The 104,223-nt window shown below is 37.8% G+C and overlaps 1 protein-coding gene across 2 annotated transcripts; it reads left to right on the top strand.

The window, feature by feature from the left end:
* The first annotated feature begins 34,051 nt into the window (after positions 1–34,051).
* On the top strand, positions 34,052–103,876 carry LOC131592025 (tyrosine-protein phosphatase non-receptor type 12-like). Of its 2 annotated transcripts, XM_058863262.1 has the most exons (18): positions 34,052–34,389; positions 66,098–66,206; positions 69,276–69,352; positions 70,446–70,541; positions 71,551–71,589; positions 72,309–72,380; positions 73,841–73,900; positions 76,377–76,519; positions 77,910–77,976; positions 78,555–78,632; positions 78,723–78,821; positions 87,973–88,058; positions 94,994–95,958; positions 98,910–98,987; positions 100,324–100,412; positions 101,359–101,389; positions 101,890–102,006; positions 102,570–103,876. In XM_058863262.1, exons 1-18 carry the CDS (start codon positions 34,291–34,293, stop codon positions 102,629–102,631), a joined length of 2,367 nt encoding a protein of 788 aa, XP_058719245.1. In that variant the 5' UTR covers positions 34,052–34,290; the 3' UTR covers positions 102,632–103,876. The 2 variants fall into 2 exon arrangements, with proteins under 2 accessions (XP_058719245.1, XP_058719246.1); XM_058863263.1 differs by lacking the exon at positions 98,910–98,987.
* Positions 103,877–104,223: the final 347 nt, after the last annotated feature.

Below are 104,223 nucleotides of genomic sequence, written 5' to 3'. Positions count from 1 at the left end.
GCCTGTTCGTGCTTTTCATCTGCAAAGGAGGTAAAAAGGAGGTAAAACTTAATGTAATTTTAGCAGGGGGGGAGTGGGGGGGAAGTTGTGGTTTGTTTGCTTGGGGTTATTTTAGCTGTTGGAAATATTTGTAACACTGATAAGGTGCTACTCTATGGCTATCTATAGCCTGCCTAATTGCCATTTCCCTTCTGAAATGTGCTGGCTGATATCAGCCAGCTAAAGGTGGCATAAAAGTGGATAGAGGTTATGAGAGCGCACACCAAGCTTGACATAACCAAATACAAAACAGCTTGAGCCGGTTCTAAGAGCTAATCCCTGTACCAAGTTTTTCCCCATCACTGCTAAGATCTGGAGCTATAAAAAGGCCACATCAAAATCAGTATGTCTGCAAAGTGTGGATGAAAGGCAGGTTGATAATTGAAATGCAAAGCAAACATGCTCTTCTTCTCAATCTCCATATTGCAAACTTTTACAATTTAACCACAAGTTTTGTATTCAGCATTTTTCTTAAAGCTCCTTAGTTCAAGTGGCTGTACAAGAATTTCAGCTTATATTTTCACTGTTGTGAAATAAAGCTTGAAAATGTGACTGGAGTATTTATTTCAGACACAGAAGTGAAAAACAGATAAGAGGTCCCCAAATGGATGCACTTTTTGAGAGAAAAGATGGGGATAGTTCCTGACACAACTGTAAATTACACAACTGGAGAGGCAAGCAAAGGAGGAAAACAAAGACAATTAAATGACTGATTCTTTTAAGTATGTGCAAAAGGGGAGATTTTCACATGGAGAAAGTCTCCTGTACCCAGATCTAGAGTTCATGCTTATTATTTAAAATCCCGTATTCCTTGAGCCATCAGTCTGGCTATGCACGTCAAAGGCCATATCTTACAGGCCCAGAGCGCCAGGTTGAATTCCTAGAATCATAACACATTCCTCAGAAACCGCAAAGCTGACTCAGAGTTTTTCAGGTAATAACTCAGTACCAGAGTATCAGGCCACCTTAGACTTGATACATAAAATTAAACAGTTGATGCAAAAGCCATAAGGATCTAAAAAAAACTCTTCAGCAGTCTTTGAATTAAGATGGAGCCTGATATATTTTTGATAACATCTCCCAAGTTTGCTAGATGGACAGAGAAGCTCTTTGTTTAAAGAAACAACCCAATTTCTTATTTCTGTCAGGTGATATAAATCTTATAACCCATTTGTCACTTTTGTGTGCATCATGAAACCAAGTGGTGAATTTTGCTCTCCATTTATATTCATATATTTCCTTTTCTGATTATCTGACTCACTTAATTTTGGTTTTTAGTTCCAATCTGAAGCTGTGTAGGCACCGGAGTTGATCCCAAAGGAGCAACTTCCAGGAGAGGGATGTGAAGCTAAAGCTCCCATAAAAAAAAAAAAAAGACAAGTTAAATTTCTCTACTTTCTTTTTAATCAGAAATCTGTTCCTGCCTTAGTAACAAGAGGATCTCCCTTGAATTTTTATCTGGATTGAATCTTGACCACAGGGAAATCATTAGAGAGCAGTAATGGCCCTACTGAGTGCCTTGTAACCATCATTAGCATTATTTTACTGCAAATAACAATTTTTGTGCTAATTCCTGTGTGCCTTTATTCCATTTTCACACCGTTCATATTGCAAGAATTACAAAATTATACCATGACACAAGTGTGGGTCTGGTGAAACATTGCCCCCGGTACGGCAGTGATGGATGTAAGGCACCTTTCAACTCTCAACAGAACAAAGCTTTGTTTGTGGACAAAAACATACAGATCTAAGATCCATAAACCACTGATGTGTTCCACATTGGGAAATCATACATAAGACTTCTTATAAAGAATGAATATCTGAAATAATTATTTAATCACATGACAGCCTGGCAAACAGTTCATGACTTTTTTGGGAAGTACTGCTTACTGAGGGCAACCTCTTTTCCCGCCGTTCCAGTAATAGAGGGTTTATTGTCATCATGTCTAGACAGTTGTTTCCTTGAATGTTTTCATCCAGTCAAACTCAAAAAATATACAAAAATTTTCTTTCTGGAGTTGGTGCTTAATATCTTTACTAAACCCTCTTGGCCACACAAAAAAGATGCAATTTGAAATCAATATTTCAGTAGTAAAGCATGTGATTCAGAGGTAGTAGAATGAAATACCTTTATTTCAGTGTGTGAGATTACCTTTTTTTTAGTCTCTTTAATCACCGAATATCAACATAGATCAGAGTTACTTCACTGAAATCAGTCAGCATCTGTTATGGAAACAGATTCATGGAGGTGCTTTTGTATGCTTTGTTTAATAATTCATCATAGGAAATAGTCTTTCAACTACTAATGAAAAAAAAATCATCTTGCTATTCATGTTCATGTTGAATAGCACCTTCTTTTTAATGGCTTCATTGAAGTCAGTAACACTCAAGCCAGTAACATGAGTGAAAGAGGCTCCTGAAACAGTTAAGGTATTCCTCCAAGTGAGGGAGGGGAAGAGAATGGGACTTAGGGAAGTATCTGACTGTCATCCAAGTGGCCTTTTTGTTTCCGCTGCTTCTCCCTCCATGGCCCAGGCTCTGAGGCTCCTTTGTTCTTTCCAGAGACTAATAACCCCTGCTAGTGCTGATGAAAGCCCTGTGAGCACACACTGTCTCAACAGCTGTTGGAGGAGCTCTTGGCTCTATGTTTATTCTTCCAGCTCCAGCCTGATTTGGATTCATCAGTAGGGTTTAGAAACTTGGTCTTTTATCCTTTATGTTCTTTCAGTATTGACTTCGTTTTGAATTGCAAGAGGACAGTGTCAATAATTTGCAACAGTTACAATTCTCTTGGAAACTGGTATAATAATGCATATATCAGCAGAGCGGTTCCAATTGCTTTCACTTTTTACATGTATTTCCATTATCAATTTTATCCTAAAATGAAAGAATTATTTAGCACAAATGCATTCCTTCAAAATGTAAGGTTGCAGCACTGTAGAATGGAGACTGTAGACAGGGACAGCACATCAGTCTGTCTTTTGTCTCACTGAGCTTCAGGCACTTTGCAAATAGGGTTTTAGTATGAGGTTTTTGTCTAGGCTCCTTCTAGTTAATGAGGAAGTATAAGAACTCCAGAGAGTGACTGATACCACCTGGTTTTAGCAGTTTATTTTTAATTTAATTTAAGGTATTTTTTACCTGAGTGTGGATGCTGGTTCTCCTGTCCCCTCACTTCTGCTCTCATGCCTATTGGAAATGTGCATCTGCAGGCCTGGAGGAAAGTGGCACTGCTCCTTCCCATGTCTGTCTCCAATTAGATCATATCAGATGTAATATGGAAGGGGGCCCTGAGGGTGCAGTTTGATGAGCAGCTGATCTAACAGCTCACGACTGTTGAAAGGATGGACCCAGACTTCTTTCCCTTCTTATTTTCTTCTTCCTTCCTCATCCCCAGATCACTCAGCCTCTGTCTTCATCTGCCTGTATAACACCTCTGTGACCCAGCTGTACTGGGTAACACACTAAAATCTATTTACTTTTTTTTTAATGGTTTAATTTTCTACCAGCTTATGAAGGTGCCTCCAGTCACAGAAGGCTTTTATGAGTCCATAGCCATTGCAAAGGGAAGCAGTAGTTGTGTGGCCCTGGGAGCAGGGAGAACAGAATAGATCTCCCTGTACTGGTGGCAGTGAAGTGTTAGACCCACATGGCTCATTAGACACTTTACAAAATGCCTTTCTCTGACATTCAAGTTGAAAGAAGCAGTCATTTTTGCCCAGAATTGCTCTGACCCATTGCCCAGCTGCTGCTGGCATAGTTTCCAGACCAGACAACTGATCCAATTGAAAAGTAACCATGAGGAGAAAAGGAAGGAGGTGGAAGAGGATGGTTTCAGTATGTTAGCTGTCTATCAAGGTTGCTGAACTCTAATGTCAACAAAGTTACTCTACAGAACTGGGAGTAAACCACTCATTCTGGGCAAAAGATCTTGGGGAAACTGCTTTTCCCAATGTTGGTGCTCACTTGGGTCAGTATAAGTTTCTGCCAAACTACAGCCTTAGGATGTGGTAAATGGTATTAGAGGCACCTGCTTCCCTTGACTTAGAGTAAAAGTAGTCCAGCTATGAGCTTTTAGCTAATTGAAGTCAGGTGAGTAAAACCTACTTTTAGCCTCCTTGGCCTGCTTTTCTGTTTCCATGAGGATCAATAGAAACCACTGGTTTTAAATTCCTTATTTGTGTACTCTAACAACCATTTCTTTGATACTGTGCAACACTTTTAATATACTCAAATTATTCTCTGAAAATCTGAATACATTTCCCTGGCACATCCTAAAAATATCTTTTATTTATTATATGTTGGTTCCAAACAAATGTCACATTAATAAGCAGAGAGGCTTGGGTTGGTGTACGTCATCAATCACGCAGTGATTTCTTCTTCCAAAATACTTCCAGAATTAGGTCTGACCTCGTTTAACAATGAGCTATTTATAGGATTCATAAGGGCCTTATCCTCCAACCCTGACTCAGCCAAAACTCACCACTGACCTTGACCTCCTGTAGTCTATTCTTGTAGCCTTACTCATGTGAGGAGCTTTTATTCACTGACCTGGCTTGGGGAGCATATTCTCATGAGTGCAGGCTTGGTTCCCAGCTCAGTGGACCATGGTAAAATGTCACAGAATCAATTCCTGAGATGCATGTGTTATTTTCACTTTGTTATATGTACAAAAGTAAGGGGGAAATATGCAGCTAAGTTCTTCATTCAGTACTACAACAATAAACTGAGTGTTATTACATTAGGTGTACAGCTACAAATGAAAGCATTCAATTCTTTGGAATTAAATTTTGGAAGACACTACATTTTTAAAAGAAAGTAGTCACTAGATTTTTCAGTCATAAGAAATATTACTAAAAGTAATTGATTTTTTTCTCAGGAAGGTATGACTGTTTTTAAGTAGAATATTATTGCAGTGTTAGGTGATTACACTAGCATAGCATAACAATGGCAATCCTTTTTCTGTATTTTTTGTGTCTTTTTCTAAAAACTCTTCTAACTAGTGGTGATTTTCCTAATAGTTTCCTGTTTTTCATTATGATGCAGGATGATACATTTTAGAAGCTAATATATTGTCCTTAGTGGGTCTGGGTAACAAGATGTATTGTCTATATTAAAAAAAAAAATTACTCTCAGCAGTCTGTTTCCCTTTGTTTAGAATCCCAGAATCATAGAATCATTAAGGTTGAAAAAGACGTCTAAAATCATTGAGTCCAATAAATCCAGCACCACTGTGTTCACTACTAAACCATATCTTTAAGTTCCACATCCACACAATTTTTTTGACACTTCCAGGGGTGGTGATTTCACCCTTTTCCTGGACAGCTTGTTCCAATGCCACCCTTTTAGAGAAGAAATTTTTCTTAATATCAGATTTAACCGACTTTTCCTTAATATCCAATCTAATGATTCTTCCAATTATAAAGATTGTAGTTATGTATATTTGTTGTGTCTTCTTTGCAACACATATGTTACACATCTCTTTCTTTTTACTTTTTTGCATCTTCTCACTTTACAGTGGAAGAGTCAAAATTTTGAGATGCTTTTATAAGTCTCCAGTGGTTTTTTCATTCACATTTGAATCACTTATTTTTATTTTCCTGTGTTTTGTTGTGCATGGTGGGACACTATTTATTAAAGAGTGAATCATCAGTATATTATATGGTGGTCTTCTGTAGGTCCTATATTTTGTTAATTCATTTGAATACAAGTAGGCAATGAACAGGTATCTCTGGTCAGCTGTTACCTATGATGCCTAGGCCTTTTTCTTGAATGGCTCCAGTTAAGATGGTATCTATTGTCCTTATGAGTATTTGAAGGAATTCCTTCCAATCAGCACTGTTGCACATTTATCAGCATTTGACTTTATCTGTTTGTATTGCCAGTTAACCTCATTCTACAAGCCCAGTCCTGGAGACATGTACATCTTTCCATGCTTCTGAAGAACCACAAACAGCAGGGATGCAGGCAGAAAGGAACTGTCCTTTCCCAACCATGTTGGAAGCTGAGACTCAGCTTTTATTCTTTCCCAAGATCAGGCCAAGACATGGTGGAAAGCAGATCATGTCTGCCTTGATTATTCCATTACATTGACTTCTCCACAAGGAGACAGTTCTGCTACTGGACCCCAAGACATTTCTTATGGCCTTGATCTGTACTTTTAAACACTATCTAAAAGGGGATTTACTTGTTTATCATTTGTATGAAGGCTCCATGTGGATAAACACTACTTTTAGACATGTGTGCAGCACTTTTATCCATTACAGCTTCTTCCTGTAGCTCTCATGTTTAATGCCCATTGACCCTAATGTCCTACAAGTACCAGTCTTCCTGCTTAGTCATTTCTTTTTTCCTGAGGTCTCCAACCTCCCTCCATTCCCTACATGACAGGCTGCCATAGAGATCTGTGCCAAATTCCCCACGAGCATGTACTGGCCAGCCTCCTTTTTCATATTTTCCCCTGCACGCTCCTCTCTTTTAACCCTAGCCAGCAAACACAAGCATTGCAATCATCATATCTGACTTGTTTACAGCCCAGACTGCCCTGGGCTCTAACCAAAAAGCACCTTTTACTTTCCTCTTCCTCTTTCTCCGATTTTGGGCCACTGACTCCTCATTCCACTACAAATGACATCAGTCCAAAACTGAGGAACGCTGCAATTGGGCTTGATTTTACATCTTCCCACAGCACTATTAATTGTCACAGCAGGAGTACAGAAACTAAAAATATGCTTAAAATTGCATATGGATGCATTGTTGTACCTTCAGAAATGGTGAGTTCCAAATGCTTCTAAGATAGGTGCCAGTAGCCCTGTGGTTGTCAAATAATGATACTCTGCACCTGTCTTGGATGTTAGGTTTCATTCTGATCTCTGATAGTCAGAGACTCATTTGTCCTCAAATTGTAACATTTAATATTCCAGGGTAATCAGATTAATTAGAACTATACTTATTCTCAAAATCCACAAAAAATGTTTAATTCCTTTTTAAGTTTTGGGTTCGATGACCTTTTTTATCCACAGTCTAATTACAGGGTATATGAGAAGTAAGAGAGAAGTAAGAGAATTATTTAAGAAACTGCCGTCATTTAATTGCTTTGAATTTATTTCAAACTCCTGCTCCATCTTTCCTGTGGCACTTTTTAGTCTTCTGTGCTCTTTCCTAAGTCGGTCACAATTAATCTTTTAAATTTTTCTTTGGAGAAGCTGCTTTCCATGCTATGGATCATTCTTATAGATTTTTCTGAACATCTTCTGAGGAGAGCCTTTGAAAAACGTTCTTTAACACCCAGAAGTAATGTATGTATGTATGTATATGCACTTGTTTTTCCATTTTGTCGGGACACTCTGGAGTGTGGTTTTCCTTTGTACGGGCAGAGGTGTTTGGCCTGTCATGATCATGGTTAGGCCTTTTGTAAGTCTGTCATTAGAGACTGTCAACCACTTGACCTAGTGGAAAAGATTCTTATAATTCCTAGAAATCTGTTTTAGCCACATTTTTGTGGATATATACTTACGTTTCTGACCTAAAATACTAGTAGATAGTTAGATGACTTAAATGAGAAGGTTTGTATGTTCGCCCATGAACTTTCTCATTCTCACAGTGTTGGATGTATCCTGCCTGTGGGGTTTTTTTTTAATTTATCAGTTTATAACATCTATGTTATTTCCTTTGTAATCCTTCTGCTGTTTTTGTATTTTTATTACAAGAAAAATATTATTGTAATCAATGTTCTCTGCTGGGAAAAAAACAAAAGCTAAACAGGGATGATTATTTGTTTTGCATAAAACTTTGGAGTAACTAAGCCAGTCGGATCAAAAGTCCATCTAAACAACATCTTGCCACTGACAGTAGCTAGTAATAGATGCTAAGAGAAAGCATATATAAAAACATAAAAGTTTTTTTTCCTTCTCTTGCAACTCTTTCAGATTATAAAATTAAGGAATCAAGACAATCTGGAATATACTAATTTATTTTTTTGGCATCCAAAAAATCCTATGATAATTAGTTTAATGATTTAATAAATGGGAAAAAGTACACCTGTCTATTTAATTCTCCTGCCTGATAATTTTGTGTGGTGTCCTGTAGTTTTTAAGTTAAGAAAAATAGTGCATAATCATTCTTCACTCAGTATTTTATATGCACTTACCACATTTTCCTTATTCCAAGGTTAGATTTTCATGTAAAATCTATTCCCTACTTCTTATCATCCGTATTAAACTTTTGTGTTTTTCTGACACTCATGTTTGAAAAGGCATACAGAGGCTTTATTCTTTGTAATTGTTTTTTCTTATTTTCTTGGGAGTGCCATTGATCTGTAATTTGCATCTTTAATATTGTAATAAAGTTCCCTTTAATTTTTCTTACACCAGTGACTATTTGCTTGTCAAATTCTCACCTAGGCCTTTCTAATTTACATTTTATACTTTATTTTCCCTAAGTTTCTTTCTGAAGGCATGTAAATGAGTGGTTTGCTTTTCACAGGCACAAAAGCTATCTAATGTTAATTATCAGTTGTAGTCACACTTTGCTTTTAGCTTTGGCCCTAGGGCAGGAAGCAGCTGTCCAGGACAGCAGACTGGTGGGGACAGTTAAATTGCTGTAGAAACAGTCTGTACTTGGCAACGTGCTTCAGAAGACTTCAGGAGGTCAAGATGAACCCATGAGGTTCAACAAGGCCAAGAGCAAGTTCCTCCACCTGGACTGGGACAATCCCCAGTATGAGTACAGGCTGGTGGATGAAGGGATTGGGAGCAGACCCAATGGGAAGGACTTGGGGATGCTGGTAGAAGAGATCTGGACATGACCTGGCAACGTGCACTCTGTCCCCAGAAAGCCAGTTGTGTCCTGAGCTGCATCCAAAGCAGTGTGGGCAGGAGGGAGAGGATTCTGCCCCTCTTACTTGTTCTCATGAGACCCCACCTGGAGTTCTGCAGGTCTGGCTTCCTCTGCACAGGAAAGAAGCAGACCTGTTGGAGCGATGTCAGAAGAGGGTCACAAAAATGATCTGAGGGCTGGAGCACCTTTCTTATGAGGACAGGCTGAGAGAGTTGGAGTTGCCCAGCCTGGAGAAGGGAGGACTCCAGGAAGACTTTATTGTGGCCTTGCTTTACTTAAAGGTGGCTTATATGAAATATGGACAATGACTTTTTACTGAGGCCTGTGGTGATAGGAGAAAGGCCAATGGTTTAAAACCGTAAGGGAGTAGATTAGATTGCTTATAAGGAAGAAATGTTTTATGAGGGGCGGGTGGGACACAGGAGCAGGTTTCCCACTGGGGATACCCCATCCCTGGATGGGACTTTGCGCAACCTCCCTGCCCATGGCATGAGAAGATGTTCCTGAGCATGGCAGAGGGTTGGACTAGATTGTCGCCCTGAAAATTCAGTTTTTCGATCTTGTTGACATAGTTTCTAAGAACTTTCCCAGGACTGTGACTGTAAACATAGATATGTATACATTCTTTCTGATACATGTCTTTTGATGGACGTCTCGCATGACCAGTGTGATTGGAAAGGCGGTAACCTAACTATCCAATCGCTGGTCATTGGCAAGAATCTATAAATTTGTAGAAGTAAAATTGTAAATTTGTAAGACTAAAACCAGTTTTTTCCCTGTTACACGGGAGCCATGTCTGTGAGAGTCATTGTGTGTCCTACAGCAACACTAGATGATCTTTAAGGTCCCTTTTGATGCTAGGATTGATTCTGTGTTCACTACTTGCCAAATCCATTTTCTCACCTGTTCCTTGCCCAGTAGGAAGAGAATGGCCATGGAAAACAGCAGCACCTTGCAGTTGCAGTGGGTTTTACATGTTCACACATTCCTAGTGGGGACTGTGGGTAGGGAAATGTGCAGGGTGGTGCTGGGCATGCAAACAGTGGGGCTGTGGCTCTTGGTTGGGAACAAGAAGCTTGCTTAGTTTTCATGCTCTAAATTGCTTAAGGACCTCAAATTAGATACTCTATATTGCTTTGTGGACTTAGAGCCTAATGAGGTTAGCTAATGAGTTGTATGTCCCATATTGTGCAGAGTGAATGTTTCTACACAATTTTGTTTTAAGAACTCGATGAATAATAGCCTTGAGAGGTATTCTCAGGCTGGGAGAAAAATTACATAAAAATGTAAATACATCTTTAAAAAACAGTTTTAAATACTTAAAAGCTAAATGCACTGCATACCTTAATTCTAATAGTCTGACTGTTGTGTGACTTCTCTCTGAAGTGAGGTTACAGTTGTTTAGGTACTTTAAGGACACTTTGATATTTTACTGTAAAAACACTCACTTTTTTTTTTTAATTACCACAATCTTATTTTTTATTCTACATTTTAATTACTGGTACATAACCTGTATCAATATTAGTCTCTTTTTCTCAAAATCCTGAAATAATATTTTTGGTTCTGACTGTAAAGATCAACTTCATAGCTGATCTTCACTGATTCGTTCACTTTAAATATCAGGACAACTCAGATTGCCTGAACTAAAGGCAGTGAAGTCAGTTGAAAATAATACAGGCTGCTGCTGCTCTGCTTTTTGTCATTTCTGGAAAGGTTTGAAGTTGGTGAATGTATGGAAAATTAGAAAAATAGATAACTTGCTTAAAATCTAGGTGGAGGTAAAAAATTTGCTCTATAAAACAACCTAATGAAGTAATCATCAGAGTCACTGAGGAGATCAGTCAGCATCCTGCAGAGCTGCATTTCCAGCTTGGTGATCAGGCTCTGTTCCTTCCACTGAGAAACTCACTGAGGACACAGGATGAATGTACAGCATGCAAATCTAAACAGTTGTAGGTACTTTCTGTAGTTCTCCCATGACTAAGAAGCTAATGATCATGAGTAATATATTTCAGCCTTTTATCCTATGTATTTTTATCTAAAGATGGCATCCCCAAGATGTCGCCTCCCCTAAACTGTGGGAAGCACAGAGCAGTAATTTGTAACCTCCTCTCAGTGCTTCATTTTCAGCCATGCCAGTCTGTAAAGCCACCACTTCTCCAGCACATCTGATGGGCTCACTTAGTGTACACAGTACCATTTTCACTTTCAAATGGCCAGTGCAAGTACATTTGTTTCAGGGGACTGCAAATACTCTAAGACCAGCTTTCAATTTTCCCAGGCCTGCAATCCTACTGTAATGACTGCCCTCTCACCATCCTTTTTGTAGGACCTGTCACTACCACAAGAAGCTGAGTGTTTTGAAACATGCTGTTGTTTCTGGAAGACCAGTTTGATCAGAGCAGACAGGTCCTTTCAGGTGAAATGCCATGAATTCACTTAGGAGTACTGGATACTCAAAATTTTAAGAAACAGTGTGACTCCTTCAAACAGTGAAATAATGACTGAAGAGGATGAGTGTGAGGTGGAAGGCTTGGTCTTCTCCAGTGGAGGATACAGATGTTCAAAACAAGACTAATGAAAACAACCTTTTTTTTAGTCTTTTAGAGAGTTACCTAAGAACCCAAACTGTGTGACTATTTAATGAGTGGAGGATGATGGGCAAGAGTGGTCTGTCTGCCCCCCACCCCCCCACCCCAAGGTGCTTTGTAACTACAAATACAAAGTAGTGCAGAGCAAGAAATGTATAAAAATAATGAGCTCAAAGACCAAAATGATTACAGCCATGATCTGGGCCTGCTGGTGAATTAGATCAGGCTTAATAGTCTGCGAGGGTGAATTGTGTTCATAAAGTGAGGAAACCTGTGGTTTTTCCCTACAGATTTCTTGGGATTGGCCTACATGGATGTATAAAGGTTGCAGAAGCAGGAAAACACAGGAATTACTGCTGGATCTGAAAGTTAAAGCTGCAGATTTTAGGACAACCGTGTTCATATAAAGCATGTATAATTTTTGTTTAAAATGGGCTATCTTTGAACAGTTAGAAGTACATATGTTAGGGTTTGTGAGGACAACAGTAAGTTTTGGTTGGTTGGTTGGTTTTATCTGTATTTTTTTTAAAACAGAAAAGAGAATCTTGTTGTAAATTTACTGGCTTATTGGTGTCAGACTGTCCCAGATGCTAGGTTCATATATCAGCTGCTGTTAGCCCATGAAGATATAGTTGATGCTACTAAGAATTACATTTTATAGCATACTTTCTGAACACTGTAATCCAGCCTTTCCCACCTAGACTACACCTCTCACAACCCATCTAGAATACAAAATAAATGAAAAAACAATTAGAGGCAGATTCTAAAATCTTGGAAATGTAACTAATAAATATGAAAGCTGGGAAAAATTCTGTGCAGCAAAACCAAATTATCATAAGTAGTATAGCATCTTTAAACTTTCTTTTTTTTAGTCGAAACAATTCCAGAATTAAAGTCACTTAAGGCTTGTCTTTAGGCCAGACTGACTGGAAAATGTTTCAATTTCAATGAACCACTGTTTGGTTTAGTCTGAAACTGGTAAGACCTGAAAAGCTTCCACAAAAATCTCATTTAAATATAGTAATGCCCAATTTTGGTAATGTAACATGTACAAACAAGATGTCCATTAGTTTAGTTGGCAATTTTGAAAGATTTCCACTAAATACTCAGCAATCTTCTGAAGCATTTGGGAACCACAAATACTATGGACTTTTTTCCCAGCTGTTTAGAGAATGAATGTAGCTTACTTTCTACTGGTTTTTTTATGCTAGTATTTTTTATTCCTGCTTCATTGTGGTTGATACAGTAAAGCTTTTTCTCTGTGCTCAGCTTTTATTCTGCTGGGTGCTAGTTGTGCCTTTTGACCTGTGCTGGGGATTTACTGGCACAAAATTGGAACATAATTTGGTTTTGGTTTGGACCAGAATTTGATATAATGTTTTTAACATTTGTATTCCACATGCATCTTTACAGATTATACTTATGGGCAAAGTATTGGTGAACATTTGAAAATTAGCTTTCTAGACACTAGCTAGACTTACTAGCTAGTAATCTTACTGTGGGAATAAAACTGGGATTTAAGAAAAAAATTAGCCAATTCTATCTCGTTATTTTTTGTGTTTGTTTCCTCTAAGAGGAATTAGAATGACCACATATTTTTGAATGTCATTTCAGCTTTCAGTTTCTAATTTTACAGTATTAGGTGACCAAGACTGCATTCAGATCAGGGTTTGTATTTTTACAGACAAATGAAATTTCTACCATAAAAAAAAATACATGTGAAAACTCCAGATGCAATTTGCAAAAACTAAAGAAGGCAAAAGTCAGGTTTACACAGATCAAAGGAGTTACAGCAGTGAAGAGCTTGGTTCTAAGGCAAATATCTTGCCACTCAAAATGGTTTGCCCTGTCTAATGGGTGATGCAGACACCATGACTGCAATAGGGCATCAGTTTACAGTTTGGTTCATTTCAACTCCTTCTTTACCAGAAGTGCAGGCAGTCAGCCATAAAAGTGGCCAAACCAGGAATGTATTGTTCTAATTCTTATGAAGTCAAAAAAACCCAAGCAGAAACCCTTCAGCCATTCTATCCCACTTTGTCAACTCTTCTAAAGTTTTGCAAAAACAGGATGATATGGAATATGTTTTATTTACAATAAAACATTGCCAGAGAATATTCTGAGGGCATAAGCCACATTTCTGGAAATTGCAATGACTCAAGTGACCTCTTGTTCTGACAACTACAATTTTAAGCCTGGACTACTCTGATCTGTAATCAAGATAGGGGAAAAAAGCAGTGATGTGGGCAAAACAGACAGGACTGGATTGCATTAGAATATGGTGTTTGTTTTCTTGTCTGACCCAATATAATACATAACTTTGAGATAAAAGGTAGTAAGAAAATTGCGCAGACATTTCCTTTCTCTTTAATTTACTCAGTTGCAGAATTATTTCAGGTTGGTCATTTGCTTTCGGGATTGTTTGTATTGTACCAATCTAAGGGCAGCTGTACCCCTATGAAATCATGGTACTGAGAAGCTATATGGGAATTCAGGAGATTGGTAGTCCATTCCCTATACTGAGATGATCAGCTGTATCCTCAACCACCCTCAATGCAAGTATGCTTAAGTGCTCTTAAAACTTCCCATTTCCTAAAGCCTTTCTAGTCTATCGCCTTCCAAGTTAACCTATTTTGATGTTTAACAATCCTTTAGGTTAGAAAGCATATTCCTAATGTCTATGTTTAGTCTTCCAAGCTATAAAATAACCTAGTTGTTTCTTGGTTTTCCTCTTGTGGCCATGAATGCTCTTCATGTCTGGATTTAATTTAAGGAGAGACTGTTCCAGTTTTTTTAACCTACAGTTATTTAAATATATATCCAATATGATAAAGTGCAGTAATCTTGGAAGAGTGAGGATTTGCTGTATTGGACCCAGTTAGTGGTGTGTGCTCACTGTCCTTTCTGTGTGCCAGCCTACTACTGTTCCTTAGCAGTAAGAGAAACCCTCCCTTTGGCCTGTATTTGCACCAGTTGAGCCAGGTGGAGATTCAGTAACATCTTGCCCTGCTGTGAATTTTTGCACTTGTAGTGCAGATGTGGCAAGGGCCTGTGGTGTTGGCAAAAGCCTGTGTTCAGTGAATTCATCTCAGGCATAAATTTTACCTACCCCTTACACAAGCTTAACCTCAAAATGAGCAGATCCTGCCATTGCCTAAAACTGTGGAATCCTGTAGACCACAGCAATAGCTTTGCAGATCAGGACAACATTTCATTCAATGTTTAAACCTCTTTAAAATATTTGTAATTACTAAAAGCCAAATTATATTAGCATGTAATGCTGAAGAAGCTGAATTCTGCTGAGTTAATCCTGAATCCTGCTGCCCATAAAAGCAAGTTTGACCTCAATGTGTATGACAGACAGGATTAATCAATTTAAAATATTTTCAGTATTTCAGAAACATGGAATGCTGTAGAAATATTAGTTTCCCTAGTTGAAAATGAAAAAAAGCATTTACCCCAGTAACCAACATTTGATCTCAGTTTAAGTTATTGACTGTAATTCTACCAAGTGGCTGTGCTCATCTTGCTCTTACTCATTGCTATGTAGAGGAATCTTAGTGCAAATATGGTAAATGGGGGTAGTAAAAAGTCTGGGATAGTAAAAGGTCAAGAGCAACTCAGAAAAACAAAATTCACTCCAAGAAGTAGCAAGTACATTTCTGCAGGACCCTTTTCTTCTGTCCCCCCTCATGCTTTGAAACAGGATTATCACATAAACAGATGTACAGTGGATCTATGACATTTAAAGAAGCATTTAGTGGCCCTACCAACAAATTCAGAATTTGGGTTACCAACTGTCCAAAACTCTAGGAATCATTAACAAAAAGGAATATTTTTTTTTTTAGCTCATGGTTACAGAAAATTTCCAATGTGGCATCTGGGCTGCAGAACTGATGCTGCACTATCTTATCTAAATTGCAGAGATACCAGAGAATGCTAAAGTGTAAATATTTTTTCTTTTCTTTAGGTCATTTTTAGATGACAATGACACCTTTATAATACTTCCTTCTCTTCCAGTTAGTTGATGCTGTCCAGATTTTACTCTTGATCATTCTACAAATCATCCTCTGGTATTAAATGAGGAGTGACTGGGCCAGTGTGAAGTACAGGATTGGAAATTCTGCATTCCCTTAGGCTTTCTGTAACTCCAAACATCCCTGGTGAGGTCCAGTACCATATTCCTGAGTGTGAACTGATGATTCCTTCCCCAAAGGCATGCAGCCAACACAATCTTATTTATTGGTTTCACACAACCACTCTGTCTTCAGCTGAAATTAAGTCAGATTTTTAGAGAAAATTCAAAGTAAATGGATATTTCTGTGTGGATTAGAAGAATAGAAGCCACACAAAAATGGAAGCAACTCTACATCTTGCACTCAGTACTCTAATGGAAAATCCAAGCACTCAGTTTCCCAGTAAACCTTCTCAGAGGTAATTTTAATGTAAACAAACTACTGCTTAGAGTGCTAATGTATTTTTTGCTGTGACTTGTAAGACATGTTTCACAGTTTTATTATATTCTTTTGTAGGTGCAATAGCAATCTATTGCCTACATAAGATTATATTTTCAAAATGCAGTATTTTTTTAATGTATGTGCCATTGTTCTGGAAATTTGAATTGCATATTAAATTTAACATGAAATTTTGCATTGTAAATTGGCTTTTAATGTGCAAATTATGGTACATGCACAAAAGTTTTGCATCAAAACATTGGGAAAATAGATATAAAGTGCATTTTTTCAAAAAATGAGCTGATAAGGAGTTATTTGAAAAATGTAAAATATGTAAGAAAAAGAGGAAGGGTAGATAAAATGTCAGTACTGACATTTTTGTCACTACTTATTTACATATTTTACACAGGAAAAAAGTCCAACAAAATTCCATACCAGCCTTTTTCTTTCTTTACCTTGATGCAGCATTTTTAATAATTAGACGTTTACTATCTACTGCAGAATTGCTTTAAGCTGTTATTTCACATGAAAGTTTTCCAGAGGAAGGACTTTGAGATTTGGTTCTCCCAAAACATGGCATAGGATTCGTCTTCACAAAGGATTCCTTCAACTTGAAATGGGCTTTGCTTCCCAAAGCAGCAGTGGGATGGTGTAGCTTTATTCTGTGCTTGCTGAAGTTAGTAGGAAGTCTTGGAAGTCTACAGAACAGGATCAGCCTCATGGGGAACTTTATAACCAGTCAGAAGCCTTTTCTGCCGCAGAGCCTCGGCTGCAAATTTTTCTTTGCTTCAAACACACAGTGACCAAATCATCTAAAGGCATTGGAAATCTTTGGAGCTGCAAAAAGACTCAGTGGGCTTTGAATTACTTTCAAAAGGCCTTCAAGCCTCTCTGCAGTTAAACTTGCCCTTGAAGCTCTGAAAATGTGTTCTATTAATTTTTTATTAAAGTTCCTTTGGCTTGTTTTGCATAGAGTACAAAAAATGACAAGATGTTTTCCTTACAGATGTCGTTCTAGATGAGAAAAGGCATATGAGAAAAAAGTACATATGAATATATTGGTGGAAACTATACAAAAGAATACAAAAAAGTAAACACTACATTCAGATTGGTATGCTGAAGAAAAATCAGCAAAACCTCTATACCTGATGTGGTGTTTCACAAAGTTACTGGAGATGCTGGAGGTCAATGGGCAAGGGTCATACAGTGTTTATAGTAGGTATACTGGTGTTTTCAGATTTTTAAAGCTTAAGTCCCTCACCAATTTGAGAGAAATTGAAGTATCATATAATGAAAGAAAAAGTTATCTTCAGAATTCTTGTCTTCACAATGAAAGATATTATAATGAGTCTCTGAAAGTATCTCTACTGGGATGGACACTACTCAGTTACTGCCCATGAACAATCTTGGATATGTAGAGATTAGTTTGGGAATGGTAATGAATTATTCAGGATAGTCTAGTTCAAAGATGACAGCTGAAAATTTCAAACACTGAGCAGATGTAATAGCTTCTGTAAGAAGAAACTCAAAATAGTTTTGAACTGACTTGCAGAAGAAAATGTAAGGAGGAATTTGAGAGAGAACTCTAAACTTGTGAATACAATGGGTGTTAGGCATAATTTTCTGGTGATACAAGGATTTAGGAGGAATCAAGTGAAATCCTGTTGGGCAACAGATTTAAAATGAACAAAAGGATGTACTTTTCCAGGTAACATATAATTATGCTGCAGAACTAGATACCATAGAATGTTTTGGACTGGAAATGTATCATGTCAAGGAGGTGCAACACTCTCAGATACTATTTGGTAACTAGCAAAGGATGTCAATGTATAAACTCCAGTTAAGGGTGTCCTCAGCTGCACAGTGCCAGTGCCTGTGGATGACCTGGCTGTGGGTCTGTCTCATCTCTTGCATTCATTCCCTTAACATCCACTACTGGCCACTTAGGGACAGATTAAAGGGAGGCATGGAGCCAGCTGGACTGTGACCTGACCTGCCCTGATCAAAAAATGTTGTAATATTTTTTCACTGAAATTTTGGACAGAAACAGAAAAAGTTCATTGAAATTCAGTCTTTGATGTCTGTGAACACAACTTACCAACACCAAAAACAAAGTGTAAAAACAGTCAAATTTTTAATGTTAAGCCTTCTAGTGACTGAGTAATCTTTAACGTACTATTTTGGTGAGAGGCTATTACCTATAAACTGCCCATGTTGCATTTGAAGGGAAAAGGAAATGGGGAAGGGTTTTAATGTATGTTGCTAGTAGTTGGATGCACATTAATATCTCAGGTTCATTCATCAGATCTATACTTTTTACACTCAATTTCTAACCCTTGTGATTTTATCCTATTTCAACTGGTATTGTGTGGAAAAATTCCAGTTTTGTTGAACTCTTTGTCCTGATAGAAAAATTAACTTTAAAATGTTCTCTCCATCTGTCTAATAAATGGTTGTGTTAAAATTAAGAAACATTTTTTAAAACATCTGGCTTTTAAGGCTTCAGTCATTAAACATTTTTTATTCCATTTTAGTGGAAATTAAAGTCTTAGTGAGTAGAAATCTACATTTAGTAATCACCAATCATAACCTGTTACCGCTGAGGATGAATAGATCACATGGACACAGGTTGAGGTGTGGTGAAAAGAAGAGAAAGTTTATTTTTCCTTCCAGGATTTATAGGCTTCTGACCATGGCCAGGGATTGGGTGGTCAGGATAACACTTTCTCACTGCACTGGCCATGAGAGATGTCCATCACAAGACGTGTAACAGAAAGAATGTACACATATCTATGTTTACAGTTACTGTCCTGGGAAAGTCCTTAGGAAACCATGTCAGCAAGCTCAGAAGCTGAGTTTTCAGGGCGACAATAACCCATTGTGAATGATGCAATCAAAAGGTGGCAACAAAATAATAGTTGAAAATATTTTGTCATAAACATTGCTGAAAGGTAGATTCTTCTGAGAAAAGTAGCTGAGATCACTGTTAGGTCAAAAGGAAGAAGTTTGCATTAGAGAAGTGTTTGATAAGCAACGTGCAGAAAAATGTCAACAGAAGGAGTGAGAAGATCAAGTATTTGATGTTCATAGGCCATAATCTGTATTTTACTAAATTATGTAAAAAAATTACCTGACCTCCAGAAAACTATTTTAAAAAACTTTTTTTTTTTCTTGAGAAAAATGCTTCACAGTTTTTCATGTAGGAGCTGGAATTATTTTAAAATGTTAATGCCTCTGTGTGCATTTTCTGCCAAGATGGATTATGTTATTTATGAGATTGATTTTGTTCCTGCCTTTGCAAATTATTGGTAATGACAGAATAAAAGTGCATATCAGAATATCCTAATATTAATGTTCTTAAACTTAAGTCCTAAGCCTACACTTCTTGTGGCTGTGCCACAAAGAGGAGATTCTGAATTCAGCAGCTCTCAATATACTCTAAATAAACAACACCCAAAGCAAGGGCCAGCTACACTCCAGCAGGCCTATCAGCAATTCCCTGTAGCCCTTTTCCGGTGGTGGATCCAAATGAGTGTTCATGCTGGCTACCCCCATTCCTCCTCACAGAGCTGGTGAGACAAGGGCTGATCTCCTGTGGCAGAAACCCAATACAGGACACAAAGCCACAAACATCTGCTCTCACGCTGTCCCCTGTCCTGGTGCTAGCTGCAGAAGAATCTCCCACAGAAGCTGGATTGCAGCTGCTACTGGGGGTGTCTGCAGTCAACACGTGTTTTCATTCAGGCTATTTTTCAGCTTAAAATTTGACTGTAAAGTATAAAGGAGGATGTTCATTACTGATTAATTGCTTAAGCTTTTAGGAGATAAAGTGAGAGGAATCGATAATAAATATCTACATCCATATATATTTCCCTTTAGAAAAGCCCAGCAGTTGAAATAAATGAAGGCTCCAGGTTTTTGGTGATTGACTGCTTCTGCTGAGCTGGCTACTGAAAGCAGAGTGTGAGCTGGAAAGTCTGATAATTCATTAACATGTGTCAAACAGGTTTTTAAGCTTCTTCACCAGCAGCCCTTGGAGCAGCCTTGTGGCAGGAATGGAGCAAAAGGAGAACACTCAACTGTGGGAGCAAACTTACACTCAAGCAGAGAAGGAATTATTTCACTTTGTTATTAGATGTCAGAAAGTTTATCTGTGTTCTTTTAGAAACAGCCCAAAGCATCAGCCCCCCACCCCCCAGGTGAAAGTCACATTAGTAACAGTGAGAAAACTTTCCATATTTATTTGAGACATGTGAAAATCTCTACAAGAGCTTTGAAGTGAGACACGATAGGACAGCAAGGAAAACCATCTGGACAAGCTCTGGTGAGGTAAATTGTATAAACAATTCCTAGAAAATATTCTTAAGCAAGGTTTGGTATCCCTGCTATCAGCTTTTCTGTGAGAAAACCTTTCTCTATGAGAAAAAAAGATTGGAAAATATAGCTTGCAATTGAATGTAAAACTGGAGGCTTACATTACTTTTTGTCAAACAGGTCTCACAGTCTGTTTCAGAGAATAAAATGTAGGATCAAGGCACAGCACAATACACTTAGCATAATCTAAAAACAATCCCTCAGATACAGGGGGAAGTTTTATTCATGAAATTCGGCTAAATAATTCTTTAGTCAGCAAGGCAATTAATAACAACAGCATAGCATTAAACATTATTTATGATAAAGTTCTTTCATATAACACATTAAATATCCCAGGAATTTCAGATATTTAAAAGGTATGGAGGGCTCATAAATGCACTTGCAGCCTTTATTATTTGGAGGTCAACAGACTGGGAAAACTGTGTCGAAACAGCAAAGCAAACACTAAGGCAAATGAACATGATTAAGGCCCTATCTTGGTTTACTTCACTACAAAACCACACCTGTGCACTCAAGAGCCTCAGTCACGTGTGCAGTATGGACCAGGAAGATCATTTTGGCAAAAAGAAATTTGAGGGTGTTCGTATGAACTCAACCACCTCTTATTATAGGACTGTGAATTGTGACAACAAAAATGGTGAAGGTAAAGAAATGTAACTGTCTAGCAAACCTTTAGGTCCCACCACCAAACAGAGACAAAGAGGCCACTCATTCGCAGACAATGAAAACAGGAACCACCAAATGATATAAAAACTGTGGTTCAAGTCAGAGAAGCCACATTCACTCCAGATAAAATAAAATATTCCAAGTAGGATTACCATCCTTCTATTTTCTCATGAGCATAAATTATTTCTCATTTATAAATTGTCTGGCACAATAGAAAGAAACTGTGTATTTATCTAAGATTTAGAGGTATGCAGCAACAAGTTTCCTGAGAAATCTAACAATTGTGCAATGACAGTGAGTGTGCGCAGTTGTGAGGAGAGGCTTGATATATGTTAGAAACCCTTTCATAACACATTGGAGATTGTGGCTCCATGTGTAGAGCAGGCTTGATGTTTCTCCAAGAAGTGCAGAATGTATGTGCACAGTTTGATGGCACAGCCCTGGAATTCCAGTTTTATTCTGTGGGTGAAGCACAGATTACTTGTGTGCACAGTGACTCAAAACTAACAGTGCATAACTCCTATTCTAATTTTAATAATTGCATATGGGTAAGAGCAGTTTCATCTAGCTCTGCACCTTGTTTCCAATTGTGACTACCAAGTAAGTTTCCTGAGAAGGTTATAAGGGCCCTCTAGAAGCCCTTTCCAAAATATGTTTTGAGTGTCTTCTGATCAGTAATTCTGTGACTTCCTAAACTATTTGATGTGGATTTGTAATGAATAGTCCTAGGTGTCCTTCCATGAATTTATCAAAATCTTATTTAGAATTCAGCTTCATATGATATCTTCAGATTTTGGGCTGAAAGAAGCAGTTATTTCCTACTCACCTTATTAAACCAGGCCACTCCTGGTTTTACTGTTCTCTAGTATATGTTTTCTTTTTTCAAAAAAAAACCCTTTATCTATTTTATTGTTCTTCATCCTGTAATCACTCCATGTCTTTAATCCTACTTGTTGCATTTATCTTTATCTTTTACAGGACTTCTGTATCTGTCTTCAAATGGACACATAACTATAAACACTGCTGAAGATGTGGATATGTCATGTATTTATACAACAGAAAAAGAGTATTTTATACTCTTGATTCCTTTTGTAGTGATTTCTAGCAATGTTTGTCCTCATTTTACATTCCTTTACAGTGAATTTTTGTTGCCTAGTCATTACATGGTAAGAAGTCCTTACGTGAGTCTGCTATCAGTCATAGTCTGTATCACTGACTAATTCAGCACCATCAGCAAATATTTTCATCCCTTCTTGACACTGTTTTCTGATCCCTTGTGATCTGTGTTGGGCAGTGTGGACTTCATGTAGGACTTCATTTACACATGTAGGACTGCATGTGTGATCCCTTTCTACTGCAAGAAGCAACTACATACTTTACCTCATTTCTTCCCATCTTCTGAGCATTTCTTCATGTCTGATTAGCTTCCTCAAGAGCCTCAAGAGAGGCAAGTTTTTAAGTGCCTTCTGGAAATCCAGACAGATGGTATCAAAGAGATCTGTGCTGCCAATGTTTTATTGACATGTCAGAGAACTTTGGTAGATAAGTGAAGCACAACTTCTCTTTACAAAAGCCATGCTGACTCTTCCTCATTTTACCACATTTATCTTCGTGTCTACAAATTCTCCTGCTTATTGTTGTTTCTTCTGTTTGAATCAGTATAGGGTATTAGTTCAGAGTATTGAAGGTCTGCATGGCAATCCTGCTTAAAAACTAGTATCAGGACAGTGAGCAGTAAGTTTAGCAATGGTTTCTCTGGGCTGTCTCTAAGGGAGATTAATTAAATGGATACACAATTAGGCAGCTGGATCCCTGCCTTTGAAGTACATGCAGGAGACAACCCCAAGTTGCTGTGCCCGTGCTCTGGCATGGGCTGAGCAGTGCTGCTGAGATCACTGCATTTGAGAAACCTCTTAATAGAAATCCTGCTGAGTGTTTGTTCTCCTGAGGCTCTCCATTTTTGTGAGCAGTATAGAAGACAACTATTCATGTTTCATTTAGAATGAAACAAAGCAAAACCAAAAAACAGCTCAAGCAATATGTAGATTTGCATTTAACCAGAGATCAGGCTTTTCAGGAATGGTGAATTTTGCTGAGCATATTTAAAAGCTGTTTATTTGGTTATACCAGTTTTATAGAATGTGACTGTTGACTTGACTGGATTTGTATAATGCAAGTAAAGGCTAAGATTAAAAGCAGATTTAAACCATGAGTACAGATTACTTTTTGCGCATTCTACTTTAGTAGTTGTGTGTAGACCTGAGAATATTTTGGCTTTATCTATTTTTGTATTTAGTATTCAAAGCATTCAGACATGCTATTACCTACTCATTGACTGCCAGATAGATTATGGAAAAAATGGTAAGTGCTTTATGTTAAAGGCTTCTTGGTTCCTGGTTGTTTGGGAGAAAAATAATATAATCGAAAGAGTTGCTAATGGATTTTGCTGGTATTTCTAATAAGACAGCCTGTATGTATATATAGCAGATTTGATCTATTAAATGTTTGTCAGTTCTGTATCTTGTTCTGGGAGACTTCCTGGCTGCTTAGCAGATATATCTTTCCAACACACTGACACCATACCAATTTGTAAAAAATTCTAACAGTCTGGGCAGTGCATCTATCACAGGGCTGTAACTTCAAAAAACATTAGTGGAAGAAATTTGCCTCTTATTTGTTTTGTACATTGGCTGTGATTATTGCTATTGTAAATTAGAAATACTCAAGTGTGTTCTCCATCATGCATACTTTCGATCTGGTTGATGCTCTCTGTAGTGAAAGGCACAACTTTTATCTTTGTTGTATAATAATTTACATCCTGTTAAATTCTTTGACACAAATGCTTTGAAAATGCTTAGTATATGCTATAATACCTCATGCTGATTTTTATCTTGTGGATTTTGTTTCTGAAGTTACATCAGTAAAGGAGGGAAAGCCATTCTTCATTTATAAACACAAAGTCTCTGGACAGTACTGTTCGGGGACTTTGTGTTTACAGCCATCCAGATGGCAGTGAATGTGAATTTTGCATTTTGATTGAGATGGTTAATATTGATGTGAAAAGAACAACCCCCTCCATGTTTGAAGAAGATTGCCTACTGATTGTAGAAAATGTACATCTGGAAATGTAGCAGGTATATAATTTATTCCATGTACAGAGAACATGTTGCACTTAGAAAATATAACCAAATAGAATGGTTTCTGACTCTAATCAAATAAAGTTTCTTCTGTGATGAGTAGAAATTGATGTTTGCCAGAAGTATAAATTGGTAGAACAACCAGGAACAATAAAGCAGTGAGCAGTTTCAAAGTTAAATAATTAACTAGCAAACATACATACAATCAATACTGCAAGCAAGTTATGTTAATGCTGAGGTCTTAGCACTTTCAAGAGTGCATGCTTGAAAATTATAGTTAAATACATGTGCAAAATAGTATTATGACTCATTTATTCAAGCAATTAATGAAAAAATTACTGAATTTTTGTACATAAGAGCTATATAAAAGGAGGAAAAAGGATAATTTTAAAAGAGCTTGATATTAATTTTCTTCAATAAGTGATGCTGAAGTGTAACAGCTGCATTGTATTTTACTCTCATTCTTCGTGCAGATTTCCTTTTATCACAACTGTATCACCCTGAATCATTCTTGTCTTCCTCTTTCTATTTTAGTTCATATTTACAGATTTTATCATCCACTTTAGTTTGCTATGAAGCTAAGGAGCCTGAAGTCCATACTATGAAAATGGAACAGTTTTAACTACTGTAAGTCTCATGCTAGTATTTTTGGTTTTCTGGATTTGTTTGTTTTGCAAGTGGATTTTCTCAGAATTCAGTCATGAGCACAGGTTCATTCAATGATACTACTAATCACCTTCATTAATGATCAAAATAAGAATATGCTAATGAACTTTTTGGTGGCAGAAGGCTAAAGAAGGAAGAAGGCAGTCCTTGGGGACCTGGGACTATGAAGAGGGTGGAAGTTCAAATAAAATTCATTGCACTGGAGGGCAGTTCCACTGAAGGCCTTGTCACAGAGTTTGCATTTACACCTTCTCATCAGCTTCTAGATGGTGTAAAAATCCTTTCCCCTCAGAGCCTGCATATGAATGAGAGCATGCAGCACCTCTACTATATGTGATTCCTCTTTCTAATGGCAGTCACTTAAAATCTACCTCCACCATCCAGGATATCCTTTGTGTGTCTCCAGGTCAGAACTGTGACTCCTGAATCAAGATGCTTGGCTCATGGCCAAGTCTGTCAGGGCTTTTCTCCTTCCACAGCCTCCAAGTTTCTAAGGAAGTTCTAAATTCAGGGGGAGAAAAAACTGGGCACCTTATTTATTTACTAATGCAACATTTCCAGTGGGCCTGAGGTGACAAGATTGGATCATATGGACTGTTTTCTCATGAAAGAGCCCTCCTTGAAGGCTAGGTCAGTTGGCTTATTTGCTTTCTGGGTCCTATTCCAATGTCACATAGTCTGTGGCAATGCCAAAGCCTTGATTAGCTGTTAACGGAATGTGCTATGAATGGTTTGGGTTGGAAGGGAACTTAAAGATCATCCTGTTGCAACATGGACATGGACACTTTTCAGTAGACCAGGTCGTTCAGAGCTCCGTTCATCTTGGCCTGCCCCAGGGATGGGGCATCCACAACTTTGAGCAACCTCGTCCAGTGTCTCACCGTCCTCATTGCAAAGAACTTCCTTCTAATATCTAATCTAAACATACTGCCTTTCAGTTTGAATCCATTCCCCCATATCCCATCACTACCTGGACTTGTAAGAAGTCTTTCTCTATCTTTCTTGTAGGCTCCCTTCAGGTACTGAAAGACCACAATTAGATCACATCACGCCTTCTCTCCTCCATCTTGAGTAATCCCAATTCTCTCAACTTTATCTTGTACGAGAGGTCCTGCATTCCTCTAACCATCTTGGTGGCCCTGTTCTGGACTCACTCCTGCAGGTCTATGTCCTTCTTGTGCTGAGGACCTCAGAGCCAGATGCAGTACTTCAGGTGGGAATAATGACAGCCACCCATTAGAGAACCTTTGGCCATTCCTTGCTGCTGCTCTCAGGCAGCAAGCATAGCTCTGGGAAGTGACATACTGCTCTTGATGAGCAGCAGTGAAACTCTAACCAAAAAGTTTCCTCCTTTGTTTCCTTATTTTCCTTCAGAATTACTATCACTAATCACTAGACACTCATTGTATCTTTTAGCCTTCATCCTCAGCAAGCAGATGCAGAGGTTAGGGAAGTTTTTCAATAATCTGGAACTTGGCACATAACTAATCTTCCCTGTCCGAGAAAGACTGATTCATCTTAAAGAATTAATTTGACTCTCCAGCTATGAAGAAGACCCTGCTAGAAATGATGAGCAGTTTAGGCATAAGAATAGAGCAAAAGCGTAACTTTTCTAATAGAGTAAAACAAAGATGATTGTGATGAAGAGGTATTTTGTGCTGGACAGAATTCCCTTGAAAAACTGAGGTTGAAAATAAGAAAAACCTCCCAGAGTGATAACACTGATGTTTTGGAACAGTCTTCTTGTGTGGCCAGTGGAGGCAAATAATGTGATTTATTTGGAGATGAAGCTTGACAGTGTTATTAATTAGATTATATTCAGGTTTACATGTGATGGCATGTGATTTACCTAGTGACTTTTGCTGTTCTTTTCCAGTTCTTACCCTATATTCACCTATTCCTAAAGTTGGAGAGCAGTTTGGCCTAATTTCAACAGTCAGAGAATTCATAAGGAACTTGAGACTGCAGAGGAACTCCTAGGTGAACTCCACACAGTCTTGAAGGCAACAATAGCATTAGATAATACTCTTACAAACAAACCTCCAGCTCCTCCTCCTCACTCTGTGTGCTGATTGAGAACCCCTTATTCTTCTCAGTGAGATGGCCCAGCAGTTCTAGATTTCATGGTCTGTATTTATTTATTCTTATGGTTACATTGTCTTTTAGCTTAAGTAGAACTTCTTTCTTCTTGATTTTTGTAATCTGTTGATACAGATCAGTTGTATCTCTTTTCAGTCTTCATCTCTAAGTCCTTATTATTCTCTGGAAAGAGACTTTCCATTGTCCTTTTCACTCTAATAGGCCCTCTGGAAGTTACTGCAATCTCTTTAGAGACATATTGATAGAGCAACATTAACACTCATTTTATTTGAAATTTTCTATCAGGTCTTGAAAAATTCAAGCTGAAAAATTAGTTTACAGAGAGAATTGGCTTTCCTACCTCTATTCAAACTGTTTATTTTTAGCTAAATATTACTGAATATGGAAGCAGTCCAGTTTACATCCTGGTTTGATTTCCTGTTTACATGAGCCAGTCTGGTGTCACCATCGTATTTCTGGACCACTCTGGAAGCTTGTGTGCAGCCTTCCTTCCACCTCCAAGGAGAGCTGCCCTACACAATGGAACTATTGTTGTGCTCTCTGATAATGAAATATGAATATTGTTGGACACAGTATATGCTGGGCTTATGTCACTTTGCTATAATGCACAGATATAACAGCAAACCTTTCACTGAAGTGCTGGGAGAAAACTCATGTTAGATAATAAAGTCAGAACTGTACCCATATTTGTTTGACGTTAATATATAAACAGAACTGGTCATATATAGGGTGGTTCCCTATAGTATAATTTCTGTGGACTTGAGGGGGAGTGGTATCTTTAGGTTTTGGGTTTTTTTTCCCCTTCCCATCTGGTATTGTTTTCCAAACTTACTATTTCCCTGAAGAGACTATTAAAAATATAATTTTTTTTTAAATCTACAAAATAGTTGAGAATCTGAACTGGCCATTATGACTACCAGTGGTCATAACAGCAGGCATTTCACAGGAGGAACTCTTAGGGAGCTCAGTTTCACCAGCCCATCTAATGCATTATCAGTCTCTGTCCTTGTTATTATTTTAATAGGTTTTTCAGAATAAAATAGAATAGTATGTGCATCCAGAGAATACTCATGCCAGGTAAAAAAGCAGCATTTAATAATTTTGGCTCAGATTCTGTCTGGCACGTTTTTTGTTTTATTTTCAGTAAAGATTCATTTTAGCGAAGTGGGAATCCTTTAATGTGTACTGATAAATGTAAAACTGTAGACAAACAAGTCTAAGGTTTATTTAAGGATGATACAAATATTGCTATGCTAGTAGATATGAACCCTGAAATAGAACTGGTTAATTCTTTGTTCTCGAGGGTGTTTCATAATAACTGAACAAGATAAATGAAGCAAAGCTCATTCAGTTTTTAGCAACCTTTTGGATTCATCAATGCAAAATTTCAGACTAAGATTTTTATTTTTTTTTCCAAGGTATACTGCAAACTTCATTTTTATTCAATTACCCATTTCAAAATCACATTCAGATTCTTCCCTGGTGTCTTTTAAACACACCAGTTTTTTAAACTATGCTCTTTCCGATACTCGCAGGCAAAGGTTTGAGAGCACAAATACCTAGCATGGCCTGCACACAGGCTTACCTTCTGCTGCCGCTATTTCCATTTCAGATGTGCTGCGGCTGTGCCCGGGGAATACCCTCGAGGAAAGCTTTGTCACAAGGAGGCAAATGAGGAGCAGCCCACCGCAGTGCTGCAGCTGGCCCGCAGCAACCCACGCCCCGTCACCCTGGCTCAGAGGCACAGCCGCGGCACAAGACAGACTTCAGAAATTCTATGTCCAGTTTTAATAAGGTCAAAAGATACAGATAGAAAATGGCTCCTGCTTTTCCTGATCCAATAACACAAAGCAGGTCTCCTACTGCATTAATAGTGACGTGTATAAGTAACAGTCATCGGGCCTCTCAGGGATGGCTTTACAGTGAGGCTGTTGAACAGCAGCTATCAAAAGGGGACACGGCAATTAATTTGAAACCCATACCCTATTTATTTTAATATTGTTAAAAACTTGCAGAAAATCTTGATTGTATTCTGAAACTTTTTTTTTTTCCACTCACAAAAATCAAAGAAGTACCTCGGTAAACAATCTTTAATTAAATGAAATTTAGAAAAAAGAAAAAAAGCAACATTTTAAGTCTGGACAGTGTTTCATAGCTGTTTGCCTTTTAAAACTGGTCATGGTAGAAGATTATGCTTATGATCATAATGCACACTCTTATTTTTGTTTCAGTTGCATGCTAGCAATACCTAAAAACCGCTTTAAACCTCAATGGTGCTTCAGAAAGTGCTGCAGCAAGAACAAAGTTTCTTCTATGTACTGAAACTGTGTTCGTATTGGGTGTGGGGTTGTATGTTACACTTCGACAGGATTCCAAAATATGCACTGATCATGAAACTCAGTATTTCTGGTCTAAAATATTTGCTACCTGCCTAAGAAATATTACATTTGAAGGGTTTTAGCAATATCACACAATGAATCCCAGATGATGGTAAATAAATAGTAAAAACTAACCAAGCCAGGTAAAATTAAATTGTAGTAGGAGTATTTTCAGTGGTATTTAGAGGGGTCTGTCATTGCTGAACTGAGAGTAATAGAGGCAAATGTCAAGAAATCCAGCAGTCACATGGCACTTAATGAATATGAATGGAACATATTATACAGACACTGATCAGGTCTTTATGACTCATTTAAAATGAGATTAGTTTCAGGTTTAAATCAGAAAATAAATTTATTTGTAGTATACCAAAGATACTACGTATTTTACACAGATCTATTGTCCACAATGCCTTTTGTTTTCAAAATTAGCATTTTGAGACTTCATGGGGGGTTGCTGTCTTTTAGTTTGTTGCTAATCCTCTAAGTGGCTAAATTGTAGCCAGAAAACTTGATACATTATTTTTATTCACTTTGGAAACAAAAGTGACTAGATACTGAAATGTTTTGAGGATAAGAGTATACAAAAAGTATGTGATCCTGATATTCCTTAATGTTTCATTTAACTATTTTCAAGCAGCATGAAACATTTTGACATTTGTGGAAAGACACATTGCATTTCAGTTTGTCAGATCAAAGACAAATGTTTCGCTTGGACTTAGTTTTTATGTGTACCCTTGAGCTGTTCAACGGCTTCCTGGCATTTATACTCCGTGCTCCAGTTCTTTCATGTGCTAAGTCCCTAACCCAAGTTGTGCTGACTTCAATGGTAAAGACATTTCTGCATCTGTAAGTTTAACAGTGCATTGTTTTTGTCAGAAAGCAGAAAAACATTGGCAAAATTGTTTCCTGTGGAAAATGTAACTTTTACAGAAACAGCATTTTCCATTGAAACACCACATTTTTAGAAAACTTCCAACTAACTGCACTTAAAGTATATTTCAGGAGCATTATTATGAAATCTACAAATGCTAGCATCTATTTTTTATCCTAAATAATTTTGATTACAAAATTTTTTCAGACACCCAATACAGATAAAATTAATTATGCTTTCATGTATAGGATATATTGATCATAATTAAATTACAATTTCAGTATTACATTATTAATTATACAACATCATAAAGTGTAATGGTACATTATGGTTCTTTTGCATTACTCCAAATAGTGAAAGTCTATGAATCTGCAGAGAATTGCAAAGAAACCAGTGGCAAAGTGAGCAATCATTGTAATGTAGTCACATGAAACTACAAGGAATACACAAGGTCTTATTTTGATGGACAAAGGAGGAATTAAAACTGTAGGAGGTGATGCCCTTACTCAGAGCTGTAGGGTTCTTTCACCCTTCCCTCCCACCACAGTTCTTTGATTTCTTTCTGAAATGCACTTTTGGGTAGATATGTGTGCTGAGTTTGAACACAGCTCCAAGCCACAGAGGCATTGAAGCCAAACAGCTTTGACATGAGCCTGTGCTCCATCTCACCTTGAGGGGAACCTCCGAAGATTGGTAAACTGGGATGTGCAGCACCATGGTATGCAGGCCAGGAAGCACATTTACCAATTTACACCATGCTTACCTTGTGGGAACATGAGAAGTCACCTTGGAATAGAAAAAACTGTCTGTCTTCCTTCCCTACAGGAGCTGGAGTAGTGCACGGCAAGGCAAAATGAGATTATAGCAGAGAAGCTGTAGGCAATCTACTTGCTTTTCTTCAAGGACTGTACTTGTATGGATTGTTAAGACAAAACTAGAATTTTCTTCTACAGATTTGGGTTGAAACTTCCTGTTCTATCTATAGGGTGAGTAATTCACACTGTGTATCTGTTTTTCCACCCCTCTCCTACAGCTACGCAAATATGCACTCATGCACACATGCTGCAGTGGTCAGATGTCTGGGGTTAACCCAGATAGTATGAGCCTCAGATCAAAAGTCTGAGTTAAAGTGCTATTTTTGCTGCTGAGGCTTTAGGTGTCTGTTCATAGCACAGACATGAGACAACCTCATGCAGCATTTGCAGGGCTGTGGGAAATAAAACTGGTGCTATTTGGTTTGCAGCTCTCACGGGTACAGGTACACGTGTACAGGCAGACAGTGCCAGGCACAGTTCTGCACGCTATTCCTAATTTCTTTGTTTCATATATACCTTTATTTTGGCTAGTGACACATGCCAATTTTTTTGTGACACATTCAACATTTTTTGTATTCTGAGACCGTATAACCTTATCAGTTAAACCGAATGAAAGGTCACGGTTACACTCACTGGTTTACAACAGTTTATTACAGTTCTGTTGCGGATTGTGAATGAAGCCAGACTGACAACTTGGTCCTTTCTGTGTCAGGCAATAATGATATCAGATTCATCATGATCTTTCTTTTCCTCCTCTATAAATCAGTTGTGTGAATAAATGAAGAAAACCATATAACATTCAAGACTTCATTAATTGGTTGTGTACTCGCAAGTATCACTTTTCTGAAGTTACCTGCCATCTGGCACTGGGAGCAGGTTTGCCAGGAGAACTGCTGAGCAAACAGCAACCTTCCTAAGCAGGTGGAAATCCATCAAGGTGACATGGAAAAACGATCTGGTGATCCAAGTCCCAGCTATCCTGGTCTCTGGTCTCTCTAATTTCTGTCTTTCCCTTTAAAGCTGCATTTGGTATTGTAGAAAATGATGTTTGGAGAAGGAAAAGAAGGAAGAGAGGAATTAAAACAAGAAAAGCAGGTACCCTTGTGGCTCTCCAGGCCCAACTGATTAGCTTTTTATGGAAGCTGGTGCAAAGGATATGGAGAGGAGACTGAGCTTTGACAGCTAATGTGTTTTTGTGGAGTGCTCAGGCTTCACTAAACCTCAGCACAGAACTGATGCCCTTTCCCAGCTCCTTCATGTGTCCTTATGTCTCCTATATATTAGCTGAACATCAACAGCTAAAAAACCCAACCCCTTAATAAGATGCTGAAGTCTGCAGCAAGTCATGAGAAGATGCTAAGCCTCTCAATTTTCCAGCCTACCCCTCTGCCAGAGATGGCTGCATCTGTAGCAGATGCAGGAGAAGGAAATTGTCCATGCAGCAGCAGCTGCAGCTCAGGCTCCTATGCCATGTCTCAAAACTTGCCTCCCCTAGGAAGATGGTGAGTTGGTGGGCACTGAATTGGGCTGAGGGTGGTAATGTGCCATTGTACTAATTCTGGTGGGAAGGTGGTATGATTTGGCAGCCTTCTAAAACAATATCTTACAGCAACACAGGAAGACCAAGCTTTTTGTAGGTTTCTTCACAGGTAGCAAAGCCAGATTAATGGAATGATCAGAGAAGAAAACACACCGATTTTCTATGGGCTTATATTGCAGCTGACTGAGTTCCCTGAGCCGGTTCGATGTCCTGTCTGATAGGGGTTGTTGGTGTGACTGCAAGCGCCACACACTCCCAGGACAGGGAATGAGGAGTAAAGAACTGGCGATTGGGAAGGAGTGACTTAGCCAGGTTTTGCTTCTCAGCTTGGATCGTTATTATCTGCCTGTGTGACAAAGTTTTACTGGATCAACAGCATCACTCAAGGCCGTGTAGATCTTCACCAATAAAACTACATTTTAAAGGACTCCACTTGAGATCTTTATTAAGCTATATGAAGCTATGCATACTCACACCTCTACAATTGTTTTACTTAAGCAGAAGATATAAATGTCATCAGGACACCAAACATGAAGCAGTTTAACTTTTCCATATAGCATATAAGAATGAAATAGCGCATTGCCAAATCCTCCAACACTACGTAGGGAAGAGATTTTAGGCTATGTTTAAAATAGGAAGGCGCGGAGTGTCTGAGCTCTCGCTGCGGTGCCGAGGCGTGCGGGACCCTCCCCGCCTGGCACCGGCCCTGAGCCCGCGGACACCTGCGGGCGGCACTTCCAGGATTCAGCTTCACCTGCGGACATCCTTATTAAGTAGATCTATCTATCTATCTATCTATCTACACATACAAATATATACACGCATATACACAATTCATAAAGAATATACACTTGAATATATATATATAATTAATATACAAACACACACATATATATATATGTAATATACATACATACAAATACCCGGGAAGCGATCCCCGGCCAGGTGTCCGCGCCCGTACCCGTCCCCTGCCCTGTCCCGTCCCGCCCCGCCATCTTCCCGCTCGCTGCCCGGCGTCCAGCGCCGCCGCGCCTCAGCACCGCCGCCGCAGGGGTCCCCCGGCACTTCCCAGGGCTGCGGGCTACCCAGTCGGGGCGGGACCGTTCTGATCCGGGCGTTTCACAGGGATGCTGCGTGAGCCCCCAGCCCCGGGATGCGGCGCAGTCTCGACTACAAGTCCCGACATGCCGCTGCCTCCCGGCGCGGCGCCGCGGGCACCCACCGCCGCCCATTGTGCTCCAGCCAGGGGAAACGGCGCTCAGCTTCCCCCCCGCGCGCCAAGTGGTCCCTTCCAGCGCTCCATGAGGCGCCCTTCGGGCGGTCCCATCCACGGGAAACGGGGGGAGGGGGGGGGGACGGCGGAGCGGGGCGAGGCGAGGAGCCCAGCGAACGCTCTCTCGAAGCCCGGCGAGCCGTTGATTGGCGTGCGCGGCCGCCAATAGGGCGAGGCGGCGGTCGGGGGAGCCAATGGGCTCAGAGCGCTGCCGGGGCGGGGCACAGGGGAGGGGGCGGGGCGGGGCGGGCACCGCGCGTGCGCTGGGGTGGAGGAGGAGGGGCCGTGTCGTGTCCGTGTCGGCTCCAGGGAGGGTCGGGCGGAGGGAGGGGAGGATGGAGCGGGCGGCCGGGCGGCCGTGAGCGGGGCGGGAGCGGAGCCAGAGCGGAGCCAGCAGGCCGCGGGCAGGCCCGGGCGGGGGAGAGGCGAGGCAGGGAAGGGAAGGAAGGCAGGCAGCCGGGTGACGGGTCGTGCGGCGGAGAGGGCTCCGGACGGAGAGCGGGCGGGCGGCCGGGGCTCCCGCTCCGCAGTGCGGCCGGCGGGGCAGGATGAGCCAGGAGGAGATCCTGAGGAAATTCATTAAGCGAGTCCAGGCCATGAAGGACACGGACCACAATGGGGAGGACAACTTCGCCAGCGACTTCATGGTGAGGGGCGGTGGCGCGGGCGGGGCGGGCGGGGCTCCTGCCTCCCCCCGGGCTGGGGGGGTGACCCGCAGCCCCTTCCCCATCCCCCCGCCAGCGAGGGGGTGTCGGGCCGGGCGGGCGTCGCATCCCTGGGGGTGACTTGTTATTGTGTGCCCCGGGGCTCGGCCGGCTCCCCGTGCTCACCAGCACTTCGGAGCTCGGCGGGGGAGGGAGAGTGTCCGCCTGGATTCAGTCTCCTTCCTGCCCCCCAGCCCCAGGAGGTTTGTCACCGCGGTCCCGGCCCTTCCCCGCTCCTGGCGAGGTGCTGGTCATCGGTTCTTGCAAAATTAACCGGGAGGCTCCTCGTCCGCCCGCCCCGCTGCTTCCCTGAGCACATAAAGAGGACAGGCGGGGTGGGGGGGCTGCGAGCGCTTCCTCGCCCTTGCAGCCCCTTTTCTGCAGGGGTGCCGTCTACGATGTCAACTGGGGATAATCGGGCACTCCTTCCCTCCTTCTCCTTTTATCTGCCCCTGTAGGTGCCTGCTTGAGCTTTCTTTCCGAGGAGATGTGTTAAATGTATTGATAGTCCTTGGAGGAATATTCATCTTCCCTTCGCTAACATCTCCCATCCCCCATCACAGCCCTGCCTGTATCCCTCGTCCTTTCTTCCTTCCAGATCAGTTCACCGTCAGCCTTTGGTTAACGTGTGCGCTCGGGGAAGAATTCTGTTGGAGAATTAGTGATTTTCCTGGTTTATTTTAGCTGCTTAATTAGGCTGTTAAAATATCTCGGGAGTTTTATCTTTTGAACTGCTCGTCTGAGATGTGAACAATAATTTTGATTGGGCAGATGTTGCTGGCACTTTTCAATATCATTTAAATACTTACTATCAAAAGGCAGTTTGACCCACGGAAGAGCTGAAGGAGAGCGGGTTAGTGCCCTCCGTATCTGCCTTTGTAGCTCGTTTCATTATGCTCTTTGGGATTAGAATCACATCGTTAGCCCTTTAAGCTGTCAGTCTGTGCTAGTGGTCTGGGAACAAAAAAAATAAATAAATCTCAATGTAAGTGTCGCATCGGAGATTGTCCGAAATGTGGGGAGGAGGCCGCGGATGTTGCGCAAGGCGGAGAGGGGCGTTGGGAGCGCTGGCAGGTCCAGGGGTGGAAGAGGAAGTGGACTTTGGGAAGTAACGAGTTCATCCAGGGTGGGGAGGGAGCCCGTGGGAAATCGGCCACGCTCTTTGGGCAGGATTTTGCAAATACTAAAACTATGCTGCTGAAACATCTGAGCGTGTGGGAAAGGAAGAGAGAAACGTGTGAAATGAAGAACGGCATTGGAGCGATAGGACCTTTCTAAAATCTTCATATGAGAGCTTAGAGGTTACAGAATTTGACAGACGCTTTTCATGAAGTTATAGTTTTAATAATATAATTGCTATTTAACCCGAATTTATATCTTGTCTTGTACTGATGAGTCCATCTTGTTCATGTAAATTATATATACCTTACAGAACGGCTGGCCTAGACTAGTGCAAAATGCGGGACATTTTTAATAATCTCTATGTTAAGTACTTTGTTCTAGATCTCCTAATCCACCTCTACCATTTCATATCTGATAATTATCCTGATATTTTAGCTTTGTTGTAGTCAAATGATATACAATACATATTTTTATCATCTGTTCTTTGAAGCAGTGGCACCTCTGTGTGGAAAAATAGCTTTTGTTTCAATTTCTCTATTTGACAGCATGTTTCTGTAGCTTTCAGTGGTATAGACAGTGAGTTTTCCCATTGCTTTCCTGCAGCAGTAAGACAAGAGAATATGGGTAAAAATGGGAAAATACGATTATAGGAACTAATGGGCAAGACATTTCAGGAGAAAGATGTATTACCTGAAAGAGTGTTAAATGTTTCAGGGAGAATTGTGTTGAAAATTTCTTTTGTCCTCTTAACACTTTGTATTTCAAACTTTCATATTTGATTTTTGTATCAGAAATTAAAGGAAAACCAGGATCATAAAAATTAGGATCTTCAGTTCTAATATTCACCTTTATTTAGTAAAGCAGACATAGATTAGTGTGATGACAAGAATCATAATTGCCGATTTTCAAATTTTTTTTCACTATGAATGTATTGAGGTATTTTGGGATTTTTGGGGTATGTGTTTTAGGGTGTATTTGGCTGTCTTAACAGAGCCATAGTTGTTCTTTGAAATGATTGAAAAGGAAGAAGGAAAGAGAGGTAAAGGGGATATAAGTTACAGTATTCTGTTCAGTTAAAGAATTAGTAGCTACTTTTTGAGGAGTGAGAAGGGAGGAAGTTGTGTTTTCTCATTTAAGTGCAGGATGTGCACTGTGGCTGTTAAATAGCGGCAAATTTGTGGAATAGGAATTGCTGTTACTCATTGCTTCATTTCCAAGTCAAAATGGAATCCAAAATATGAATGGCATAGTGGGTGACTGCAAATGAAAACAATTCTTTACCTTTAGGTCTTTATTGCCTTTGAATGTGTTGAGTAATAGGCTTAAAGAGTTGTATATAGGTCTGAGTGAATCAACTAAAAGTACGTGCTGGGTGCCAAGGAGTGCTGGAGGAGAGGGTAGAGAAGCTAGAGGTGTGCACATAGGTAGGATGATAAGCGTGGCTGATTGCTATTGAAAGTCCAGAGAGTAGATGACTAAGACTGCAATTTAATAATGCCATTGACATACCTGGAAACAACTTCCTCTTGGAAGGTGGAAAGTTGATTATTACCCACTCCACCACTGCCTCCCTACCTCCCCCCGAAAACAAGATAAATTCTAAATCTGGGCACCAGTAGCAAGTTTGTTACTGGAAATCAAATGTATTAAATTAATTTGCACTAGGAAGTAAGCAGGATTTATTAGTAGATCACTTCAGTGCTCTGGGTGTGCACGGGTAGGATTAAATTAAGTGGATAGTTTGAAAACTGGACAGACATGTCTGTGAGCCTTGCCAGTAATCATGTATGTGTGAATATGGGGCAAGTGGGCTTTTTCCTAAAATAATATAGGTTAGGATTTTGCTACTATGGTTGCAGTACATCCAGGAGTATACTTTTTCCTGGGCTTTTGCTGATATTGCTATTTGGGTAGAAGGAAATAAGTATAGATTGCTTCCTCTTGGTGTTTCATGCTGTATGAATACAACCAGCATGGTCTAGGTTCTCATCTTTTTGTAACAAACATGTGTCTTACTTACATCATGTGTCTTCTAACAAGGGTGAGAAGTCAAAGTTCCATATGGAGGAAAACAACTATTCTAGAATTTAGAAAGACCTTGGTAAATATTATTTGCTGATTTTTTTTTTAAAAAATTAATTTACCACAATTAACACATTTTTGTTTTCTTACGTTATAGTCATGACTGCATTCTGACCTTCTCATTTCCCTTGTTTGATATGGGTTGCTATTGTTATAGGAGAACTGAAATATGATTAGTGTGAAGCTTTACCATCAAAAATCAGATTTTTCAGTTGTTTTCTGATATATGACTGTCTTGCTTCATTTTTGAGTTACACATTTGGCTAATCTAATGTCGTAGAACACAGTATGTGGCTGAGAATTTTTTTTTTCTGGTGATGGATACTGTGTAGAGGACCCTCAGTTGCTGTTTGGAGGTAGTGGTGTTAAAATGATCTTGTCTTAAATCATCAGTCTAAATAATAATAATTTTTTTTTAAACAACTATGTTACACCTACTCGCAGATCTCTTTATACCTTTCATTCGAGGGGGCACAGATAATTAACCCAACTGAATATTGTGTGTTTGTATTCTGTTCAATCTGTCTAAGCTGAAACATTTAGGTTTGGAAACAGTAAAGTACTCAAGGTGCTGTTTTCTGAACTACGAAAGGGAATTTGAATGGTTTGGAACAGGTGAAGAACTAGTTTCTATGCTTTTTACCTCTAATTGGTTTTGGCCTTGACATTTTCATATTTAAGCGCTTTGAACTGATTGTTTTGTGAAAATGCTGTTTAAAAAAATGGGAGATGAATGTGTTTGACTCGTAAGGATAAAATGTAGCTGATCATAGGAAGTGCTACACCAGATGTTAGATAACTTGCTTTGTGTGTTTTTGGAGGTTTTTGTCTTTGTACTGTTTGTTGGTGGGTTTTTTTCCGGAAAAGGCACAATTTCTAAAGTGCTTAAAGGTTGCTTAAAATGAATGAAATCTACACTATACTAAATCACTGATTAAAATTACTAAGATACATAGTGAAAGTCCACATACAGATGCCAGTCATGACATAGCTTTTGTTCTGGTTCTGGAACAGCATTAGGGATACCGGAAATACCTATTCAACTGTAGCACTTCAGAAATGCCCCTCTTAAGAGCTTGTCTGTGTATTAATGTGCATTTGCATAAGCCTTTCTGATTCAAATACTATTAGTGCCCCTCTTGAGCGTCTGTGAAGATATCTTTCAAATTTATAAGGCAGGCATATAATCTGGAAACTTATAAAACATTTATCTTTTTTTACTGTCTCTGCTTTTTTTTTTTAGGTCCCACTGAATAGACATTTTTGGAAGCAATGTTTTCTAGTATCTATTTAATGAGTTTCATGCTTGTAATAGATGGTTAGAAACACTAATGCTTTGTCATGTGTTATAAAATGCATGCTTTTCAAGAGATACTATTTGTATCTGCAAAGGTTAAACTGGAAAAAAGGCTTTGGTAGAATCAATTAGATGGTCAACTGTTTCTTGAAACTTCAAATCCAAGATTTAATTTGTGTTAACAGAGGTTTGCATGGAATTCTTGTAAATTGGGTTCTTTTGAAAAAACCTCAACTGTTTGGAGCACTTATTTTCCCTAAAGTGTGACAGAAGGAGTAATTGCCTTGGAGAAAATGACCCGTAAGTGCGTTGTACAGCTGATCAGTTATAAGAAACTCTGCTCATAGCAATGAGTTAATAGGTCATAGGCAGCTGTCACTTTAGATATGCCTTGTGCATTTTTATCATTTCAGGGTTAAGTATTGGATCTGTTAGTAGTCACCTTTCATGTTATGCTTAAATTTGCATGCAAATGTATTTTTAAAGTTTTGTTTCCATTAATTGTATTTCAGCTAGATGCTGTTAATTTCTATGTGGGGGGCACACCCCAGCACATTAGTTCATTGTGTAGGTTATAGTCATCTAGGCCATTCATAAAGCTTCTTTTACATGGACCAGATCTGGTTGGAGCAATGTGACTGAATAGTCATTTCAGTAAACCCAAATTTTAGAGGCTTCTGAAATTTTGTGAAATACTGTTTATTCAGTGTTATATGAAAATACAATTTTACATGAACAATCATTCAGTTTAAATATTCAGCTTCTTTGTCCCCTTCTAAGGAAATGGGTGCTGTTTCTGTTGCTTCAAAGATGCCATTCTGAATTTTCATAGAGGCAGTTGAATACAACCACAAAGCTGCTGTAGTGACCCTGGGGTATAAGAACTTGCAGGCTCTGCCTAAAATTGCTGTTCTTTCAGCACACGAAACTAAACCAAATCAGTTAGGCAATGCTCTGGGTTGTGTCAAATATCTTGTGTGGTAATAAGTTCTGTTTGCTCATTTTCCAAAGACAGCAGTGTGTAAGTCTACTGTTCTCATGGAATAAAGGGTTGTGTATGGATTTTGCAGATTAAAGAATTTTTCAGGAGGAACAAATGGTAATGTTGGCCTTGCACCTCATGGCATACCACATACACTCCAAATAATTTAAATAGTATGTCAAATACATCCTTTGTTTTTATTCTTACCTCAATTCTACAGCAACTTTTGCTGTATTTAGTTATATGTGTATATAGATAGATACATATCATTAGATACCTATATATGGATGTGTCTCATGTTACCATAATTCATCAACCTTATACTCTAATCTACAGTTCTGTAGCTCCATGTAGAGGCTTATGTATTTGTGTATAGTTCTATGTCTGTGTCTTACTCTGCATATATGTCACTGATCTATAGTATGAATTTTTTGATTTGGATTGCATGTAATTTACTTTAAAATTGCAGTAGGTTCAGACTGTTTTTCCTTGATGCTTTTATAGCTAAATATAAGTTATCAGCTCTGCAAGCAGGGGAAGGTTGAGCAGATATTCAGATCATGAGTGCAACAAAAGTCTGAGGCTTCTATATTCATCTCTTAAAGGCATTGGTTTGTAATAAACAGAAATTATGTTTTATCTTCTTCATTGTTACTATTTAAGATTTGTGGGTTTTCCATTGTGCACAGCTACAGTTTGACTATAGTATACTTAGTACAAAGGACTTTTTGACATAGGGAACATAGTAATGCAAAATAGTAATGCTGGGAAAACGTGAAACTAGGAATACCTTGGGTATGCATTTCTAGAAGTGAAATCAGATGGTAGATGATGTTTATTTTTTCTTGGCCTTATAAAACAGCCTTCAGTTAGGGAGAGGCATCAGTGTTAAAGGTCAGATAAGGAACTGAGTAAAGCACAAGTGAATTAGGTAGAGCAGGAGCTCTTTGTGCCATTAGGAAGTGAAGTGTTTGCATCCTGGTGTTTTCCTCAAGCTCTTTTACTCCACAATTGCTGTGGCCAGCACAGGCTTGGATAACTCAGCTGTGTGTGTTTGCCATAAATGAACCAAGGATATGCATTTCTATTTCTTTTAACTAGCATATGAATGTTGCAGAGAGATTAAGCTCTTTGTTTTCCTGCTTCATCTGGCAAAATAACTTGCTAATATAAACCCGTGAATTGCTTGTTCAAATTTGAGCAATCAGAATGTGTTTATGAAAGGAGAGCACTCTGGTATGGCTGTGGAGTTTTGGATCTGGAACCTGGAGCCCCAGAGAGCGGCTGTATTGTTGGAGCTGTGTCTGGAGTCCCTCTGTGTCTTCAAGAAAGCAGACTGTGTTCAGACCCAGTATTGGTGAGACAATATGAGTGCAAAGCCAGTAGCTTTACTAGGGAGGCTGAGAGTGCAGCAAGGTAAGGAAAGAGTTGTAAGAGCAGAAGAGCACAGTCAGGTCTGTCAGGCTTTAGGGCTGCCATTCTGGGTTGGAAACTGTTGTTTTAAAGTGTCTCTGAATACTTGTGTCAGGATGTTTCAGTCACTGAGGTTTGCATAGGAAAGTTACTGCTGGTGTCCCTGAGGGCCTTGTTCTAGCTACTCTTTTGTCATCAGCTTTAGAATGAAAAAATTCTTACACAGCTAAAAAGATCAAGTAGAGAAGAATGTTTCCCAAAAAGTACCAGATAAATAGAGGTATAAATGGATGACCTAGTTCAGGTGACCTGATTTTTGCTCCTGTCCTCCTACAAGCCAATACTTTTAATTTCTTTAAAAGGCAATTTTATTGGTGTTAATTTATGGGAAGAGTTAAAGGCAATATTGTCCTAATGGAAGTGTCTTGTGAAAGAAAAACCTTGAAGAATTGAATTATCAGCTCTAAAAAGTAGCAAGGCAGTTACTTCAATGGGGGAAAATATTACTAGACCACTGAAGCTATGAATGATGTTGCTTCACGGGATACACATGTCACTAGGAACAAAAGCAAATAAAGAAACATGTTTCATTCAGTCATTCAGATTCCTGGAAGGAAGCATCATTAGTTTTGATGGAAATCCCACCGTAATGCTTCTGACATTTAATTTTCTATATTCATTTTACTTCTGAGCTCCCTTAGTTCTGCAGAAAGAATTGAATTGCCTAGTGTTAGGAATGTGCCAAGGGCAACTACATGAGTAGACTGAAAATTTTATGTGCTGTATGGATTGGTTGGATTGTTCTATTTTTAATTTTTAAATTGCTCATTTTCCAAAGACAGCAGTGTGTAAGTCTACTGTTCTCATGGAATAAAGGGTTGTGTATGGATTTTGCAGATTAAAGAATTTTTCAGGAGGAACAAATGGTAATGTTGGCCTTGCACCTCATGGCATACCTCATGATTTGGAGAAATCTTAACACTGTTGTTAAGGGTATCCATATAACTTCCTTCCTTTTTGGCAGAAGGGCTATATGCTTCATGTTTTACATGTTGGAGACCAGACCTTGATTCCTAAACATTTTTGAAATTTCTTAGTTTTAATTGCCTGTTCTTTACTATAATTCTTGGTGTCTAAAGTCATGGGTTGGAAAGCATCAGTTTCTACGGGGAAGTTAGCTTTGTTAAAACCATATTGCTTTAAAGAAACTATGTACTACTTTAATTTCTTTCATTTGTGATGACACTGAACTTGTCATTTTTAAACAAACTTTTTTACATTAACTTCCTTTTTATGCAGTCTTGTAAGGTGTAGCTGGGTTTGTTTTTCGAAGGTGAGAGTACAGTGGTGGCCTCTTGAACAATTTTACAGCTTGCTGCATTTGTCCTGCTGTCTTGTCACTCTTGCTGCCTCGTGTGGATGACATCTGCTTTTTGTTTTTCTTCTGAAAACATAGATGTTTTGTACTCTTTGTGATCACAGGAAGAACAGCTTCTATGTGGATTAGTGGGAGAGTGGGGTTTTTGGGCAAATGGAGAGGCAAATGACCATCTTCTATCTGTGCAGCTGGGCTGCAGTGGAAACAAGGGGCCAAAGCTTGTTCCTTTGGGCAGCTAATGCAATCAAAGAGAGTCTGAAAGGAATGTGGTACATGAATGATGTCTTATGTTTCTGCTTTTATTAAGGTTGGGCAGTCAGCACCTCTGCTGTCCTCGCTATCTCTCTTATTGGCTTTAAGGTCAATTTCATGGATGAGGTATTGGTTTCTTGTGCTGAGCTAGACTAGTTCTAGGTTCTGGTTCATGCACATTTTTCCTGTACTTACTAGCATGATTTCCAGCTACGTGTCACAATTGAGAGTCTCAGGGGTCTGTTTCAGAATTTTTGTGTTTTCCATTGCTGATTACATTTTTAAAAAAATTTTGTCTTCCATTTTGATAGTATGGCATTATTTTTATTCTCCTGGTAGTTCTTGGAGGACACAGCTGTCTTTGAACAACTCGTTTCTAAACTGAAAGGATGTTTCATGGGTTTCCTGTCCAAGTGTTCAGAGGACTTGTCAGTGTAGATTATGCATCCTGTTTAAATGACTGATTGCTGTGGGAACTGCACTGCTCTTGAGAAGCCTGAATAGTGTTCTACTCTGTCCTAAATGTTTCACTTCTTATTTGACTGTATTTGACTCTGTAATGCATAACCCTGTGATGGAACAGTGTCATTTTTTCCTCAAGTGTGTGGGTAGCACATGTGGTACTTGGGTATAGCTTCCTACTTAGACAAATGTTCTTGTTGGATATGTTTATCCAGTTGTTTCACTGCATAAAACTGAGAGATCAATTAATATGAAAAGCAGAACAGACAGAGAAGAAGGAGTGATAGGATTAGTGCACTGCTCTTAGACTGTGGATAGGCTGGGTTGGAAGTTAATGACTGGCTGCTTTGTGAGTGAGTAAAATTAATCATGGAGATGTCTCAGTGGTAAATGTATTGTGTCCGGCATATTTGCAGTGCACAGCTCTTTTTTTACTGTCTTTACACATGTAGAAAATAAGTCTTAATTCTTCCTTTATTTTCTACTTGAATCTTTACCTTCATGCATGGGAAGCAGGATTACAACTGTAATGCTTTTGTTATTACTTACTCCCTCATGTATATTCTGATAATTTTAGCAAATAGGTAATAGTTAATTGAAATGAATACAGTTGTCCAGTAGGAATACTCAGAGGAAACATTTAGCTCAAAATAACACTGGAAAATGAAACACTGTTCTGGAGGGAAGGGCATATGTAGGTTAGTTGAACTGCTTCAAGAAACTGAGAATTCCTGCAAAGTTGAATTAATTATGAATTGCCTATAGGCCAGCACCCCTTTGCACAAACTGCTAAAGGAAGGACATAATCTCTTGGATACTGTGAATGTCCCCAGTTAGCTCTAAGTATTCAACAGTTACTTCTAAGATTTCAATTTAGTAGTTTAGTAGTTTAAGTGGTTACAAAACTGTGGATTTTTATTATGACCAAATCAGACTGTAAAATTAATTTTAACTCATTTTCTTTGGGGTGCATAAACAGAACTGTGATGTTAATGTACATATAGGGAACTATATGTAAATGTTAATGGAGAAAAATTATTTTAAGCAGGTAGAAAGGACTTGGAAGGTACTACAGGCACACACTCAAGGAATTTACTTGAGTAAAGAAATAGGATATTTTATAGATGCTTTATTTTTCTGTTATTTCTACTTCATGAAGACTAGGCCCAAAAAGGAGAAATATATTATTTCCTTTAATAGCTATTTGCTACAGAAGTGCATTAAGCACTACACAGGCACTTAAATATGAGTCTGCTTTTCAAAGTGAATGCTCTGAAATAAGTTGTTATTAAGCTGCAGGTTAAGCCTATCACAACCTTTTATATTTTCCTTATAAACAGAGAAACTTTTCCAGAAGCTATTCCACAGAACTGCTGGGGAAATTGCCCTGACATTCTGTAGTAACATTACTACAGTCACTTCTTTAGCTGGTGCAATCTATTTTCTTAATATTTTGACTAAGCTGATGAAATACCAGCTCTCATTTCTTTTCACTTTTGTGGTGAAAATGCAACCTCCAAATTGTCTGAGATGTCAACTTCCTATTTTTGTTGTTCTGAAAAGAGTGGGTGAAATGGTGGCAGAGAAGCCTAGATGTATTCTTTATAAATTACAGAAGTCTATAGTCTGTTGATAAATTATTTAAAGTGTGAGATCAGTAACACTGAAAAAAATGCGTGTATCCCAAAGTCAGCAAGCTGTTGCCATAAATTTCCTAAGGGGAAGAATATTTCTTTCTAAAATGCTAGCTAATTCCATAACTAATTTTAATATGGGATAGCCTGAATGTGAGCTTTTATTTGGTACCTCACACATGATTAAACACTGTAGTACTTTTGGTGCAAAGCTATGGCAACATGTCTTTCTGGCATGGCAGTTTAAATGCATTAGCACTGTTTAAGTTGGTGATTGTGTGAAAATGAAGCCAGCATCCTGTTTCTCCAGCCTTACAGCATACATAATGGGCTTCCCTTCCTGTATTCACAGAAAAAATATTCCCTGTCTGGTACAGTGAGATGATATGATCATCCATGAAAGTATGTGGATATAAAAAATCTCAATGATGATGTCTTTAGCTCTTATGGGGAAACGTAGCTTCCAGATATATTAAATGTATATGAGTATATGTTGTATGTGTATTTATATGTTTAGAAGTGAGAAAAGCAGCAATGAAATAACAAGGGAATTCAGTGAAGGGATATAAGTAGGTTAAGAACTTATTTATTTCTAGAGACAGTACCTTTCGAACTAAAAATCACCATGATTTTTCACTAAGTAGAGGATCTTGATGTCAGGGAGGCACTGGAATTGACTTTTGTAAATAAATGCAAAAGTTAGTTTCTTCTATTCTGTGAGTGCCATGTGGTTTATTTTCTATTGAGCTGTTGTATTACTTACCACTTTAACACCCCCCAGAACTTGATGCTGAAGTCAGGAGTTTCCCAAATTGCATACTGATAGCACAAATGAAAGAGTTTGCATGGAACACCTGAATAAGATAAATGATAACAAAGCAGACAATATTTACTTATTATCTTGGGTTTTTTTTCCCCTCCTTCCCCTGCTAACAGATTATTTTTAGTGTGGTACTGGAATCTGGTGTTTATTGGTGACAACTGAGAGGGTGGAATGTTGTTCTTATGGGAATGTGGCTCTATTAGTTTTGCATGGCCTGATTTTGGTAGCGGGTGGGGGCTACAGGAGTGGCTTCTTTGAGAAGCCACCAGAGGCTTTCCCCACATCCAACAGAGCCAATGCCAGTGGCTCCAAGAGGGACCCATTGCTGGCCAAGGTTGTACCCATCCGTGATGGTGGTAGTGCCTCTGGGATAACATATTTAAGATGAAAACCCAAAAAAATTATTGCGCAGAAGTAATTGCAGCCAAAGAAGAGCAGAGTGAGAATATCTGAGAGAAACAGCCCTGCAGGCACCCAGGTCAGTGCAGAAGGATGGGCAGGAGGTGCTCCAGGTGCCAGAGCAGATTCCCCTGCAGCCCCTGGAGAGGCAGCTGTGCCTCTGCAGCCCAGGGAGGTCCATGGGGGAACAGAGATCCACCTGCAACCCCTGGAGGACTCCACCCTGGAGCAGGTGGATGCATGAAAGAGGGCTTGTGACCCTGTGGGAAGCCCACCCTGGAACAGACTCCTGACAGGGAGAGGCCTATGCTGGACCAGGTTTCCTAGTAATACTTGTGACCCTGTGGGAGTCACATTGGAGCACTCTGTTCCTGAAGGGCTGCACCACATGGAAATGTGACCCACATTGGAACAGCTCATGAACTGTAGCCTGTGGGAAGGGCTCACAGTGGAGAAGTTTCTGGAGAACTGTCTCCTGTGGTAGGGACCACATGCTGGAGCTGGGGAACGTCTCTCCCTGAGCAGTGGCAGAAGAAAAGCGTGTGATGAACTGACTGTCACTCCCATTGCCCATCTCCCTGCTCTGCTTGCGAGGAGGATGTAGAGCCTGGGAAAGACGGAGGGGTGGAGGAAGAGTGTTTTGGTTTGTTTTGTTTGTATGGGGAAGGATTTTTGTGGAAGAAAAGACAGAAATGCTTGCTCATGTCAGCTTCCTCTTGTATTCATACTCTTGTCTTTGACTTGTCTTTAGCTTATTGGATCTAGCTTCTGGACATTATATAAACAAGATATCCTTCAGGAGTTCTGTATTTATGTCAGCTGGTTGTTGAATCATCCTATGAAGTGTGTAGTTTTCCACTGGGCATAGTACTTCTGTCAGATCTTATGCAAATTGCAACATGTGTTTTTGACCCTTATCAACTCTGATCTGTCTTGAATGTTTCAATTCTGCTCCTCTCTTTATGTTGTGATTGGATTTTACTATTTTTTTTAAATTTCTGTTTGTGCTGCCTTATCCCTGAGCTGCTGAAATTATTTCTTTCTTTTTTAAAAACCTTTAATTTTCACTGGTTTTGGATGACAGAAGCTGTTGCATGATGAGTGGAAAACCATGTGAATAAGTTTCATATGCTTCTTCAACTTTGCCTCACTTCTAGACTAGAAGCAATTCAGAACAAGCATTAGCTTTTTTACAGTTGTCATGGATTTGATGAACTGAAGGTAAATTATTATCTATAGTTTGGTACCCTTTAAAGCTGTCTGAGTATTGCATGATCAGTTGTTGGATTGTAAGAAAGTATATGTGTGGGGGTTTTGGCTTTTTTTCTTAATTTAATGGTCAAAGTAGAACTGGCTGGTCTATTTGGGTCTTGGTTTTAAATTCAGAACAGAGTGCTTAGCTGCACATTGTATTGACCTTGTTATCCTCATAAAGAGAAAGTTACATTTATAAATGTTACCTGGCTCTGATAGTCACTGGGTTTTTAATTACTATGGACAATGAGATTTAACCAGACTGGTTTAAATGGTCTTTGTAAGAATCTTTATGAATTTTCTTTATGAATTTTTATGGATATCTTTATGGATTTTACTTCTGTGGTTTGTTCATTTCACCAGGAATAATATTTCAGGGTTTGTATTGGATCAGGTAATATTTCTTATAGATCCCTTTCCTCAGAAGAGCCACTGTAGTGTTGAGCTGTTTTCTAAGCTTGGTTATTACAGACATTCATGGAGTCCAAAGCCTAATTTGAATATTCAGAAATAAATATTGAGTCCTGACAGCTACAAGGGATGCAGTCAGTTTTCAGAGGGAATAGCAGTGAGGCTTGCACTGGGGCCGGGATGCAATCTTCTAGTAAGTGATGTACTTGAGTGTTCTCACATCCTGTACTGTTCACCATAATGCATCTATAAGAAGCACTTGCATCCTGATAAGACTTTGTGATACTTCACTGCGCCTGTGAATTAATTTGCTTTGGCTGTAGAGTATGTGTTTCTGTATTTTGCATTTTAAAGCCAGGACTTAGCAATCCTGTATGTCTCATCCTATTACTTGTCATGCAGTTACTGTCTCTTTAGAACAAACGTTTATTCCTGTCTAGGCTTATTAGCATTAATAGCTGCTCTGGTTGCCCAGTGGAATACTGATGCACAATGCTAGAAACTGGGAAGGAGGAGAAGGTAGCCTTTAAGGGAAGTCATAATAGAAGGATTAAAGAGGGCATTGCTTTGGAAAAATGCTACTGTTCTTTAAAGTCAAACTGCAGCGGCAGATACAGAGGTTGAGATTGAATTTAACTGAAGTGTTGAAAATTAACTGAGGTCTTTTAAAGGTATGGATTTGGTTTGGGATGCTGCCACTTCCATTAAGGGAAAATAAGATTGAAAAACTTTGTGTCCTATTTAATTGTGCTTAAATAATTCTCCTAGCAGTGTTGGGAGTTCTGTTATTTGGAAAGGGTTATTGTTTCTCCCCAGTCCAAATTTCATGCAATATCTATAGCCTATTTTCTAGCTAGAAACACTGCAATAGGCACTCCTCAACATCTGTAGGAATTTAGAAGTTTGGTGGGTTTTTTTCTGACTAAAGGTACATCTGTTTCAACACAGAAGAGTAAGTCACATAGTTTTAATTGCTGTAAGCAGCAGTGCTACTTGTTCCTTTTAAGCTGTTTAGTGCTATGTAGCCTCATTTTTCCCAGTTGCTCATTTTGTGGAGTTTTTTTGCTTGTGTTTTTGGGTTTTTTGGGGGGTTGGATGGAGGGTGTTTTTGTATTAAAAAGAAACTCCTGCTTTGGTTTAGTATTTGCTATATTTCTGAAATTTTAAATTCCATTCTTCCTTATCTTACTTGTCCCAAGAGTGGCTTTGATAGATTGGAGGAAATAACTTTGGTAATGCAACTTTCCTCATTTCCTGTATTTTATCTACTTTGTCATTCTGAAGAGCTGTCACTAGCAGTTTCACAAATTTGGAGATTTAAAATTGGAGAAATGACACCTAATTACGCTTTTAAATAATGGAAATGTAAGTTCAATGCTCAGTAAAATGCTATGATGTGTATGTTTCTTGAGGGAGGTAAAGCAACATTTTGATGGAGAAGACAGCAGAGAAGAGTAAAGATTAGGAGGAAGCTGTTCAAAATGAGGAGTTTGTGGAGATGACATTGCATTTTAGTATGAACACCTAAAGCAGGAAAGGTGTTCATGGCTTATTTATGTGCAGGTTGGCAGCCTGCTGCTCTCTCCATGAGTAATGTATGTTTAGCAATGTACTGAGTTGAAAGAGCCAGTAAAAATGTGGAAGAAGTTCTGCTTGTGCCAGGAGCTGTCACCAATATTTTACATTCAAACAAGGCCTGACTCTAGTCTCTTCAGGCAGTGGGGCTTTGTGATGCCAATCCGGTGACTGCCACTCTTCCAGAGCGTCCACTGACAGTGTCTCACCAAGTCATGTTAATTCTGTGGGTTTGCTGAAATAGGTTCTTGTTTTTCAGAATTAGAAGGTGAATTTGACCACAGCTCAGAATTATTTTAAAACGCAGGTGTAAGCAGAGAAAAGAGGAGGACACTTGACTGAGTGCTGAACAGCTTTGCTGTCCCTAGATGGGCAAGTGTGGGCTGCAGTCAGTGTCCCTAGCAAGTTCCTGTACAGGCAGCGTTTGCTCTAAGGTGAGGCAGGAATGACAATAAAAGAGATGAGTGGTTTAGGAAATAAGATTAAAGCTATAGAATTGGAGTAAAAAGCTAAGAGGTGAAATATTGTTAAAACTTTAGTTTAGGAACAGTTAGAGAAAATCTCAATATATAATAAGGTGTTGTCATTGATGATAACTATTGCCTATACAGGAAAAACAAAGCAGCTGACCCTTGTCTGTAGGGTGGGAATGAAACTGTCCTTCTGTTAGTTCATTGTACCAGAAGCTGAGCAGACTTGCATTAATGAAGCATGGCTCATACCAAACTTAAAGAATCACAAAGTATAAACAAAGAAGCCCCTCTGTCTTGATCTTATAGTCATGTAGATCAAAACCTGTCTTTCCTGTATTCCATTTGTTAGCTTCTGCAATATATGATGGAAAGAAGCAGATAAATAGTGATTTATACATTCATGGTTTCAGCTAGAGGGAATCTTCTTTAAAATCTGAAGTATGCTTTAGAATTGTATCCAAGGTGGTAGCTTGCCATTTTCTACAAGGTAGAAAAGCCCAGAATCTACTGCAGCTCCTTTTTCCTTTTTTTGAGGATTTCTTAAAATGAGAAACCTGTGATTTCCATTCAGTCTTACTAACCCTTCAGCATTTGTAGTTTACTGGCTTTGGGTGGTATCTAAACATTTGGGTACATAATTAATAATAATGAAGTCAGAATCAATAAGCCATGAAAGAAGTATTGCTTTGTAAAGTTTAATTGGGTGCTGAGGTGAAAGGTTTGCTACTTGAACATGGTAAATTAGTTGCGTATTAATAGTTGTGGTAGTTGGTACAATAGAATAATATGAATGTGATTTTCTTATGCTGCCTGGAAAGAGTCTCAAAATGCTATAAACATTTTCAGAGGTTTTTGAGGGGAGGTGTGTGGGTTTTTTTAGTGCTGTTAATCTGCTACACATGGTACAATAGGTATATTCATAATTGGGAAGAAGATGAGTAGGTGAATCTACAGATCACTGGATGTGACCAACCAATAGTGTTAGCAAGGTGGATGAAGAGATGATCTAAATAATGCTTACAGGAAATGCTGAAGAGTTGGAATTTGGCCAGGATGTTCCCCTTGTTGCCTTTTTTGCTGTTCTCAAGAACTACTTGTTCATTAAAATTATCAAAACAATCATCTTGGAAAGAGATGGACCAGCAAGTACAGTGTTATTGTAGGGCATATATGCACATGGGAAATAAAACCTGGAGTTATTTCTGTATTGAGGGCAATTTTCTTGAGATTTCTCTGAATTTCAGCATAAGAGCAAAAGGGTAAAACTGTCTTAGACTTGCATGGGTAAATGGGATCTGAGTATAAGATAGACAGTCCCTTAAAAATAACTTGGTTATAAAAAAAAATCACTAGTTCAAGTGATCATAACTGCAGTTGTGGTTGGAAGAAAATAATAATGTGAATAAGATTTTTTTTTTTTTTTAATCCTTTCCAGGCAGTGCAATGCAGTCTGGTGTAAATAGTTCAATAGATATATTAGTAATGCAGGAGGAAGATAAGGAGATAAATTTTAGGATCATATGATACTTTTCAGGTTCTTCAGAGTATTATAACAGTGTAATGTGTCAAATTAAATGTGTAACTAGTCTAATACTTTATTGTGACTGTAGGATACTGTGAGAATGTCAGGAATGAAATGGAGCCATCCTCCCAGTCTTTTTCAATGGCAGATTCTGAGTAGAAGCTCAGGCTGTGTGTAGCAGCAGGGTGATGAGCACAGGACACCAGAACCCATCCCTGGTCAGGACATTGGCAGGCACTGCTACCTGGCATATTTCAACAGGCCCTGGACTGATTGCAAGTGTTTTACTTTTTTAGTTCTGTATAATTTCCCCCAATTTTTTTTTTTTTTAATTTTTTTTAAGTGCCTATTTCTAAGAGAAAGAGTTGTGGTGAAATTTATTTTTTTTTTTTTAGCCTTTTCCTGTCTGACAAGAATAGCAGATGTAAGTATGCAGTAACTATAAGTGGTGCTTGAGGATGTGTCTTTAGCCAGGTCCTGTGCTTGTTCAAATTGGCTTCAAGGTGTTTTTCTTGCTGGGGGATTAAAAGATTCTCTGGCAGACTGATCCAATATCTTCAAAAAGAAAGAAGTCTGTACTTCATAACCCTCTGAATTATTGAATAATTTTTTTTTCAACTTCATAGCCTTCCCAATCTTGACAAGAATCAAAAGGTTTCTTGTGTGTGCTACCAATACAGTGATCATTTCCTTGATTGTATAGGTTTCTTACAATCCTGTGTGCATTAAAATGTGACATAAAAACTTGGCTTGCTTTTTCACACCTTCCTTGTTTGTCTATTTTCTTGTCTAATTCATGATGCTGCTTCCCCTCTGGCATGCCCTTGCCCATCAGCTCAACATAATTTGTAGAGTTGCCATTAGTTTGCAAGTGTGGTCTTGTAGTTAAGTTTAAGATTCCTTTTATATCAGTATTCTCCTTTTATACTTAAATTTAGATTTTATCCTTGAAGAGGTCAGGAAGCTGGACTAGGTGTTAATTTTAGGTCTCTTGCAACTGAAATATTCCATTCAAAACTTTGTTTGCCTTAATATTCTAAATGTAATGCAGGTGAGTAGAAAGATCTGGCTCTTTTTTCTGACAGCAGCCACTTAATGTGCCTGAACTTTGACTTTGGCTCTGCCCTTTATTTAGGGTGTGGTGTTTCATGCCTATCACAGCGGATTTCACACTGTGCTGTAATAATTTACATTATTGCTTCTAAGTCTCTTTAAGCCTGACTTATATTTTAGTAGAGGTAGAACCCATTCTCGTGGTTTGGTTGTTGGTGGGGTTTTTTTTGTCCAAAAACATTGCTTGGTGTTTTGGGGTATTTCAGGAAGAGGGAAACAGAAATACCTTTATCTTTCAGGTTTTTTTAATACTTGTGTTCAGCATCCTGAAAAATATCAGTCATGTTTCACGAAAGAATTCTTAGTCATGAGGTTCTCACCTCTATTGGCTGAGCTTTGTGTCTAGGGCTATATTTGTTCTGTGTCTTTTAGGCACACTTGTTTCATTTGTGGCCCAGAGATGCTTTATAAGAATTTCCTTCTGTACGGTTGGCCTGAGAACCAAGGACTGCCAGCTGCCCTATTTCCATTAGAATCCACTGCCCAAGAAGACACTGACACCTAGTGGATGGGTTCCACTGACACAGGGCAAGAGACCTGCTGCTTAGTGGCCATCTTTCTTCTAAACTTTTACCTAATTTTTCTATCTCTTAGATCCTTGGGGTTGTTAGGAAAAAAGAAAAAAAGAAAAATCCCAGTCAATTTTTATGTATCTTCTGGAGTTTGAGGGAAGTCTGTGCAGTCAAAGTAGCTATGTTTTGTTGTTGTGTTTTAAGGTTTTTTTTTTGTTCCTTCAAGTCACTCGCATATGAGTCTCGATTGTTTGTAATAAAATTATTCAAGTTAGGGCATTGGCAGTTGTCCTCCCAGCCTGTGAGGAACGTGAGTTACCTGTGGAGCACAGGAAGAAGCAGATCATAAAATCGAGTGATCTGGATTGGAAAAGACCTTAAAGATCATCTAATTCCAATGGCTCTGCTCTGGGAAGGGACATCTTGCTCAAAATCCCACACAGCCTGACCCTGAATACTTCCAAGAATGAGGCACCCACAGCTTTTATGAGCAACCTGTTGCGGTGTCTCACCACCCTCATAGTGAAGCGTTTCTTCCTAATATCTTAGCTAAACCTGCCTCTTTCGTTGCCTGTGTCCTCTGGCTACATGCCCTTGGAAAAAGTCTCTCTCCATCTCTATTGGCTGCTCTAAGGTCTCCTTGGAGCCTTGTCCAGGATGAACAACCTCAATTCTCAGCAGGTGTTCCAGCTTCTCACCTCCAAGACAGACAGTGCCTCGAAGTTGCCTTCAGATCTGTGCCTGTTCTTTCTATGAAAATTGAAGCCTAATAATTGCCTAATTGCTGCCTTGCAGCTTGTCCTGGGCATGTTTAACTGGGAACCAAGTAGCAGGAGAAGCTCTAACAAAAGCATGGATTTTCCAGGAATGTTCCTAAGCAGAGAACAGTGCTTAGAAATCAAACTTTCTGAAAACATTCATCAAAATGTTCATATTTCTTTAAAGACAAAAATAGACACTTTGTTTCTGAAATAATAAAATCCTCATTTCTTTATCAGAGACAATAAACACTGCCTAAAACTTGACAGCAGGAGATGCCATGCTTAAGTATTGCTGCAGATTACTGTTTGATCTCTCAAGTGTTTAAACTATTCTGCTGTAATACTCATTAAACAATAATGTTCTGGGTGGGTTTGGATTTGTTGACCATCTGATAACTTTGTAAATGTTGAGACAATTTCAAGGAACTTAAATTAGGACTTAAAATCAAAGAATAGCCTTTCAGGCCCCTTTAATGGTACAAGAGTCATAGAAAGTATAGACTGACATTGCTTAGGATGAGGGTGTTAGGCTTAAATGTTCAGGGACTGTTTTTAAAAGGAAAATATTGCTTCCTTGTCCAGAGTAAACATTGGCTTTTTTTTTTTTTTATTTTCCTGAAAGATGCTAATATTTGCTAGCATTCTTTGGTTACTGAGAAAGTATCCCCAAATAAAACCAGACTATTACAGCCAAAACCATTGCCATAAAAAAGAATTCATGTTTTATATGAAATACCAGGAAGCAAATGTAAAAGCTGTCAACACTTTTTGTGTGCATTTAGGCAATGCAAGCAATAGTAGAATTTGAATGCTTCTGTTCTAAGGGAAAAATTTCATTAATTTCAAGTTGAATTAGTTTCACTAATTTCAGACCAGAAAGAAAATTAAAAACATAGTCCATCAAACCAGAAAAATCACAGCTTTAACTAACCTGTTATGTTAATCAAGCAGGAAAACTATTTTTTTTCTGTGTCCTGTTGTCTGTTGAGAATTTACATTGTTTCATCTGTAGATTACCAGCAGGCTGGACTAACTACTGAATACAGAGTATCAGTAATTATTTTGTGTCTTTTTTCCCGTGGTCACTTCTGTAACTCCTGTGTTGCCATGTAGTTATTTGTGACATACATTTATTTGTGTTTCCTTCATTATAACTTCTAGCCTACCACTTTATTTAGCATTTTTGATGTTTATTCTTTTTTCTTATATCTTGAAAGTTGGTTCTCTTCATTACTGTTGTATACCCATCTTCATCTCTTACTGTCTTCAGGTTTGTGGTCAAATGTTTTAGTGTGCACTGCTTTGCTGGAAAGGTCATGAAGGAAAATGCCTGCTTGGTCTGGGAAGTTTTTTTGAGAAATTCTGCTTGTGAAATCCTTTCAGTCAGATGATTTTTTTTTTTTTTAATTTTTCCTTTTAAAAACAAAGAGACTAGTCTCGACTGAATTCCTGTAGAAATTCACATACTCTTCTTTTGAATTGGCACTCTATCAAATACTTATTTGAAGCTTAGATTGGAACAGTTTCCTTTTCCAAGAAAGGAAGTGGAGTCACATATTCCACATAGATGAGAAATATAGATAAAGATCTTGAGGTGGGATCTGAAGGTGTTCCCGTGCGTTTCTGAAATACCTGGAAGTAAATCTGTCATCCAGAAGCCGGAGGTGTTGAATGAAGTTGTTTGTGTATCAGATAAAAACCCTGTGCTATTGTTTACCAAACAAACTATCAACTTGTACATTCTGGATTGTAAATATTAATCTTTTTAAAGCAGTGGCAGCTGAGGTTTGTTTTAAATTTATCAGCAGCTTGATTGACAAGGCCCTTTTATGAACCAGATTCATTCTACCAATTGACTTGAGGACCTTTCTGTTTGTTGAAATTTGTCACTGTAGAAGGACTGTATTTTGCAGATTAGTTGTGTAGCAGATTGAAGTTGTGGAGTACTTGAAAACCTTTAGATGATTGAGCATATACTTCATATGAGGTAATTTTTTCTTTGCTCTTCAAAATACAAAAATTACAGAAATGATTGCATTATAAATGTAAAAAAGGCATCCTACAACTATTTGGAAAATAATTTAAAATTTTAACAGTGGTTTTGAGGTACAGAATAAAGTTTATGTAACAGCTTTATTGTAGCGGCATGAGGAGTGTAGTGTTAGAGTTTTTCAACACTGGTTTTAAGAGGATGTACAATGAGCATCTTTAACTTGACACTTTAGGTACAAGCTTTTGTGAGTCTTCAGAATTAAAAGTTTCCTCCAAAATGTTCCTGATTTTAAAAAGTTAAACCTCAAACTGTTTAAAACAGTATTTTCATTTACTTTCTAGTAACGTCACTGTAGTATTCTTGTCTTTGTATCTTGTCAAGATACAGGCTTGCCAAAGAGACAACTGTTTCCTTTGTAGCAACTTTTGGATTGGCATGGCCTTGAGAGTACCTGGGATTTGTGTTACTGTGGAATTCAAATTGATAATGGTATGTCAAACAATAAATAGTTATGGTGGAGAAGCACCACAGCCTTTTCCTTTTCTTGAAATGCTTATTGAACAAAGTATGAGGCAAGTAAGAAACATTCTGCTTGAGTGGTATCACTACATTAATACTATGATATGTACTCTTAATGGTAATACTATGTAGATGCCTGTGTTCCTTTTCTAGGAGACAATTGCATACAATATAGCATGAATGGAGAAGATTTAAGGACCTTTTCTTGAATTCAGGAGAAACTAATTAATTGGCAAAGTTCATATTGTTCAAGCATTTGAACATTTAGCAGTTCTACTTGAATGTTCAGCCATTAAAGCAAGAAATTTAATGGAGAGAAATAATGTGAAGTAATTAATAGAAATAACTAGTTGTCTGAGTTTATTGTTTTTGTACAAGCCATTACTGCTTTGGTTTAATTTCAATAATTGCTTTATAGGTTTCTGCTATATATTCTTTCTGCCAGAATCATGAGAATTTTGTTGGTCATTGGGTAACCTGTCCTGTCTCTTTCTGAAACCTGAATTATGCTTGGAAGGTGTGTGATTCTGAATTGTTTGGGACAAATTTGTTCAGCAAAAATTGACAGATACTGCAAATATAAGTGATTACAACACAGAATTCTTTTGTCTCTCTGTAAATATTGTGCTGGTTATTAGCTAGGGTTATTACAGTTGAAATCTTAGTACAAGTTTGTGACTTCTTTCTAGCTCTTAAAATGCTATTGAACTCTATCATAAATGGCCTCTTTATAACTAGCACATTCCTTGGCTTCCAAACACAGCCTCAAAGAAAGGGTGAAAATAGTTGTAAGCGTGTTTTCTCCAGATAGTAGAAATGTATTTTCTATTTTCTATCTTATTTTTATTTTTTACAATCCCTTATATATTCCCTGTGTATGCGTTGCTGCATGGAAGTACTGATTCAGTCTTTGTCAAAAGTTTTCTTATTTTTATTTACTAAATAGTGGGGGTTTTACTTGCCAGTCATAAGCTGGCATAACTATATTATCAGTATCATAGTTTTACCTGCTGAATTGTGGGGGATCTAAACTGCTGAAAGTCTCTAAAGATACTGTGTTTCTATACAATGTTCAAGCTTGCATAAAAAAAAAAAAGACTTCTAGTGAAAGATAAAATTGGCATTTTTTTTATTGGAATTGTATATTAAGCACTAAATATGTGTTATTGAATAGCAATTCAACTAATTGCCGAAGGATGTCACTGAAAGGAACAGCAGCTCTGAGCTCTAAAGATGTTTCAGTAAGGTAATTCGGGCTCAAAACTAGATGGCAATTACAGTGTTTCTTGACTGCACAAACAGCTCTGCTTTTTGCCCAGAGCAGTTGTTAGGCTCCAGCTTTTCAGCTTGAAGTCATTCTCAGTGAAGGTCTTGCAGGACAGGATCTGTGTTGCAGATGAATCGGCAAGACATGGCTGTTGAAACCCTTTTGGGAGGGCAGGACATAACAGCTATGACAGACCATTGTTCAGGGAGTGTGAGAGTGTGTGCAGATTTTTGAAAAGGCTAAAATAAAGTTTTAATAAGGCTCTAAGACTATTCTCCTGTGCCTCTATTTATGGCAGCTTTGGTTGCAGGAGACTAGCAGGTAGGAAATTCTAGTTTACTTCTATTGGAGTGAAAGCTCAGTTTTTCCTGTTTCAGTCATGGTGCTTTTTTTTTTTTTTTTTCCACCTTGTATGAATTGCTTGGAAAACAAACACTGACCTCAAGGAAATGTGTTCCAAGGCGTGGGAAAAGAGGAAGGGTTTTGCATCTTGTGAAGGAAGAGGGAGGAGAATTTGGGTTGGTTCCCCCCCCTTTTCTTTCATGCTGAGCAGAAACAAAACCAAGATACATTCTCCATGGATCTTAATGCTTCATGCCACATACTATGAAGTCGCAGGCAAGGGAATGGTAAAGACTGAGGAGTAATAAGTGGTGATAGATGATGAAATATTTCAATGAGAGTTGATATGGTTAAAAAACCTCAATATTCTTCAAGGGTAGAGGCTAGTACTTATTTAGATCCTCTTGCTGTTTGTTGGTATGAATTGTACCTCGTGTATTTGCTATGCAGGTTTTCCTGTGAATGCTTATCACAGGGTGCTTTTGAGTGTTTCAGGATGTTATGTTGGTTGAGACACAAGCACTGAAGCTGAAGAGCCACAAAGCTGTCACAAGTAGTGACTGGTTCAGCCCCTCCTGTGGCCATGAAAAAATATCACTTGTGTTCCGGTTAGCTGCCTGGTTGACCTGGGATAAAACTCTTGCCTTCGGGGTGTTTTTTTGTGGAAAAGGTCTAAACTCACCTTGAGATACTTTCTTCTTGTTTCCAAGGTCCTGGGACATCGTTGCTTTGGTATCTGTTCGTGTTACATCAGAGGTGCTGTGTTTTGAAGTAAATCTGGTGTGTGTAATGGACATGGGGACAAGTATCTACTTCATCTCTATTTTGGGTGAAGAACATGGTCTGTAGAAGTTTTCACTCAAATGTTGCATTGATAGTGTTACATCCAGGATGCCAAAATTTGATTTACTTCAGAGGCAGAGTCTGGGATAGACTGTCAAGATAGTGGACTGTAGTGTGGTCACCTCTTCTGGATAACTCAGAGTGGCTCTTGAAAAGAGGTTTAGCTAGACCTATAACCATTTTGTGTTTTAAATAAAGATTAAATGTGATGCTTTTAATATACCTGTGCTTTATGCTATGCATAAAGCCTAATACTGAAGGAATAAGAGAAAAGTTATGAATCCAGTAACTTGGAAATCATTATTTTAAACAAGGGGGTTCCCTGGTTTGAGTTTTATTTCTTTGTTACTCTAACTGCTTTGCTTCCATATGCTGTTTGGGTTTATATTGTGAAGACAGAAAGTCATCTTGTTGAAAAGATTTCGAGGCTTATTTCTGTTTTGAATTATCAACAATTGTTCTGTAATTGCTCTAACTCTCTTAAGAAGCCTGCTATTTGTAGTGTGCTAATGTTAACCTTTTCTAACCTTTCCAAGGTGCTTCCTAGACTTGAGTCCGAAGCAGTCAACTTTCTAATTGAGTACTTTTGTACTAATAGAAATTTTCTTGTTCTTCACTCATAGTCTGTAAAGACTGTTACTGTTTCATTGTCCAGCATGTTTTCACATCTCCTAATGTTCTCACAGTAGTCACTGCAATAACTGACCAGGAAACAGTTTCAGAGATGGGAAGTTATAATCCCAATTCTTAATGAGTGTGTGTCCTGGGGTGACTTTACGATACTGGTATCCCCAATTGCCTGGTTTATGCTACATATTAACTAAATATATTATATATTAATATATATATATATATATATTTATATATTAATAAATATATTTAGTTAATAATGCATATTAACTAAACTAGGACAGTGTGCTGCAGGAGTTTCTAAACTATCTCAGAACATACATTAGTAACCTACTAGCTAAAACCAAATTATGCTTTAATAATTTAATGTTCTGCTTTGCTTGATGATTTCCTTGCTTGTTGCCAAACTGCAGATCTGCTTAGTCTTCTCCAGCCTCGTAAAACTGGCAGTAGGCTTAACTATAATGCTGAACATAAATTACCTGTAATTGATAGTACTGCTAGTTTAGACTATGATTAACATGCAGATAGTATAAAAATAGTTTTAGGAATGAGGGAAAGGAAAGGAGACTTTTGAGGCAGTCAGGCCACATTTTGATAGTGTCTGCATAAAGGTATCTTTAGTTATTAGCAGTGTGGGAGATGTGCCTGATTCTAATGCTTTTCTTAGGGAAATTATAGGTTTGGAAAGATTGGAAATGTTGATCTTACTCTGACAGTACATAATTTTGGAGAGTAAGTTGCTGGTTTGAGTTTTTCACCTGATTCTGATTTTAATGCAATACTGAAGAAAGTAGGATGTACCCCTAACAGGCTGTTTGCAGTATTATCATTTTGCCTTCTCTACATGAGGATACACCAGCGTTGTCTTCATTGGCTGATACGTCTCTATGGGATAGAAATCTCCAGTTAGTGCAGTAACATGAATTCACCACTTTCCTGAGAAAATATCAGGGAGTAAAGGTGATGTGAAATCATAAAATGACCCACAAAGATGATTGAAGTCCAACTCCTGAACAGAACACACCATACAATCTAATACTGAACTAATGCTGTTTTCAGTTGTCTGGGTCATTTTGGAGGGATTTTTCTTCTGTGTGGTTTCCACAAGCCTCCTGGAACGCAGTGTTTGTTGGACTCATCATTGTCCTGCTATGAAATGCTGAAGACAGAGCTCCCAAGGGAGTGTAGTTACACTTGTAACTTATCTATTAATCACTTCAGCAGAGATTTGCTTGGAGCACCTAGAGCTCCAGGGTTAGTAGGTGTTGCCAGAAGAGAGTGCCAAGGCAATGAAAACTCTTCCTTCTATCAGTTCAGCCTGCAGTCTCCTTTCAGGGCTTTGTTTCAGAGAGATACAGGTCCAGTGCAGACTGCTAGCCTCTGTTATTGCAGCCAAAGCCATCTGTGAATGTTGAGATACAGTGAAGTTTTACAAAGCTCATTGTTTATGTTTGACTAGTATTTGGGAAGGCTTTTTCCCTCCTTCGTGAGGGCTAGGAATTCTTGTAAACAACTGGTGTTTGAAAGCTGACAGGAATCAAGGGGGAAATATTGTCATGAGTCACAAGTGTATGCTATTTTACAAATACTTCCAAGACAAAGTGTTGTTCACTGTGTTCATTTATTCCTTGCTATTGCGACCTGGAGTTGCACGTGCACTCCTAAATAGTCCATTCTCCACCTGAGTTTACTACCACTACTAGTTGTGGTGTTTCCCATAGACTTCACTGATAAGAAAGTGGTATAGGAAAACTCCAGTTGGATTTGCAAGGCCTTGAAATTGAAATACTTCTGGAATCAAAGCAGTTTTAGGATGTCAGAGCCCCATTTGAGCACTGGTACCAAAGTCTGCACTGCACTGTCTGTTGCCAAAAGCATCTCTGGAATTTCGTCGTTCATAGGCACAGAACCTGAAACCTGTGTTATCTGACCACAGACAACCATAAGATAGTAATTTTGAAATTTTTTTTTGGTAATTTACTTCACATTGCTCCATACAGGTACATTTTTCTCACTGTATGAGTACTAGTGAATGTATTCTGCCCTAGTAAGCTGTATCTAAATTATTTGAATGAGACCAGAGTTGCACATAATATTTGTTTTTTTCTTTCCTTCCTGTTAGTAAGAAAAATGCAATGTCCACCTTTTGATAGAAATAGCTAATTTTATGAAATGAGTGCATTAATACATTTTGTCTTCTAGCATCTTTTATGCTCTAATTTTTAAGGTAACTTCTATTGAAGATTTTCTTTAATTGCTTGTTTGTTTGAGTATTTCTTAATGCACTATGGCAAATTTTGCAGAACAAAATATGTTCCTCTGTAATTGGCACAATGTCAGGAGACCACTGCCAGAGCTGTGTAGAGTTTCCTGAGCCTGGTTCTATGGCCTGGTGTCACATGGCAAGAGGGTGCTGTGGAATACTGTAGAAGCTGGCATCTGACACTCTGGTATGTCTTGCTCCTCAGGAATGCTCAGAAAGGAGAGTCAAGAGAACATCTCTGTTGTATTATCTCATTTGGACAATTAGAAATGTCAGACAAGGCTGGTGAAATATTTGTATTGTTCTCCTTCAAAAGTAGCCTGGAAAGGAGTCAGAGGAACTTCTGTATCTTAAGTAAAGTTTATGCTTTTGAAGTGAGATCTTTAAATTTCAGTAGGCTATATAAATGCTTTCTTTAATCCACAAACAGCACTTCTATGATATTAGTCTTTGTGTCTTTAAAGGCTTTCTAAAGTTTTAAACAAACTGACAATGAAATTCAAAAATCTGTATTTCCTGAACTAATTGGACAAAGTTCTTCTTGATATGGTAGGGTTCTACAAGTAGGGTTTAAAAAGCTGGTTTGTCTTTTTGTAAAAACTCTGAAGTAGATTTGTAGTACAGATTGTAAAACCACTGTGGAAGTTGGAAGTATGTTTCTGAAACTTAAATTGCTTCAAAGACTCATCTCCCCATTGTCACATGTGGTGTTTGTTACCACCCCACAAACCACTTCTGTCACATAATGAATAAGCAGAATTAAAATTGAGCTTTTCTAATGACTGGAACTAAAGGCCTTGTGAATGTAATTCTTAAAGTGTGTATTTATGGCTCACCATGCTTACTCTTTGACCATTTTGTTTGTTCTTAAAAGAACATACCAGTGAAGACTTCCATGGTACCAGAATAGCAGTCGCACTGAACAGACGAGTATCACCCAGCGTTATCTGCAGAGGCACCAGGCTGAACCTCCCGTGTCCCTGCTGTTGGTGCCCGAGTATCTTCAGGAAGCATTTTGGCAGTTGACTGACTTAACCCAAATGAGTGCTGCTTTGTACTCTAGACAGTTGTTTATGAAGAATTAGCTTGAAACTGGGCTGAGACGGATCTTACTGGCTGTCTTGTCAGCTTAGTCTTAGTCTGAACAGAATTCTTTTCTCTTCTGCCCTGTCATTACCCCTGTTCTGCTATTGAGTACATTCTCCTCCTCCTGGTCACTCTGGGCTGTAACCTAGGAAGCACTGGAAGCCTTGCATCCCACAGCAGGATGTGAGCACACACTGCAATAGCCTTCTGCAGGAATTTTCTGTTGTGTGTAGGGTGGAATCCTCTGCTGAATCTGGCACTTTTCCATTCCTGTGGTATTTTGTTCAAAGCTCAGTTTTAAAAATTCTTTCCTTACTCTTCACCTCTTCTAAAGCATGAAACAGATATTATTCTATATAGCAGATACTATTATAGATTGTAAAGAATGCTCCTTACTAATTTTGATTGCTCACAGGACTGTACTTAGCTATCTTCTATTACTCATGTCACAGAGCAGCTGGCTAACATGCATGAAAAGCATGAATCCTGAAGTATTTTAGGAACAGATGTGTGCTAGAAACAACCTGTGTTTCATTTCCAGGCTTTGCCTTTGGAGCTGGGTTAAGCTAATCCTACCTTTTTGTCTGTTTAGCAGACTGCAGAACAGGGGAGATTGAATCATGTAGGGAAGAAGGCTGTGCTGGATTCTCATAGCATTGTTTTCTAGAGAATGAAAGTTGGTACTAGTCACTTGAGCCTCTTTGGCTTAAAATTCATCCAGATTGTATTGGTGCAAGTTTTTTCTTGCATGCCTTTAAAATGGGCTTATACAAAAAAGGATCATCTTCCTACTTTTTGATACCTTACCTGACTTCCTTGAGTGTGTTCTTTCTCATGTAAAAGAACTTTGCTTCTAGTCATGGTTTGTAGAAGTTGTTTTTCTCTAAACTTCTTTTAAGCAGAGTGTCCTGGGGTGACATTTTCCCTATAGAAATCAGTACGATGGAGGGAAAAACCCTCTAAGACTCACAACCATGTAGGAACAATACACAAAATCATATTAATGACCGTGCTTGGAAAGTGTCATTGTTGGTCTTTGTTTTTTTTTTTTAAACCCCTCTTAATTGGAGGTTTATAGCCTATTTCAAAGTATTTCTCAGCCTTGCAGTTCATAGCTCATTTAGCCAAATTATGTGCATTCATTTGGCCTTTTCTAGAATCCTGGATATGTTCAGTCTTAGCACAAGTGATATTTTTGGACTTAGGAAAGGTTGATGTTACGTAGGACAGTGTCTCCTATGTGCAGTGGTATTCTTTGTCTGCGTGGTGTCACAAACCAAGTTTCTTTGCCTGTGTGTTCTGGTTACGCTGTGAATTTGTTTTTAGTGTTGCAAAGGTGAGTGCAGTCTACATGGGAACTTCCAGGAACTGTTTGTGTATTTTTAAGAATCTTCCTGTTGCTCACTCTCTCAATGCTGTCAGGTTAAATATTTAGCAGCTTGATCACTGGTCAGACGCTTACTACCACACCTCCAGATATTTACTGGTTTTCTTTGTTGGTTAATATTGCAGATTACTCAAGAAAAATCATTTTAAGAAAAAAAATGGTTGCAGGCTAGTTCGATTGCTCTTTTTATTCTGTAGTGATTGAATCTGTGATGAAGTCCTTGCAGAAGAGAAAAACATTGAAAACTGGTGCTTCTTGATTTGTTTGTTGGTTTTTTTTTTTTACCTTGCCATTTGCTCTTGCTCTGCAAATGTCACTTTTCTGGTTTATTGCATGTGTATTATTCAATTAAATTAATGACAGGTTTTACCCACATTTGCACAGGTAAATTTATTTTTTTTTTGCTATATCCATATAAATTTCATGAAAATGTTTTTCTCTATGTAAGAGAGATGCTAAGTTTTATGTGATTTTATTCTTAAGGTTGAGGCTGGGGCTAGGACAATTTTGGACCTAATATGCATAATTAGTCACCTCAATTGCATAATAAATTAGGAGGAATTATTGGAGGTCTTGAGTTGACAAACATTTTTTAATTAAAGTGTGCGATGAATGTCCTGTGTTTTCTTCTTGAATTGTTCTAAAGCTACTAAAACTGGCTTTCCAAACAGATCTTCCTTATGGTCTCTTTCTGCCAGTATGTTGTTGCATAGTCAGTGACAAACAAGATTTATGTTTTTAACTGGCAAAAAGCTTCTCCCATTGTCCCCCTTCCCCAGAAGAACATAAGTCATGAATGTTTTGAGTCTTCAGGTGTACAATGATGAATTGAATATGGAGGGAGGGAAACATGAAGAATGTCTGTCCTTCTTCCATTTTAGAACACCCCTCCACTGGAGATGCTAGGCTTGTTTGAAGCTTCTTTCAGTCTTCCTCTTGATAGTCTTATGCACCAGCACCATGTCAGTGTTGATAGAATGACTGGGTTTGCAACCACCAGAGTTAAATTTCTTAGTTCTTTGGTGTTCCTTTTTAAATCTGGATGTCTACACAGTTTAAAATAATAAGCACTGCTGGCTCCTCTTGTATTTATTTTCTTTTTTTAATGGGAACTTTTACTCTTCTGCTTTAAGGTTGCAAAAAGCCTAATTTGTTTGGAATGATAAAAGCTGTATTGCTCCTTTTATTTCCTAGGCTATGGAAGGCAGGGACTGTTTTTTGTTATTAAAGGTTTTGACTCACATTTCTAGGATTTGAAATAGATGCAGGGGGGAAAATGGCATATTGTTATGAATACAGCAGACCTCCTGTCACTCATCTTAATTGTGAATAGCTTGTGCCTGAGAGACAGGGACCTTCTTTCTTTGAGCTTGAAACTCAGCAGGAGTTGGGTGTTAGGAGTTGGCACCAGTTAAATGTAAGAGTTTGGTTTCTGTTCAGTTGTCCTGTGCCTCAGAACCAAGTACCAGCTGTTCCTGAGCCAGTCCATGCTGTGCTTTTCCCCAGGTGCCCTGAGATGATATTTCTGTTTCTCACAGGTATTCTTTATGCAGTTGTTACTCCACAACAGGGCAATGTATTGTCCAAGTAAAATATGGCCATAGTTCATGCTGGTGCTGTACTGGCTTTTCCAAAATTCTGTGTCTCATGATGCATAGAGCTAGCATCAACTTGAGCATAACCTGTTGATGTGCTAAAAGTACTGGATGACTAGGTGTTTAAACTTCCTTGTAGTTAATATCATAAAACGAGAGAAGAATTTTTTTTTCCCCGAGTGATCATCATGAATGAAACTAATACCTTGTGATGTTTATCTTGAGGCTTGAAAATATAACAAAAATCTTTTTTTCCAGAGGTTAAGAAGATTATCAACAAAATACAGAACAGAGAAGATATACCCAACAGCCACTGGAGAAAAAGAAGAAAATGTTAAAAAGAATAGATACAAGGATATATTGCCATGTAAGTCTGATTTACATGTTAATAGAAGATGAAGGAAGGATACATTCTCCATGTATTTTGAATTTTACTTTTTAGTTATTATTGAAATGCAAAATTGGAGCTAATTTGCTGAAAGATGACCTTCTTAAAATTTTTGTTTTTTACTTAAAAGGCAAAGTGACTGAATTCTTATATTTTATCAGAAGTATCACCCAAAAATAAATGTGTTCTGGTTCTGAAGCTGTATCAAGCCAACACTTTTATTTTAGCTCAGAACAGTTGAGAAGTTTATTAGATGCTTGAATGTATGTTTTCCTTAGGAGCATGTTATTAATGGTAGAAAACAAACAAATGTCAGTATATTCTCTAGGTGAAATTCTAAGGAGGCTTAAGGAGCCAGTTTTGATGTAAAATAGATCTTTTTTGCCTGTCTGTATCCTACAAATTGTGTTGAAAAGCTTCCAGTGCTAGATTAGCTTTGGTTTCTATTTTGCTAGAGTCCAAATGGAATTCTTTTTAATGTGTGGACACAGAAAGCAAGAGAGCACAATTTTAATTTTAAACCCACCAACATGTGGATATTACAGATCAGTGATCTGAAATTACAAGACTTACATGCTCACTTTGTGTAGCTCCTGAGGCCACGTATTTCAGAAGCTCTCACTGTTCTTCTTGATCTGAACAGCTGACAATGAGATTAAAGGGTAGTCTTCTGACAAATGTCACTTCTCTTGTCCCAGAAGGTCAGCAACAAGTACATTTTACTCTGCTTATTAGTTGGGAGGAAATGTTTAATAGGTAGAGTGAAAAAGAGAGAGGAAGTCATTATGGTCATCTTATTATCACTGTCCTGGCATTTTGGCAGATCATAAACGATATAGTGAAATCTTGGTAGCAGCAGGCTGAGCTGGTGAGACAGCAGCACTGTAGGAATGCATGGCTGGAACTACAGCAGTAGAGGAGCACATCTGTCATCTGCATGGAAATAAAACCTGAGTCACCGGGATCTGGAAGGGAATGAAGCTCGCAATGGGGAAATGAGATGACATTTAGGAAAATTGAAGGTGTATTTTCAGTTTGTAAGTGAATGTCTCAAACATCCAAAGTCTCCAGCAATGAAGTGATGGGAGTACCAGCTTGAAATGAGAAGTAGGAGAAAGACAAAGTATCCTTGTCTCTCTCTTGTAAGTCCAGGAAATAATGTACATTTGTAACTTAATCAGAGATTAGTGCCGTATTTATCAGAGATTGTTACTGCTACCAGAGAGATCAGTACCTCAGCACTAACTCAGCACTGGCTTCAGAGTAAAAGATGCATTACAGTTTACTAAGCCATGCTAAATGGTTGTTAAATGCAACATAGTGTTCACTGGTCACCTGAAGAACCAATTAGTTATTGTGAACTGAGCCTTTAAGTTATATAACAATATACAAGCACTTAATCTTCAGAAGCTGAGAACTGCAGTGGATTTTTTGGGGAAAATTCTATTCCAGACCATAAACTCTGAAACAGATGAGCTGTGGCACACAGACAGGATGGTGATGTTGGCATTTGGAAACTGCTCTAGAGTTTTGGATCTGTGCTGGGAAGATAGGATCCCTCATTAGCCCGCTACTTTATTTAGTCTGTTCTGCCACTTAAAAGCAGATTTTAGTACAAAGTCCATGACACTTTTTCACACTTAGAGAATGTTCTTGCTTTTATAATCTATGTATCAGTGTGTAACACAGAGCAATTTGTTTCAAGGGTTTTCTAGGCCTTTATATGAACGTGTTTTCTCTAGATTTGTGATCTAAAAATCTTGTAATTTACACTTGTGCTTTTTTAAGAAGTATTACATGGTAACACAAAGTTTTTTGCATATTATGAGGACTCCGGCAGAAAAAATTCACCATTTCGCAAGGTTTTTTGGGAGAGCTTTCCATATAGAAATAACTCTTAGCATTTACTTCTTCTGGGCATGGTTCCCTGTTTTATTATTGGTGATGTTTTGATGAAACAAAAACCCAACTAACCATATTTTCTCTTTAAAATATATTTGTTCTTTGTTTTTTTCTTGAATTTAGGTCTAATCAAAGGTTTCGCAACTGTTCTGTGGTTGCGGAATTGACCCTGGGTGCAGAAAGTAACAAATTGCTTGAGCACCTGCTGTTTCTACAGATACTTCTGTTACCCCATTTAAAGATAATTTCTTTTTTGATGTGGATTTCCAACTAAAATCTATTGTAGAGATAGTTCGAACAATTTTTATATGATAGCTAATAAGTGTTATCAGCAAGAGCTGGAAGGACTGGCAAACCTGCCAACCGCCTGCACCATTTTAGTAACAATCAAGTTGTTGCGTTAAAGGTGCAATTTTTTTTTAAGGCTAAAAAGAGTAACAAAATGTTTAGTTTATTCCATCAACAAATAATAAGGCTATTTTCATATTGCTGAGGATTTTGGTCTCCAAAGATCTGTTGGTATTATCAGAAGCTTTATCTGAGACAGTCAGTAATGTTTGAGGCAGAAACTTGACATTCCCAAAACCCCCTAAATGAAGGAATCTGCTGCTTTCTAGTTCAGAAGTGCTCCAGCAAAGAGCCTAGCCCAGTATTTGGGGGATAGGGGTCAGTCTGTGCCTGAGCAGTAAACCCTAATGCCTGTTTACTGTTGTCATACCTGATGGAGTCCTTGGCAGAGAGTTTTTGAGAGCTGCCAGCTGCTTTACTGTACGCTGGTGTTTTGTGCTTTCTGGTTTCCTTAAGTGTATCTTAATTCTGACCACCATGATCTGTGTTAATGTTGTGTAACTGCAGTTTTGATGGCTTCTGATTAATTGTATTTTGCCTCTTTTTAATGAATTGCTCTTGGAATTCTAGGAGGTGGTATCCTGTGAACTTCAGAAGCACATAGCAGTATGAGCTACTCTGCTTATCTACTCACTACCTGAGTTGGTTTACCCATAAATCAAATGTATTGACTTGCTTCTGCGACTTACCTTTGGAAAATGTTCTTTAATGTACTATATATATTATATTTCCTGCTCTATTTTGATTTACATGTGTTGTAATCCTTATTCAAAAAAATATTTTGGTCTATTTTTATAGTTGATCACAGCCGAGTTAAATTGACCTTAAAAACTCCTCCACAAGATTCAGACTACATCAATGCAAACTTTATTAAGGTATGTGGTACTAGTTTAACAGTTCTTCTATTCTTTTTAAGCTTTTTTTTTTTTTGTCAGTGAAGTTTTAATATTATAGTCTAACATAAAACTTTAAAGCTGTGAGGGAAGATATTCTTATGACTTGAATAAATTTGAAAACATGATGCCATTTATAACAGAATCTTTAAAGCCTAGATTTTACTCCTAGGTGGAAATGTAATGTAAAATACTTCATTTTAAAGTGTCAGGCAAATGAATTGGAGATTTATACCACAGGAAAATTCAGATGCAGTTGTTTTAACAGGTGACATTTTTAGGGACCATAAATGAAGTGTTTGACAAATTGTGTATGTTAATGTACATTTTGCTCTGTTCATGTGTGGCAGTGGAATTAACATTCTTAATCTAACATTATAACATTCTTAATCTAACAATGGTAATGGAATTAATCTAACATTCTGAAAGAGAAAAAGAATTTGACTAAAAGCCTGTTAAAGTTTTGTTTCAAAGTATTAATATCTTGAGCTGTCTTTTCAGCTTTATTCTGATGCTGCTTCTACACAGTATTTATTTTTCAGAAACAGGTGTTGCTCTAAATCTTACTGCATGAATGTTTAACTTGAAAAGCTGAACATTAATGTACTGAAAATTTATATTAAAAAAATCCTAAAATTTTATGCGTAATATATATTATATGCATATAATACATTGAAATGTATTGCAGGGAGGGAGGAACTTTAATTTGTTAAAGAGAATGCGTTTTTGCAGAACAGTTTTCAATTTTTCATCACTGAATGTTTGAATAACAAAGAAAATGCAGACTTAAAGGGAATCTTCAGAACCTAAACAACTTATTTCCTGTGACAGTCTCTGGCAGTGCTGTAGCTGTTGTGATCCTGGGCTCCCTTGAGATTACCAGCAAAATTCCCACTAACGTAATTAGGAGTCATGTTTCATATTTACCCTTCCTGTTATATCTATCTATCTAGATATCCGTCTAGCTAGCCATCTAGATATTCTAATTTTACACTGTTTTAACCCATAACCTTTTTTAATTCAGTGCAGTTAAATGTTCTTTATAAACATTAATGGTTCTTTTCTGCAATCCTAGGGAGTGCATGGGCCAAAAGCATATGTTGCTACCCAGGGACCCTTAGCCAATACAGTCATAGACTTCTGGAGGATGATATGGGAATACAACGTTGCTGTAAGTAGCTATAGAAAAATTCAGTGTTACCTTATATCATGGCACTGTGATTGTGTATTTTTTGCCTGAGCTGGCTATTATTATCAAAATATTGACAGTGATTTAGAGTATTTACTTCCCAAATCTTGATTTTTGTAGTTAAATAGAATTACTATTATTTATTCAGTTTAATAATGCAAAATCAAAGTAATAATTTTGTTGAATGGATTTTAAGTCCTTCATATTTATGAATAGGTTCTTGTTGGGTTACATCTGTAAGGTAGGAGATAATTCTGACTTAATGTTGACTGACAAAATCAAATATAGAACCAGCAAGTGAAACAAAAAAACCCCAAACCACTTACCTTTCTTTTAATGCTAATTTTGGATTAGTTATTGCTTTGTGTATTCTACATGTTTGAACAGCTTTTGTCTGGAATTAACTTTTAAATATTTGGGGAAATTGGATAGGTTTGACAAATTATTTGTGAAATTTTTTGGAGAGGGGGAGTTGTTTACTATATGGTTATTTACTATAACTAATAGCTTACCTGTTGGTGCATTTTTATTGTGCTACTCATGCTTTCTGAAATAGTTTCACCTACGAAATTTGATTGATGATCAGGGTCTTTTTTCTGGGGAGGGTTTGTTCATATTCTATGCATTATGTCACTTTGAGCAAATATAGCTGTGTTTCTTCCAGCTGGCAAATGGTTCTGTATTTTTATAAGTTTAGACTTTACTGTCAGACTGAAAAAATAAAGTATTTATACAGGATTACAGTGAATTTGAATTAAATAGCCTTGAAGTAGTGTATTAGTGATAGATTTTGTGAAGGGTGAGACTTGGTTACTGTTTTAGAATTAGAAGAGCATTTGTATGCAGGAAAGAAAATATTAATAATAGTCTCTTCTGCAGTAACCATTTAAAATATCAGTATCTGCCTGACAGAAGTCAGTGGTGAAGTGTAGGTTTAAGTTATGTGATCCAAAACCATCTAACTTGGACCATCTCTTTTTTTTCTTTTCAGATCATTGTAATGGCCTGTCGAGAATTTGAAATGGGAAGGGTATGTGTCCTAAATACAAAAATAAATGAACTTTGCCCATATAGGCAATAGCTTTGAAGCTTCATATGCCAAATCCTTAACTGTGATAATAATATGCCAGATGAAGTGAGAATGCTAATCCTTACTTTTCTATACATAAGGAATAGTTCATGAGACTGCATTTCTTTGCCCCGTTTGTAGGATTACATGGTTATTTAGGTGTTAGCTCAGTGGAATATGTGTTTGTGTACAGAACTGCACCAAGGGTTTGTTTCGGGCCATGTCATTGTGGAAAAAGTGTCTTGCTCTTTGTGGGATGTAGGCCAACTATGAAAATCCTGAGTCCTTCAGAATTTCCTGTCAATTGATACAGCTGCAAAAACAATTTTTTTTTTAAGTCTCTCTTCTTTATTCTTATGACCTTAGAAGGAAATCCAGAATTGTGAATTCCCAACTTTCACAAAAACTAAGCTTTCATTGCTCTCCTCTGTATGATGCTTATGCATATGGTACAGGCAGACAGGAAATCCTAATTTGCAAAGTGTCTTTTGCCTGTATTTATGTTGGTTGTTTGAGGTCTTGGTTTTGTTTTTCTCTTGTAATCCAAAAGGAAAGTTGTTTTACTACCTTAAAAGAAGTCCAGAATAAGGCATTTGGGGTTGTGATTTTGTCTGCTCTGCTTCTGGTAATCATCTTTCAGTACCATGCATGAATTAAATTAGGATTCTTTACTTTAACAGAAAAAATGTGAGCGTTACTGGCCTCTGTATGGAGAAGCAGCTGTAACTTTTGGACCATTTCGTGTTTCTTGTGTAAGTATAAACCTTTATAAATTAATTTTCAAGTATTTAATGAGTTTGTAACTTAAATGTTCAATGAACTGTTTGTAGTGGGCTTTTTAGTTGTTCAGTACTAAATTTTGCACAAGGACTCTCAAAGGAATGTGTACATCTAATCTGTGTGGTATTTTTAATTCTCCAGAATTGTTTTATTTTTTTTAAAGAGGGGAACCTGTGTCCCTTGGTCCTGTATCTTTTATGTATTATTTCTTGAGCTTTGTATGCTGCTTGAATGTCTGTACCATCCTCACAAAATCAAAATCTTGTGCAGTTTTGTCTGTTCTGACTTGTGCGTTCTGAGTGAACTGGAAGTAACACTAGCATAGGATATTTTTATTAGGTTAATAAGCATGAAGTGTTTTAAGGTGTTCAGAAAGAGTTTACGTGCCTGTTTATTCAGCTATTAATACTACTTTGAAATAGTCTAAAAAGAATTAAGTACACTTCAGTTCATCTTGTCAGGAAAATATATACTTGCAAATTTTACTCTATAGAGATTCTGAGTAACCTTTTCCACATTAAGTTGATTCAAATTTGCCTGCTTTTTGCCCTGGTCCTTGTGATACTGGTGAAAGGGATTTGTGTGTGCTTGTTGTAATTGACTTCTTAGCTACAGATGAGAATCTATTACCTTTACATACTCTGGTGTGTGTGAGCTGCATTGCTTTAAAACCTGCAAAGTGTTGCAGTTGTCGATGGGAAATAGTAAATTCCCATCGAATTTACTATAGGATAGTAAATAGGAGGAGACAGAAATGCATTAAAGCGTATAAGCAGTCTCCTAAATTCTCTGTGGGAAGCTGTAATGGCAAGTTTTTAAAGGCATCTTCAAATTATGATGTTACTGATATTTAAAGTACAATAATATTGTTTGATCTCTGTATAAACTTTCCTTGATATTCCAAAGGAAGATTGGAAAACTCTGTGAGCTAGAAGCTAGTTTTTTTGGCCACAACCAAAATAATTAGTGATTCTTTTAGATGCACCCTTAACTGAAAACAATGGAAAAGATAAAAATAAAAGGAGACATCGCACAATAGAGCCTCAGTAAGAGGCTGAAGTCTACACAGCAAAAGTGTTATAGAGGGATGGCTGTGAAAGGCAATCTGTAAGTTAAAAGTATGGAGAAAGAAAGCAAAAGAGGTACTTAGAAATATTCTTATGTGATTTATTGATGACTTTGGAGCAGATAAGACTTTAATTTCAAAATATACACGTTTAAGTAAAAGTAATGCATTTTGCACACCTTGTGCAGCCAGCTAACTTGCTGGTGTGCTAATCAGTGTTTTGATTGCCCCTCTCTTGAGGAAATCGTAAATACAAAACCAATAAATTTAAAAAGAACCCTGAGTTTAAAGTTTGAGATTTTAGTTATGTTGCATATTGATTTTTAATATTTTTTTTCCAATGCATTATTGTTTTCTCATGTTTAGGAAGCTGAGCAAGCAAGAACAGATTACTTCATTAGAACATTATTACTTGAATTTCAAAATGTAAGTACAAAGTTGCTTCTGGTCTCACTTCAATAGTTGCTCAAAAGTCACCAAAATGATACAATGTCAGAAACTCATGAAAATATCCTTGCTTTTTTTGGTGGTGATTATGTATGTAAATAAAGTTTGGAAGTGATGTTAAAACCTTAGTATATAAAGGAGGAATAGTGAAACTCTTTGCCTTTTATCTATGTTCCTGTTTACCCAAATGGTTTAAGCTTTTCTTAATAACTTACATGAAATGTCAGATGTCAAATGTCAGACTTCATTTGACTGAAAAGCAGCTACCAGTAAATAAAAACTGTGGAACCATCCTGTAAAAACACAAGGCATGATAGTCTGTTTTACAGAATACCTGCCATTTTATTTGTCAATTTGCATTAATAAATGATTTATTGCAGGTTAGTATCATTTATAGTTTTTCACAATGTTCCAATTCAACAATGGATGTCAAGCAATTATGAAAACTGCTTAATCATGAGGGGAGTAATTTTGTGGAATAATTTTTGTCTGCAGTATTTGCTAGGAATGCATGAACTTAATAATTTTGTTTCTGTTAGTGCTCATAACTGCCTGGGCTGTGAGACAGTTTAGATAAGAGAAATTCCGTGTAGTAATCGGGGTTTGTGACATTTTTTGAAACGGTACACTTCAAAACAGAACTGGACACCAAAAACCCCAAAGCAGAGCCTGCTTCCCTTTTAATAGTGAAATATTGTACAAACTAGATACACCAGAAACTGTGGCTGATGTATCTTTTGCTTACCTATACTGTACTTGCCAATGGTGTTTGGCTATTGATGTGGGGAGTTCTGTCCCAACTAGAAGCCTGTGTGCTGCTTAAAAACTGAGCAGCAACCAAAAGCTACTGTTTGTGCTGAGCTTTTGATCCTAGCAAGGAAACAGAAGTTTGCTCCTATGAGGAGCAATTTAACTGAAAGGGTTAACAAGATGTGTTGATATTTGATATGTGTATCTGATAAAGTGTTTTTTCTTCAGATTTATGTAGCAGATTTGCTTGAGGATTCCTGTTAAATTAACTACAGACTTTTCATCTTTCTTTGAAGAATTCTAAGCATAGCCTTGCACTGGGGAGGAAAGGTGTATTTGTGGTATAAAGTAATAGCCTTTTAAGTTTGCTTTCAGATTTTCCAGAATAATTATAAGTTTTATCACTTCTGTAGCATTTGCAATGGATTATTATACAAAAAAAAAACCAAAAAAACCCTATGCAAAAGGATTTAAAATTTCCATAAATCTACAATGTTATTTTAGTTTCTAGAAGGAAAACCAGTTTGACTGAAACTTGCTTGTTTTCAAGAAAAACTTGGGTTGTTTAGTTTATAAGTGGCAATAGAAAAAAAGAACTATAAAGGTTCTTTTAAAATTTTGATTTTCATATAAAAAGCAATTTTTTTTTTGTGGCTATTCTGCTAATGTGAAAAATCACAGGTCTTTTTAAATGTAATTAAATGAAGTTTCTTAGTGGAGCGTAATAGGTAGCTTTAACTCTTCCTTTTCACTGATCACTTTGGTTTTACATAAGCACCTTAAATTTGTGCTTTCTTAGGCTGTGTTTTCTCTTGTTTTAACTAGCTATGGTGTTTCCATAGAGCTGGGAAGAGTCAAGCATCAAAAATAGATAAATTTCCATGCCAAAGAGGCCTGCTATGTTGCTTCTCACATAGCTGAACTGAAGGTAGTGTAGGTCTTGAAACCTGTAGACTGTAATGTGGCTCAAAACCTTCATGCTCTCCAGTACATTACTTTGAGGGGTGTACTGGAACCCAGAGGTGTGGCACCAGCATGGAAAGGTGCAGTAGAACTAGCTGCTGGTAGCTGCAGATGCTTTGGATAGTGATGAAAGAGGATTTTCAGGCATTCAGGTAGCTGAGTAACTAAGCTGTTCTAAAGCCTGCTTCTTACCTTGTCTTTGGTACTATTGCAGCTACTGTTACTAGAATAAAAGTGTACCTATTGTTGCTGCAAGTGTGATTCATATTTAGGTACAGTTTTTATTATTTCTCTCATTTTCTTAATTTCCCTCTGGAGCCTGTGCACATACTTTATTTTGTAATCTGACAAAACAACCCCTTTGCCCCCTTTTTTTTTTTCAATGTAAGTTACTGAGGTACAAATAGAAAAAGAAAGACCACATGGAATATTCTTTCTCCATTTCCAAGTTATAGCTGTAAGGACATAGAACCTTTTCATATGGTGCAGTGTTGTTGGTCCTTTACCCATATAATAGAGAGGGGCTTCTGAACTGTCCCATAGGGCATCTTCCTATGCATTAGCAGCACTTGAAATGCGACTTCAGAATTTCTCTTCTATTTTTTGATCTGTTATAAGCTGTAAGGTTTTTTAATCCAGTAAATGACTTTGCTTGTCAAAGAAAAGTTTCCTAGAACTACTTCTTTGGTACAAACTCAAATATGTGTTATCATTAACACCTTTCTCCCTGCCTCTCCCTTAGGAGACTCGTAGTGTCTATCAATTTCATTATGTTAACTGGCCTGACCATGATGTCCCTTCATCTTTTGATTCTATTCTCGACATGATCAGCTTGATGAGAGAATATCAGGAACATGAAGATGTTCCTATTTGCATACACTGCAGGTATTAAACGTATTTATCTTTCAATTTTTTAAACATTTTCATTTTTTGAAATCTAGACTTCTGATATGGGATGCACTAGTTTTAGTTTTAAGTCAGAATTAATTTATTTATTTTAGTTGAAAAAAACTTCTTTTGTCAAAATTTAATTGAAAATCACACAGACTTCATTTTCTTAAAACTGATGCCACAGTGAATTTTTTTTTTTCTTCAGTTTAAGACAGAATATCAATCAGAAAAGAATGAGCCTTTGAGAGGGGACCTGTTTTGAGGTTCTTAAGACATAAATCTTTGTGAGGACAAAACAGACTTTGAAGACTGCAAATCAGCTTGGGAGTAAAGCTCCGTTCTCAGTGGGAGAGATTGTGTAGCACATGCATCACTAAGAACTCTGTGCTCTGATATGACAAAAAAGATCTTTAATTAGCAGGATGTAGTTTCCAGTTGGGAAGTCTTATGAAGATCAGTTTCATCCTTCACCTAAAATTTGGCTAGCAGAAGAAGTGTTGAGACTGAACTGCAATGGAAAATTTTGCTGAATTGACACTTTCTGACAATTTGTCTGGAAATCTTGCCTATTGTTTTTAATGTTTTTTAAAGCAACAACAGTTCATGTGTTATGTCAGGAAACATTTATTTATAAACTGGGACATACTAAATTCATGGGATTTACTAACTCTTTGGAGCTTAGTTATTCTCTTCATGGGCTGCATTCTTTTTTTGAGTTGTCAGTCTTAAATGAAGTCTAAAACCATAAACTGACTTAGCACTGAAATCTATTCATTTTGTCCTGTTCTTTTTGACTGTCAGTATAATTCTGAATGTTGATTCTTTACAACAGTGTAATTATAATGTAATAAATATGCATGAATTATAACTCTGCATGTGTAAAACAGAGGAATTCAGACAATTAGGAAAAATAAGATAGTTTGCTGTCATTCTTAAACTTTCAGATTTACGTTTTTAGCTAAAAAGGAGAAAATACAGATGTGATACTAAATCAGAAAAATGTGGCAAGTCTTTAAATGTAGTCTGTTCTGCTATTTTATATCATTTATCATTAAACTTGGAGAAGACCACACCTGATGAAGCAGTAGTAGCTGGGAATAATGTGATAAAAGAAAGAGGCAATAAAATTGTCAGCACTGAATCATCTTTCATGACTGCAGTTCCAAATGGCTATGAAAACTTGCATTAAAAGACTCAAAGCTGCATTTTGCACTTCTGATTTTATTTTAAAGACACTGTAGTGTCAGGCTGAGTGAAATTAAAATGATAGTTGAGGGATTTGGAATTAATTTTTTTTTTAACGTGGACTTTTGAAATACAAGGCTTATAGTGTTTTTTTATCAAATTTAAATAGTATCTAACACCTATCTGTTTATGTTCATAGTGCAGGGTGTGGAAGAACAGGAGCCATCTGTGCCATAGATTATACATGGAATTTACTTAAAGCTGGGGTAAGGAATCCTAAAAGAAGTTTTATGACATTCTGTAATTTCTTAACAGTGATTGATTAAGCTTCTAAGTGTTCAAAAATAGTGAAATGTTAAGACATTCTGGAACTCTCTTGGCATGTTGGATGTTTAGTTTCATTGTATTCATGCTTTAGTATGCATTTACTTTGACAGCAAGTTTTTATCTAAAAAGGTCACTATAAAATTCTAATTTTTCAAAAATAAGTTTCAATATAAATTGATTTTGAATTAAACTTTCTCAGTCTTTCTGATTTATCATCCAGCTCAAATATAAAGGCATAACTTCATTCTGGGATTTTTAGATCATGAAGCATTGTTAACATTGCCATGTCATATTAATGACATTAGATATCTCATTTCAAAAATGCTTGAAATAGTCTCACCTGGTCTAAATCAAATGTCAGTTTGGAGTTCCTGTGGAAAAGAAATTAAATATTTGCAGTGTGGAGAGAACAGATTAGCTTCACCTATAAAAGTTACACTTTTTTTAATGTTTAACAGCTTTTGTATTGTTGTTCTGACAGTTATGTCATTGTAATTGACTTTCTTCTATATTTCAGAAAATACCTGAAGAATTTAATGTATTTAATTTAATACAGGAAATGAGGACGCAGAGGCATTCTGCAGTGCAAACAAAGGTATAGTTTGTTTTGAAATGAATGTGAAAATACATCACTATTCTTTGAAAAGATCTTGTGCATTAATTTTTATCTGGCACCTTATTATAGGAGCAGTATGAACTTGTCCATCGAGCCATAGCACAACTGTTTGAAAAGCAACTGCAAAAATATGAAAGTTGTGCAGACTGGAAGATTGCAGATGGAGTGGTAGGTGTCTTTCCCATATGTAGCTGTTAGCTTCTGATGAAAATTCTCCTGTGAAGCTGTTTTTCAAATGTTCAATGATGTGATCTTATTAAGTTCTCATGTTTTGTAAACTACTGCTTGCATTGTAATAGATTAGGGGAGAGAAAAATAAATTAAAATGCTTTTGTCAGGGAGCTTCATGCTCTACCCTTTTAACAAAGGAGGAGGAAGTGGAAAAAATATTCTTCCTTGGTATTCACAGTATCTGAGGATTTTTCTGTCTTTCTATCCTTCCCCTTTAAATTTCATGTCCCCTATAGGTTTAGTCTCTTATGTTCAGATATGTTTTCATGGCTGTTGCTGGGCACTAGGCTTTAGGATTTTTGGATGAATATATTCTTTCTCTCCCACAGTCCAGAACTCTGTACCACCCTTTGTCCCTGGATTGTGTTTTGTTTATTCAGTGATTTTCTGTCCCTAATTGGTGTAGATTCCATAGGTCTCTAGAGGGAGTATGAGTGGTATCTCCAGGACTCTGAAATATCTGGAAGCAATTTTAAATGTGCTTGTATTAATAAGCATCCCATTTTAGGGATTTAGCTCTCCTCTACTTTCTAGGAAGTCTAGAATGTTTTCAATTCTTGGATTAAAGGCATCCACCCTTATGCTAACTCCTAAGAATTTATATCAGTTCATGAAGTACTTAGGAGTCTTTAGTCATGACAAGAAGCCTGTTGACTAAATGCAATATGGATAGGGCTAGCCGCTTTGATTTGTTACAGGTTTGATTAAATTGATGTGTGATTTATTTTTTTTTTCCCCTGAGAAATGGGCATGGCAGGGTTTGGAACATGCAGATTGATTAGCTTTGTACAGAGGTGATTTCTGAAAGTACTTGAGTTTTGATCATAAAATAATAGGTAGATCAGTCTGCTGTATCTTCTGGTTATTTGACTTAAATCTGACTTATGTCTGTGGCCTTATATAGAATCAAAAATGTCTCTTACTTACTTTTTCCTACTGCTATATATACTAAATGACTTACATATTTCTGAACATGAGTGAAGCTGTGGCAAAATATGGTGATACTCTGTAACAAAGGCAAATGCTGTCTTTAGCACAGCTTGAGAGATTTGCTGACTAATAAAACAAGACCAAATAGAAAATGGATAGGTAATGTACATGGGGGGTGAGGGGGATAAATCCCAGCTCTGAAAAGGCAGTGATGTAGTGTGAGTTTTGAGTTTTACTTGGATATGATGTTGGTTTATGATCAACAAACTGTAAAGGAAGTTGAATTTTAGTATCTACTTGGGAACAGGTAAGAGCATAGAATGTAATGTCCTTGTGTGGGTATCTTGCAGTTTGACTACTGACTGCATGTCAAGTCTGCTTACCTCAAAAACATGTTACAGAATTTGAACATTAAACAACTGGACAAGGATCAAAGGAGTTGGAAGGCTCCATCTAAAGAACAGGCAGACTGAGGTGGAGAAAAAATGGCTAAGGTTAGATACAACAGAGGCTGAGTAACAACAGAAAGCTGATTTCTGTTAGCTTTTTCTAAGGGTTACCAGTAAGACCTGAAAGACTTAATAAAAAAATGACATTTGTACAGAAAATGCAACGTGAAACTGCAGAGCTCTTTGGAGCTGAAAGCCTGTGTCTTTGGGGTGAATATCTCACCATCTTGGAATCCTCCATGAGTTTCGCTAACCTCTGACCTATGAAATCCCAGAGTTGCAATGTGTTGGAAAACATTCTAGGGAAGGATCCCCTTATGCCTGCTCTGATCTTATTCTTCTTTGGAAGTTCCCTTTTGTTGGAAGCAGGGCAAAATAAATCTTGGTGTGAGTAGGCATAGCCTTTTTTGTGCTGGGAAATGATGCTTCTTCCTACTGTTACTTGAATAATTCTGCAGAAAGGTTGAGGGGAAAGTCGCATGGATGAAGAATTTCTGTATCTAAAAGTTTGGTACTTAAATTTGCAACTGTCCATTTGTTAAAAAATTTGCTTTCAAGGAATTAGCTGGTATAGGCTTAGCTTCTCTTCTGGATTTATAAGGGAAACCTCACATATTCAGTTAAATATTTTCTTGTAGTTTTAACTTGATTCGTAAAACTTTGAAGCTCACTTGAGACATCATTTTGATAGTCTGAAAAAGCTCCTTTTTTACCTCCAGGAATGTTATGTAGCATCGGTTGTATATAATGTCTGATGTTCCACAGAAATTTTCTAGTTTGCTTTCTTTAAAAAAAAAAAACAAACAAAAACAGGTATTCTGGGATGTATCTTAGTTAAAAAGCTAATTCTGAGGCAGGAAGTTTTCAAGTAACTTTATTAAATACAGTGTAATATTCTAATATTCCTTCATGTATGTTACTCTGCCTGCAGGTGCTGCAGCAACTAAGAAATCTTCAATGTATGAACAGTTTTAATTGTGTCCAAAGAAAACAATTCCAAATAAAATTCATGTGCCTACTTTGGATATATTACTATTAGTTAAGTAGGAGATGCTACTGGGCTGAAGAGGAAATGTGTCATTTATTCTATTTTGATAATACTGTGAAGAGCTGTAGTGCTCTGTAGAGTTGGTTTCATGGTTCTGTGTTCCTGTCGGGGTTCTCATTTCAAGCTGTGTTTGAAATGGGTTGAGTTCCAGAGGTTCTGTAAGCAGGGCTTGCCTGTAACATCCCAGTAAAAGGTTAATCTGATTGGCAGTGAGGGGCAATATTCATGGGGAAGTGGCTCAGACACAATCTTGAATGTGTGTTCCTGTGAACTTGCCAGCTTTGCCCTGCTGGAAACAATACTGTAAAAAGTCAGCAGCAAGGCATGCAGTGTTTGAAAACAGACTTAGGATAGGGTTAGTATTTCCATTAGAATTTGATAGATTCAAAGCCATGTAGAAAATACATGATGTGCTTTAATGTAGTAAATGTATACTCTTACCATATAGTTATACCTATTATAAATGTGTACAACTAAAAATGCTTAACACTAAATACTTAAATGAAATAAGGAAAGCTCTGCTCAGATACCAATACTTTCAACAGTACTCACAGCAGCCAAATTTCAGGATGAAAAATTGCTATTCAGGAGCCTTTTTTTTTTTTTTTTGTGATAAGCAAATAATTCAGATACTAGATTTGATAATCAGAATTATTCCCCTCCCCCATTTAGTAGTACTTTCAAGTTACCAAACAATTAAATTGGAGGAGAGTCTTGGACTGAAGCCCTTCCCACTGAAATTCTTGATCATTTTGTCATATATTTTAAGTGAATAGCTGTGCTTCTCACCATCATTTGCTTTGTTAGTACTGCTGTGAAAATATTACACTTGGTGTTGTGTTTGGAGGCTTTGAAATATATGTGAGATCATTAGTCTTGGTCATCTGATAAGGTATCTGTCAGATTTGTATCAGTAAAATATTTTATGAATTATGTGGGAAAGTTCTTTATGAGCTGAAGTGAACTGTAGCTGTCTTGGAAAGTCTGAATCATATGGAATTTCATCAAGTTGGATATTCTGTTGGGAAGTCAGAAAAAGAAAATTGGTTAAAAGACAAGCAGGCAAGCTCACTCTCAATTCAAAAATGTTTGTTGTTGATTTTTTCTCTAGACAGTACCAAACATGTTACAGTACTGCAAATCCTTGTTTTGCCCTTAGCCATAACTAGAAGCTTGTGTTAATAAACACTTTCTCCAAAATCTGGCAGTCTTAGTACTCTCCCGTGTCTCTTGCATTTCGTGCTGTAAAAGTGACAGAGTTCTGTTGCTGTGGTTGACTGCACTTTTAGAAGTCATGGAGGAATCAGCTGCTGTAAGAAGAATGTTGTTGTTTGAAACATTTATGGTTTAGAAACTTTAAGTGAAGACTGTGCTGTTCATATTCTCTTTGCTGTTTGGCAGCTTAGAAGGATATTTTTTGTTATCACAGCATTTTTAAAAATCATGTATTTCTTCAGAGACATCTCATTGCCTCTGTTGGAATGTTTTATTTAATCTGAGTCACTTGAGTGTATCATTTCAATCTGAACTATTTCTCTTTTTATCTACTGATGCTCAGTGATTCCCATGCTGCTTTATGAAAAGGGCAAAAGGAATGCCTCAATTCCTTTTAAGGGAAAACATGAGATTACTTCTGGAGGAGTCTTTGCAGTAAATTTGCAAGTATTTTACCAGTACAGAAAGCTTCTGAATGACATTAAATATTTCCACTGTGAGTTCCAAAAGAAGATTATACATAGCAATTCCTGGGCAAAAGGTTTTGAATTGTAGGCAATGTGTGTGAAATCTCAGTCTAAGACTATGATCCTCTATTGGCTTGAAGTTAGTGACAGCACTCTTTGGTGATTGAGCCAGTGGAGGAAGCAGGTGGGGAAAGACCCTCCGTGGGAGGTCACAGCACAGCTGGGGCTACCTTAGCAAGCTGGATTCAGACAGTGCATCTGCGGTGAGAATTCCGTGTTTCTTTGCATTACTACAGGAACATAAGTTACTCTGCATTTTAGTAGACTGGGGCAATCTACATAAAGTATTTGACTTTATGGCCTTGTCATTTGTTAATGTTGTCTTTCATGGGTAGGTATGCACACATTTATATATGTGCAATTTGACAGAACACCTAGAAATTCCTAACTATGAGCAGTTTCACTTGATCTCAGTAGCTACTCCCTCAGGGGAGCAGCTCCAAGGGAACTCTTGTACTATTGAACATTTGATGCATATAGACACAAAGGCTGGGGATATATCCTGTTCTTTTGTTTACCCATGTTGCAGTGAGAAGTCTGCCACACTAGGATAGTTGTCTTTTGTGAGAAGGCAGGGTGCTACACTGAACACTTAGTGAATTGCACATTTATTAATCATTTTAAAAACATTATTCTGTATGATGACCCCTGTGAGCTATGTATGTTGTCCTGTTTTGTCTAAGCTGATACTTTTAAAAATTGTGCTCTGCATGAGAATGCAACATCTGTCTAGGGAAGCAAGGGAGTGTTGACTGATGTGGATAAGCTGTGCTTAGGAAGGCTGTGGAAGGCTTTTTCTTAATACCACCATCTGCTCTTCTCAACAGATGCAGTCATCCCAGTGAGATACCCTATATTCACTTTCAGAGCTGAACTTCCTCTTTTCTGCTCTATGCTAGTTTTTCTGTATGTTTGTCTGTTCACTTAGTTTGATATATGACAGGGAAATCTGTGAGTTGGTGTCACTCAAGAGTGATCAATACCCAAAATACTGGTTATTCCCTATTGTAAAACAGAACTGAGAACAAGTAACACAGAATGACTTATCTAAAAGTAAACAAAGCCTTCACAGAAACATCAATCCATTGAGCTAATTAAGGAAAGTAGCAAAGTACCTCTTTTTTTTTGGTGACAGTAATTCCTGTAATCATTCTTGCTCTTCATTCAGTGTAGCTAAAACACTGAATGGATCTGGAGTTTAACATGATGGAGAAGTGAAAGTTTTGAACACCTCTCTGCCTGAAGCCTTCCCTGTGTACAAAATTGGGGTAACCACTGGCTTTTCTGGTATTAAATTTAAAGGTACCATTTTACATGTGCAGGTTTTTTGTTGGACCTTTTTTGTTTAGGGGTTTAAATTTTAATTTTCAAGGAATTGTTTTTTAAATTCTGTGGTTGTGTGCATGCTTTGGATGCATGTTCATTTTTGTAAGGTTTATGCATACATTTTGTTACCAGTAGCAAAAATGGCAGTGCCTTTTCAGCTACTTCTGCCTGTCTCAACTAGAAACAGCTTCTTACTGTATATGTGGAGTTTTAAAAAAATTTGACATATGTTAGCTTCTTTAATAAGCTTTTTCTTCTGCCTGTGAGAAAAGCATATCTCAGTCTCAGGAAACATTCTGTTCACAAACACTTCATTTTACAAACATAGAAGGACAGGGATGCAGCTGCTGGTTTGTTTTTTGGACAAGTTAGCCTAGAGCCAGCAGGCACACCCTTTCCCTTGCCAATGCCCTTTAGAAAACTGAGTGCATAAATATGAAATATGCTCCTGAAAACTTCTGTGCTAGTGGAACTGAATTGGGAGACTTTTCCAATCTGTTGTAGGATGGAGAAGCTGGTGGTGAGGGGGAGGAACTCTTGTGGAGTCTCGCTCTTTCTATTACCTTTCTTCCCTGTGAAGCTGGGGTGTGCTGCAGTGCTAAAGCAAGGCCAGCAGCCCGCTCTGTTCTCAGGATGCAGTTGTTTAGGATGCATTCATTTCTAGCTCTGGTTGTTAGTATTTATGAGTGAGGGGAGCCTTTTTTGTACAATACCAATGCACTTAGTGCTATCCATAGTAACAGATATGTAGGGGAGAGATTCAGAGTTGGCATTGCACAACTGGGGGAGGCAGAGAGGAATGTGACACAGCCAATGAGCTGGAAACGGAGTTTATTGTTGAATACTGGGAGCCTCAGCATCTTTGGCACCAAGCTTCAGCATGGTCCCCTGCCTGAATGAGGCAATAAAATCAATGTCCATATTTGTTAAAGGCAAAATGATGGTCACACATTACTTGATGTCAAAAAGCAGAAAATTGTTTTTTTACTTTCTTGAGAGGAGCTGGTAAACGGGTTGGAAGTTCGTGCCCCATGGTAATGTTTCCAGTGCTGGGGACCTCAAACCTGGATGCAAACCACTGTAGACATACTAATATAAAAAAACTAAAATAACCTACATTCCTATTTTCCCCCAGTCATTAGTTGCATCCAAAGCAGCATGGGCAGCAGGTGAAGGGAGGTGATTCTACCCCTTTACTCCATGGATGTGAGACCCCACCTTGGGTACTGCATCCAGCACTGGGGTCCCCAGCACAGGAAGGACCTGTTGGAGAGAGTCCAGAGGAGGGACACAAAGATGAAGAGAGGGATGAACAGGTCTCCTAAGAAGACAGACTGAGAGAGTTATGGTTGTTCAGGAGAACAGGCAGAAGGCTCCAGGGAGACCTTAGTGTGTCCTTGCAGTACTTCAAGGGGGTTTATAAGAAAAATGGGGACAGACTTTTTAGCAGGGCCTCTTGCAGTAGGACAAAGCATAATGGTTTTAAATTCAAAGATGGTACATTCAGACTAGATGGAAAGAAGAAATGTTTTGTGATGAGGGTGATGAAACACTGGAACAGGTTGCCCAGAGAGGCTGTAGATGCCCCATCCTGGCATTCCTGACAACAGCCAAGGCCAGCTTGGACAGGGCCCTGCTCATTGCAGGAAGGTGTGGATTAAATGGCCTGTGAAGACCCCTTCCTACACAAACTGTTCTATGATTCTATGAAAACCAAACAACTTTGATTGACTGCAGTGGGAGCTTCAGTTGTGTTCATTTAAATGTGAGTGGCTTTTATCTGCTAATTGAATCTTAGTCCAAAAAACCCCTGATAGTTACAGCCAGTGGTCAACAGGACAATGAACTCCCTGTGCAATTTCTCTGAAAGGGCTAACACAATCCATTCATTAAGGAACAATAGGGTATTTCTGCTGGAGTACTTGTGCAGTATTATATGTGACAGCAAGTTAATGGGTACAGTTAAGGAAAAAGAGTAAAATAGATCTAAATAGTTAATTTTTTTCTTCACAGGTAAAGCTCCACTTAGTAAACTGAGGAACAGAATTTGGTAATAGACTCTTCACAGTAGCTAACAGTGGTATGGTAACTTTTAAGACAAGTAATGGAAATTAAAAACATATAACTAATTAATCTAAATTTAAGTGAAGTTGGTTAACAGTTGAGGCAACTTGTAGTTTATCTTCCAAAGCAGAAATTAGTCACTGAATTCAAATGCAACTATCACATCTGAAGCAGAAATGTAACCCTTTTGTTCTGTAAGACTGAAGAAGGTCAGTCTCTATCACCAGTCTCAGCAGGTAGGCTGGCAGATAGCAGACCTTATTGCCTGAATGTGGTATTGTGCTTTGAAATGTATTACACCAATTTGGGATATTTGTTGTGCCTTTTAAAGGTTGCTTTTCAAAAGAGAACTCCTTCAAAAAAAGCCTTTAGGTAAAATAAGCGTTAAAGTTAAGATGACACAAAGGTCCTCTTTGATTTGTTGGATCTTTGGCTGTGGCACATATTTGGAAATGGAATGTCAGCTTTACACTGTTGCATGTTCTGTTTTGATTTTTAATCATATATGTTTTTTTCCTTACTTTTTTTTAGTGGCTGGTAGTTAAATAGTGTTGATAGCCACTCTCGGGGCGCTGTGTTTTAGATCTGTGGTGAGAACAGTGCTGATGGTTGTCTGTAGCTAGTGCTGCAGCTATTGCTGTACAATGTTTGCACAGTCAGGAACTGGCCAAGGCCCACCTGTGAAGGTTATGAGTGATTGCTTTTGCATTGCTTGTTAGATACCTCTTTATCTTCTCCCATTTCTCCTTTGCTTGCTAAACAATTTTGTCTTGGCCCAAGAGTTTTCCTGCTATTCCTTTTTCCCCTCTAGGGTTAGAGTGGAGGAATGAGATTGAGAGTGGCTCTGTGGGGCTTGGTTGCCTGCCAGGGTTAGCCCACAACAGTATTTTACGTGTATATACATGTGTGTATAGATTTATAAATACATGCATCTATAAAATATGTCTTTCATATTTATGGTCCTAAAGGGAAATTAAAATCTTCATGCTTTGCTGAGTAAATTAAACTTTCTTGTACACAAATGGGAGATTATTCGAAAGTGGTTTAGATCAATGCGTTAGGAGACAAGGGTAAGATCTTTCTCATTTTCTTACAACTCTGTAGATTATTCTTATCTTCATTGGAGTGATTGTACAAGTGAAAATAATTAGACTGACTGGAAAATAAATGCTTTATTATCCAATTATTCATTTAATTATTCAACATGAATAATTAGGAGGGTGCACGACAGCTTGCTCGCTACTAAAGAAAGATCAGCTTTTGAGTATTTTCTCTAGTGGACTGTTCAATGGCAAGCAGACCAAAATCTTCCATCAGAAAAATATGAACTTGGATACACAAGATAAAGAATAATTTTGTGCATTTAGAATAGAGGTTTCAAAGTGATCTCTATATGATAGCCATGAAATAGGTCATATTCTTATATATTACTACCAAGTGTCATTACAGATCTTCGGACCCCACAGTTCAAATATTATGTGTATCAGCTTTACAGCCATGAGTAAAAATGCTCTTTTTCTTTTAATCAGGATGAAAATAATACAGAAAATGCTGTCAGTTCTTCAGATGCTGAGAAACAGGATTCTCCTCCACCAAAGCCTCCACGGACCCGCAGGTAGTTAACTGTGTTCCTATACTATTTTAAGCTGAAAGATGAATAAAAGGTAGAATAAAGCTACTGATACCATAAAGACTTAAGATTAATATCTTGTGCTTATAAATAGAAATATACATAATGCAAATATAAGTCTTGTAATTGACTCTAAATATAAGCTACAGTATCTCTGTGAAGTCTGTGTTTAAATATACCTGCCTTACGATGATTATCTGTGAGTAGACACATTTACTAGTCAGATATGTTAGATCTACTTGTGTTTTAATTCTGCTGGGTGATAGTAGCAAAACAAACTTAAAGTAGCTTCAAATAATGACTGAACCCTCATTTTTGGAGACAAAACCATAATGAAACCATTTATTCTAGAAAAATCTCAGACAAGTACTGCTTTTGACTGGAGTATAGCAACCAAATACTGTTATTATTGAGAAGAAGAATTGGTCTCACCTGTGCTTTCATTAAGCAGAGGAAAATCATCTCTAAGTCTTAATAACTGCTAGACAAAGCTTTGCAGAAGCCAAAAGTAAATCTGAACCAACAGACTCATGAACCTAAAATGGGTACCCAACCCAAGCATTAAGACAGCTAAAGAAGCAACTCTCCTGAACTCGGTGTCCGAGTCCTCCAGCTGGTTTGTAGAGAGCTTATAGCAGCCTTTGGCATTTGATCTTGCCTGTGTTGCATTGCCTGCAGTTAAATAGACATGTGGTGAGCACTTGGGCTTCCTAAAGTTGTCAAATGACAAGAAACCACTAGCTAGTTGATATTCTTGCATAACATTTAGGCATAATTAAAGTATAATTCCGTTAAAACGAAGAAAAGAGATGGAAGTAAATTGGGGCTTTTTACAAGCAAATTGCATGGTTGGTGCTATGTAGGCAATATATTTTTTACCTTATTCAGGTTGATGGTAATGTGATTGTATTCAATTGTGTAGATTAAGATGATGACAGAGGAATCAGTTAACCTGTGTTTGTGATGAGTTCCCAGCTCTTGAAACTTCATCACTGAGCTTAGAAATATGATTTCAGTCCAACAGATGATTTCCTTACTAGTGTTTCTTGAAATAATCTTAGGTGTACCTTAGTTTTTATCATCTTTATATATTCATGTAGCATTAACATATGTATAATTCATGTCATTCATGTTTAAGCACACATCTGTCTTATCTGCGCTGCATTGTTCTATACTTGCTGCATTCAGTTAAAATCTTTTAATCTCTCCTTAAAACCTAGGGTTTTTTTGCCTGTTTCCATAAAATCATACTTTCCCATCTGCCAGCAGTGGCAGGCAGATTGGTTTCTTAGAGGTGAATAAACAGAAGCTTTTAGCAAAGCTGTTGTCTTTCTAAAATGGAGATGATTTTTGAAAAACAATTAATTAAACTCCTCCTGGAAGATGCTTCTGAGGAAGGACTTTATTTGCTATTAGTCACATCTGCTCAAAATACCCACTAATGAGCATGTTTTTTTCTTGATGTGGGGGGTAATTTTACAAATCTGCAGCCTGATTCAGTCAGGACATAGAGCCAGGTTTTGTGTATTGTGGATGTTTTGGCATAGATTAACATCCTTTTCCTGGGGAGGATGGGAGAGCAGAATCAGTGAAACATTCTAATTTAATCCCCATATGCACAAGGAAACATTTTTGGGTTGCCAGCCAAATGTGTACTTGAGTTTTACAGGCAGTGTCTCTGAAAAAGTTACAAACAAGTTGCTAAAGCTACTATTTTGGAAAAGAAATAAGGCTTTTACATTCTTTATTGTCTATATTGTAAATGGCTTTATAATGTGTATTTAGTAAAGCAAACTGCATTTTTCTAAGGGAAGGTTTAACGTTTGCTTTGCTTTCTTAGAGAGGTATAATTAATCCTTTTAGTACTTGCTCTCGCCTGGGAATGTATTGGTAAAGGAGTGATATTTTCTAGGCTGCTTTTGTCTTCTTGGAAGTTAGAAGTATCTTTAGGATATTGTTATTATATTGGTATTAAATTGGTATTTTATTTCCTTAGGTCACCATGAAGCATCTAGCTGTACTTGTTTTTATGGAGGTTTTGGAATTGTATTGCCTTCCAATCTTTTATCACCTTGTAATGTTTTAATATAATTAAACTTGCAGTACAGTGTGTGAGTGTAGTCATTTAGCTTAATGTCTCTCTCCATTTGATGTCAACATAAAAGAAATTCTAATATTACTCCTTGATTATTACAGAGGTAAACAGGAATGACTCATTAGTGCATCCATCAGCACCTTATCCTAGAAATTGCTTGGCTTGGCAGTTGATGATCACTTCTTGTGAAAGTCACCTTTCTTTAGAGGACTTAAAGGGATGGAAAGTCTTCGTTAGACATGTTTTAATTGTTTTCAGGTAAAAGTAGGAAGAGGGCATAAGTAAGGTTTAACTTTGTTAGATAAAAGACTACAAAACCTCAAGTTTTAAGTTTATGGTTTAAGACTGTACTTGATTTTAAGTGACTGATGTGTCAGAATTCACAGGAAGCATCTTAATACCTTTAAGTATTAGTCCTTGGAAGGTTTGTGTGCTTAGTAGTTGATTCTGAAGTATTTGGGAAAAGAGGTGGTTTATTTTAGTCAGGCTTGGTTACAAAAAGTGCTTTATTTTCAAGTTCAAATGCAGTTTGAAATCAAAGCATAAACTTAGACATAAAGTTGTAAAAAGCAAAGATGATTTAACAGCTGTTTTGTATGCAGTGTAATAAAGAGCTATGTGCTGCTGTCTGAAGGAGAAAAGGTGAAATACTGTAGCAGTTGAACTTCTCATCAGATTCTGTTTGGACTTCAGTCTAATGATAGTAAATATATTTCCAGGGTTATGTGATATTCTTTTTCATTTCAAGCCCTGCAAACCATCTCTATCTCCTGCAAAGCTAGGATAAAACTCATTGATGGGTGTTACTTCTTTGTTAATTGTCTCAAATTTGTATGCCACAATTACAAAAAACAAAAAGCCTTGGTAAGTAAATTTGAAGAGGTAAATTCACCAGCTGATTATTTTCATTAATTCATTGTACTTTTATAGAAATTATTTGTAGTACATTTGCAACACTGTCACTCACTGACCTGCAGCTTTTCTTTCACGTGGATGGCAGTGATTTAACGCCAAAGTAGAATAATGTGGTTGTCTAACTTCAGCCTGCTTATGTTGAGTTTAATTTTCCTATCCTAATTATGAGGGAGGATGTAGAGCTTGGTATCTATTTTTGGTTGCTCATAGCAGCTGCATTCCATGACCTTGGCATCACTCTCTTTTATTTGAAACACCCTACAGTATGCTGCATAGAATAACCATGGATTACTTAAGGGTTTTTTTCTTTTGAACACTGGCCAAGTTTCATTTAAATCTGAACTCATTGTGTGCAGTTTTAATAATATAGCTTTTTTCCACTAGGAGTGGAATGGATTAGATTTTGAAATGTTCTAAAAATTTATAATGTGTTGTAGTGAAAGCAATAAATGTATTTTTTCATGTGTACATTTTTAGTTAAAAGCTATGGGAAGTTTTTTTGTTTATTATTTTCTTTTTTCTTTGACAAATTATAGTTCTTTTGACAAATTGTGAGTAATTGCTACTATAACAAATAATTTTAAAAAGTTGTTATTGCCTAATTGATGGTTTACCTGACACCTGAGAAGCCACTGGCACTAGGGCACTGCATCAGCTGCTCAGGCTGTGCAGCAATAAGTGTGTAAAAAAGCTGCCTCAATCACCCGGGGAAATTCCATATCCAGCTGTAAATGAGGAAATGCTGAGGTATTGGCACTGCAAGATAATCAGGAGCAGTTTTATCTGAAGAGGTACTTGAAGGCTGAGTCATGACAAAGCTTTCTATTTTTATATTACACGGTGAGATTTTGCAACTGTATGTGTTTATTTAAAGGTGTCCTACAGGGAAGTTTACTTCTCTTACGTGAATGGCCTGGCTTTCTTTGGTTCACTGACTCTTTTCTGTCTCAGTATCCTCTTTTATGAGATTTCTCTTAGTGTCCTGGTATTTTTAAAAAATATGGCCTTACTGTCTCCTGTTGTTTTCAACAGTATTAGTAGTTCATTTTCAGATAATTTTTGGCCTCTTGGGGCAGAAATGTCTCTGGAGCACAGCTGTTGAAGGACATGCCCAAAGGTACCATTATGCAGCAGCACAAAATGCACGAGATTCACGAGACTTCTGGGAAAACCTACTGCCAAACAGATCTTCTGAATGTGTTCCTATCCTAATATTTCTGCAGAAACAGTATTTGCAATGCAGAACGTGTGAAATAGTAATAGGAATACTAAAAATGTCAGTAAAATGGAAAAAATGTTACCTATTGGCATCTATTTCCTAATTTAAAGGGAAAAAATATGTTAGAGTTCTATTTAAACATCTCAATTGATGAGGATAGATATACTTCAATATTAATAAAGCAAAGAATGATTTTGGCAAATAATTTCTCATTTCTTCACTGTAATCTCTCATCTAAGAATGAAGGAATGACATTTAATTTCAAATGTAATGGGGGATATTGTAGTAGTTCTGTTGAGATGTGTAGGAGGAAGTTATTTCATCAACTTCTGGGCTGCTGATTTGTGTAGCATTTTCTGTATCATCAGTTCTATGGATACATCTAAGGGAACTGTTTGAATACATGTGAGACTCTGTTTACCAGTGGATCAAAGGGTAGAGTGATTTTATCGAACAGTAATTGGTGAAGAACTTAATGAATTTTTATTGGTATTGTGGACCTATAACCTTGTTATAGCTAGTTTAATGCTAATTTACTCCTTTAGCTAATTATAATGCTTAATATTAGGTCTGTATCAGATAAGAAATTAGTTTTGCTGATGGAAAATAACTCTGGGTCAGGAAAATCAGGTCAATAAGGGAAAACCATGATTTTTCAGTAGGAGGATTTAATGGAGATTACTGATGAGCATCACAGCTCATGAAAGGGGGCATGTAAACATTTGTGCAAGTGTACTCAACTGTCTCCCTCCTTGTGTTCCCCTCCCCATTTGTAACAGAGGAGAGAAATCCAAGAGGAGGGAATTCTCTAGTCCTTAGTGTGTGTTAAATTGGAGCAAAACTAATGTCCCCCGCTTTCCTGTCTTATCTTAACTAATTCAGGCAAACAACTTTTTCTCAAGCTTACTCATTTTTCAACATCTAGAGGCAAGAGTTCCCAAATTACTTCTGTTAAATTGCTTTGACATGCTTTGTATTTCTCCTGTTTTAATGTAAAGAAAAACAGCAATATACAAGTGCAGGGAGGAGAGGAGGAGAAGGAATTTGAGGCCTAACACTTTGTGACAGGAGTCAGGCAGAGAATAGAAGAGACACCAAGAACTGCAAGGGGATCTGGGGTTTTCCAGATACAGGAACTTGTAGAAGATAATTTGGAAGCTGGGAAGCTTGCAGTACTTCAGGGGGCTAGGATTTTCACAAACTGAGAATCCAAATGGTTCTCTTTAGTATGGAATCCCTTGTATAAAGATTTTAGTTCTGCAACCCATACGGCTATAGCTTGGTGCTAACAAGGTCACAAGGATGAAACACATGCTGTAGCCTGTCCCAAGTCAGGTATGCTTTTAATTCTCTACATGACTCAATTGTGAGACAGTCCCTGGGATTTTTTTGTTTTTCCTATATGTCATGATAGTCTTAAGAATTTGCACTCGGTGAGTCCATCTCAGGCATGGGCTTGGAAGCAGGGGAGCCAAAGGAGTGCTTTGATTTTGCTCATTATGTGGCATGCAGAGAAATAATGAGAGCCTGTCTGGTGGCTTTCTCTTGTAAAACTTTCACAGAGTTCTTGTGCAATTGTGTGGTCCTTATGCTGGAGGGTCTCATGGAAGCAGAGTATAGGGGCAGAGTAGAATTCCCTCCTTCCATGTGCTGGCCATGCTGCTTTGGATGCAGCCCAGGACACGGTTGGTTTTTGGACTGTTTGTTGGTTTCTGCACACTGCTGGACCATGTCCAGTCTCTCCTCCTCCAGCACCCCCAAGTCCTTCTCCACAAGCCTGCTCTCGGTCTGTTTGACCCCCCAGTCTGTGTGGATGCTGGGGGTTTCCCCAACCCAGGTGCAGCACCTTGCACTTGGCTTTGTTGAACCTGAGGATGATCTCATGGGCGCACTTCTCAAGCTCGTCCAGATCCTCCTGGATTTTTAAAGGAATGGAAATCATAAAAATGCCTTCATCAGTTATGCTAAATGTTTGTAGTCAACTACTCTGCATCTAATCTGACCATATGCTTGAAGAACTTCTCCTTTTAAATAGATTGAGATGAACTGCAATTGTAAGTTCTGTGGCCCCGCTAATATGCACTGTAATTTGGATCATAAATTCTACTGGGAATATTTTTTTATGTTGTATGTACCTCATGTTGGCTAAATTTGGTTTGCAAGTAAGCAGAGACTATCAAATACACAAACATAAGAATAAAATCCTCTTGGGCATGTACAGAATAATAAAATTGAAGGAGGATATTCACTGTTAAGTGGGCTGTAAGGATTTTTTTTTTTAATAGAAATCTTTCTTGGTCTTATTGAAATTTGAATTCCTTATGTTAAGTTTCTCAGAGCCACTGAAGGAAAAAAGTAGTGAAATGCTGCCACAAGAGGGCCTGTCTTGCAATGTCTTTGCAAAATGCTTCTGGGAAAGGATGTGAGCAATCTTTGAACTATTAGTGAGGATTAGCTGTGGCCTGAATTAATGTCTTTGTGATATTCTGAAAGACTTTTGAATGTGTTGACTTAATTCTTGCCTACCCCACTAGCCATATTTTATAACCGCTGTCTGCATGCAATGGAAGCTCTGTGTGAAGTTTGATGTTGGTATTACAGCATTAACTACTGCAATGGGAGATGGATAAATACCTAAAATCTTGTCAAAATCCAGAAAACTTAGACAATTATGTCTTGGTTGTTTTGCAGTTGCCTTGTAGAAGGAGATGCTAAAGAAGAAATCTTGCAGCCTCCAGAGCCTCAGCCAGTGCCACCAATCCTAACACCATCTCCCCCATCAGCTTATCCAACAGTCACTACGGTGTGGCAGGACAATGACAGATACCATCCAAAGCCAGTTTTGCACATGGTTTCATCAGAGCATTCAACAGACCTCAACGAGAATTATAATAAGTCCACAGAACATTCAGGGAAGAACGAACCCAGCGAACACACAGAGAAGAGGCTGGAGCGCAACTTAAGTTTTGAGATCAAGAAGGTGCCTCTTCAGGAGGGACCACGAAGCTTTGATGGGAACTCCCTGTTGAACAGGGGACATGCAATTAAAATTAAGCCTGTGTCATCCTGTGTAATTGATAAGAGCTTTAAACCACAGGAACAGATTTCAGGGGATTCATTTGTAGATGGTTCTCAAAACTCATGTATGGAATACAGCATGCCACAGTCTAACACAGCCTTAATATCTTCACCAGAAAGTCCACAGACTCAGCAGGTGTCTGATACCCCACCTAGACCAGATCGTCTGCCTCTGACAGAAAAGGGACACGCCACGTGGTCACTACATGGGCCTGAAAATGCGCTGCGTACATCCGTGTCGGAAGAGTTGTCTTCAGACACCTTGTGTCACGGTGTTAAAACTCTGTCTCTAGTATCAAACACCCCAGCTGAACATCCTTCCAGTGATACTGTTGATCATACTCCTCTTTCTGTTCGAGCACCCCTCTGTTTTACTAATCCTCTCCATGCAGATGATTCTGACACGGATGAGGTGGACTTCGACAGAGCCATGAGTGAAAGCGCGTCCAATGTGTCAACCGCAAGTGCCACAGTCTCTGCTGCCACTAACAGTGAAAACATTTCTGCCAGAAAAGTATTGCCAATGTCTATTGCTAGGCAAGACTTAACAGCTGTAACATGTTCTGAAGATGGCAAAGGTAGGTTTCACTGAGGTTCAGAAGTGCTGCTCTTTATCTAGCTGCATCTGTCAAGTTGGACAACATAAATTTTTTTGCAATGCAATTTTCTAAATGTAAATTTAATCAGTGAAGTATGGCAGCTTCAGAGAGGGCACAACTCTTTTGCTGACAGCTTTCAGTTTGCATGCAAGCTATTTTTGGTATAAAGTACTACAGACCATGATTAGTTGCTTCAAAAGCTGTACTGTGAGCTTTATTGTAAGCATTTGTTTAATTCTTTATTTATAATGCCTTCCTGTAGGTTTGTATGTAATTGTAGGTTTCTATGTTATTATTTAGTGCATATTTTTTCTCTATGCCCAGTTTCATGGAAGTGTCTATAATAATTGGGGGTTGACTAGTCAAAGCATTTTCAACAGGCTTGTGCAAATCCATAACAATTTCATGCTTATTGGTTGATGTGCTGTTCCTAAAAATGTAGATGTAACCTCATTCACTGCGTTGGTCTTTGAAGTTGCTCATGATTTGGGTCATGCATTTCAATAGTCTTGTAAACATTTAGCTGTGCTTTCCTCTTTTTCTGTACATGGCTGGGGTGACAAGCTAATATGGATGTTCACTGAAAATCCAAGTTATGCTTATATTAGCGCTTTGAAAATTATTTAGTGGCTTTTTATTTTTACTACTTTTTTTGCGGGTTTTTTGTTTTTGTGAAAGTTAGCAAGTTAGAACATCATTTATAGAAAGCAAAAAGGTCCCAAATTATGCAGGTGCAGATTTCAGTTAGGCTGGCGCAGTTAGAGCAGATGGAGGACAGAGCTGGGAAGAACAGAGGCCTTGGTGTAACTGCTTGTTGTGCAAAGCCCAACAAAACAAGAAGTAAGGCTGTGGAGCTGAAGGAAGAACATGAACTTCTGGATCCAGCTCAGACTTCTGTACTTGGAGCTGCTTACAGTGATGGCCTCACCTCAGGAGTCTGCACAGACTTCATGACTTTCTGAGGTGAAATGGGGCTCAGTGTATGATGCAAGATGCAGAACCAGCTGAATTGAGAATACTGGCTTTGTGAACTGAATGTTCACCAAGAGCCATGTATCTGAGAGATGTGAACGCGTTTTGCAGCCTTAAAAACAATCTGTTTCTGTAGATCTTGATAAAGATCTTCAGATATTGTGAATTGTATCTACAGATCTGTAGATTTTGGGACATTGTATAAACACAGACAACACTTGCACATACCAGTATATTTTTAACACTGTGACTTAAAAGATGCTCTGCAGAGCTGACAAAGTTGTTTTGTCATAGTTATTACAACTTTGCAAGCAATTCTCCTTGGATTTGTTTTATATATTTTCAGGCTACTGTATTATTTCTTTTAGCCAGAATTTTCTTTTTCTTTCCCAGAGAAACCATTGTTTATCACTGTTTGGAAATTATCACCTCTCTGTGCATCTCATTATGTAGATGCTATAAGAACATGCAAATAAAATAAGTGGTATGTCATAAATATGATAAAGAATTGGAGAAATGTCACTCTAGAATTTGTTTCATGTAATTGTGTATCAGAAACGTCTTGAAATAACAGTACAGCTCTTGTGCTGCTGGTATGTTGATGATTTCACAGGAATTGATTAAAATTCTAGCATTAATTTTTTTATCATTCATCTCTTGTTAATAAGGGTGTATCTCTTCCCTGTTTGGATGATAGTGAACACTTTGCATTTTACGTTCTGGTTGCAGGTCTTGTAATCCCTCTGGGACTTAAGAATATAGGGTTAGATAGCTTTGCACCAGTGATCCTAAACCGTGTTTACAGTGGCTTTCTCATTTTCATACTGGCTCAGGACTCTTCTGCCTGAAGCTGGGAAAGTGGCTGCAATCATCAATGAAAGTTGTCTGAACTTACCAGCACCCTAGTTGCCTAACCATAACTGCTGACTGCATGATCTTACCACACAGTTGAAGTCTCTTTTTCATTCAAATGAAGTGAGAAGTAGTTGTACCCTGAGGCAAAAGGAAAAAAAAAATAAGCACAAAGAGAACAATAAAACAGCAACACCACCAAAACAAAACCCTAAAAACTCACTTCCAATTAGTGCATATCCATGGTGACTTTATTTGGTTTTATAGAGGCCCTTTCTGTTAATGAAGGTGTTCTTGTGCTGTACAGTAAACCTGAGATGGAGCAGGTCTCAGAAGTCACTTGGAAGACCATGGCTTGTAGAACTTGATGGAATTCTGTCCCTGCAGCAGCTGGGCATGCTGGCAGCTCCAGCTTCGTGGCTTTATTAGTGGAAATGTGTCTTTGTATTTTTGAATCCTTGGTAGAATGCAATTGTCAAATCAGATTTCTTATGGCGGCAGCTACCTTAAATTGTTTTAAACCTTTAATTACTACTTTAAATTTCTTAGCAGGTCAAAGAGGGGCTTTTGCTGCCAGAACAGCTTGTGTAAATATACTCCTGGGAGGTGAGAGGGAACAGACTGGGTACAGCATGTGGTACTGGCATCAACAGTAGCCATCACCTCTGGCTCCTATATACCCTTCTCCCTAGTAAACCTTGCACTAGGCTGTTTAACCATTTCAGTGGTGGGGGAGCCAGGGGGCCTCAACATGGATCTGGTGTGCAAAACTGAGACCTGAAATAATGAACAAAAAGTATTTACTGGAGATACTGAGGTTCTTTTTTTCCTCCAAATTATTTAGACTGAAAAAGTGGTTTTGTTTTCTTGCTTGCATAATACACAAACTGATCCTACGCCCTTAATGTGAAGTTACTGTTGTTAGATTAATTTGCTCCACAGTGTTATTGTGGCAAACCAAAATGTTTTATAATACTTGGAGCAAATTTTTCTTTTGCTTTTTATACCAAGCTTAGGATGATCTCATATATGAAAAGATCAACTTCTAAAAGTCTAGGAGAAAAATCTATGTTTTTTAACTTCTCTAAATGTCATATTTGATTTAGATGCTGATGCTAGTGAAGATTCCTCTCCCCCGCTCCCAGAAAGAACACCAGAATCATTTGTATTAGCAAGTGAACAGAGTGAGTTTTTGATGTTTGGTGATAATTGGAGATAATGTGAAGAGCATGTCAGTATTGTATTTGAGTATCCCTGATTTTTGGTTAGTCTGTTGGAGCAAATTGTAAAATGGAATGAAATCTAGCAGCAGTTTATTTTGAGGTTTAACTTTTACACACCCTTGAACACAGAGAAATTATTTTTCATTTTCTGACTGAACATGGTGTTATAGGATATTTGAGTAATTGGAGACTTCAATGTTAATAGAGCTGGTTTTCAATCTGAAGAGTATGGAAATGAAATGATATAGTGGGGAAATGCAGTACAGGTAGGGAATTTCCCAGCTATTTTAATTTCCTACTGCTCCTAGGTAGGGAATGAGTATGCACATTAACAGTGTTTATCTGATTTCCCTTTCTTGGGCAAAGGAAAGATGATGATACTTTATTCTGCACTGCATGTATTGAACAAGCCCAGTTTGTCAAGTTTAATGTAGCTCACTCTGAGTGTGTCAAAAGGGTAACTGCAAGAGAAAGCTGACACTTACAGATGATATACTCCTATTGTCATAGTTAATTCATCAATGTAGTAATGGCAGAATACAAAATAGATGCATTGAAATTAGTGATAAATTAGGTTAATGCTTGGTACCTTTCAGAAAACTGAAAATTATGTAGTTATTTACTTAGACTTTTTTTTAGTGTCATTTTGAAATTCAAAAATTTTGGCCCAAGTAGTTAACCTAGGTATTTTCAGCATGAAAATGCTGAAGTTTTTAAATGTTCTTTGAGCATCATGAACATAGGTAGTTCAGAATCAGTGATGCTTTCTTTGGATATTATGGACCTGCTGCTTTTCTGTGACTACACAAGGAACAAAGCTGTTTTCTTTTAAAAAAAAAAAAAAAAAAAATCTCTCCAGGACTGGAGTCACTAAAACCACTTCCAATTTGTTTGTCTTTTTGCACGATGTCAGTAAAGGACTGGTGTAGCTGTCTGGTCCTGACTTGTATGTTTACTTAGGAGATCTGAAAAACACACACTATTACTGCCTAGCTGATGTAATAGAAGTTCTAAGTTGTCCTTGAAAAGGAAGCCAATTCCCCTGTTGATTAGGAACCCCCAAAGGAACAAAATGGACATCCACAATGCAAGCCCTGTATTCTTGTGCTTTGAATTATATTGTGGCATTTTGCCTTTTCTGGAGCACTTACATGTAAAGAGATTTTCATGTTTTTACAGGCATTTAATCTAAAAAAAAAAAAAGTTTACAGCACATTTCTAATACTATGTACTTACTGCACTAATGCCTCATTGTGAGGAGAGCTGAAGTATGTTGAGTTGATTTAATTCTTCCTAGGCACGCCCTTGCCGAAGCCAGTTCTGATTGCACAGTCGGAGTGGAGCGTGTTGCGTGATCAGCACCTGCCTGAGCAAACAGCCTCCACAGTAAGTGCAGCAGACAAGTCTGTACTAATCAGTTATTTCTGGTTTGGTTGGGAGCTACATATGAAAGTAAAATACATACTTGTGAGAAGATGCAGCTGTTGGTCATCTATAACGGCCCAGTTTTACCTCTGCCTGAGCTGCTGAATTGATGTCAAGAGCATGTTTTCTTTCCAAGAAAATTATCTGGTTTTGTAAGGTCAGCAATACTTTTAAAAGGAGTAATCCTAAATATATGTTAAACTATAGCCTTAAGAGTGTAAATATGCTGCTTTTAGGGAGCTTGCTGTCTGCCCTTAATGGATCCTAGGCCAGTTCAAACTGGAATAGAACTGCAGTTGCTCATCTAACCTGTAGCAGGGGCTCGGCCCAGGCTAACCAGAGCTGGGTCTTGAAAACCTCCAGAGATGGACATGTATCATCTGTGGGTTGCCTGTTTCACTGCCTGAAAATGGTTTTCCCTTATGTTTATATTTATTTTAAACAAACCATTTTTGCCCATCAGATTTCACTTTTCACTCATCTAGCTCACAGTCATCCTGCATGAACAGCTGGCAAAACTTTAAAAGCATACAAGTCCTTTTTACATTTGTCACTTTTTTTCATGTGCCCCTAGTATCTAGCTTAAAATTATGACAAAAAAGATAGATGTCAATTTTCAGGGACTGTAAATGTAGTGTGAGAACTAACCTACTTAAATTTCCAAATAAGTTGCAGTGTCATATTTTCAAATTTTTAATAAATGCTAGGGTTCTAATAGTAAATTCTCATACTAACTATGGTAGCATTTTTTGTCAATGTTGAGTCAAGTCAAGAACATAGAGGCAAGTATTTCCATGGATGCTACATGGTTTTGGTGATGTTTTCATAATTGTAAATTTTTTACTTTCTTTTAGATTTTAGAAGTGGCTTGAGTAATTATTTTTATATATATATCTCTCATTAACAGGGTTTGAAAACAACTTCACCTATACTACCTGGTAAGTGGTGGAAAAGTTTTCCTAATTTTTTTTTTCAAAATACTTTTTTCCTGCAGAACAAAAATTTGCCTCAACTTGGTATTTGTTCTGAAGATAACTAAATATATAGTCAAATATATTATACTAAACATATTGTTACCTATGATGTCTAAGCACCTTTAGTTTAGAAAAAACATGAACAGATGCCTTTATGTTGATGTATTAGATGGCAGAGTGAGCTTTTGCTATAAATAGATGCTTTGTGGGATTTTAGCTATCCATACAAAGTAATACAAATTAATAATCCAGATTTGGAAAGCAGGAATATGTTGCTGTCACTGAACATCCACTTCATAAACAGTTTTCAGGTATCACTTTTAGGAAATGAGAAATTTGCTTTCAAAGCTTTATTTTTGTAAATAATATTTGCTGCCAGTTGTTTTCTGGACTGTAATGACAAGTGGCATTGCCACAGTGGTGACTATGTGAATGTTACAGTGAGGGGTTTGTGTGTTTTCCAGATTGTCCTGAACGAAGCAACAAAACACCAACTGACATTTTACCTCAGATTTCTTTTTCTGGTTCCACTGATACAAGAGGTCAAATTTCAGAATTTCCTGCAGAAGTAACAGATATTGGTAATTACAATTCTTTCAAAATATAATCACTAGATGACTGAACCAGGAGATTCACTATCAGTGCTGGTTTGAGTAGCTGCTACTACTGCCTCCTTCCAACTTGCTGAGATGCAGAACCCAAATGAGCCTGCCTAGTCTCTTCAGCAGTACTGCAGGAGTTTTGCCCAGAATAAATGACTAAATAATTCTTCACTTTGAAAAAAACCTGGTGTATAAAACACAGAATTTGTCAAATGGGTTCTTATATTTGTAAAGCACTGAAAACTTCCAGAAATAACTGATAACTGCTTAGGTATGCAGACAAGGAAAAAAAAAGCTAACAAAGACTGTAATATTGTATTTATTGAAAAGTACTTTACAGTGAAGCTTAAGTACTGAACTATAATGGTATACAAATTCTTGTGCCTTCAGAATTCCTTTTATTACAAAGTTGTTTTCTAGCCCTGAGAGTAAATCTATTCTGTAAGAGATGAAGGCATGTCTTAGTGATCTGACTGCTTCCAGCCTTTGTGAGCCTGTGTTGTCCCAGCCAACAGAAGTATTAAATGCATTTCTTTCCTTAGGTTTTGGTAACCGCTGTGCAAAGCCCAGAGGACCAAGAGAGCCACCCTCAGAATGGACATGATCCAAGAACCAATGGACACATACTATTGATAAATTATACTGGAAAATTCAAGTGCCACTGAGAGCTAGAGAAATAGTGTTCCACTTTCCTGGGGGGTGACTAACACAGAGCAGTGTAGATCTAACTATCAATGGTACATTCTTGCAGTGCATCCCACGCAAAACCTGACACATGGTTCACAACAGTGGATTCCAGTATTACAACCTTTTGCTGGGGCCATCTACCTGCCTTACTACACTTAGAAGAAAGTATTACATATGATTTATTTTGTAACTTCAAGTATTATTGCCTTAATGTCTTTTAACCCTGTTACACGCTGCTTGTAGACATATGTTAATATAGTAATACTTTTGACAGATTGTGTTTATGGACTACTTTTTGCTAACATTTGATTATCATGTATGCATTATTTTGTATATGTACAGGGCAAGTAAGTATATAATTTGATAAAGTTGCAATCATAAAATATTAACAGAAGATGTAAGAAATCTCTGCATGATCTAAATTTTTGTGTACCTTATTTGTAAGTTATTTGCCCTGAAGTTTTAGAAAATAGTTTCTGGGGTTTTTTACAAAAATTGCTGGACACACACAGCCAGAATTGCAGGTTAGCAGAGATAAAGATTGTAATGCATTTTGTAAATTGTAAGCAAAAGGTTATTTTTATATTATATACTGTTTAATTGTCAGACCTGATTTGTTCTGGTTTTCATCTAGTCATGGAGATTCAGTAAGTGCCTTGGAACAGTATTGAATTCTCTTAGCCTGTGTATAATATTTCAGTGTTTTGAGTTCATCTGAAATTAGATTATCAAAAATATTTGTATGTTTCTTAGTATATTTGACCTGCCAGTAAAAGACAAACCATTTTACATTATCAACACTCCTTAGTTTTCATTTTAATGTTTCATCAGTTGCAATCTTTAGAAAGTTCATCTCTATCACCTTTCTATGTAGTAGGATTTTACGGTTTTAATATGGCATGTTTCTAATTTTGGAAAACCAGAACACACTGGTAAAAGGACTGTTTCAATACCACTGTCTTCTCTTACAGATGGGGAATACAATTTATGTTGTTCAGCAACTCTGTATGTAAGAAAGCAACTTATATGAAGGTTCACCTGGAGCCCTTGCAGCTACACTGTATCTTGGCAATATATTATGTCAAGAATTAATCCTTATAAGGATTCCTTACATAAACTTTTCTGTAATACAATCTTTAAATTAAAGAAAGTAAAAATCTCACTCTGGGTGTTTTTACTCTTAGAAAAGAAATCTGTGTCCAAAAGCAAAATGTAACAGAGTGAAGGATGGCAGTCTGGCTTAGTTTACAGATCTCATACTTGAACAGCACACTGACACTCAGAACCTTATTTTTAGTAACTACTTTAAAAGTTCTGGCTAGCAACAATGCCAGACAAGCAAAGAACGTTTAGAAGAAAATGTTCATTTTAGGTAGTGAAAATATATTAATCTGAACTTTAGCTGAAAGCATTCTGATTGACTACTTGTACCTTTAGTGTCTCTGCTAAAAGAGAGCTAATGCCCCGATAGCAAGTCTGTTGTAACTTCCTGAAGGTACATAACTTGCA

The sequence above is a fragment of the Poecile atricapillus genome, chromosome W, assembly GCF_030490865.1.
Source record: "Poecile atricapillus isolate bPoeAtr1 chromosome W, bPoeAtr1.hap1, whole genome shotgun sequence".
Taxonomy (NCBI): domain Eukaryota; kingdom Metazoa; phylum Chordata; class Aves; order Passeriformes; family Paridae; genus Poecile; species Poecile atricapillus.
The sequence above is the reverse complement of the archived record's forward strand: the minus strand, read 5'-3'. Positions and strand labels throughout refer to the sequence as shown.

Coding starts and splice junctions, on each gene's coding strand:
- LOC131592025 (XM_058863262.1), top strand. CDS start 34,291: ATGAGCCAGGAGGAGATCCTGAGGAAATTCATTAAGCGAGTCCAGGCC. Junction 66,207..69,275: donor ATACAAGGATATATTGCCAT/GTAAGTCTGATT, acceptor CTATTTTTATAG/TTGATCACAGCCGAGTTAAA. Junction 95,959..98,909: donor ATGTTCTGAAGATGGCAAAG/GTAGGTTTCACT, acceptor TATTTGATTTAG/ATGCTGATGCTAGTGAAGAT.